We start from the raw sequence: 144,179 nt of genomic DNA, 5'->3' as shown, positions 1-144,179 counted from the left end.
GGCGTGAAGGGGGTGTGTTGGAAGTCCCACATCGACTAGAGATAAGGCCAAATGATAATATATAAATGAGGTGCAAACCTCACCTTACAAGCCGGTTTTGTGGGGATGAGTTAGGCATAAACTCACTTTCTAATATGGTATCAGAGCCATGGTTAGAGTCTATCCTAGCGAGTTCTAAGTGGGCATTCTATTCTTCTCTTCCACCCGCAATCGGGCCGCTATCGGACCACCCAATTTCTACTATCACGCACGAGATGTCTATACCTCGGCGTGAAGGGGGTGTGTTGGAAGTCCCACATCGACTAGAGATAAGGCCAAATGATAATATATAAGTGAGGTGCAAACCTCACCCTACAAGCCGGTTTTGTGGGGATGAGTTAGGCATAAACTCACTTTCTAATATGGTATCAGAGCCATGATTAGAGCCTATCCTAGCGAGTTCTAAGTGGGCATTCTATTCTTCTATTCCACCCGCTATCGGGCCGCTATCGGACCACCCAATTTCTACTATCACGCACGAGATGTCTATACCTCGGCGTGAAGGGGGTGTGTTGGAAGTCCCACATCGACTAGAGATAAGGCCAAATGATAATATATAAATGAGGTGCAAACCTCACCTTACAAGCCGGTTTTGTGGGGATGAGTTAGGCATAAACTCACTTTCTAATAATTTTGACGCTTTAAATCGTTGCTTGAAAGGAAGCGAGATGTGTCACCACGTACAACGAAAAAATGGAGCAGATCAACAACTTTAAAAGGCGCTGAAAGCGCATAGGAACTCCGATGAAAACATCATTGATGACACGATGGTCGCTTAGCCAGGCGATCAAAACTATGTGATCATCGATCGAAACTGAAACTCCAGGAATGACGGCGATAGACGATGATGTCACTAATAGTGGTAGATGATGTCATCATCGGCGGATGTAGTGATAGTGACAATAAGTTTTTTTTCAAAAGAAATAAACTCTAGATACCATGTTAAATACAATAAAAAAAATATGTATAAGATTAATTCCCTTACATTGAATATACAAATAATGTCTTTTATTTGTAATAAAACAAAAATGAATTAAGCTTAAAATATAATTTAAATAAAAAATAATAATAAATTAATTAGATAAGATAAATATAATATATTTAAGATAAATGGGTTGAATTGCATGGAGTTAGATACATGCAAGTATTAAAGAGAGACAAAAAGGAATTTTAACTATTTGTAAAGTGTTTGTAATCTCTTGCCACATAAATTATATCTTTTTTGTCTAAGTTACTAAATGGAGGGGTTACAAGTTGTGTTCTTAGTTTTGAAATAGAAGAAAGAAGCTATACAAGGATGAAGAAGCTAAATAGTTGGAAAAGTTGAAAGGATTTTCAAGTGGTTTAAGAACTAAGTGAGATTATAAGGTAAAGTAATATTATAAGATAGTAAAAGAAAACGAAAGATTATATATACGGAAGTGAGGGATAAAAGGGTAAAAAATGTACTTTTTATTTAAAGTTTTTTCTATTTTAAGTAATTCAATTATTTTTATAAAACTTTGTAACTTTTTACAATTATTTATTCAAATAACATTTTCTTTTCATAAAGTAGTTGACATATCTAAAATGAATTGAATTCTTAAAATATTTTATGCTAAGACTTTATTAAAATTTTCAATTAAGAATTAAGGTATGTTTAAGTTTAAAACGTAAAATTGTTATTAATAAATAAAATTCACAATTTTGATTTGAAGTCTCACAAACATAAAGGCTTTGTTCTTTTGGGTAGATGATTTGAATAGATTTGAGTGGATTTGAGGGTAATTTTTTAGTTATTTTTTTGAGTGGATTTGTGGATAATTGAGAGTTGATTTTGAAGTAAAGTTTCTGAGAATTAGTGTAGGATTTGATTGATGTGATAGATTTTAAAAATTAGTTTAATTGGTAGAAATTAAAGATTACCAAAATGTCCCTAGTTATAAAAGTAATATAAAATGTTATTTATAAATGTTATATTTTATTGTAAAAATGTTTATAAAGAAAAAAAATTATTAATAATTTATAAAATTAATTTTTAAAAATTATAAAAATTAAATAATCAACTTAGTTTTAATAAATTAGAAAATATAATATACCTAATTTTATTAAGATGTAGATCTTTTTAAATTATAATATTAAAATAATTATACAAAAAACTGAAAAATATATAGCCTTGTAACCGGTTACGCGTTTGCGTAACTGGTTACGCGTGTGCCAGCGAAAACTTCACTCTGTTGTAACCGGTTACACTCTGCTGTAACCGGTTACGCCACCCTCTTTCGTTGCTTAAATTGGAGGGCACATATGACTTTTCCGCGACAATCCACTCAAATCTCATCACAACCGATGACTAAACAGTGCAACCATCCCACATTTCACCGCAAATCTGTCTGCGCATTTCACTTCAACCGAACGCATAACGAGCTTAATTCATCGCTCGCAAAACTGTGTGAACAGTAATCGCTTCAAACGAACACAGCGAAAATATATTCGTCTAAGTAATTATTTTATTGGTCAATATATTTCTTACTAAAAAAATCATCAAGAGATTTCAATTGTCGTATTAAATTTAGACGTTTAACAGTTACAAATTAATAGTTGAAAAAAACGGTTACATGTTAATACAAATACATTAAAAATACTATTTAGTATGATTTAATAAATTTTCAACGCCAAACACTAAAAGTCAAATAAGTGATTGTATTATTTTAATTTTGAATTTAGTTGGTTTTGAATTTATAAGAATTAAATAGAAGAATTTAGGAAAATAAATTGGGTAAAATTGATTATTTGAAATAGTTTAAGTGTATTGGTTATAAGTGATAGTAAACGGTGATGGTGATGAAGAGAAGGAAATGATTAGTTGTAACGTCATAAATTAAACTGAATGTATGAAAATAATTTCTATTTTGATAGGGTATTGGGATATCCGACCGAGAAAGTTAGATGGCAAATTTATCAACGGCGAAATTAATGTGAGAGCATTTATGAGTCGTCACATGTGCCATTAAGTTTTCTTCCCACCCCCAAACATCATTTATGGCCTTTCACCCCAAATTCTTCACCACCCCCTAATCTCATTACCTATTCATATTCTCCACTTTTAAATCAATTTTATATATTTCTTACCACATATTAAACAATTAAAATACCAAATATTTATTCATAACAACTTCAACATGTAGTTTCTTACTAATCATATATAATAAAAGCACTGAGAAATCTTTTCAAAACTCTGTCCTTCTGTGGATAGTGCGAGAAGCGAGGGAGAAAGAGATGAGGGCGTTGAATCAATTAGGGGCAGTTGAGACCATCTACGAGGAAGAATGCGAGTTTTCTTCAACCTCTTCTCGTTCCCTTTCGCCATCATTTTCTTCTTCTCCTGCATCTCTTCACTCCAGAGTAAAGGCCTGGTACCAAATCCTTCACTCCATTATTCATCTCTTTCGCTGTCATATCACTCCACTATGGTCTCCGATTATCTTTACTTTCTCATTTTAATTTTAAAAAATCATCCAGGTCCCAGGAAATCGGCCGTGAAACAGATGTATTGATTCGTGTTCAAGGAACGTGTTTTCGTCTGCACAAGGTTGGTTGATTTACTAGTAGTTTTCTGCTTCATTTTATGCTCTTCAACTAATATTACTGCCTTAGTTCAACCCTGTTTTTCTCTATGGCTTGCGTGTGGTTACAGTGATGGTTTTTTAGGAAAACAATTTCTTTACCAACTTCATTCTTTAGTAATACACAGTCATACCCGCATCCAATTACTCTCATAATAAGAAATTAACATTAACCTTATCTAGCAAAATGTTTGGCTCAATTTGTAGTTTTCATACTTGCGATTACTAGAGTTAAAGAAAAGTTAAAACGCAAACCTGGTTATTGGTAGTGGCAATAGAACAAATTAGGATGAATGATAACAATGTTGGATGGTCATCGGAATAGGATAATAACCTATGAACAGGGTATATGAATCTACTTCCAGCTAGGATAGACCGTTAAGAACTACTTTATTTTTTTCAGCATTTTCAGGTCAAAATGTTGTTTACACGCCTACATCAATTGTCAATTCTACACATGGACATCAGCCCCTTAGACTTGAAAAATTCTTATTTTTATTAAATATAATTATAATGTTTAACCACCTATTTTATATAAAAGTACTTCACCATCTTATTGTAGAAATATAAATATGTGAGTGACTAGAATAATTTGTCAATATTATTATTATTATAAGAAGATTGTAAATGAACTATATATACACATATATAAATAAAAAAGATTTCAAAAACACCAGTTTCCTATTAAAACACAGCATTAAGTTATTTTCCTATACCTAAAACCTAGAGGAGCCTAGCAAGTTATTTTCCTAAAAATCCCACTCAATTGAGGTTACAGGAACAGCTAGAGTTAGCAGCATATTTACATAATTCTCAACCAAGCCTATTGACGATGCTGTCAATTGCTGTCAAGTCTCAACCCCATGAACATTTTAAAAGTCAAAAGTGAATCATACTATGTGTAGTATTCCATCTATTATAAATTTATTTTTGTGATTAAGCAATGTTGTGATCATTAGTTGAGTGGAAAGTAATAACATAAGAATCCATTTCATGTATGCTGTGGGAAGCTTCAGTGACGCCCTGTTTTGTCTTGACATGACCCTTTTAGATCAGTGATTGCTTTGCTTTTCATGGCGCGGCTTTTAAATCCTAACAAGTAGGGACATTCCTTTAATTTAATTATTGCCAATTACATAGAAACAAGCGCTGTACTTTTTTGCGCTGATAATGAAACGATGGACACTCATGATGTTCTCCGTTTTTACTTTTTCCCCAGGACCGTCTGGTTTCGCAAAGTTCATACCTAAAACGCCATTTAACGGAAACTTCGGACCTCACTATCTCTCCCCCGTTAAACATAACGGCCGAGACCTTCGCCGCTGTAGCCGAATTCTGTTACAGCGTCACAGTTCAGATGACGCCGGCCAACGTGGCCGTCGTCAGAACGGCGTCGGAGATACTGGGAATGACGGCAGCAGACGGCCTGAGCCACATTGCCGATACGTGCTTCTGCGAAGTCGTTTGCACCAACCCAGACCAGGCATTAACGGTTCTCCGTTCGTGCATACCGTTACTTCCCGAGGCTGAAACGACGGCGACTCTCGTTAGCAGATGCATTGAAGCGCTTGTTTCAGTTCACGGCATCACTCGTTTAAATGAGGTGAACGAAATTCAGCCGCGAGATTTCCAAATTGTGGCTGAATCATTCGGTAGAAGGTTCGAGAACCACGACGTCCTCTATAAGATGGTTGATTGGTATCTTCAGGTACGACACGTGTCTCGTTTTATTGGATCAAAGTTTTTTTTTATCAGCAAGAAAAAAGTTATAAAGTTATATATATTCTGATCTTAAAGGCATATATGGTATTTGTGAAGGAAAACAAGTTTGCGAAAGTAACGGAGGATGAGAGAAATGGAATATGCAGTTGCATAGATTGCACGAAGCTCTCGAGTGTTGCCCTGGTAGAGTGTGTTCAAAACCCTAGAATGCCGTTGAGATTGGTGATGCGAGCGGTGCTGGTAGAACATCTCAACACTCGCCACTCCATCGCCATAGCAAGCTCTCAAGTTCAACGTCATCAGCTCCGGTTCGAGAGTAATGAGGGACGACAACGACGACGTTCCATGACGCTGGGGGACTTCCTACGTCGCGACGCGGCGCTGCGACAAACGGAACGACTGAAGACGGTGATGGATTCCACGAATGCGCGCATAGGAAGTCTGGAAGAAGAGGTGAGGTGCATGAACAGAGTGTTGAGAGAATGTGACGGAAAGGTAGGGGAAGAAGGGAGAGGTGTGTTGGGGTCAGAGCGTTCGGCGAGTTTCCATTTTGTGCCAACTGAGAATGGTAGAGTGAAGAAGGGAGAACGATGGTCGAGATCGTCTTCGAGGATTGAGTTTGACGGGAGAATGGAGGAACGTCAGGGGAAGAGGTCTTCTTTCTCTGTTGATGTTGGGAGCGTGACTCCGAAGATGAACGGGACTTTCCGGCAGAGGTTGATGATTGGACTCAGGAATGCGTTTCGGGTGCAAAACTCAGCGTCAACTTGACTCGAGAAACAAGCCACGCTCCTTATTACGTAAACACAAGTTTGTTTTGGAATTGAAGATCGTTGTGGTTGTGGTACATAGTTGACAATTGTAACCTAACATCTCGACTATGGTGGAAGAGAGCATCAACGTTGCACCTTGTTTTGCTTATTTTTTATTTTTCGCTTCTAAAATAAACATAAATTTGAAAAATTTATATAAAATTCATTCCAACCTTAAATTTGTTAATATAATGTTTCATCTCGTTCATGTTAAATTTTGTGATTGCAAAATGATTTTTCTATAATATCATGTATACCAAAAAAGGAGTAATTCACTTAAGCAATGTTTTGATGAGGTATATGTTTTAATGAAAAAATATTGATACTATAGTCCAAAACATTATATTCCGTACGGATCGGGTATTAAAAGAAGAATAAAATATGACGTTAAAGGAAGAGGGAAACTCAAGAAATCACAAGCAATGAAGATAAAGGGAGCTTTGAAACAGATAACATGTTTGAATGTTCTAACAGCTGGAATTTTAACATTTAGTCCAGAACAATACCTAATTTTATCTATCTTTAAGCAATTCAAGCATATATTTATATGGGTGTGGTATTATTTTGACATCATCAAATAAAATACAATTACTTAACAACTTAATATATTACTATTTTAATCATATTTGTTTTATTTTTTAATCTAAAATTCTTACACATTATTGTAAAGTGAAAGTAATATATATATATGGGTAACGCGCATATGTCTGTTTTTCAGGTGGTACATTTTAGCAATGTGTACCAAGTTTTAGTAGACAAAAATACCCTTATATATTATAGATTCTAAGTTTTAAGATTAAGGGTATTTTAATAATTTTTATTCTCAAAAAAAAAAAACTTTTAAACCCTTACTCACCTCTCTCATTCCTCTCAACCCTTTCTCTTTCATCTCTCAGTCCAACATTTTCTCTGTCATCCCTATTCTAGCCCTAATTGAAAAAATCAGAAACACTTGCCGTTAAACAATCTTAAAAAATTGATTTTATTATAATTTTTGTCTTATGTAATTTTATCCAAAAGGAATTGGTAATTGACCTGGAAAATATCAGAAATACTCGCGGTTAAACAATTTCTTACAAAAAAAAATGATTTTATAATGAGTTTTCATTTTATAATTTTTGTCTTATCTAATTTTATCTAATTTTCACAAGCATAAAGACATCAAAGGAATTGGTAATTGGCCTCGAAAAAATCAGAAACACTCGTTGTTAAACAATTTCTTACAAAAAATGATTTTATAATGAGTTTTCATTTTATAATTTTTGTCGTATATAATTTTATCTAATTTTCACAAGCATAATAACATCCGAAGGAATTGATAATTGGCCTTGAGGGTTTTTTTAGAGATGATGATTCAACATATGCAGATGATGAAATTAGAGAGGTTAGTGAAGATGGTGAAATTGAAGAGACCTTGAATGAACCTTTGCCTGAAGGTGAATATGTCAATGACTCAACTCTTTACAAAGACAAATTGTTTAACGGCAAGTGTTTCTGATTTTTTTCAATTGGGGCTATAGGGATGACAAAGAAAAGGTTGGAGTGAGAGATGAAAGAGAAAGGGTTGAAAGGAATGAGAGAGGTGAGTAAGAGTTTGGGGTTTTTTTTTTTTGTTTTGAGAATGAAAATTATTAAAATACCCTTAACCTTAAAACTTAGAATCCATGATATATAAGGGTATTTTTGTCTATTAAAACCCGGTACACATTGCTAAAATGTACCAACTGAAAAACAGGCGTACGCGCGTTAGCATATATATATATATATATATATATATATATATATATATATATATATATATATATATATATATATATATATTAATACCCTTATATATACAGGCTAACGCACGTAGGCCTATTTTTCAGCGGGTACATTTTACTAATGTGTACCGGGTTTTAGTAGACAAAAATACCCTTATATATCATGGATTCTAAGTTGTAAGGGTATTTTAATAATTTTAATTTTGAGAGAGAGAGAGAGAGAGAGAGAGAGAGAGAGAGAATTTTCATTCTCAAAACTAAAAAAAAAAAAAAAACCCCCGAACCCTTACTCACCTCTCTCATTCCTCACAACCCTTTCTCTTTCATCTCTCTCATTCCAACCTTTTCTCTGTCATCCCTACCGTGACTTAATTTAAAAATATATAACACAATCTTCCAATTAAAAATCAACATCAACATCATCAATTATTTTGTTATTAGAGTTGAAAATAAATGACCGAATAGAGCAAGAACAACAAATTACGATTTCGCGGGTTGTTGTGTGTGGGTGAGGGAGAGTATGGAAATGAGAGAAACAAATTGGATAAGTGAAAAAGGTGGATTAGGGTTAGTCAAGTATTTCTGATTTTTTCAACTAGGACTACAGTAGGGATGATAGAGAAAAGGTTGGAGTGAGAGAGATGAAAGAGAAATGGTTGAGAGAAATGAGAGAGGTGAGTAAGTATTTGAGTTTTTTTTTTGTTTTGATAATGAAAATTATTAAAATACCCTTAACATTAAAACTTAGAATTCATAATATATAAAAGTATTTTTGTCTACTAAAACCCGGTACGCAATTGCTAAAATAATAGGTCACATTAACAAACTTATATATATATATATATATATATATATTCTTCACGTTTCTTATTCATTTAATTTTATTTTATATATATTTTCTTATATTTTTGTAAATTAAATATATTTTTAGTTTTTACTTTAATTTAAAATTAAAATAGTAATATATTTTTATCTCAAACTTTAAAAATGAATAAATGAATGTATTATAGTTCTTTTAATTTAATTATGCTAATATTTTTTAATGTTCAATTTGTTTCATATTATCATTTAAGTGATTTATATCATTATATATTTTTACTTCAATATCAATTAGAAAACACGTTTAATATATAAAAAGAAACAATTGAATTAAAAAACTATATCATTATTTTTAAAATTTAAAAAACAAAAATATATTAAAGTTTTGGGAAAAATCTTCGTTTATTTTTATAGAAAACATTACTTTAGAAAACATAAATTTAAAAAGATAACAGCTGAACTTAACACATCATAATTAATAATAATACTTATTCTAGAAAATAAAATATAATTAAAAAAAGAAAAAATAATATGCTGACAAAACTTAAAAAAAAACATTCAGACGGCTTAAAAAAAAACCACTAGGTCCAATATGCACAATTTTAATCTGATGGGTGTTTTCTCTTACACCTCCACGTATCGGCTCCGTCAAAAAATTACATTTTTAACATTTTAACATTTAATCTTCTACCTCCAACTTTTCTAAAAATTTTATTTTTAACTTTAATAAATATTTTTTTATTTTCTTCTATTTCTTATTAAAAACATTCTACACTATCTTAATAATAATCTAATTTGATATAAAATTTAAATATTATTTAATATAATTTTATATCTTAATAATTATTAAAATATGATTTATATTATAATAATAGTTATATTAAAAAAATAAAAATAAAATAATTAAAACAAAATAATAATAATAATAATAAAATAATTAATAATATAAAATTTGATTTAATATATTCAAATACATTAAATTATATTAAAATATTAAAATAAATTAAATAATTAAATAAAAACAAAAAATTTTAAAAACTTGTTTCTCGGATATCCATAAAATATGTTAACAGTTTTGTTTTTATTTCAAATTTAATAAATATTTAATTTAATTGAAAATTATAATATTATCTATTGTATTTTTATAATTTAATATAATTTATATTTTTGTAATAGTTTTATTAAAAAATAAAAATAATAATATCTAAAATAAAAGTGATAATAGTAGAAATAAAAATAATATGTGAAATCACATTTAAAAAAATTAAATATATTATATTATATTAAAATATTAAATTAAATTAAATAATTATTAAAATTTAGAAAAAACAAAATTTTAGAAACTTTTTTTAATCGGATATACAAATCCGATAATTTATAATACGGATATGATTAACGAATATTTGTAAATTTATTTTTTATTTAAATTTTAATAATTATTTAATTTAATTTAATATTTTAATATAATGTAATATATTTAAATATATTAAATGTGATTTTAAATGTTACTTTTATTTTCATTATTATTACTTTTATTTTTGTTATTATTATTATTATTTTTTATAAAACTATTATCAAAATACAAATCGTATTTTAATAATTATTAAAATATAAAAAATAATATTATAATTTTCAATTAAATTAAATATTCATTAAATTTTAAATAAAAAACAAATCTGTTTAGTATATTTTTATGGATTTTGATATCCTGTTGACAAGCTTTTTAAAAAATTTGTTTTTATTCAAAATTTAATAATTGTTTAATTTATTTTAAAATTTTTGAATATATTAAATTAAATTTTATATTATTATTATTATTTTTATTTTTTTAATATAACTATTATTATAATATAAATCATATTTTAATATTTATTAAAATATTAAATTATATTAAATAACATTTAAATTTAAACTAAATTAAATTATTATTAAGATGATGTAGAGTGTCTTCAATAAAGAAAGAAAAAAATGTAAAAATATTTATTAAAGTGTCTTTAACAAGAAAGAGAAGAAAATAGAAAGATATTTTATTAAAGTTAAAAATGAAATTTTTGAAAAAATTAAACGTGTAAGATTAGATGTTAAAATGTTAAAAATATAATTTTTGGAGGTGTAAGAGGGGATGTAAGATGAAACACCCTGATCCGATTAGATTTTTAGCATAAAAATTTCAGCTAAACCCGAATTTCAACAAGTGAAATTAATTGTGGATGTTATTAGAAGTAAATATTAGCCTTTATTATTAGTACTCGTTTGGGTGTGAAAACTTAGTTTCGTTTTTAGAAAATAATAAATAAAATATGAATTATAATATATAATAATATAATAAGTTAAATTTTTTTTTATTTTAAAAATATCAATATCAATAATAAAAATATCAATATCAATATAAATAATAAATTTAATTTTAATTTTAAAAATCCAATATTAATTTATTTAAAAAATATTAAAATTAAATTGAATTAAAAATATATATAAAAAAGTAAATTAAAATTAAGATAATAATATTTGATATTGATATATGTCAGTATCTACCATGTAATACTAACATTATTATGTATCACATTAAAAACATGATAAACAATAATAATAATTTTTATATAAAGAAAATTAATTCTTTTAAAAGTATTAAAATATTAATGGTTAAATATGTTTTTAGTCCTTTAACTATCAAGCGATTTTATTTTTCGTCTCTCTTTCAAATTTTAGTACACTTTGATCTTTCTCCTTAAGACAATTATACTTTTTCGTCCTCTAAAATAAATGGCGTTAAAATTTAGTTGAGGTGGCTAATGGTGGTATGTCTGGTCATTTTTTTCTCTGACACAGGGTCAATCTTTTATGGCTTTTCTCCCTCTCTCTCCCTCCATCTCCTTCCTTGCATCTTCACGCCTAACTTCTATTCATCCATCTTCCACTCTTCTTCCTTTTTAGAAATGGTATGCGAGAGAAAGAAGCAGACCTGAGCCATGGGAGAGCGAGAGCAGATGAAGAGCAAAGGAAAAACGGGTAAGAGAGAAACTCAAACTTTTATTTTTGTAGAAGTATTTCTTCTTCTTCTATTCTGTAACATATATTGAAAGCAAGAAAAGTGGAACCCTAAGTATAGGGTTTAAGGCAAAGAGGGGGAAAACAAAAAAACCTAAAACCTAACTAACATCATTAATTGATTACTGCATTTTAGGCAGTAGTCTAACAAATTTTAACAACCCAAAAGCCTCCCCTCAAGTTGGATGATGTATACTTACTAATCCAAGCTTGGGTATGATGGATCGAAACCTAACACGATGGGGGAATTTAGCGAATATGCCAGCTAACTGTTCATCCGAGCGAATGGGAAGGAGATGTAAGAGATTGACCTGAATTTTTTCACGAACCACATGGCAATCTAGTTCTTTGTGCTTCGTTCTTTCGTGGAAGCTCTAGTTATGAGCTATATGCCTTGCGGATTTGTTGTCACAGTAGAGAGCAGGAGTGTTAGTAGTCTGAACATGAAGGTCTTGGAGAAGATAAAGTATCCACTGTATCTCACACACAGTAGCAGCTAAGGCACGATACTCTGCTTCGATGGAAGACCTGGAAACAGTGTTCTGATTTTTGGACTTCCACGAGATGAGGGATAAGCCAAGGAAAATGCAGAAACCTATAGTAGATCTCCTGGTATTAGGGCAGGTTGCCCAATCTGAGTCGCTGAAGGCTTTTATCTGCACCTGTGACTCAGTTGGGAAGAAGAGTCCCTTCGAAGGATTGGACTTGATGTACCTAAGAATGTGTTGCACAACCCGATAATGGTAGTCAGTGGGTGATTGCATAAACTGGCTTAACAAATTAACTGAAAAACACAAATCAGGTCTAGTATTAGTGAGATAAATCAACTTCCCTTTTAGTCTTCGATATGAGTTAAGATTGTCCAAGTAGCTTTCAGCTTTATATAAAGAACTAGTATCACTTAAGAAAGGTGTGGAACAAGGTTTGCATCCCAACATTCCAGTTTCTTCAAGGATGTCAAGAGTGTATTTCCTTTGACATAAATGAATACCTTTCTTAGATCTAGCCACTTCAAAACCCAGGAAGTAATTAAGTTCTCCCAGATTTTTTATCTGAAATTTGTCGTGTAAGAGAACTTTTATGTGGTTAATCTCTATCATAGAATTCCCTGCCAATATGATGTCATCCACATAGACAAGTAAGGCTGTAAAATCTGTAGGAGTCTTTTTGATAAACAGTGAGTGGTCAGATTAAGATTGGACATAATTGACAGAAATAAGGAAAAAAGATAATTTTTCAAACCATTGCCTACTAGCTTGTTTCAATCCATACAAAGACTTAGTAAGCTTGCAAACCTGTCCCTTTTTGCTGACATTTAGGCCAGGCGGTGGCTCCATGTAAACTTCTTCATTTAGGTCCCCATGTAGAAAAGCATTGTCCACATCAAGTTGGTGTAAAATCCAGTTATTTGAAGCTGCAAGAGAAATCAATAACCTAACAATAGTGAGCTTGGCTACGGGGGAGAAGGTGTCCAAATAGTCTATTCCTTCTTGTTGGGTATATCCTTTAGCTACTAGGCGAGCCTTATATCTTTCTATGGTGCCATCCGCTTTGTATTTAGTTTTGTACACCCATCTACAACCAATGGGGGTTTTTCTTAGAGGTAACTGTGTTAGATACCAAATATTATTATCCTGAAGGGCTTTAATCTCTTTCTGCATAGCTTCAGCCCATTCATGTGTGTTTTTGGCTTCATCATAGGAATGTCGTTCATTATTGGCAGTGATGACCAGAGTATATTTTAAGTGTTTCTCTGACAAAGAGTTATAAGATAGCATGTCAGAAATGGGATAAGGAGTTTTAAAATGATTTTTCATAGATAAGGATTGATTAACCTGATGCACATAGTCATTTAGATACCCAGGAGGCCTTCTAACTCTAGTAGATCTCTTGTGACTGTGATTTTCCTCACTTTTAGCAGAGTTTTCATTGTTATCACTATCAGTATCAGCCTGTTCTGTTTGTCTCTGGTCATTGGTGTCTGTTTCAGCAGGTCTTCCAACATCAATAGAGTTGTGACTGCATAGAAGATCATTAAGAAAAGTAGTTTTGTTTGCCTCTGTATCATTGGCTTCCTTGTTAGTTTGCTGGTCCTTACGGGGAAATATATTTTCGTAGAAGATAACATTTCTATTTATGAAAATTTCCCTAGTGTTGATGTTAAGAATAACATAGCCCTTGACACCATTTTTATAACCAAGGAAGATTCCCTTCCTAGCTATTGGATCAAGTTTACTCCTATTATTTTCAAGAGTGGAGGCAAAGCAAAGACACCAAAAAAATTTTAGATTCAAATAAGTGGGAGGAGCATCATACATTAGGTCATAGGGAGTTTTGTCATTAAGAACAGAAGAAGGAAGTCTATTTATTAGATAAATAGCATGACTGACAGCATATGACCAATAAGCATTAGGTAAATTTGATTGAAAAAGAAGGCTACGAGTTATATTAAGTATGAGTTGATGTTTACGCTCCATTATAGAATTCTGTTGAGGAGTTTCAACACAACTCCTTTGATGATTGATGCCATGGAAATCATACAAACTAACACAATTAAATTCTGGGCCATTGTCAGATCTAATAGTTTTAACAGTTTTATTAAATTGATTCTTAATTTTGACAATAAAAGTTTGCAACAAGTCCCTGGTTTGACCTTTATTCTGCATTAGAAAAGCCCAGGTATGTCTGCTATAGTCATCAACAATACTAAGGAAATATCTATGGCCATGAATAGATGAAGTGGAAATAGGGCCCCATATATCACAGTGAATCAATTCAAAACATTCATTGGACAGAGAAGTACTTCTTGGAAAAGGAAATTTATGTTGTTTAGCATAGTGGCAAGTATCACAAACAATATCATAGGTCATTTGTACATAAGGAAAATTTTTACAAATTTGTTCCATAGTTTTGTGTCCAGTATGACCTAACCTATGATGCCACAAATTCATATCAGCACGTTCATAGGAGAAAACAGTCTTGCAAAGAAAATCTTGGTTAGGGATGGGTAAAGTCTGTAAGTAATAGAGACCCTTGGAAACACTAGCACAACCAATCATTTTCAATGTAGAGTTCTCCCTTATCTGACACATCTCAGAAGAAAAAATTAGACTGCAGTTTATGTCTTTGGTAAGACTTTGGACAGATATGAGATTAAAAAAAAATTCAGGAATATACAAGACATTGAAAATAATGAAATCTTTAGAAAATTGAACAGTTCCTGCATATTCAGCAGTAACAGTAGAGTTATTTGGAAGTTTGACAAATATAAGTTTGATTTTGTAAAAAGTAACAAAGTGTCTTTTTTCATGGGTCACATGATCAGTGGCCCCAGTATCTGTAATCCAAGAAAGAGTACCTTGTTTGTCTCCTGTGGTATTTCTTTGCACTTGATTGACTTTATGTGAAGAGTCATCAACTTTTCTATCATTTTGAGCAGTTTCTGCATCTGCTTTGGGGTAAAAGAGTTAAAAGCAACACTAGTGCTGACCTGCTGAGTAGGTTGCACATCCTCTGGAACAGAATCACTCTGGCATATGTTGGTAGACCTCCAATCACCTTGTCCCCTTTTGTCTTGGTTGTTGTCACTTCTTTTGTACCATGGTGGGTAACCATGCTTAGAATAACATTCATCAACAATGTGATTCATTTTGTGGCAGTATGAGCATTATTTTCCATGATTGGGATTTCTCCCCCTTCCTCTTCCTTGTCCTCTATACTCAGTACCACGTCCCTGGCTCCTCCAAGTCTAGTCTGGTTTCTAGCTGTTGTTTTTATCAGCAGTGTTGGCCAGGACTTTAGTTTCTGCAGTTTGATTGATGATTCCAGTGCCCTATCTTTCTTGTTGCATGATAAGAGAAAAAACACGATTGATGTTGGGAAGGGGGTTCATTAAAAGGATTTGAGTCCTCACAGTATTATAGGTATTATTCAACCCCTTTAGAAAACATATAACATGCTCTATTTCTTTGTACTTGAGAGAAATTCTTGACAAACCACAATTACAAGGAATATCACAAGTGCAACATGGTATGGGTCTAAGGGATTCTAACTCTTCCCAAAGAATCTTTAAATCTGTAAAAAAATAGGCTTACATTTCTTTCTCCCTGTTTGATTGAATGAATGTCTTAGAGCAAATCAGAAATTTTGAAATAGTCACCCTTTGAAAATCTCTCCTTCAATTCGTCCCACAACTCCTTAGCATCTTCAACATATATAACACTTTCTGCAATCTGTGTAGAAAGTGTTTTTATGATCCAAGAAAGAACCATCATATTGCATCTTTCCCAAGTATCAAAAAGAGCATCATTTCTTTGAGGTTTCTTTATTGATCCATCAATAAACTTGATCTTATTCTTGGAAAGGAGAGCCCTTCTCATGCTCCTGCTCCAAGAAGAGTAATTGGTTTCGTTTAACACTTGAGAGATGAGGGTGAGACCTGGATTCTCTCCAGGATGCAGATGGAAAGGGCTGGCAGGATTAGTGGACTGATCTATGTGGTCCATCACAACAAGAAGGAGTCAAGAATGAAGCAAGAAGGATGTTTGCAGAAAATCTGGTACAGCAGAAGCAGAGCAGACATTAAACCTGCTCTGATACCATTTTAGAAATGGTATGCGAGAGAAAGAAAGCCCCCGACATTTCCTCTACTGCGGAAGAAGCAGACATGAGCCATGGGAGAGCGAGAGCAGATGAAGAGCAAAGGAAAAACGGGTAAGAGAGAAACTCAAACTTTTATTTTTGTAGAAGTATTTCTTCTTCTTCTATTCTGTAACATATATTGAAAGCAAGAAAAGTGGAACCCTAAATATAGGGTTCAAGGCAAAGAGGGGGAAAACAGGAAAACCTAAAACCTAACTAACATCATTAATTGATTACTGCATTTTAGGCAGTAGTCTAAAAAATTCTAACAACCCAAAATTCCTCATCAAACCCCCTGTCGACGTTGCACCCACAAAAGCCTCTCGAACGAAGTTATCCCAACCTCGGGGAAAATTGTCTTCAACGCGTACTGGGTCAGAATCATTCCCACAAACTTATTGTTCTCCAACGACAGAGACAAAATTCTCGACATCAACGCCAGGAACAACGGTAGAAACTCCCCAAGCTCGTTGTTGCTCAGATCGACCGCTATAAATCCGCTTTGCATTTCAAAAGCGTAAGGCGCTTCCAGGTGCGAGAACTTGTTGAAAGAGAGCGCCACCTGCTGCAACGAGGGAAGCTCGAACAACACAAACGAAACGACACCGCTTAACCTATTAGCAGTCAAATCCACTACTTCCAAGTAGTTCAATTTCCAAACTAATCCGCTTAATAATTACAAATTTTCAACTATCAAACGACTAATAACTATGATTATGCAACTTCCAAAATTTGCTGCTATACATCCCAAAGAAAAATGCATCTGTTTAGAAATGTGCGCAATTAAAATATTGTTTCTATGAAATCAAAGAGTCGAATGGGTAATCACTGGAGTTATAAACCAAACTGATAGGGAAACTCAATTGTAGGAGAAAAAACTATACTATCTTTTGAAAATATTAAACTTTGAATTACAGTATTAATTGAATTTTTAAAATCTAAATTATTTATGAAGTACCGAAATTATTTATGAGTTACATCCACTTTCGCCTTCTTATCAGGGACCGTCGGAACTGGGCTATCAGTGCTTTAATTATAAGACATTTTGCTCTTCTTTGGGTAAAGTAAGAAGTTAGTAAAGATGGTTTGATGTGTGGCTGCGACGTTGATAAGGTTTTGATGAGCAAGAAGAGTAGAAGATGGAGGGAGAGAATCTAGGCGTGAAGATGTAAGGAATGAGACGGAGCGAGAGAAAGGAAGAAAAAAGTTGGAAAAAATTGACTGAGTGTAGAAAAAAAAAATGATCTGGCACACACTGTTAGTTACCTCAGTTGATTTTTAACGCCGTTAGTTTTAGAAGACGAAAAATAAAATTGTTCGATAGTTGAGGGACTAAAATCATATTTAACCCAAATATTAAAAATAGTAATTATTAATACATGGCATGTATTAACATCGTTAACAATTTAAAAAATAATAATTAAAACACTTCTTCAAAAATTAGAAAGCAATTAGAAAATTTTAATATAGACTACTTTACCACACATGCCGCATATGCTGTCCCGAAGACTCAACAAAATAAATTTCAGTTATAGGCATCATTTATGCACTTTTATCAAATCATCATAATTTGTTCTGAACCTTGGTTTTTCCATGAACCATCTTTTTCAACCACCACATATCTACTAAAAGTACATCTTTCAAAGAAAAAAACATGAGAAACAGGTTTAATGTAATATCTCATTTTCTTTTTTACAATATTACTTAACTTTGTTTCTTTTTTCTTTATCATCTATATTAATAATTTTTCTTTTTATGTATATATTTTATTTTTAATTTTACTTTTTAAGTAATGATCTTTTTAAATTAAAATAATATCATTTTACTAATTTTATTTTGTAAGCATTTTTTTAATTGTTTTTTATTTGTCTATTTTTATTTTTTTAAAACTAAAATAATTATTTATAATAAAAAATCATTTACAACATACATAAAAATCATCTAAAATAAATTTTAAAAAAATATTTATAATACCTTATTTTAATAGAATAATACTATTAAAATAAAACATAAATTATTTAATACGCTTAATTAGTCAAATGATCTCCACTTTAGTTAAAATCTCTCAAGTTGATCCTGTTTCTAAAAATAATTTTAATTGTGTTTTTAAAGAAATATTTCAATTAAATCATTTTTTAAGGCATGTCACATGCTTTTATAATTTTTATTTTTTTTATAAAATTTTTGTTATTTGTCAAATCCCCTACTATCTGTATCTTGATTTTAGTTTAGTTCCAAAATTAAATTATATATATATATTAAATTAAATTAAAACCAATATAATAACATTTCACACTATACTAATAGAAAATGGATTTCATTTTTTTCATTAAATTTCGAAATCGTTAATTTCTTTTTGCTAATCAGATTTCAATTAATAGAATCCTTAATCAAATTACAAAATAAAAAAAAAGTCTTTAAAGAAATTTCAAAATCTAGAAAATATTTTACCAAATTTCGAAATTAGGAGAAATCCTTAATCGGATTTTAAATTCAATGCTAAATTTATTTTCCTTCAACTTTCAAAATCCGATCAATACTTTTGCTAACCGAATTTAAAAATCCATATATATTAAATATATTAAAAGTAAATATAAATTGTTAGAGTTGATTGTGAAAATGACTTTGAAATACATTATCAGTAAATATAATTGATGCTTATCTAATTAATTTAATATTATATATATTTAGTAGAGACATATGTGACATCACAAAAGTTTGGAGGTGCAGGAAGTAAAACGTTGGATGCATGAAGAAAGAAAGCCCCGACTCTTTTTCTTATACATAGTTTTGTTTTTTCATTTTTCATCCATCTATTACTTCTTTTTTTCTTCTTTCCTCGAGTGTAAAAAAATAGTGAGAGTACAATGGTTGATTAGAAGGTTAGCAATCTTTTATACAAAATCAGTGTTTTCCTCAGCTGAGATCTCATGCAAGATATACAAGTGAGAGAATGACTCTCATTTAATAATCCATTCTGCATGGTGAAAGAAAAAGCATTACAAATAAAATAAACCCTTATAGTAGTTTTAAATGCATTATGATGATTCATCTTGGGCACTTTACAACTCTTGTAGAAAATAAATCTATGCCAATCCGCCTTCACTTTAACATAGAAATCAACACTCATATTATAGAGACTAAAAAGTTTTATTTTTAATTTATACCCTTCAACACACTATCTCAGTAATGCACAATTAATAATCCTGATCCTCCTAGATTATCAAGATGTATCACACAAACATGTAAAGTAAAAAGAAAATTCTGTGTGCTAGGCTTTTTGAATGGATAAATTGGTCTAAAATACATTATTTTAAAGATAAGCAGCGTTTTGTCTTCTTTTAGGTATTTAGATAAAAAGAAAACTAGTTGAGTACACGAGTCCCATTAAAGTTACATCCAATCATTTTATATGATTTGGCGATCAACAAATAGACAACACACAAAATAATTGGTGTGCACTGCTCAGAATGAATGGCGCGATTTGAACATAAGAGAAAACGTGATCCACGCCACACGATCACTGCCACCCTCATTGCTTTGGTGAGGCACACGACATTACCTCCTCAAAAGAATCTTTACCAACAATATTTGTTTTCAAAAGTTTTCCAAAAAAAGTTGCTTTAACTTTCACTATAATGTTTTCTGGGTTAAATATATGATACTTTCCGAGCTTTGTTTTTTTTATGCACGGTGGTTTATTGAACTTAATATTTTTTAAATATTATAAATATTTAAGTTTTTATTCATTTAAAAAGGAAAATAAACAATGAAATATAGTTTAACCGACAACTGTTTATGCAAGCTTTATTATTTTATACCTGCTCCCTGTATTAGGTATCTTACAATAATTATAAACTTTTATCAATTTTCTAATTTAAGGAAAAGAAATTAGTATATAATTTAATTAATGAAACATTATCACATCACTGCTTAGGGTATTGTATAATTGTTTGGTTAGCTACCGACCAGATGATTAACTGTTAGAAAGACGTTTGAATTGATTACCACTAAAATCAGATGGTCACATATCCTTCATTTAATTATAATGTTGAACAATTCAAGATAAAGTATAATTATCACTAATTAAACTGTTATTAATCAAGAATCTATTTTAAAATCTATAAATATAAATTTAAAATAAAATAAATAAGTAATTTATTAATATTTGAACTCTCAACCATGAAACAGATGTCAAAATATCTTTTGAAAGTATCATTTGAGAAGTGAAAATAGTTTTTGAACCTCTTAAACTATTTTCTAAAATTAGACATTGACATCCACCCTACAAACTAAAAGATTATTATAGAAGTACCTCCAATCTCAATTATAAACCGCAAGGAAATTGATGTACTCAAATAAAGAAATGTTTTTACCACTTTCGCATTATCTAATTATATAATTAAAAAATCCTTTAATTAAATGAAATATTAATTTTAATGAATGTTTGAGGTTCTTGATACGAAATTTCAACAAATAGCAGGTTACAATTCTTTTCTAAAAGTAGGGCGCTGGATATAAAAAAAAAAAAAACCTTGTATAATACGCTTCACTACCATTTCTGCATGTGTTTTTATACTACTTTCGATAATTTTTTTCTTATTTCTTAACAAGTGACCTCGTAATAAAACTAAATATGTTTATTAATGTAACCACTACTTGATTATATTTTTTTGTATTTGATTTTTCTTGTTTTCTTTTTGATATTTAATTTGTTAAATAAGTAAAGGTTATAAAATCAGAGTGAATTCATTTAATTGGAAGTGGGATATAGACATTATATGATTATGTTTGGGAATATTTGTCATTTGTCCGCCACTGCTTTCATTTTGCTATCACTACAGTTAAATGCCAAATCAAATCTTCACTGAGCTTCGTATGTAAATTACAAACATTAGCCATAACGGAAAACGGTTACGGAGAATCAGTTTTATTATTTTCGCCGCCTCATTCTTCTCTCTCCGCCGCAGATGATCACCGCGAAAGCACCGCCACCGCCGTGTACCTCCGGCTTCTTCCGAAAAATCGAAAGCGGGCAGTCGCCGGCGGTGGAGACGCTAGGGTTGGCCAAGCTCCGAGGAATCAATGTCGGCGGATTGTACGGAAGTCGCAGAAGCTTCGTCGCCCACGCGAGATCGAAGCCGATTAAGGCGAAGGAGAACACAGGTGCTTCTTTGATCGATGACTGGTTCAAGCCAATTCAGGCAAAGGAGGATTCGGACACGGAGGAACGTGCTACTGCATTTCCTGGTACTGCGATTTTCGTTTTCTGTTCACTATCAAGATCTGGTATCAGGAATTAATGTCTTTTTCTGAAATGCAAACTATAAGAGTCTTTTTGTGGATAAATTTCAACGAGGTTCTTTATACCGTGCGGAGAGGAATTTAGACAAATTCGGAATCTTAATTTTTTTTTAATTTTAAAAGTTATAAATAAAAATGCGTCTGTTTCAATTGGTCACGCGCATTCAAATTCAACCAAATACTTATTAGAAAAGACGGCGAGGTAAGAAATTCGTGTTGAACCATTTAAAAATTGTACAGCTCAGCTACGTGGGTCATAATCATAATTCAGTGGCGTGTAGCAGAGCAAGCAACTTTTTTCATCTATACTATGCCGAACATTCAATATAAATTGATGCGTTTGTTTCTCCCGGAAATAAAACGGACAGATTCTTGTTGAGTGGCTCTTGAAAGCTGAAAAAGCCTACTAGGCTACTTTTCTGGTAAGCATCTTCGTCGTGCTCATAAATAATAGAAAAAAAGAAGGTAATTTTTACTTTTTTTGCTTTTATTCGTGTTCATCTTTTGAGGCTTGAACTGTTCTTTCTAAGCCTTCTAGAGGTTAAGAGAAACAGACGATTTCTTTGTTGAATTTTGGTTGAGTGGAACTGGAAGTCTCGTTGACTTTGTTGAATTATTGTGAGGATTGAATATTGATGCATACACATGGGTAGTTGACTTTCCCCCATTCATTTATTGTCTCCCTTTGAAGCGAATGAATATGTGATTCTTCAGGGAATTAGGGCTCAAATTGTTTCAGAGTTAACCAGTCTATTATCTAACTAGGTAAAAATCTCCCCCAGATGTCAAATGTTGGTAACTCAACAAACATTTTGTGGCATGACTGTCCAATTCAGAAACAAGATAGACAGCAGCTACTTCAGCAAAAAGGCTGCGTTATATGGCTAACGGGCCTCAGTGGATCAGGTTTGTGGCATTTTAGATAGTTCTTGTATCTGAAAGTCTGATTAGTTAATTTAATCTGGTAAAGAACATGGTTTGTGCACTGAGCAAGAATACAGTACACACTTCTTTTCCACCTATTTTAAATGCCTCTTGGATTCCAATTCTGTTGGTGATTTGGTTTGTAGCTCTGGGTGTGCTTCATGTGATTTTGATATATGTTGTCTAATGTCATACATTCAATGATTGTAGAAACAGTGAGCATTCGTGTTGGTATGTGCTCCGTTTTTTGTTACTGTTAATGTTGTTATATACGTGACCCTTCAAATGTTGCAGTGTCATCTTTCTCGGACTCATTTATTTAATCTATTTGTAACTACTATTGATGATTTTTTACATGACTCTTGAAATCACAGATGTCAAGAAAAGAACATATTAATTACTCTTCAAATTTTCTAGAATATAATAATTTAGGATTGTAAACACAGTGCTCAACTGATCTTGGCATGGGCTAATATACACCCATAATAGACGCTTACAATCACCCAACACGTAGTTCTACTATTTTGGCATTGAAAATTGCCATGGCAAGTTACGGTGTTGAAATCTCCACAGTGCAAATTACTGATTTTTAGTTGCCAATCTTACAACCAAGGTCTACCAATTTTGTCTTCAATGAATCCCAGCTTTAGTTCAACACTTGTTCATGTGAAATAAAAGTTGAACTTGTTCTAGCCGTAGATCGGCTACTCAGTCAGTGAGTGTTTGCCCATCTGTGCAGCAAATAATTTAAGTATAATGTAATACATGATTATGCTTACTGTGATTCTCCTCGATTTGTTAAACATAATGTATAGTGTATGAGTATTTTGGTTTTATTTTTTAATTTATTCTCTTGGTGATCTTATATATATATATATATATATATATATATATATATATATATATATATATATATATATAATTCATGCAAGTTAAACAAATCTTGAAAATGTGTAACATGTAGCATGGCGTTGGCTGAAATACTTCATGTCTGTTTTCATTTAATTCTGCAGATGAATGAGATGAAAGCTCATGTACTGATTTTCTACATATATTAGGATATACCATTATTTTCATTGTCCTAGAATGTAGATTCGTTTTCTCGCTCGCATTCTGTTCCAGTCTTCCAGACTTGTTAATCATTATTAATTGCAGGAAAAAGCACTATTGCATGTGCTCTGAGCAGAAGCTTGCACTCCAGAGGGAAACTGTCATACATCCTTGATGGTGACAATATTCGGCATGGTCTAAACCATGATCTTAGTTTTAGAGCAGAAGATCGGTCAGAAAACATTCGAAGGATTGGTGAGTTTTTCTAGATTCCTCTATATCTTCCAGTAAGATTGTCTATTTCTATTAATAATCAGACATAATTTTTCAGGTGAGGTGGCAAAACTCTTTGCAGATGCTGGTGTTATTTGCATCACTAGTTTAATATCACCGTACCAAAAGGATAGAGATGCATGTAGAGCACTACTTCCGAAAGGAGATTTTATTGAGGTAATATTAATATTCTTATTAGTCGTCCAAATAATAGACGTAGCTTGGCCTATGCTAATAGTATTTTGTACAATTATAGAACAAGAAATGTTCTTCTTAAATCATCGCTAAGGCAAAGCTTACACGTTGCAGGTTTTCATAGACGTTCCACTACAGGTATGTGAAGCTAGGGATCCAAAGGGGCTCTACAAGCTTGCTCGAGCTGGAAAGATCAAAGGTTATCTTGACATAAATTTTCACTGTAATGTTGGATCCGTTATCCAACTACATTAACATCATCAGTTCTGTTACATATAGCATGTTTATTTTTATTTTTTCTAATCAGTATTGTGGGGTATCTCTTCTCGTGACGGGACTGAATTTTTTATTTGGTACGATGCAGGTTTCACTGGTATAGATGATCCTTATGAACCACCGTGTAGTTGTGAGGTGTGTACTTGTCGCTACTTTTGCGTTGGCATTTTTTAACGTGTTTTTTGAACAACAATATCTGTTACTGATCACTCAGTAAAATCAATGATTGAGTTACCATCGGCATCAACCGTACATTTTGTTAACGAATAACAGAGTCGCAATTAACTAGTAAAAACAGTGTAAAAACTTTTAAATTTCAATTAACTACTAAATAGCAAATACTATCCCTATTATAATTGAAAATTTTAGTTCTCTTTGTTGGGGATCCAACTTGGAAGGGAAAAACTGTTGTCTTCTGAACAGGGATGTCTAATCTTTTTTCATTTTTGTAATATCTTTTTATTTGCTTTCTCTGAACATAGATTGGATAGGTAGATCATAAGTTTACTAATTTACTCTATAAGCCAGATTTAGCCTCACGCTTTTCCTTTTGAAACTTTTCTCCTGAACTTTAATTTCTGGGATTCTCAATATTTGTTTTTCATTTATTAGTTCCGGTTTTCATATTCATTTCAAAAGACCGGGGCCTTCATCTTGCAGATAGTACTACAACAGAAAGGAAGTGGCTGTAAGTCTCCCAGTGATATGGCTGAAATTGTGATATCCTACTTGGAGGAGAATGGATACCTGCGGGCATGACTTCATTTTAAAGGTTTTCTTTGTTGATTGCTTTAAAGGGGCCTTTCTTGTAACCTATAGTTATATTGTGTGTAATATAATTTTTGGCGCATAAAAACTTGTTCCTTCCTTGGTCCTAGCCAATCTCTACATGACAGTTTTAAATTAAAATGATGTCATGTGGAAATTGGTTGGGACAATGGTGTTCCCAATAAGTTCTCCTTTCCAGCAGTAAGGAAATCATCGTTTCCTGCAAATCTGCTTCAGGACAAAATAAGAAAAGGTAGAGAACCATGGGGAAGGACGAAGGAGTTACCGCCGCCGATTGGTATATCACCTAGGAACAAAGCATTTATTGTATTTGTTTTGCATCTTTCGCCCAATAATTGGTTGTCGTGGAATGTATAGAGAGCGTGAAAATCTGTCATCCCAAGAATTGCGCAAGAGTAACTGGTAACACTGGGAGTGCTCGTTGCCGACATTTCTGTATCAGGCACAGCTAGGGATATACATTTTTAGATACCGTGAAGTGACCCGTTAAAAATAATTCTTCAATTTCAATGAACGTTAGCAGATTTTAGCAATTTACGAATTGTCAGTTTAGAAAGACGTGTGTTTCAATTTACAAGTAAAGGGTTATACCTGGGAAAGTTTAAAACTATCAATTCAAGGTTTACGTAGTGTAGGGGAAGCTCACTTTTAAGAAACGTAAATTCTTAAGAATACCAGGTTTAGGGTACTTATGAATTGGTGAAGAGGGGTACTAATGGTTCGGTGAACCTTGTTGCTTTTCGGTAATGAAGTTTGAACAAGCAGGAAGTAACCTTTGGCCAGAAAATGCAAAATCAGCGTTCGGAGGGAAAATAGGCTTGGAAAAAAATAAAGGAGTGGATCAGGGTTTATGGGTAATGGATGTTTGGCCGAGAGCAAGCTGTTGAACGATCTGAACAGGAGAAATCCACATTATATTATATTACAAACAATCTGAGCTTTGGTGAAGATTAGAATCGCAATTAGCCAAACTAATAGTGATGGGTATCCGGGGCAGCTAATGTAGGAGTATTCAGAATTTGACAAAAAATGTGAATGAATAAAAAGAGAAAAATACATTTATTGGATAGATGAGAATGGATACATCAGAAAGAGGCAAATGCAAATACCATGTCACTTCGTCTATGCCTATGACTAGTGCGGATAGACAAGATGCAGAAGACCAATGTCATGGTTACGGACACCGCAGCAGAGGCCACAGCGTCAAAAATGTAGGACCATCGGCGTTCTTGCAGTTCCCACAGCGTTTTGACGAAGTCTCCAACACGGCCTACCAGCATTGCCAGCAAATGTGGCATCTTTGAAGAACGATATTGCGATGGTGAGGAGAGTTGGGTTTGGTTAGGGAACTTGGTAGCAGCAGATAAAGAGACGACGGTTGCTTCCGCGATGTTTCCTATGTTTTATCTTATTCAAAGAATTTTTCTATTTGGAAAGCAGTGACAGGACAAAGTGGGACAGCACTCGTGCAGTTACCCCCATCGCGTAAGTGAAACATGCAAACTGGAATTAACAAGCAAAGCAAAGCAGAAGACTAAAGTTTAATCCTTGTGTCTGCTTCACTCTCTTCATATTCTTCTAACTCTCATTTAATCATTAATAATTCATTTTTTAATGTAGTCATGTTAAAAATCAAGTTAGTTAACATGTAATAATACCTTTGACTCATAAATGTTTTGTACTTTTTTCTCGCTCTCTCTCCATAAGAGATCAAATAAATAATTAATGAAATATAGAAAACTACAGCCACAATGTAATAATTAACTCAGTTTAGACTTAAATAATATAGCAATAGAGAAATTGAAACTCGTAATTATTATACTATTGGTTCTAAAACATCTTGTTGAAGATAACACTAGCAGTAATTTTTAAAATTCTTCCTTTTTGCCGCGTTTAAACCTATTTCTTAGTAACATTTATTCTAATTTACATGACAGAAAAATAAGCGTATTTATATTTATTAATGATCCGTGATGTATGATTCATTTACTTTTAATTTTACTTTCTCCCTCCATATCTTTATTTGAGGAGATTTTTATTAACCGTTTTCTTGATAATCATTTAAATTTATTGTTGCAATAATAAAAATATTTATTGTTTACTTAAATAAGGCATGACAACTTACTACTTACACGCAATATTTCATGGCTTCAATCCATATTCTTGGCTAGAACAAATATATTATTAATAGAGACTATTGAAAAAATTACATTTATTATATTTGTCTTTGCAAATTAACAAATTAGATCTAAGAATTGTAAATATTTATGTCTATGTATGACGATGTGGATTATTCTTCCCGCATTTGGCCAATAAAATATTGGTTGGAGTGAATCAATCTAGACAAAAATTGGAACTAGTTTTATCGTTTAGCTGCATGGTTTGCAGATCTGCACGTGCAAAATGCATAAAGAAACAAAAAAAAAAACATAAAAATTTATCATCTAAATTACTAAGAATTAATTAGCCATCTTATCTTGACTTCAAAGCATCATTATTGTTTTTCTATTTCAATAACCTTGTAAGTCACTTTTTCATAATTATAATATTTTTTATTATCATCTGCATACATTTCAACAATGACCATTAATGAATTTAAAATAAAAATAGGCCTTGTTAAAAGGATTTTACTACTCTCAAATAACATAGGCTTCTAAGTAGAAATACAAATAATTCTTTACAAATTTCCTGGCAAGAAATGAAATACTTGTTAAGAGTTGAAAACCAATACTAAATGCAAGCAAAAGAGTTGGGCTTACGAGTTCAAGCATAAAATAAAAGAATTATGAAATAGAAGAAAATAACATATGATTAACTAGTTTATGAATTAAAATGTAATGAAAATTTTTGTTGTGCGTTATGCTGGCTTGTCTATCTTATCTCATCATTTATCTGCATAGATTACAAGTTATGTGAAGCAAGCCTATTAAATAAGTTAATTAAAATACTCAATTCATGTTGTACTTTTTTTCATCCAACACACATAGTCCAACCCCACATTGTCATCCATATGTATCCATTTATACTAGTGTTATGATTAAATCATCTTCTCACATATGTATTATAAGAAGTGATCAAATGTTTTTCTAAATAATTGCTATCTTTGTTTAAAGTGTCAAGTAATTTTTAACCTAAAGCTATCAATCCTTTTATTATAAATGGTTTAAGAAAACCTTTTGTATATCTCGTTCATTTGAACTAAATATATATGAAGTGTATAATCCATAAAAATATTTTGATGATAATAAAGAAAATTGAAATTTAGGAAAACCTAATTAATTCTATTTGAGCAAATCTTTATTGTTTTGGATCTTTAAGTTTCTTTTGATGCTTAATGTGATCTTAAAAAAAAGACTCTACTACACAATCATAAGAATAAGTTTTTATTTTGTGTATCGTTTGTTGAATAATGTACAACATAAAAGCAAAGTTATTTTGTGTATCGTTCATTGAAATGCTTATACACTTAAAATGAATTCTTTAAGGATTACTTTTTATCATATAGGTTAACATCAAATAAATACATAAATATAGGTATCACTAGATAGTTTTTCTTGTTGTAGTTATAACCGTTACACTTTAGTTTTGTTTCAGTTTTTTCAGTTACACATAATTTTATATAAACTCTGTTCTGTGTACGTTTTCTTTACTTCAATACAATTAGATTTTTTACACAATCTGAAAATTAAGATGAATTACATTAGAAATGTATATATAGGAAAGTCGTTGTACACAGTTCTGTCTGAGATCTATAATAATATCGAAATTACATTAAAGATGTAATTGCACCCATACGAAAGTGAGAGACGTTTTATTAAAAATTATTAGGAATTTACCTTTAAAAACCCACCACTTCGCATCTCTTACACTCTACAAAATTTGTTTAAGAATTTTCCACAACTTTGTTACAATTATGTAGCTTCACTGGGAGAGTATCAAAGAAAGATTTTGAAAAATAAGACAAAAATCACAAGATAAATCTTAATGGAGGAAACAAGAAACATAGAACATGAAATAGAAGCAAGCATGTAATAAACTAAAAGTGAAAATAAAAGTGAGAACATTAGATACCTAAAAATGAGTTACAGACCATTTTAATTTTGTCCAACACTTTCTTTTTTATATATTTATTGAATTTGTTCAACAATAAAAAAAACACGAATAAAAGTAAAAGGATAAATATATTATAACCACACACATGTGTGTGTGTATATATATATATATATATATATATATATATATATATATATATATATATATATATATATATATATATATATATATATATATATATATATATATATATATATATATATATATATATATACATTGTTGTAAGTCTCACATCGACTAAAGATAAGGTCAAGTGGGTGCAAATCTCATTTTACAAACCAATTTTGTGGGATTGAATTAGGCTTAAATTTCATTTCTTAACCTGATATCAGAGTTATGGTTAGAATTTATCCTAGCGATATTTGTTGTTTGTTGAGCATGTTATTCCATCCACTATTGGACCGTTATCAGTCCATCCATTAATGTTTAGTCTCACGCTCGAGATGATGTCTATAACTCGGCGTGAAGGGATGTGTTGGAAGTCTCATATCGACTATAGATAAGATAAGACCAATTTATAATATATAAGTGAGTACAAACCTCACATTATAAACCGATTTTGTGAGGTTGAGTTAAACTTAAAGTTCACTTCTTAAATGATATCAAAGCCCTAGTTAGAGCCTATCACACACATTATACCAAGTATATATATTTTTCTCACAAAGTCTTATAATCTTTGTAAACAACACATTTGTTTAACATTTGAATCGGCCCAGCTTGTTAAAAATTTCCACTCAGCTCAATAGACTGGGACGCACAACGTGTGTGACAATCTAATTATAAGAATTGTTGTTTAGTGTTAAAGACATTGAACATAAGTTTTACTACAAATTAAAGCATTATAAAACCCTGGTGTGCTTTTCTTTTCTCTTTCTTTACCTTTCACGTGTGTATGATCTCTCTTCAAAATGTTTATAGAAATGTTATATCTATTTGTAAAATGCTTATTTTACAATTCTCTGCATATAACTTTCGTTTACAGTGTTCTTCTTTATGGCTTCTAAAGTTATTTCTTGGTCATTTTATAAACATATCTTCTGAAGATGATTCAGGCCAGAGTTATAAACATTTAGAGGACTGCTACAGACAACCTATGATTCTGTTTTAGTTATTCTCATCAATGCCAATCTTTTACTTTATAAAACAGCTCTCCCTGTCAAAAACTAATATTATCATTAACAAGTGTCGATAACATACAAATGTTATGATCTTTTTATCAATATTGCTGTTATTAAAGTTGGCATTGCAAAAACCAATTACCGGTTGTTTGGCATACCATCTAGTCGCCATTTTCATATGAAAATGGTATCATATAGAAATATACATATTTAGTCACCTATGATCGGTTTCAGGTTCACATAATTATGGATTTTGAAGCAAATACTACTGATGTTAAATTTAGAACTTGTTAACTTGTTAATTAATGCTGATCTGAAACTGAACTAGTAAGTATGAATAAATACACAAAATATCAAAATAATGTAAAGTGTGATATCCACCAAGTACCCTTTTTTTTCGTGGTGAACACATCCAACAAATGTTTTTTTGTGGCCAAAACATCCAACAAGTATAAGTACTCTCATTCGACTTTCGAAATTCTAATCAAAGGACCCAAAAACACTCCCAAGCCCAACAATGGGTGTCCCCACGGAGTGCTGAACAAATCCGCGAGTCAATCACTCACTCTAAAAGAAGAAATAAATATTTTATGTGGCTTGATCTTATCCAAGAAAAGGTGCCTTGGTCCTCATACCCAGCAACTGTTTTACATTTTTGGAAATTTGAATGTGGATTTGTGAATGGAGTTGCAACAGTATAGTGCAAAAGAAGAAAGAAAAACGTTTTAAGCCTAAATTATAATTCATTAGTATACAACAAGCTAAACTAACAAATAAACAAAGGTTTATACAAAAAATTGCATCAAAGTTAAGAGCATGGAAAGAAAAAAAGTCAGCGTTGAGTTTTAACCTGCATCTCCTTGGCCATAGAAGGTAGCCACCTCTCTCCCCTAATCTTTTTCAAATTTTCAACTCTTTCCTCTTCTCTCTTTGCTTTAGCTTTTGCTGCTGCATCTTTAGCTTCTAGTCTAGCTAATGACTTCTTGCATGAATCGTTTGCTGCAGCTAATATATCTATCCCATTCACAGCGACAGATCTAATCCGTTTCCTAAACTGCTAAGATAGCAGATAGCCGTTAAGAAAATACCAAATACACACACAAAAAGGAAACAATATATACAAGGATATTTTGGGATTAATTAACTATTAGACCTTCTTTGATTTTTCATCAATATCCTCTCCGGGAAGTATTCTAGGCCGTTTCCTTAGTGGTTGGGGTTCATCTGCAGCAATATAATGTAAAAGCCTAAGCCACACATACAAATGCAATTTGGTAATATTTCAAGATTAATCACTAAGCTAACAATTTTGTAACCCTTTTGTGCAATATTTTTACCAATAGTATACTATTTTGAATTTCAATCACTAAACTCATTGAATGGATGTGAGTGTCAAATAAAAATCAGTCTTGCAAGCCACCTCATAGCAAGACGTGACATTGAATTCGACTTTTCAAGGTTTGTGTTTAGTTACTCAAACCAGTTGTTCACTACTTTACTCAACTTCAATGGTTTTCTATAAACATGTGCTAGTATGACTCTGAATTTCTTCATACTTCATAATTACATGGTCCATGTAATAAGCTGGACCAGTAATTCTGGTTCAGTTGGCCAACTGAGCAAGACCAATGTTCCATAAGTCATAGCAAAGGCCCCAAGCATGCTGCTCTATGGCTAGTGACTAGCGCACAATGACTGACAATTTCTCAGTGGTTAACGACCTAACAAATGGATTATTGCAATGCAGCATCACACAGCATTATATCACAAAGCAGTGCTAAAAATAACTCTAATCTTCTGCATTCTCTGATGTCAACAAAACATTGCAGAGTGGAAAAAAAGATGCATGGCATGCTGATCTGGGCTCCACTTTCTTAACGACTGACGCTGGGTGCGTGTGCACTATTCTGAAAAAGTAGTACTTTTTGTTAACAGCAAGCTACCAGCACCAGCACCAGAAGCTGCTTTTATCTAATGCAGCTTTTTTCATGTTTCAGAGAAGTTCTCAATTTTTCATATGCAAGTCAAGAACAATGGTGACTAGTGACCTACTGCCACCAACACTACCTCATAAAGCCAACCTACCACAGCATAGTAAAAGCCAACAAAACTACCCAAAATCTAAAATCAACCCTTTATAGGCATAACAATCAATTGCAACAGATATCTTAACTTAAGCCAAGGTGGTACCACATACTCGCTTACCTAAGTGATCAAACACTATTCCTGGCTTAGCATATTTAAACAATCGAATGCCACATTCATTGATTTTGGGATCATCATCCTCGACAGGGACAGGTTTTCTCACTATCTCTATTGTATTTTCCAATATATCATTCAGAAGCTTTTGCGCCTGTCAAGAACATCCACAGTATATATATCCACATATCATCAAAACGAAACACCAGAAAAGAAAGGGGACAATGGTACACTATGTAATCAGAGTTAGATAGCAAAAGTCCAAGAAAGAGTTGTAAAGTTATAATGAAATGATGAACAATAATTTGGCCGAGCTTTTTTTTTTTTTTAAAAAAAAAGGTCCTGCAACTGCAACTATGCAGTCCACATGTTCAGAAATTGAAACACCCATGAAACTATTTGTAACCCCATCTAAAAAAAGATGTCAACTTAGTAAACAATTCCACACTTTCTGTTATGGTCATGTGTTCATCAGAGTAAAGGGAAAATTCCATTTTTTTATTAATTTTTAAAAACATTAACTGGCAACTTCAATATATTCATACCCAACTAACCTATTAACAGAAAATTGAGAAATTGAAAGGGAAACCTTCAGTTGATAGTGCTTAAGCTGCTGTGTTTTGGGTTTGCTGTAATCGTCGTCGTCGTCATTTGGGGGACCATGTTTGGTGGTGGAAGAGACGTAAGTGGTGGTTTGGGCAATGGAATGGATAGCTGCTCTCCAAGCGGCGTCACCATCTTCTTCGCCACTGCTGCTGCAGTAACCGTTGGTGGGTTCTCCTTCTGCCATGGTTCGCTTTCAGGTTTCGACGTTTCGTTCAACACAGGCCAGGGCAGAACAACAGAACGCCATCATCGCTTCAGTAAGCATGGTCTACGCAAAATAATTGGGCTTTCACGTGGCTATGGATTGTTAGGCCCAGTTTGGAATAAAAAACTTAGATTTTCTTTCAAGAAATTACCTTTTGAAAACTACTTTTCTGACTCAAGAACTAAAATTAAATTTCGGTAAAAAAAATTAAAAAAAAAAAAAATACTCCCAATTTGCCTGGCTCGTGCCATTGAATCAAACTACACCTTTTGAATTAATTTCAGGTTAAATTATCAAATTTATCTTTATCTCTTAAATCGAATTCAGTTTGATCCTTCTAAGAAGTTCAATTTAGCTTTTTTATATTTTTCAAAATATTAAAATAATTCTTCTGTCGGCTTAAAATCAATTCGAATACTAATTTAAAATATTAACGGTTAAAAGGCACTGCAAAATAATTTTTTTATTTGAATATTTTATTATATATAATGATAAATTTTAATTACCACTCTAATTAAAACATAAAAAGGTTAAAATATATTTTCCTCTTCTGCCATGTGACGTGGCTTATTGACCATGGTGGAAGATAAAAGGTGGATATAATTAACATCTCTAATGATTGAATTGCAAAACTTCTTGAACCAGTGGAAACGCGAAGAAAATGCAACCATTGTCTCCAAAGCAATAGTTTATTAATTTTAACTATTACAATTAATAGTTATACAATCTTGTCAGAAGAAAATAAGTTAGGGAAGAATGTATGAATTTTAAGGAACATAAGAGATTAAAAAAAAGTTATATTAAGAAAAGAGAAAATAAATATAAAAGACATTTATTTTGATAGAACTAAATGTTTGGATTTGGATTAAATATAAAATTGATAATGTTAATTTTTTTTATTCAAACCATATCTTTTATCTAATTCAATGCATTTATTCAGTCACTTATAAAAGATAACTAAAACTATAGGTAAAAAACTAAGTAGTAACTAAAAATTGCTATTAGTAAGCACAAAATACAAGTCTGAAATTATGTTTTGTCCCTTTTCCAATATAACCTTAGTTTGAAGTCTGTTTTGTTTATGCAAGAAATCATGGATAATATTTTATCCCATATAACTCTTAACATGTTTAGAGGCAATCTAGATGAATCAACAAGATTACATACAAAACAAAGGCGTAGCAGCAAATTATGTGAGGGACCCAACATCAAATTGAGGATATGCTATAGTAACTAATAACAATTCCCAACTTTTTGTCTTAAATCTAGAAAGATTGATTACACATTGAATTTTATAGTGGAACGAAGTAAATTTTGAAATGTTTTTTTCTATGATGAGCTCATATTGGCAAAAAGTCTCTATTATAATTACTAAATGGAGAGATGCAACATTTTGTTATGGTTGGATGAATGGTGTTTGCAATAAAAATAATGTTTTCATAAACACGAGTATATCATGTCTTTGTAATAAGAAAGTAAATAAATTCACTAATAATTACAAAAATTACTTTCAAACAAACTAAACTTTCAAAGAATATGAATACATACACATTACGTTATAGTGCCCACATTTCCTTCATGATCACATACAAGTCACTAAATTACAAGATTTAATATTTACAATCGATTAACACCTGATAAATAATTATAATAAACCTAGTTGCTCAATCAAAAACTTATTTAAAAACGAATCAAGTTTCACATTCACTATATACAGAATTAAGTTGAGTTGCATTTAAATTCAAATTTAATTAATAAAAAATATATTAAAACTATTATTATTTGTACGTGTTGAATGTGAAAAAGATATATTAAAAAACGTTAAAAAAAATGAAAAAAATATCTAAGATTGATTTACATTTATGAAAAAATTTCAAGACTTATTATTTTCAAGGGAAAAAATGTCCGTAAAGAATTGTGGTCATAATGTCGCTTCCTATTTAAAACAACTAAAGAAACAAACTACTTCTAAGCGGTATAAAATGTACGGTAGAAGAATTCTTATAAGACTAATTAAACAAATTTTCATTCCGATAATACAAGGTCATTGTTCTGAGTCAAAATATATTGTGAGAAGGTGTTACTTTCAACTTCAATGTGTATTACTAAAAATGCCAAGTATCATATATTGAAAAAAAAAAAACACACCAATGTGAAAAAAACTCCTTTGTATAATTTTTTTTATAGAAATGAAAATATTTAAAATTTGAGAACCAACCTGACAATGGATTCAAACCAAATTAAATTAAAAAAAATACAAATTTTGACATGGGTTAAAAATAAATGCAGTCCACTAAATATTTGACTCATTCACTGTGGTGAGTTGAGTTGACTTATCAACCTATCCATAAATTTTAAATATTAAATTATATTAAAAAAATAAAAATTCTAAATATTTTTCTATCTTTAAATGTATTTGAATTATATTGTATTTTTTGTGATTTTGAATTGTATTTTGATAACTCTATTTACTTTGTGTTACTCGAATGTATATTTTTAATTTTAATAAATTAAATTCAGACATTAAGTATTCGTTCACACAAGTCACAAAAACTGTGTATTTTACCAACTTTGAATTGGCTGAAAGGTTGTGTTCTATGTTATTTATTTTTTCAACTTAAAACATCCTAAAAAAGATTCCAAAGAACCTATATTGGCAAGTATATATATTTTCTGTGGTTGCAGTTCGAAAAGCAGGCTATTTAATAAAAGAAATCATTTTGAACTAAATGGAAATTATAAGGTTTATGTTCTTAATCTTCCTGTTTAAAATGGGTCACACTGACTTGAGGTGTGTTGATCTACTTAATAAAACTCTTTTCAGACTTGTTTTCTGTATGCAAAAACTTGGGTTATATTTAAAAGAAAAAAAAATACGATTTTGAATAAGTCTTTACAGATTTATTTTTTACAAAATTTCTCACCAATTAAATTATTTAAATTTTATATGTATATATATTCATCTTCATTTCCTGTTTTATCCGATCAACTACATGTTTTAATGGATTACGCACTATGTTGTTCTGTAACACTAAATCGGTAGGCTATGATAATCTGATTCTTCAGCGACACTATTTGCATATAACTTACGCTGATAAAGATACCGAATTCAAATGATTAGGGCAAAGCACCTCGTCCACTTCAACTAGCCATAGGAAAGGCTGCAGTTGTATCATCTCTCTGTCTTTTGGACAGTATAACTAATATATATTCTGAATTCTTTAAGCTGAGATTATTTTAAACCTTTTTCTACTCAAAACTCACCCATCAAAAAATAATTTTTTTTTTTTATGGTGAAACCCTAATTTCACATTACTCCATATAATTTGTGGATTAACAAATATTTAAATTGTTTAACTTATCATGTATCGTGTGTGTGTGTGTATATATATATATATATATATATATATATATATATATATATATATATATATATATATATATATATATATATATATATATATATATATATATATATATATATATATATATATATATATATATATATATATATGGGTTTGCTAACGCGCGTACGCCTGTTTTTCAGTTGGTACGTTTTAGCAATGTGTACCGGGTTTTAGTAGACAAAAATATCCTTATATATCATGGATTCTAAGGGTATTTTAATAATTTTCATTCTCAAAACTAAAAAAAAAAAAAAAGAAACCCCCAAACCCTTACTCATCCCTACTGTAGCCCCAATTGAAAAAATCAAAAATTTCTCTCAACCTTTTCTCTTTCATCTTTTTCACTCCAACCTTTTCTCTTTCATCTTTTTCACTCCAACCTTTTCTCTGTTATCGCTACTGTAGTTCCAATTGAAAAAATAAAAAACATTTGCCTTTAAACAATTTGCCTTTGTAAAGAGTTGAGTCATTGACATATTCACCTTCATGCAAAGGTTCATTCAAGATCTCTTCAATTTCACCATCTTCACTAACCTCTCTAATTTCATCATCTCTAAAAAACTCCTTCAAGGCCAATTACCAATTCTTTTGGATGTCATTATGCTTCTGAAAATTAGATAAAATTATATACGACAAAAATTATAAAATGAAAACTCATTATAAAGTCATTTTTTGTAAGAAATTGTTTAACAATGAGTGTTTCTGATTTTTTTCAAGGCCAATTACCAATTCCTTTGATGTCATTATGCTTGTGAAAATTAGATAAAATTAGATAAGACAAAAATCATAAAATAAAAACTCATTATAAAATCATTTTTTGTAAGAAATTGTTTAACAACGAGTATTTCTGATTTTTTCCAGGTCAATTTTCAATTCTTTTATGCTTGTGAAAATTGGATAAAATTAGATAAGACAAAAATTATAAGATGAAAACTCATTATAAAATAATTTTTTTGTAAGATGGTTTAACGGCAAGTGATTTTGATTTTTGATTTTTTCAATTGGGGCTACAGTAGGGATGACAGAGAAAAGATTGGAGTGAGAAAGATGAAAGAGAAAAGGTTGAGAGAAATTTTTGATTTTTTCAAATGGGGCTACAGTAGGGATGACAGAGAAAAGATTGGAGTGAAAAAGATGAAAAAGAAAGGGTTGAGAGGAATGAGAGAGGTGAGTAAGAGTTTGGAGGTTTCTTTTTTTTTTTTTTTAGTTTTGAGAATGAAAATTATTAAAATACCCTTAACCTTAAAACTTAGAATCCATGATATATAAGGATATTTTTGTCCACTAAAACCCGGTACACATTGCTAAAACGTACCAACTGAAAAACAGGCGTACGCGCGTTAGCAAACCCCATATATATATATATATATATATATATATATATATATATATATATATATATATATATATATATATATATATATATATATATATATATAATTATGATATATACGAGGAGATAAAAGTGCATGCAGAGTTAACGCATACAAAAACAAAAAACATAAAAAAGGTTTAAATAAATTTATCACAAATTCGTTGACATAATTAGGGTTATATTATTTAAAAAATTATATTTCGTAAAATGAATTTTCTATAAAAATTCGTAAACATTGGATTTCTTACAAATTCTCTTGTCTTTGAAAAGTTCTACAAAAAAAACTAGGATCAAGTGGTTAGAGGGTTGTTATTTTTCAAGCTTTAAATATTGTAATGTTTTTCATTAATAGATAGACTATATTTTTGTTTCAATAATGTTATAACTATCTTTTTTTCGTCTATAAATAACAAGCATTAAAAATAATTTAATAATCTTATTTTTTAATTTATTAAAACTTTTTTTATTTATCATATCATCCATTTCCTCAAACTTTATTTTTAAATTCATTTTATCGTGATTTTTAAATTTCTTAACAAAATAAAATTCATGTTTAAATCCATCCAAATCCATCTTATCCATTTTCCTCAAATTCTTCTTTCTAAAAGAGCACAACCTTAAAGTCCTATCAAATTCCTTTAAGAAATCCTCTTAATTAATTCAGAAAAAAAAATGTTATTTTCATCATACTTTACTAGTGTTGCTTTTCAGTTTTCACTTAATGCTTGTTATTAAAACTTGAATTTGAATGAGTGTTGCACTAAACACGTGGACATGGTGAAGTGAACTCTCATCCGCAGTGTGATGCAGGGACATGTCAAAGGATAGAACTTTATCACATTAATTGGGTGACAGAATAATGGAGTTTCTTTCTGTGGAACAACATACTATGATGGGAACCTTGGCTACATCTACAGGTGTGGATCATAATCTTGCTGATTCTTCCTAGAACGCATTTCTAGATATCTGATCATCAATTTTATGCAGCAACTTTATAATACAAGGTGCTGATCCTGTTAGTACAACTAAAGGAAGTGATCAAAATGACCAAAGCCTTTTCAACACCAACTTTAGATTAATTCACTCTGCAATGCTGTTGCTAGCAAGGGGCCACTCATTAATGATTTCCAATTTTTCACTTTATTCAAGTCTGCAGGTCATGTAAACTTCAAAGAAACATGATGAAGTTATTCACCACTTCAAACTGCAATGGATATTCATTACCAGAAGATTACTGATTAATTAATGAAAACTGAATTGTGCAGTTATCGACAATCTTATAATATATTATACCCTAACATTTAAAATATTAACAGGTACTATGTTAAGAACGTAGACCTCAAACACTAATGTTTGCAATAATTAATATTTGGTTTAAACCTTCTCATATTTGTTGGTCAATGTCAAATAAGTCATCATTTTTTTTTCAGTCTCAATTGGGTTCATAAATTTGTAAAATTGAGTCAATTAAGTCATGTCTGTTAAGTTTTTATTGACGCCGGTTACAATTGCTGACATGGTGTCTGCCCACTTAATATGTTGATGTGTATTGTTTGATTACGTAGAGTTTTTATTTAAATTAAAAGATTATGAAATGACAAAATTTAATTGGTTTATGTTAAAATTATAGGGTTTTCCCTTTGTGATTAGGGTTTCGAATATGTGTGCAGGTTTCGAATGGAGGTGCAAGCTGCCAAGGTTGCGTGAGAATGATGATGGAGGTCGCAATTGAGAAGATGTTCGCGGTTTGGTTCTCTCTACAGATGCGTGTTGATGGTGATGTGCGAAGATGGTGTTCAGGCATGGTGGAGATCGCGAGTTGGGTGGTCTCTACAACGACAACTTCTACTCCAATTGGGTTTCTAGATCTCTGTATTTCTCTTGCAGGTTGAAGGCTTGTGTGCGGAGGAAAGATAATTGTTGGTTTCAGTGGATTCTTTACCAATATCTGGGAGGACTTCCCCAAACTCTGAGGAAGAAAATTCTAACATTCACTCTTCAGATACACCACCTTGAATGACTCTCTCAAATTTCATGGGTTGGACTTCAATCAAGGAGGAGTTGGACGTAAAGAACAGTGACCTCACTGGAGATTTAGAGGATTTCGTGGATGAAAATGATGTAAATAGTGCAACTAAATCTCCTGATTGTGCTCAGAAATCTTCTTATTTAGACAACCTTGAGTATTTCAATAACATTTAAAGCTCTCATAACTCAACATTAATATCAATAATTCAACATTAATGTTGTATCCATGGTCACATTGTTATGTTTGTTAAACGTAGTAACACTGGTTCGCTTCAAATTCTTATCACAATAATGCCAAGAAATCGTGCACCAGATTTGCAAGAAAGAGGACATTAACGCAAAGGAGATAGAATAACTAATAAAATCAAATATGACAAACACGGGCGGGAGTGCAATAAACTGTGAATTGCTTTTCTGACTAAAAAGACCACAAATCCCTTTTTTTTTCTTTTGTGTTTGGCATCAGGTTCTAATAAGGAAGACCTACTTAAGCCATTGTTCCCAAAAAGAGAAGAACAAAGTGAAAGGCCTAAGTAGAAGTCTCTCTACACCACTCGCAGGGTCGAAGGACCATCAAGCAAACAACCTCAATTGATACAAATTGATTTTTCTTACAGTAAAAATCCAATTAAACTTGCTCCCTGCGAAAGATGACGAAGGGGTCGGAGGCTTTGATTTAGACGCCGGAGACAGTGAGGGAGGTGAGGTTCTGGAGGACAAATTCCTTGGTTCAATTAGGAATAAATTTTGCCACGTCAAAAACTCTTAATTTTAAAAAAAAAATCCACATAATAAAATATTTTTACATCAGCGTGCACCATGTCAGCAATCGTAAACGGCGTCGGTGAAAACTTAACGAACATGGCTTAATTGGCTCAACTTTACAAGTTTATGGACCCAATTGAGACCGAAAAAAAAAACGATGACTCATTTGAGATTGACCAACAAATATGAGAACCAAATGAGAGTTTAAACCTTCATATTTTGTTACACAAAGGTTATAATTTTTTATCATATAAGAATTTAACACGTGGCGAATGTTTATTTACACACTATTTTACAGTACTCTTGACAAGAAAAGTATAAAATTTTGATCTAGCTTATCGTTATGGATTAGTTATATAACATGTTAGTTAGTTGTATGAAGTAGAGAAAAAAATTATCTATACTCGTTATTGAAGTGTCTAATATATAGGTTGGTCAAGCGATATAAAAATGGTATGTAAGAATTTAAAAATCAAAGTATTAAAGTAGATAGATATTTTAAAATGATAAAATCGAGTATTTTATTTTAAAATAAATTAATAATATAAATAAAAAATTTTAAACACGTCTTATTATTAAAACAAATCATTCCTCAAAAACTCTTCATCTTACTTCTTTCTCACTTTTCTTTCTTACTTTTCTCTAAGATATCTGATTCATCGATCATTTATTTGACAAGTATAAAGTTTTTAGAAATTCACAGTTGAGTAATCTTCATTCTCTACCGATCAATTCTTGGTTTAGAGCAATTAAGTTTCTATTGTTTTTTCCTTTAATTATCAGTTTATGATCATGCTTAGGAAACCTCTTTCACATGTATCATTTGTGTTTCTTTCTTGATTCTTTGTCAATATGGGGTCACAATTTGGTGATTCGTAGTGTTTTTAGAGTTTCTTGTGCGAGAAGCAAATGAAGAACGTTCTTAGAGCCTTGTATCTTTGGTGTAAGGTAAGGGAGACTAGATATCTAACTTTAAAGCATGTTTGTGGTGTAAGTTTGGTGCTTGTATGTAGGTTAAACTGATTTAGTTATAATTTTAATAATTATGATAATGTTAATTCATTTAAATGTGTGTAGTTGATTAATTGATGATTTAATTTGGTTGTGATGTAATTTGGATTATATTGTTGTGATGAATTATATGTTATAATTTTGCTTTGATGTTTGAAATTGGTAGCAAGGTTTAAGGAATGTTGAGTTGTTAAAGACATAGATTTTGGGGTTAAAAATGAGGTTTTGATAGGTAAGTTTGTGAGATAGGGTTTGGATTGAGAAATTCGATGTCGCAGATCTGGTTATATTTTATTTGATACTTGTTAGCACTTTGAGTTGATAAAAATCTATAAAGAAATAGATATTAGTAAATGTGGTGGTTTTATAAGGCTTTAAGTTCAAATTATGGGTTTTGACATGTCAAAATTGAAAGTAGAGAGTCTATGAGGAAACTAAAGTCTTTGAGTGTGTTTTTTGGTCTATTATGACTTGTTCATGCTATTATTTTACAACATTTGGTGTTAGAAGGTGTAGGTTTGAGATTGGATAACTTAGAGTAGTTGAATTGGTTTAGAGTGGTCAATTTGAGTTAGAAATGTATTTTTCAATGTTTCTCAGGGTCTAGGAGGTCCTAGGAATAAGTTAAACACATGTGAAGAGTACCCCTGGAGCACCTTTTTTGTGCAAGCTTTGGCGCTAAGTGCTCTGAGCATCCTTCTTTCCCAAGCTTTGGCGGTAAGCGCCCTTGAATGCCTCCTAGGCACCTTTTTCCAGTGAGTTTTGCGCTTGGGCGCCCCATTCCAAGCGCTGGACGCCCTTTTTCAGGTTCTTGGTTTTCAGGTTTTAGGTTGTTTTGTGAATTGTGAATACATTGTTTTGGATCCTTTGATAAATGTATAATGGTTTCATGTAAGTTTTGTTGTGTTACATGAAGTTGTGTGTGTGTATATATATATATGAATGGAAAGTATAAAAAAGAATTTCAAAGAGGAATTTCTTATTGGTGGTTTCAAAGTGTTAGTATGAATGCAGGGAACTCAGTCATGTGGGTTATCCTAACACTCTAATGATAATTCATTCTCAAGTAGAGAGGATTGATACATGTGGTGAGAGTAGCAGGAGGTCTTAGCCTAGGTGCTTTCAGTATGGCCTAAGACGTGACACAAACTAACCTTATAAGTATGGTAGGGTGAAACCAATTGACAATAACTTCACAAAGCAGTAGAGACCACCACAAGTGCACAACACGTCATAGTTCGACATTCATACAAAATCTAGATAGTCCAGTTTAGGTCTTGGAATGTTTAAGATGTTTTTGATTGTGGTATGTGAATTATGTTGTTGGAAGTCCCACATCGACTAGAGATAAGGTCAATTCTTAGTTTATAAGGGGGTGCAAACCTCACCCTACAAGCCGGTTTTGTGGGGTTGAGTTAGGCTTAAAACCCACTTCTAAGATATGTTTCGTGCTTGTGATGTTATGGTATTATATGGATAATTTTGTATCAATAGCTTACCCTTTTTGTTTGTACATTGTTTGTATGTTCTTATGCTTCTTATTCTGTTATGATCATCCGATGAGTGTGAGCGGAGGGTGATGAGGTGACTGTAGAACAGACTTTAGACGGAAGGACGACAAATACCTAGTTTTCCATAGACTAGTATAAAGTTATATTTTGTAGTTATATTTTGTATAACTATGAAGAAATTTTTACTTCTTATTATATTAATTAATTGTTCTATTTTATTAATTATGTAACAGCTCATTTATAATTTAATATTATATAATTAGGATGTTACATGGTCCACTTAGATAATTTGTATATTAATATCAAAAAAGAAATCAATGAAACTCAGAAAGAATTGCAAAAGTCAAAAACAAATATTTAGTATTTATTTTTACATGAAGGAATGTATGAGAGTAAAAAGAAGATGCAGCAGAAGTGGATTGATTGGATTGATTCATTGTATTGAGACTGAAATATGATCAAATTTAATAGACGAAAAAACATTTGACACTGATTGGTTTTGGGGACACCTAAAAACTGGAAGAGCTGAAACATAGCTTTCAAACTAAGATCCAAATTAGTGAATGTTGTTAAAGGCTGTGACGATGCTAGGTGCAAAAAGATTGTTTTCAAAAAGTAACTAACGGACAAGAAATAATCCTCTCCACTGAAAATTTTATATCAAATATCTCATGTCTTTTTTTTTTTATATTTTTTTTGACAGAAGTTATCTCCGTATTTAATATTTTTACACTAACAACTGTGACAAATTTCAATATTTATTGAATATTTTAATATAAGTTCACAAAAATTAAAATTCGTGATAGAATACACCATGTTAGATTAATGAGAAAAGAGAAGGAAAAAATATATCTTTTTTAAGTAAATAACCATATTGAAATAAATAAGGAAAAAAATAAATAAATTAATAGATATAATCAATAGTTTTTATTCAAAATATTTTACGTTGAGAAGGAAAATTTAAAATAATTAATGACGTTCAATAATAGTTTTTATTCAAAATATAATAGTTTTTCTTTATTTAATTACTTATTAATACAGATTATTAAATTTTTAAAATTAATTTTATCTTCTAAAATTAATATTATTATTATTATAAACGTTTAATATTTTGATATTTATACAAGGTGTTTACATGTATACATACTTGAATCGTCGTTTCATTAATGTTTATGATTGGGTGAATCTCATTCAAATATGTGAAATATTAATTATTTTTAGGTTGGTATAATCATTGTTCCATATGGTTGAACACTGAATCGTGTCATGCTAAAATTAAAAATTACATTGTGTATTGTTTGATATAGTTCAAATCATTACTAACCTATTACTCTAAGTTCTTGATTATATTACTTGAGGTTGGGGAACTTTTACTATCGAATGTATTTCCGATCAATAGTGACTTACTAGTTCAATTTCTTTGTTATTGCTTGAGGTTCAGGGAGGGTGGCTATATATTGTTTTATGTACTTCAAATTGCTACAAGCTACTACTTCAGACTTTTCATTGCTTGAGTATTGTTCGACAATGTGGTGCAAACCTATATAGTGTTTAGGCATTATAATCTCTCATAATTGACATATTTACTTAATAGTTTGTGTCAAATTGTGTGTTACTTTGTTATTTGTTTAAGGTAGTAGAAATCACACAGCTAAAAGTAATTTCTCAATATTAAGTTTTAATTTATGTGGTTCTTGAAAAATAAAGTATAATTGTTATAACAAAAAGAAGTAAAAAAAGGTAACACTAACATATCTAAATGAGACCTTCGATCACAATAAAATTTGAGTCTATAAATGAAAAAGGAAAAATAAGTTAATTAATATTCATGTTATATCTGGGTAACGTATGATTTAATATTTTATAATACAAGTTATTGCTCTATCACAACTTAAATAAGTGATAGTTAATTATAATAATATTTATATTACAAATGGATATTCTCTTATTAAGAATTTAAATCTAGATTGTAATGTGTAACTAGAATTTAATTCTTTGACTAATATGTTTTTTTAGGATGTTATTCTTATTATGAATAGTTTCCAGGATTTACAATAATTAGATTCAATTTATAGTAATTTGACGATGATTCTTAATTTTTTGATATCTAAGGAAACTCAGTTTTGTATAGAAATTTAAAATAATTTCTAAATAAATTAATATGTTTGATGAGAATGAATATTTCAATCCTAAAGAAGATTATATATGAGCTAATTCAATAGGATAGGAAAAAAAAGGTTAATACTAAGAATTTTGGTTGGAATGAGAGAAGACGAAGTAATGATAATTTTTTTAATATGACGAGGAACTTATCTTTTTTTTTTTCGTATATGAAGTTCGTGTGGAATGATTTTTGTAAACAAATGATGAATTTTTTTCGTAATAGGTGTAATATAATTTTATCATGAATTTGGTCTAGTCTTTAATATTTTTTTCCTTTTATAATAAAATATTCATGTAATACTAACTATATATCTGACATGAGCTTTTTTAAATTCATTTGAAATAATTTAACTAAAACAAATAATATTTAAAATAGGTAATGTAATATTAAAAGAATTCAAGTAAAATTTATTAGGAATTTTTAATATATATATATATATATATATATTAAAGCTTTTATTTTATTTTTCTGAAATCAATGTTCACAAAATTTTTAATTTTAAAAAATATTTCTTAAGATATTTAAATGTAAATAGGACTATTTTTTAATTTACAATTTTAAGGATTTCTTTTCGTAAAAATACTCTAAGAAGGAAGTTAACAATATTGCATAGTTTGAAAAATAAATTAAATTTGTACTTAAAAAAATTACTTTAATTTCTAATATTTAAAATTAAATTTAAGGTTTAATTAATAATTTGTTCCTATATTTTGGTCTATGATTTATTTTGTTCTTTATATTGGTTTCTAGCTCAATTGAGTTCATGTTATGATGTCACTTTATCTTAACTCTGTCTGAAAATGCTAAGGGTCAAAATCTAGACCATTTTTTAAAAAAATTTGTCTGGTTTTGACATATAATACCTTTTAAGTAGAAAATAACTCAAATTTTAAATCGAAATTTTAATACATGACATACCTAAATTTTAACACGGGATGGATCTAGATTTTGATACAAGACACTTCCAAATCACGATAATACTAATTTAACAGAAAATGTCATTTTAAATATTTTTCTTAAAAACATAAACTCAATTGAGAATATTTTAAAAATAAAACCAATTGAGTAAAAAACAATATATAAACGAACTTGAATTAAAAAATCTAAATCTTCCGAACTAAATTATTAATTAAACATAAACTAATGATGAATACTTATTCTTTTTAACTATGCACATTGCTATTTTTTTAATTAGCAGAGAAGTTTATTTTTCTTCAGTATTTAGTATTTATAACATAAAATAAATTCATCCCAACTTAATAAACCATGATGCTAGCTCGCTGGAACACCTAATGGCTATCGATGGTGTCATGCTCACACTTCGTGTTCTCTACATAGCATTCTGTCTAGCAGGAGCAGATAGATATGTAACTTTATCATCTTCTCGGCTTAAATTTCGCCAAATATACAGGAAAAGAAAACGAGGAAGAAGCGAAGAACAACGCAAAGTACACATATTTCTGGTTTCTTTTATAATAAGGTTGTTTTATTAATGGTTTAACATTGAGGACAGGGTTGGCTTAACGGTATTTTAATACTGGTGTTGGAACGTCTGAATCTGCGTGCATGGGGGTGATGGTGTGGTAGCAAGTACTTCAAAACTAGGAATGCTCAAAGCGGAATATGCTTATGTTGACTCTAGTACACTGCTGGTAGGGATCAAATTAAAAGGGAGAATCATCAATTCAAATATTATTTTCAATGGTAGGAACCCAATATACTGTACCATTTGTAGAGAAAAGGGTTCTAGAGATTTCTTTTAACATTATATGTTTCCATTTGAATATATATATATATATATATATATATATATATATATATATATATATATATATATAAAAGTATTTTAAAGTTTAATATAGATGTATTATTAGAAAAAAAAAGGGTTTTAAATGATTAGACATAGTAAGGCAGAATGTATGAGTATATATGTTAAAATAAAAGAAATAAGAAATAAAGGAGAATGTAATGGTTATACGTGAATCATTTTGTCCAAAGAGTGTTCTCCATCCCTCTGACCCTTCGCAGGTTGCAATCATGTTGTGTTTCTGGCTTGTCAGAATTTCATAATTTGGTTCTGAATATAATTGATGAATGGCTTCGCAAATAGTATTGGAAAACTTTCAACTTTATTGTTTGAATAGCAGAGATTAAAGTTTACCAGTATGCAAATCTTTTAACCGCAGACGTCTGCTCCTCGCTTTCTGGGGCGTTACCAATCCAATCGATTTATGCCTTCAGGGAATTTTTCCCATCCATTCCTGCGACCTTGTCTGGCGTGAATACTAGATTCCGGCAACCTTGTCTTCATTTCAGCTACCCTAGTTACCTTTTCTTTACTGTTACACTTACAACCCCATTACATTTATATTTTATACTTTTCTACGTTAACTCACTTATCATGCTCATATTTCCCATTGTTTTAATTTCAGTTATTCAACTTCTACTGGGAAACAAAACAAACCATAATAAGATTAGGTTCCTTGTTATTGTCATGTGAGGATTTTTTAAGACGGCACATCATCATCGCATACATGGGTTTCCTTCCTAGTGAGATAAACGTGTTCGTATATATTCAGCTCCTTACGCTCCCTATGAAAGTACCAAATACTACTCTTACAAGGATGTGAGGCATTGACACTTCAACTGTTACCCTTTCTTCTATAATAAGATAGGATGAGGCTCACGGCTCACCTCAACAAAGAAAAGGAAAAGTAAAGTCACCAAAGGTGTGAACGTCAATGTCTCATTTTTTTTTTGTTTTAATTTATTAATTTAAACGAGAGTAGAAAAAGTGCTATGAAACATTAAAGTAATTAATATTTTTATATTTTAATGTAATAACAACTTATATTTTCAGTAAATTTTTAAACTGTGACCCTACATATGCATATTAAACTGTGAAGCATGGTACAAGTAGTTTTAAAATGATGTTGGGGTGATGGGAGCTAGTTGGGGAAGCCTTTATTCAGTTGAAAGATGGAAGCAGAGTATGGATCCCTTTCGGTCTCATCCACCATCCCCACAAAACAGGGGAAGAGAAAAGAGAGGAAGGAAAAAGCAGAACAGGAAAAGCAAGATGAAAGAAAGGCCATGAGTTTCAGTATGGCCGTAATAACCTGTCTCGTCCTGTCTGGGATCAATGTGACTTAGCTGCAAATTAAAAATATGGATTCAACTCCTAGGCCCACTTCAAGACATGGGGACAAAGAGTTCAAACATGGATTTCGCCCAATCATTGATGATGCCAAACAAACAACTCCTTAACATTTCAAACCAACGTCTCCTAACCTCAATAATCAAATCGTCTCACTTAAATGCGTCATTAACAAAATATAATTAAACTCCGATCGAATTTGTAGATGAGAGGGGATTGGATATATATAGTCTACGCAAGGTGGGGCTGGGGGGTTTACTTACTTTTAGGGGATGTTCAATAAAGCATAATTCTTGGTAGAAGTTGTATGCGATAATGATAAATGAGTTTTAGATAAAAGTAAAACAGCTGGAATGAAGTGGGATACAAACATTTCGAGATTATGGAAGCAACGGTTGGGTTGCTTTGGTATCAAAAATTCAAAGAAATCGTAGAGTTTTGGTGTAGGCCGAGGATTGAGGAGGTAAACAGTGAATACTTGTAAAACCATCCACACCAAATAGGTATGGAGAAGACAAAGCAAGGCATGCCACCCTAGAATTTGGAGAAGTGGAACATTTGCATTGGTATAATACAACATCATCATTATCTAAAGGTTTGTTTGTTAACACGACATTATGATATAACGCAGTTATCTCTATAAAACCTTTAATAAATGAAACAGAAATATTAAATATGTAGTACTTTTTATGTTCATAGTGTAATCCTTTGATAGTAACATTTTTTTGAAGGGTTAATTTTGATAGAGGAGGAGGAGTTGGGTGTGTTGTGTTAGTAATAAAATAGGAAAATTGTTAAAAAAACATTTTCCATAAAATAGAAAGAGAAAAGTGGATTGGAAAATTGGCAGAGTTTGGAGAGTGATTAGGAGGCAGGGAACGTGAGTGGGTTGTGTTACTGCTACGGGGAAGATAGTGGGTTTGATGATGATGACTCACGCCGGCAGCTTTTACTACTCTCTCAAACCCCAATTGGCAGTTGGGCACGCCTGCTCCCACTCATCCAATACTCCTAAATTCTCTCTCTTTCTCTATTTTCTTGTGCTTAATTAATTAATTAATTAATTCTTTATTTATTTGTTTATTTATTTATCTCTCTCTAAAGAAAGAAAAGCTAGCCCACTATCTCTTCCTTCGTTGCTTTTTCTCACACTTTCATATTTTTTCCATCTTTTGTCAGAGAGAATTCTATTCTAAGCATCACCTAGCTAGCTCACGACCCTACTAGATTTTTCAAGCTACTCACCAACAAAACTCATCTCAGTCAATCTCCCGTCCCCTCCCTCCCCACCCATTTTTCAATAACATCCAATTAACCTTCCACACTCCATTACATTAAGCTAAACCCCAACCAATTCAAACTATATATCCTTCATTTCTAACCATCCCATCAAATATATATTAAAAATCTTTTCCGCAATTAAATATTTTAATTTATTAACTTATCTTATAAATAACTTCCTTTAATATAATTTCGTTTCTATATATGTTAGATTGGGTGACAACTAAACCCCTTGAGCTCCACTATGTATTTTTTTTTTATATATATATTTAGAAAAATTAACCTAGTTTGTAAGGTAAGTAGAATCTATCGAAATTTGACCAAGTTCTTCCCCCAATCATTCCCCAACAGTGCCCCAATTCCCACTGTTAAAAACACGTTTGGTCTGGTGGTGCTGAGAAGCAGCTAAGCTGAGCTACCTAAGAGAGTCACATTGTTTATTGATGTGGGTTAAATGGATACCTTGTTTAGGCTAGTAAGTTTTCAACAGCAACAACACCATCATCAACCACAACCCGATCCATCCCTCAACTCCACCACCAGCAGAACTTCTAGCAGTTCCAGATCCTCCAGACAAAACTACTACCATTACTCCCACCAAGAAGACGAAGAATGCTTCAACTTTTACATGGATGAAGAAGACTTGTCCTCGTCTTCTTCCAGACACTACTACCCTTACCACAACGTATCCACCACCACCACCACCACCACCACAGCCAACACCTTCAGCACCACCGCCAACACCGATTACTCCTACTCCTTCTCTCCCACCCCTCCCCTCCCCGACTTCAACTTCCAATTCTCCCCCAACTGGTCCCACAACCTCCTCCTCGAAACCGCACGCGCCTTCGCCGACAACAATAGCACTCGCCTCCACCAGCTCCTCTGGATGCTCAACGAACTCAGCTCCCCATACGGCGACACCGATCAAAAACTCGCGGCGTATTTCCTCCAAGCCCTGTTCAGCCGCGTCACCGACGCGGGAGACCGAACCTACCGAACCTTGGCCTCCGCATCGGATAAAACATGCTCCTTTGAGTCAACGAGGAAGACGGTGTTGAAATTCCAAGAAGTCAGCCCCTGGACAACTTTCGGACACGTGGCGTCCAACGGCGCCATCTTAGAAGCCTTAGAAGGAAACCCCAAATTGCACATACTTGACATCAGCAACACCTATTGCACTCAATGGCCAACCCTTCTGGAGGCATTGGCAACTCGAACCGACGAAACTCCGCACCTCAGGTTAACCACAGTCGTCACCGGGAGAACCGGTAACTCCGTGCAGCGCGTCATGAAGGAAATCGGAACAAGAATGGAGAAGTTCGCGCGACTCATGGGCGTTCCGTTCAAGTTCAACGTCGTTCATCACGCCGGCGATCTCTCCGACCTCAATTTCTCTCAACTCAACCTCAAAGACGACGAGGCCCTGGCTATCAACTGCGTGAACGCGCTGCATTCGGTTTCCCCGGCGGGGAACGGCCGCGACGCGTTTATATCGTCGCTGCAAGGGTTGCAGCCGAGGATCGTGACGGTGGTGGAGGAGGAGGCGGATTTGGACGTGGGAATCGAGGGCTACGAGTTCGTGAGAGGTTTCGAGGAGTGTTTAAGGTGGTTTAGGGTTTACTTCGAGGCGCTGGACGAGAGTTTCGCCAAGACGTGCAACGAGAGGCTTATGCTGGAGCGCGCGGCAGGGAGGGCTGTGGTGGACCTGGTGGCGTGTTCGCCAGCGGATTCGCTGGAGCGTCGGGAGACGGCGGCGCGGTGGGGGACGCGGCTGCATGGGGGAGGGCTAAGCGCGGTGCCGTTCAGCGAAGAGGTTTGCGACGACGTTAGGGCGCTGTTGAGGAGGTACAAGGAGGGTTGGTCGATGGTACCGTGCTCCGACACCGGAATATTCCTTTCGTGGAAGGAAACTCCGGTGGTGTGGGCCAGTGCATGGAGGCCTTAACGTAAACTCACGCTTGATGATGATCGTGTCGCAATCGTATCATGTGGCTGGCTTTGACATGGATGAATGCCTCGCACGTGTGCTTGGTTTTTTTGGCACGTGCGCAAGGATGATGGAGTTTTCTTTCAGTGTTAATTATTGGGCTTTATTTATTTACTTCCTCTTTTGTTTTTTTGGTTAAATATATAAGTTTGGTAAGACACCGGGATTCATGGGCGTTTGCTTGCGTTAAAAAGGAACTAAGTAAATTATTTTTTTGTTAACATTTTATGATTGATTTTTTGTTTACCAAACAATATATAGCTTGTGGCTTTCCATCCATCCATATTTGTATGAACTATATATATATATATATATATATATATATATATATATATATAATATAAAGTAATTGATTGACATGGTTTTCGTCTCATATATGGATCATCCATAACTCGTAAAAATAATTTCTTTCCTTTTTCAGCCTTAAAAGAGGAGACACAAAAGTCGTAAATTTCAGAAAATTATCAGTGGGCTTCCCTTATGAACCATATAAAATGTTCGTATTTCACATTCGTCCATATATAGTTTCGTCCCAAGTTTTATCACTTTCGTGGTTTACTCGGATGGTGGTTTTAAGACATCAGTAAGTTTGAAGAATAAAAAATATTTACTATTAAATCACAAATATCCTATAATGAGCGTGAGAATCTTGAATCTTATTGACTTAGTTGAGGAAGAGGTTTCTTTACAGGTGGTTCTGGTCCCAATTTGAGCAGAGATAAGGTCCATAAATGTTTGTGTTCACAGCTAGCTCACTGCAAAAACTGAAGCTCGGGAATACTCTTACTTACTACAAATAGAATATATTGTGTTTTATACAACATTGAATATATGATATTAAAGTGGTTTAACCCAGCATAATGATGATAAAATTTGTCTATAAGATAAAAGTGATGTGGAAATAAGGAAGCAAGCATGCATGATATGTGTATAATCTTTAGGAGTTTAAAAGTAATAATGAAGGTTTGAGATTTTGGGGGCCACACCGAATCTTAGGAGTTAGCATGGTACCTTGAGTTAGGTTATAGTTTGTGGAATCCATTGAAAGGCGTACAGTAATAGTGGCTTTAAGGGTTTTGCACTAGTGGCCTGCACGTTATGTCTAAGATGCATACTCTTCTTTTTCTTTCTTTTTTTCCCATTCTATCAATCTTAGACTCTAAAGCGTATTATCATTTTTACATTTCACAAACATTTCAGCTTTTAGTCTCTTATGCCCCCACATAAGCTTCAACTTTTTCACGAAGGGACGGGTTAAGGGTTGATATATAGGAGTGTCTTTTGCCCATGAAACCACATATCTATACATTGTAAGTATAATATTGGGTTCATCTTTTTAGGTTTGTGTATCTTAAACTTCTATTGATGGTACTTGCCCCCTCCAAGTTGTAACATACCACAAGCATCCTCCTTTTGCACCTTTTTCCCGGTTGAGTTATAAAAAAATGTGGATCTGCTTTTGTTCAGTGTTTATTTAAAGAGTGTTTGATGCTGGCCCATACCTTCTACATGTTTAAGCTTTACTCTCCTTTTTCTATATAATTGACAACGACCACTTTACGCCTTTTATGTTTTAATGGGACCATCTTCAAGTGGAAAGAAACCCAACTTAAGCTCAATTTTCCAATGCACACTACTTCAGGATTTTGTCCCTCTGTCTGTGTTTTCCATTTTCAAACAAAAACCCTACCTCTTCTTTCCGACAATAATACAATACTTTATGTTGCTAATTTTCAGTAACACAAGATAATGAATACCAAAGAAAATTGGGATTGATGTGACATATCCTACTTGTTTTTGGATCATATTTTGTTATGGCTTTATGCAGAGGAAGAGTCCACAGCAGATCTAGGGCCGGTCACTCTGAAACACCTTATAGGTTTCCGCATAACTAGGCCCACTATCAGGTCTGTCTAAAATCATCTCAACATAACGTATCCTTGTTTCGTAAAATTTGGCCCAAATTCTTTTGTCAAAGGGAAACCAATCAATAATGTTTGTAGAACTTATCACCAATGACGGAGCATATTTGGCACCAAAATAAAAACACAAAAAATGTATTTAAACCCTTAATATATTAATTTCTTTTTGGTAGAAAAATTTTAAGCTGATCCATCTGGATAAAAATCGTTAAACAACAAATAAAAGCTTGAGCCGATTTCCAACTTCTTTATGGGAAATTCTTACTTCATAATCCTCCCATTTATGGAGGGAGTCAATAAAAAAATTAAAAATAATTTCATAGTAAAAATAGTTAAACTTCTAAGCAACACATAAATATTAAAAATGGAGAAAAATACTCATAAAAAAATTATGACTAAGAATGTTTATATGAGCTTACAAATAATTTAAAATTTTTCACATATCTAATATCTAATATATATTTAAGTGTAACACTTAAAGTAATAATTAATGAAACTTTTCTTACATAGTTAGATATATTATATAAAGACTTTAACAAGTACTCGAAACACTTCAAGTTTCCAACTTCAGGAGTATTCATCCTCTTTTAGTCGAGTAAGGATTATGATTGCAGAAGACATTTTGACACTCAAGCTAGCAAAATATATTAACAAACAATAAATGTTATTACTAATGGACATAACTAGTTACTTCTTAAATTGTGTTATTTATATTATTTATGGGTTTCTTACCTTAATCACATTGAGTGGTCTGACTCATGTGTCTAATCACATTGAATAGTCTTTAGTTAATCAAACTGATTAGTTAAATAATCATACCTAATCGCAAGCTTAAGTCAACTTAGTTAACATTTTACACATGTTGGTTCCGGTTGTCTGTTACTTATTCAACCAAGTTATCTAAATGTTGGGTTATACTATAAGGACTGAATATATCTAGTTATGAAAAGTCATGAAAGAAATATTTTTTTTTTTACTGTAACTGACCAAATTTTCTTGTGATTATAAGGATTCAGTATACTAAATGTACTTGGACACATATAATATACAAATAAATTATGACAATGAAAAAATTATCTCATTTTTTTTTAAAATAACAAGTCTATTATCTAAACTCTATTTAAAATTCAAAATTCATAAAATACCATAATTTTAAAAATTCTCCTTCAAGATGTCAAGAAAATTCTGAGCTTTAACTTCAAACTGTTTTCATCATAATCATTTAATTTAACTTCTCCTTTCTTGTACAAATAACATTGATTGTTTGACAAATGAGAAAAAAAAAACAAGAACTTTCAACTTTTCCTTGGTAGTGAAAGACTCTGGAAAATGGAAAACATCATTATGTTTTTTGCTCAAAAAGGAAAATACCTCTCATTGTTTCACTACTTCTCATTAAAATCTTGTACATGAAACTTGTCATTGCCTATGCAAAAGTGAGACTTTATATATGACTATACTCTGTAGCTTAAAAAAGATAAACAATTGAGTGCTTGCTATTGATTGGTTTTGTTTTTTAAGCATTATTGTGCAAAAGTGTCTTGCAACAATTCTATACTCATCATTCCAATGTTATGGTGAAAATATGGTATTTAAATTGAAAAATATAGTTTATTTGTATTTGTACCAATTTGTACCAAAAATATAGTATTTATACTAAACTTACTGATACAGAAATTGAAAAGACATGTGGTGATAATGATTCATGTGGACATTGAAAGTTGGTGAAGACTGGAGTAATTAGAATAACCAAATGACTAGTTATATTAAAAAACATGCAAGCTTTTAAATAAACATATATCATCAAATGTGTTAAAAATCAACTTACATTATCGTCCAATGTAAGATGTTGATTGTGGAATCGATATATGCGAAAATTTACATTGATTTAGTTTTTGAAGAGTTATTATACAAAAATGTCTTCCAATAATTTTGTACTTATCATTCCAATAGTTAATGGTGAAAGCTAAGATATTTAAATTGACCCGATGAAGTTTATTTTAAAATCTCAGTTTATAAAATGTTGTGGAAATTTGTAGAAATTCTAAGCCATAAAACTATGACAATAAGCTTTAATATAAGCAATAGTAAACTGTCCTCTTAATATATAAATGTAAATTAGAGTAAGAGATGTTACATAAACCTTAATATATTAAACCTAAGTTTTTCTGTATTATTCATAAAGCATTACAACAATTAACAAAAAATATTTTGTAAAATAAAAATATAGAAACTGTGACATCCGGGCACTGACGAGGGCGGGGAGTGACGCCGGTGCAAGAGGCATGGTGCAGGGGGCACAGACAAGGAGCGGCTCCTAGCAGTTTCGGGTGGAAGGGGTACATGGACGAATCGAACATACACCGGAATGAGAGGGATCTGGAGACTGTATAGGTATGAGACTATACGGTTGAAGGATAGCTTAAAGAGATTGATTTGGCTACTCATATCACCAAATGCATTTGCTTTTCGGTAGCCTAACTCATAAGAACTCCATAGTTAAGCGTGCTTAGCTTGGAGTAATTCTGGGATGAGTGACCTTCTGGGAAGTTTTCCCGGAAAGTGTGCGAGTGAGGACAAAGCACACTGGAAAGCCTGGTGGTGATCTGTGGAGACAGTCGATGGTCTCTATGAGTTGTCGGGGCGTTACAGATACAAGAGAAATCACGGAGAAAATAGATATATGAAAAGTAAAGAAAGATAGCAGCAACACTTTATAAGCGAGCATGTAAGAGTAAGTTCACAGCTAAACTAAAATTTCTAAAATTCCTAACCTATTGTTAAATTACTTAAAATTTAAAGTAACCAACCAAAACAAGTCAAAATATATAAAAATGTCATCAATAACAAAATCATTAGAGGTATTTCAGAAAAAGGTCATGAGGTAGCTGATCAACCATGCTTGATTATTACACTTACAACCTTTTTAGGCAAAATTCGTATGTCAGTCTAAGTTTCTTTCATGTTCTCTTGAGACTGAAATTTCTGTCAAAGTTCTCAAAAGAGTTAGTGAATTTTCTATCAAGCATGGAACTAGGTAAGATATACAGTGAGTCTTCATTTATGAAAAGCTAAAAGTTTACATATGATATTATGGAACATAGATACAATGCCAAGATAACAAGTGACAAATTAATCCATATTGTATACCCAGTGGAAAACTATCATTTATCTAATATAGGATTTTGATTGAATGATATTTTCAGTCTTTAAAAACGTACATTTTTTTAAGTTAGTCCTTGAAGGTTAAATAAAAAATAAATAAAAAGTTTAAAGAGTAACTTTCATTTTTCATCTTCAACCAATTATCTTCTTCTCTCACCTTCTTTTCACCTTACATTTATGGACTACATTATACTTAAATAATATCATACATGGATTAAATTTCATTTTAATGATAACATATAGGCATCTACACGAAATTAAAAGTGAATGTGAGAAATGAAAATTACTTTCATGAACTTTAATCTCATTTATTTAAATTCTAGGAAAAAAATGAAAATAATTCACACTTTCAAGGACTAAGTTGATCACTCTACCTGTTATTTTCATATTAACTTGTTTGAACATTAAACAATGAATAAAAGATGAATATAAAGTATAACCTAAGGTATACGAAATATGTTTAATAGAAATGGTAATAAGAGACTCTTTAACACTCGTTCTGACAGACCTGTTATTATTTCTTAACATTTATCGAAAACTATAAAATCACAAGTAAGATTCATTAAACAGGTGAGACGCACAATTTTTGGTGAGCTCTAGCAAATTTATTCTATACAGCAAAGAATGTGTACTAAAAAAAAGTATGTTGGAGAGTGAGTTACTATATTTCTGGTATCTGTAAAGTCTGAAGAATCAGTACTTGTTTGATGATCACAAATGTACAACAATGTCTATGAAGAAAAGAAAAGAAATGTTCAACAAAAAAAAAACCAAATTACTTAAATGTGCTCCAGCCCTGAGGCAGCCTCCATTTTCTGTGCCAATAGATAGAAACTCTTGACCATAGTGGTAATCTAGAAATGTACTCTGAGGAATGATGAGTAGGTCCTTCCACTATCAAAGGCAACCAAACATATCTTGAGTCCCTTAAGTCCGATGGATTCCATCTATCAGCCATGAAAATAAATGAACCTGAGAAGCCAGGTAGGGGAAGCACAAAAGTGCTTTGAGCAAGAAAGGTAGCAATTCGAAACATTTTGTTCCCTCCAACACATGGATTTCCCAATGTTTCCCAAGGCCCCAGGATTGACTCAGCTGCATGAGCCAGAGCTTCATTTGGGGCCCATCCCGTGCATCCTGATGTGATCATGTAATATGTACCCTGGTGTTTGAACACAGCTGGTGCTTCTCTGCGCTGTCCCACAAAAACTCTTCTCATGACAGGCATCAAGTTCAGATAATCCTCAGTCATGGGTCCAATGTGTAGTACGTTGTTTTCTTCAGAGGAGTAGATAAGGTATGCCACACCATCCTCATCCTTGAAAACTGTCATATCCCTGCTTTCATATCCGTGGGGTCTTTGGCTACCAAGATATTCAAATGGACCATCAGGTGTATCACTAATTGCTATGCCAACAGCAGCTTTTGTATAATTGGCATCGTCAATGTGCATCCACATGACATACTTTCTGGTTTTGTCGTTGAAAATTACTTTTGGCCTCTCAAGCACATTAGACTTGTACAGGTCGTGGGTTCCATTCATTTCCTCAGCAGCCAATACAATACCTTCATTTTTCCATGTCCACAAGTCCTTAGAAGAATAGCAACCAACTCCTATAATGTCCACCTGATGCAGAGAAAGAGAGATAAAGGCTACATTTTTGTCCCCAGGGTATGCAGCTGAGTATCACATACATGTTTGGTTGGGGAAAATAGACACCCTTGAGTAGGCTCATATCATAGTAATAACATCATTATTCTCCCAAAACTGACTTGGAAACAGTTATCTATAAATCTTTCAGCAATCAAGAATATGTTAATTTTTTTTATCAGCATCAAGAATATCTTAATGTTGAAGAAACAAGGTTACTTCATGTTCATAAAGTATAGGATAGAAGGCAAAATCTGTAAGTATAATTGGCAGTGGACTTGGGACCGAAACACCCTGCAACAAACTCACCAGTGCTACCGTTTAGAATAATAAAAAAAAATTCTTAAGTCATTTGATGCCGAAACAAAAGTTTACATTGGGCATTCCATATATTAAAATTCTATTGACATGTGGAAGGTCCAAAGAGCCAACATGTTTTCGTTTTTTTCTTTTTTCAATGCAATGCCATGTAAAATCATCTTACAGCTGTATAAGAACTCAAAGGGATTGGAGAATTTAGGAGAAACAAGTTTTTGTTGATCATCAGAATTTGAGAAAACTTGCATGTCTTGACAGTAAAAACACATTGTTGAGAAAAATAACCTATATTCAGTGGATTTCTCAGCCTTGATGGGACATATAAGCTATGATATAATGAAAGGAATTGGAAGCCCAAGATGGGTAAAGATAAGCTATGGAAATTTCAGTCAAGGCAGAAGGTCTCATCTTGGGAATGTACTAATTATTTTCAGTCACACAAGACTTGACAGAGATTTATTTTCTCTTTTAGTGTAGTGACTAATTAGTTAACTAACATCCTCCAAGGACAGCCAGTTGAGACGTTGTGCACACTTTGAAATCCAAATGGGGCTACCAGGCAAGGCGCATTTGATGGTGATTGTGTTCACTGCGAGGTGGACAAATTGTCTAACACAATTTGGGCTGGTTCATTGCCTCGAAAGTGTAAGAAACAAACAGTGGTGCATTCCGGTATGGTATTTCTATGCCCACCTCTGTCATCTGAGTTTGTTTTAAGGATATTAAGGCCTAAATCTTAGTATGTTTCATGTTTTTGGTAAAAGCTATCAGCATATTATTATGTTAGTATTTTCATTTGATTCAAGCTTAAAAGATTACAAGAATATGGAAATACTATTCCAACGTTGACATCTAAAGAAGTAAATTGGCATATGAAACACAGAATTTCCCTGCTAAAAGGCCTCAATAATGATGATATTAAGAATGTTAGAAGTAAAGTTGTAAATAAAAGGCCCCTTCTTAAACAAAAACAATAACCACAACAAACTATTAAATACATGTCTAAACAGGTTGCTAGGGGCAAAGAAGGATCAATGCATATGCCGAACTCAAATGTGTATCTTTAATTTGTCACCAACATAACAGAAGCTAGCCGTTAACAACCATTAAATTTATTTCATGAAATGACAAACACTAAATAAACCCCCATAAGCATCAGTTTGATTATGGGCTAATGGTTAAAACAATAACATTTTTCAATTAAAATAACTTACCCGGGCAGCTCCTCTCTTGTGAGCACGGTATGTGAGCCCATCTTTATATTCACCATACCAATAGTATGTGTTTGATCTTTCATCATATAGAATGCCCCCTCCATGAGCTTGAATAGGATTTCTATCGGTATCCAACCAAATTCTCCCAGGGTAATAGTAATAGCTATCGTTCCCGGTGACCTTTACTGGATCAATAGCACTATTGTTACCAGGAAAGAAAACATGTCTCAGTCGTGAATCTTCATCCAAGAATTCATCAACCAGTGGAGTTACCCGCTTATGCCTGCGTTTTGCAGCCCGAGGGGACCTCTTCCCCTTTTGTGGAGGAAGTTGGATGATTTCCTCTTCCACTTGTTGGAGTTCACGAAATTGAGGATGATTAGTCACACGCAGTTGCACCTCTCTACCTTCCCCATGTTTGTGGTGAATATTGGAATACAGATGAAACAAAAGTAGGCATCCTAACAAGCTCCATATCACAGCTGATGCAGAATAGCATCTGCTCCCTGCATTGCAACGTAAAGTAGTTGGTTTCCTGTATAGGTTCCTCATCCTCATTTTCTCTTCCTTTTTAGTATCTTCAAAATCATGCTGGAAATTGCAATTAACAAAATGCAACCTATTAACAAGTCACAAAAATCTGCTTTACATGCAATGAGTAATGAGAACATATGAAAATCGTAAAATAAAACACTTTATAATTGGGTTTCTGCCCTTGCTGTGTACTTAACACATTAAAATAAATGTCTCGTGTGTGATAAATATATATAGTAGTTTGATAACAGAATATAAGGACATGCTGGACAATGTTTGAATGGAGAGAGACAGGACTAGGCAAAAGTTTGGTGAAAGGAGGTATTGTTTGATGAAGAAATAAGCTACTTGATGAAAACATTATACATGTGTGTGAAAGGAAATTGAAGCAAACTCTATCTCTGCCTATGAATGTATATAAAGAGAGGCATAAGAAAGAAAGAAAGGAAAGAGACACGTAAAAGTTTCAGTTCTTCATAGCAAGTTCTTCTAGATTTTAGGCATTAATTTTAATCTCGGACAAAAGGTTAAAACTTGGATTCATTATATTTGTAAACCTTCGAATTCTCAATATCCCTATTTGATGGTTCCGATACGAAAAGTTTGGAACCGAATCCTCTGCAGTCGAAAAGTTAGTGAGAATAGCATGTATGTTCATCGCAATAAGAGATTGCCAGTAGCGCTAAAAGCTGATTTTACAGAAGCCACCTTACTTGTTTCTCTGTTTTGCTACTGAATCAAATTATTTCAAAATTCTGACCTTAATCACATTAAATTCATCATTTTAACCTTTACAAGGTGAAAAGGGTTTCATCAAAAGATCGTACGAGGATAATGCAGGGTAGAATGCGAGATTCCGATAAGAATAAGAGTTCAACACTGTTCTCCACAGACTCAATTTAAAAAACAAAACAAGAAATTGAAACTAGAAAACAAAGCTAAATGTGGTTGAAGTAGAACACTCACTCACCTGGAACAAGCCGAACTATGGAAGTAGCAAAATGGCCCGACATGAGGTTCTCTTGTTTTTTACAGACACATTGAGTAATAATAGATAGGGTGAATCCAGTACTTTGCGGTCCAAAAAGAAGGAAATTAAGAAGACGAAGTCGTCGTTGCGAAGTTAACTTGGGGCGCTATTTGGATCTGAGTTTACGACGTTGACTTTACAACCACCGAAACCAAAGATACCCTTGTGTTGCTGTGCCTTTTGTCCTTTAGTTATAACAGCTATCTATGAATCTAGCTTACTGTTCTTCCACTTCTTCCCATGTTTAATCAACCACAGTACTATCATCACACACACAACACGGTTTGCCACATATCAGCATTTAATTTAGATTCAGTACCATCTATACTTTACTTTGACATGCACCACCCTGTACTTTCACCATATTTTTAATCAAGTCTTTATAATTTCAAAACTTATACTAAGGTTGTCATTGTTTTAAAACATTTTTAATTAAAACAGTTCAATTTCTCGACATAATGTTTGTCGCATACAATTTTACATTGTAATTTTTTTTATCAGTTTCCTTACTTTTATTTCTCTTTACAAAAATTTCTTCTTCGAAAATAGTTATTTCCAATCTTTTAAAACCCCTAAATCACAATACATCTATAAATAATATAAATGAAGGAGCACAAAAAGCAAGTTTTTGACAAAAATTGAAAACAAAAAGAAACTAAAACTTAGCTCAAAGAGGGAAAATAAAATGCATTTGTGGCTTCTACAAATACAAATGTGTGGCACTTCCTATATCCGTGACGCGTGAGACTTCCTATTATAAACCATATACACTTAATCTTTCTGTGTAGCAACCACCCACACCTTTCTTTTTCTGTTTCTTTCTCAATCTTTCATTCCTACACCAAATTTCTTAATATCTTTGGCGATTAAAACAGAAGAAAACCAATGTTGTCCAATCCATTGCCGAAAGTGTGGTCTAAGTGTGATATAGTCTTAGCTTTAATTTGTTTCCATCACCTTTTGTGTCCAGTACATTATTATTCCTTTATGTTTTCTTTATTTGTTTGTTTGTAATTTTGCCTTTATATGGACATTATTATTGCTTATCCAGGACATCACCGTGTATATATTTTTGCTCACATTGGGACAATGATAATAACACAACTTTGCCTTATGCTTGTCTTATTTTCTCCTTTTATGGTATGAGAGCATGCACCTTGAGTTCTGCTGATATCCATTTCCTGCTACCATGGCAACAATTTTACGTTATTCGTTCTCAAATTTTGCTCATTGATCTTTACCCTCTGTTAACAAGGTTTTCGTCTATGGTTATTCAGAATGAGCGACAACATGCCGCTGCGATCTCACCTCTTGATGCACCAAATGAATTTGTCAATAATTTTTCCAACATGCCTTCTTCAAGTAACGCCATTGACACACTTTTTTTATTGGGAAAACTCGCAATGGCGCCCAAGTTCAACAACCTGAATCTTTAAAAGTGTGTGTATTGTAAGAGAACAGGACACACGGTTGACGATTGCTATAACAAACATGGTTATCCCTTGGAAATCCACGATACCCAGGCCGCCCATGCTTTCACAACTCCAACAGAGGTACCTCCTCTATCAACCATAATTTCACCACTGATGTTCAACCCTCTCTACCACAATCCTTTATGGAGAGCTAACATGATCAACTTGTTGACCTGGAGAGCTAACATGAGTAGAAAAATATTATTGATAATGCTCCAAATATGGTTAAATTATTTTTTTGTGATGTTTAAATGTTTTTGTTTTTGATGAAATTAACCAATGGATAAACCTGTAAAAATGCATATACGGTAGAACTTAGATTCTTAAACGATTGTAATGTTAAGAAAGGTTAACTCTATGTGTATTTCTTTATATAAATAAGTCTGATATTTTTTCCATGTTAGAGTATTCATTTGTTGATAATCAACCAAGAAGGTCAAAGACGACTATATATTGATGATAAAAGAAGAAGATAAACATCTTAAAGAGTTTTAATGATGACTCATGCAAAAATGGTGAAGACTTAAAAAATGTTTAGATTCAAGAGATACATTGAAGATTGAAGAATTTAGTTGTTGAAGTCTTATAATCTGCGTATTTTATTTAAATTAAATGGTCAAGAGTTAAAAGACATAACTTAAACAACAAAACATTTAGGAAAAATTTTATTTTTCATAAAATACTCAATGATAATTGATTATTACTATTGATAATCGATTATCCAAATTAAATTCAACTTTTCACAAAATACTATTTGATAATCGATTATCACCTTCTGGTAATCGATTATTACATCGAGAAAAAAGTTTTTTGAAAAGTTTTTGTGATAATCAATTATCATTTGATATAATTGATTATCAACAACAACTGCAACCTAACTCTTCGATTTTTTTTACCTAATTTTCAAAAGTAAAAGTCTATATGTTTTGGCTTAACCTAGTTTCTAAAAAAACATTTTTCAGTAAGAGGTTTAAAGTTGTGACTACTACAGAAATCCTCTATGTTTGTGAAAAGAGACTTTGAAAAACCTAGTGTGGATAAAACAATAACTTTCACCAAGTGGGTTCTTGTGTGATTGAGTGTTGTCGTTGTTGCTGAGAGAAGTTGTTCATCCTTTTTATGATTTAAAGGAGGTGTTCATTTTTTATGGATTCAAGGAATGTATTTTTTCATCTCTTGAATAATTCAAGATATGTGTCTTCATCATTTGTAGGACTCAAATAAGATGTTCATTCCATGTGAATTTCAAGGAAAGTGTCTTTTATCTCTTGTGGCTACAAGAGATACATTTTCTTAACATAAATTATCTTATCTATGATTGTAAATTCTGGTTTATTTTAGTGATTGGTCAATCCCTCTCTAGAGAGATTAACATAAGATCTTTTTATCTAAACCAATATAAAATTACTTGTGCAGATCTCTCTTTTCCTATACTTATTATTTTTCTTTTTATTATTTGAAATGAATTAATTTTAATTGTAAAAACAGTTTATAAAAATTAATAGATTATTAACAACATTTGCAACTTAACTTTTCATATTCTTAACCTAATTTTGAAAATAAACTCTATAAATAAAGTGGTAGACTTTCGTTTGAATAAACATGGGTTCGCTTATAACTCTATGTGGAAAAACTTTAAAAATCTAGTGTAGGTAGAATGATAACTTTCATCAAGTGTGATATTGAGTGATTCAGTGTTATTGTTGTTGTTACATGAAGTTGTTTATCCTTTGTGTAACTCAAAGGGGTGTTTATTCATTGATTTCAAGGTCTTTTATCTCTTGTGTGACTCAAGAGAAGTGTTTCTCCCTTTGTGGGATTCAAATGAGGTGTTTCATTTCTTGTGGAATTCAAATGAGGTGTTTCCTTCCTTGTGGTTGAAGTACCGTGTTCTTAATCTCTCGTGATTCTTCAATAGAAGTGTGTTCTTTCATAAAGTGTTCATTTCATTAGTATTTATAATTTCATTTGTCTTTAGTTAACTCTCATTTAAGAATAATTAACCATTGAATGTAATTGAACGTAAGATTTTTTAATATAAATAACTTGCACAATTATTATTATTTCTTTATTTAACTGTTGTTATTATAAAAGAAATGATTTTATTGGAATTCTGATTTAAAAAAAATTAAATATAAATTTTTATTATGAGCTAATTAATTCTCTTTCTTTATTTTTCTCCATTATTATTTTCACAAAAAAATAATATTTATACAAATATGATTTTTTTAGGACAAGTTTAAAAGGGGACCTATGTCACCTACACATCAAGAAAATTTAAAATTGTGAATTAAAGCGAAATTTTAATGAAAATTTCAAAATTTAGATTCCAACACATTTTAACACTTAAAATCACGTCTTACAAATATAACTTGTCAATTTCTTTATTTTGTTTTAATCTTCTTATTTTTCTAAATTTTTTAAAACCATATCCTTGACTCAAGTCTTACGTCATCAATTTTTGACAGTTGTGAGCACCTGCTTGGCCACAGGATGGCGTGAGCCAGAGATGTTAAGCACTATTCAACATATATGTGGCATATTTCCATTTGTTGACGTTTAAATATAATCATGATATCATAGCTGTTTACCCTATTCCCACACGCGAGTGTCAACAGGCAACTTCCTAGTAGAATCTCAGTGTTAAAACTTTCTAGTGGCTTGTATGTCACGCGCTTCACAATGAGGATGGGTTAAGTAATGTCACGACAGGTTCAGATTGTGTAAATAAACTTTAATCGCGAGATATGATCCCCTGCATCGCCACAATATTGATCGAGAAGCGCTTCATTTGTCTCTTCTGTGTGGGACCCGCGCGATTCAAAACCCCAAAGCAATAAGCTCTGTTTAGAAAAATAAAAAGCAATTTCCATTATGCGAATGCGATAAACAGTGTTGAAGGATCTGTGTGGGGGTTCGAGTTGGAACAACGGAATCGAGATCCGTGTGTTTGTTTGTGTAGCTTTCTTTACCAGTGAAGAGAAGCGATGGGGTTGTGGGAATCTTTTCTCAATTGGCTTCGCAGGTTAGTTAGCTTTTTCTACTCCAACAAATTATCACAATGCAGTTGTTCTTTATTTATTTATATATCGGTTTAAACTCAGAATTAATTGATTGTTGTGATAAATGATTGTGAATTCGTTTCATGTTTTAGTGTAATCATGTATAGGACTTTCTAAGATGTTCACTGCCCGCAAAATATTTTCTCTGTATTATTGGTGATAATTATAGTCATGCGATTTTTGTGTAATTAGATATGTATGAGCAAATCCAATTTTGCTCTTTCTTTTCTTTCTTGGTGGTGTTTCAAGATTTTTTAAAAGGAAGCATAAATGGAATCTTGTATATAACTTGATTTGGATTATATCAGTTTAAGAACTCAATTCGTTTAAAAAAATGTTGTCTAACGATTGGAAAATCATTTCAATCTAAATGAATTCTAGTGAATTGCGAAGTTAAAGTGTTCCCAAACGACAGTAGCTGCTGCTCGGCTTAGGTAATCTGTAAACTTTTGAACAAGTGTTTGCTGAAATTTAGGAACAGCTATTGTTTGTACTAAATCTAATTCTATTTTTGTGACACAATTTTTATGGAGTGTTAGGTTGCACCTAAGTTGAATTTCGGTATGTACTTTTTATACGGATGCTTGGTCTGGGCTTAGTGGATTACTTTATTCAAAGTAGCTTAACGCATTGTAAATTTGGTTGCAGCCTCTTTTTCAAGCAGGAAATGGAATTATCTTTGATTGGACTTCAGAATGCTGGGAAGACTTCACTTGTAAATGTTATTGCTGTAAGTATGATAATTTTTTTGGATTTATCTTAGTAATTTGTCATTATTTGAACTGATTCACTGAAAGATATTTTTTTTATCTTCTTCCTAGACGGGTGGGTATAGCGAGGACATGATTCCTACTGTAAGTGTTATTTACCAAATGCTTTCGGTTATAGCTTTCTCCTTGAGTTACTATATGAAGATTTCTGCTTATCAAGCAACATGATATTCAGATCAGTCTATTTTGTCATCGGATTCCAGGTGGGATTCAATATGAGGAAAGTAACAAAAGGCAATGTTACAATAAAGTTATGGGATCTTGGAGGGCAACCTAGGTTCCGCAGCATGTGGGAACGCTACTGTCGTGCAGTTTCTGCTATTGTGTATGGAGCAAACTTCTCATTTCCTTTTGATTAAAAAATTCTCTCTCTATCTCCCTCTTAGCACGGGTACATTCAGTGAGACAGACATCATTGATAATCTTCTAGCGTACATTTGTACTTTTGCATTGGTAATCTGTCAATATATGCATGGTAATTCCATAATAGAGTTGTTCATCAACTTACACAATTGTTTGTTTTTGTTTTCCTAGCTGTTTCATTATGGTAAATTTTATCCTTTTTAGGACTGAAGATCAAGTTATCATTTTACCTCCATGAGCTCAAACTCATTTTTAATTAGTGAACTTGATGCAAACTCACTTATCAGTTAGATGCCCATGTCAACAGCTCTTGCCTTGGTTTAATATTATATTTTATCTGTACTGTACCCGAAAAAAAAAACGAAGAAGTGCAGAGGGATCTGTTTGTCTGTATTAATTGATTTTACCAATGACTCTTTAAGTCGTGTCACGATAAAGATTATTTACTAGTTAATATCGCTTATCACGGTTAGTGCAGTTTGTAAGGCGAGGAAGTGAGCATAGCTCTTTGAAACTTTATCCTGTATGACCGGATTGTTCTTCAGTGAATGAGTTATATGATTTCACTAGTTAAATCTTTCACCTTCTGTGTTTTATTGCTTCCAGTTCTAAAAGACCTGGTTTCCTAGTTATTCCGAAGTTATGATGCTGCTGAATAATGTCCCTCTTCGATCTTCCATAGATGTGTGATTGGATCATGCTGTTGTTGCCAATCTTTCTCTAAGTTGATGCATTTTCCTCTCCTGCATTAACATTAGTGTAGGAGTCCAATGTTATCTTGATCTATTAATTAACGGATTTTGGTTATAGTTCCCCTAATATGATGTTTCCTGCAGTTATGTTGTTGATGCTGCAGATCAAGATAACCTTAGCATATCAAAGAGTGAACTACATGATTTATTGAGTAAGCCATCATTGAATGGTATTCCTTTGTTGGTATTGGGGAACAAGATCGACAAGCCAGGGGCTCTGTCTAAAGAAGCTTTGACTGACCAAATGTAAGTTGTCACTTTTATTCTAATTTGTAGCAATAACGAAAGTAAACTAGTACTAGAAGTTACTTTACTGAATTGATTTGAGTTATTACGTGTTTTCCTGTTTCTTTTTTTTTCTTCTTACTTTTATATTGCTTGGGTGCTAAAAGAGCTATCTGGTATACAGGGATCTGAAGTCAATTACTGATAGAGAAGTTTGCTGCTTCATGATCTCGTGCAAAAACTCGACTAACATTGACTCTGTTATCGATTGGCTTGTAAAGCACTCCAAATCAAAGAGCTAAGAGGTTTGTTAATGTTTTGTACTCTACTGTAATTTCAATGAAATATATCTGTAAGTTGCTGAAGGCGTCTGCATGCCTAACTTTGTTGCAGATATTTTATTCCTGCCCTCTTCTCATTTGCTTCTTAATGTAATATCAAGTCCAATGGGGTATCAAACCACAAGATGAAATGTCAAGGTTTGTTTTATGAGTGAATCATATTGTCATTGTCAGCTTAGTTGCATTTTTATAATACTTTTCAGAACTGCAGTTGTGAGAGGAATTGGTTGTCTATCTCTGTAAATTAGATTAGATTTTTCTAATGGTCAGCATTGTGTGGGTCTTGTTATTTCCTGGGGTGTGTCAAATACAAATAAATTTGAGTGGATTCTTTTTGTCATTTTATCGTGTTTGAAGTTTTTTATTCTTGCTTTCTACAACAATTCCAGCAAAACCGAAAAAGATAGCTCTATAATTTTTATACAAAATAATAATTTTATATTCAGAGTTTATCGGTCGAGACAAATTACAACAAGCACAACTCCTCTCCAGTATTGAACAACTCCAAAGAGATATGGGTCCTACACTCCGTTTTCTTTCTCTTGAGCCGGTGAGGATCCAACGCCAACATGTATTCTAACTGAAGTATTATTATCATTATTTCTTTAGTCATGACTATGTGTATGTTAGAATTTTGAATACCTTGTGATGAAGTTCGTGTTTCTCGGAATTTCATTGTTGAAGATCCACGCTTTAGGGGTGGGAGAGCAATACATGGCTCCCACCGTGAAAATCCTCTTGAGGAACCATTAGATCATTTTATTTTTAAGTTGATGGTTCATATTTTCTATTTTTCTTTTCACTTTTATTTGTCTTTTTTACTCACTTTTCCAATTTTATTCACCATCTTCACCAACACACTTTTCCAATAACTTTTCTTTCTAAAAATAACTGTTACATAATTTTTTTAATATTATTATTGTTAAGAAATTATGTATTTTTTAAATTGTAACTTTTATTACATTAAAAATATATACGTTATTGTTTTTTATGAATAACTAATTAAAAAAATAATACAATATATATATAATTATATATATAATTTTGTAAAATCAATATTAAAAATTTATATAGCTGTTATTTAGAAAAAAAGGTTATTTAGTTATTTAAAAATAAAAATAAAATAAATTTCTTTTATTAAATATATATATATATATATATATATATATATATATAATAATTATTTATTTTATTAGATAAATGAATAATATTTTTTTCTTTATTGAAAGATAACATTATTTAAATTAAAAGATAATATTAAATGAAGTTATCAAATAAAAAATATTTTATATACAATAATATATTTTTTTTACGTTTTTAATTAATTGCTTCTAAAAGTAATATAAATATTAATGTGATATTATCTTAATATAATAAAATGTAAATACATATGCGTAGATGTACTTTTCTTTTAGGTTATAATTAAAATCAAATTTGTATTAGGGTTAGTTTATTCTGTAAAATAATTTTGTGATAATTTTTTAGAATATAATTAAAATAATCTTTTTATTTGGGCAATTTTATTGTGTAAATGATTTTGAGATATTAATTTTGTTAGAATAGCTTTTATACGAGAAAAAGAAGTGTATAAACTGAAAGCAATGGTTAGAAAACAATAACTACAGATTTTCAGATTTTAGAAAACAACTTACTCTTTGTTTTTTTCAAATTCAAACCATTAGCCCAAAAAAATTATTTATTTATTTTCAAACGGCTTGTTTTCTTTAAAAACAACTGAAAAATTCAAGGTTTTATCCATGTCATAGTCTACTTATTATGAAATGAATAAATACAAGATTTAAATTAAAGAACTAATATTTTGTAATCTCTTACCACTACTTAATACAACAACTATCCAATTTATGAGTGTCATTGTTTGTGTCTTTTTTCTTTTTGTTATATTTATCAGAAACATAAATACTAAAAACGAAGAACAAAGTAACTATATAGTCATCATCAGGAGAGGAACAAGAATACAACTGTAATGAATTACACTTTTTTCTAAAGTACATTTTACTAATTAACTAAAATTGGTTAAAAATAAAAAAACATTTGTACGCTAAAAAGAGTAATATCCTCTAAAATATAAACTTTTTAATAATTATTTTATCGAGTAAGGAAATATCTGACGCTTCCCGCTAGTATTATCTTGTCACAGTGAGCAACTGAAGCCTCCACACTGAACTCCCAATCCCATGGAGCCTCTGAACCTCCATCTCCAGGGGCGCCCCGTCGCCCAATTCCGCCCAGACACCGACAAAATCCGACGCAAGCTCATTGAAAAGGGCGTCGATCCAACTCCCAAGATCGTCCACATACTCCGTAAGAGGGAAATCCAAAAGCACAACCGAAAACTGAAGTCCCAGCCCCCTCCTCCACTCACTCCCGCGGAGGCCCAAGCCTTGGAGGAAGACCAACACTTCCACGCCATCAAACGCGAATTCAGAAAAGTAATGGAAGCCACCTCTCTCAAAGAGACGCGCGTCGTGGCGGGGAAGCCCTGGGAGGAGCTTCAAACGGTCGAGTTTCTGGAGAAGGCGAGGGCGATCAAGGAGTACAGAGGAGGAAAGCTTAGAAGAGAGAGCTTAACGGAGCTCAAGGAAATGTTCGAGGAGCGGAAGATGGATGAACTCAAGTGGGTTTTCGACGCCGACCTCGAAATCGATGAGGATTGGTTCAACGAAGGGCATGGGACGAGGGGCGACACTCGGAAACGTAGCGAGGGTGCGGTTATCAAGTTTCTCGTTGATAGGTTCGTTTCTTGTTCAATGTCATTAATTAATTTGGTTTTCATGTGGATGGTGTCAGCTTAATAAATATATTTGATGGCCAACGGGAATTGGGTGTAGCTGAATGTTCTATTGTTCCTCGATGTTATAATTGAATCACCACCGAAAAAGGTGTCCTTATTTAGTGTCGGAATGTATGACACATGTGAGAAACCCAAAAGGAATGTATCTACTATTTTTCTTTTTACGATGTAGGCTGAGTGATAGGGAGATTACTATGAGGGATTGGAAGTTTTCGAGGATGATGAAGTTGTCGGGATTGCCATTTACCGAAGATCAGTTGTTGAAGATTGTCGAGCTGCTTGGTTTTAAACATTGTTGGAAGCAAGCGCTTTCTGTAGTACAGTGGGTGTACAGATATAAAGATCACAGGAAGTTCCAAAGCAGGTGGGTTTAGATATTTGTCTTGGCTTTCTGGCATTGTTTTTGAAGGGTCCTTAAGAAATCTGTGTTGTGTGTGGTTTTATAATTTTGGAGGAAAAAACTAATCAAACAAATGGATTGACAGCATTGGTTGGCCTTTGCTAATGTATTGTGTTAACAAATGGAATGGGAAACAAATAATAAGAATGGGACGGGACAGCTTAAAAGCAATAAGCTGGTGCAACATTCTTGTGCTGTGTTGTTTCAACCTAAATTTGATATGGTACTTGAGAAGATGAATGTTTCTTTATCAGTAATTGTGCAAACAACGTGAATAGTAGGATACTGGTTGAGGATGTCTTGAACCTGGCGCATCATGTTTTAAAATTTTATGCGTGATTAATTCTAACGAGTCTATATTTTGGTTGTTTTATTTATATGTTTGCTTTCTCTGTCCTCTCTCATGAAGAAGTTAATAATGAATTTGTAGGTTTGTGTATACAAAACTTCTTGCAGTTCTTGGGAAGGCGGGAAGGCCAAAGGAGGCCCTTCAAATTTTCAAATTGATGCGTGTAAGAACCAATTGTTTACTTTATTTTCCAACTCAAGGCTTGTCTTTAATTGTTTGTGGGATGTTTTTTAATTGATTTGCTTTCAACTTATTCAGGAAAACATCCATATATATCCTGATATTGCTGCATATCACAGCATTGCTGTTACGCTTGGTCAAGCTGGTCTTTTGAAAGAGTTGCTGAATATTGTGGAATGCATGAGGCAGAAACCCAAAGCATTTATGCATCGCAAGAACTGGGATCCAATTCTTGAACCTGATCTGGTTATATACAATGCTGTAAGAGAACAACTACATATTTAAAATTTATCATATAGCTTTCTAATGAATGCTATTTTGCAGACTGATTGAATTGTCAGATTTCTTCAATTGCTGTTAGGTGCTTAATGCTTGTGTTCCATCAAAGCAGTGGAAAGGTGTGTCATGGGTTTTTAAGGAAATTAGAAAAAGTGGTCTAAAACCTAATGGAGCAACGTATGGACTTGCAATGGAGGTAATTATAGGATGAAAGCATCTGACACCAAGTAATATATCAAGTGTGTATACTGCAATATTGAAACAGGGGGATACAATTAACTCAACAGTTTTTACTTTTCTTTAAGATCTGAATCTATTTGAGAATTGCTTTTCTGAATCTGTACTTGTGCAATCATCTTTCAGCCTGTTTTGTCATTTGCAAGTAACAACTTGGCTCAGTACAGTTAAGTCTGTTTCAAGTTATTTGAAATAAAAAGATCAGCTGTTATTGGGAAAAGTGAAGTCACTAGATCCATTTATCTTATTTATTAAGTTAACTATTTTGTTATATAGTGATTATTGCTATCTTCCCTGTATAGAAGCATTATATATCCCTGTATGATGGTTGAGATTTCCATTTTATTAACAAGTTACTTTAAGTTATATTTTACTTCGGTCTTTATGGCTGAATGGGAAATTTATTTGATTAGGAAAATGTTACCTTCGGATGTTATTACCCTCAAAGCATGTTTGTATTCAAGTCTTACAGGTGGTGCTTGTTACAAGGTAATGCTGGAGTCAGGGAATTATGACCTTGTCCATGAGTTTTTTGGAAAGATGAAGAGAAGTGGGGAAGTTCCAAAAGCCCTTACTTATAAAGGTATCTCTTTACTTTCGTATTATTTGCTATTGATATTTGGTAACTGATAGCCTCATATATATTTTATCTCACTTCTTTAGTGTTGGTGAGAACCTTCTGGAAGGAAGGTAAAGTTGAAGAAGCTGTGAAAGCCATCAGGGATATGGAAAGAAAAGGGGTAATTGGAACAGCTGGTGTATATTACGAGCTTGCTTGTTGCCTTTGCAACTGTGGGAGGTGGCGAGATGCTATTCTAGAGGTACTGTTTTCAATTTCTTTCAGTAAACTCAAATCTGAGCTTGAGAAATTTGGTGGTGGACATATTAGGTCCTGAGAACTTAAAATCCAACCTGTGGTCCCTCAACAATCCATGAATGTTGACTACATTAGCCCTAGATTCTGGACTCATCCTTAGAACTATCTAATATGGCCAACGTCTGTTTTTCCTTGAGCCATGTTGGGGATGAGATCTTTGGATAGTGAGGGAGGGAACGAAAGGTTTATGGTTAGTTTTTCCATTGCTTGTGAGTCTTATACTGAGATGGAATTGGAATGAGGATTTACAATAAAATTTCCAAACATCCTCCTTTTGAGTTCTCCAAAGTGGGGGCAGGGGTTTAGGTAAAAAGTATATTGTTTAATCATGTTAGTTATTAAAAACAAACGGGTGAAACTGTGAATTTATTATCTTATTAATTGTTTTATTTACTAATCCTTCTTCATTTGCTTCTCGTGGAAAATTAGTAACAGCCAAACAAGAGACAATTTACCCTTCCTTTCTTTTCCCTTTGATCCCATCCCCTTGCCTTCTGACTGGTGTGCACACTGTTAGGGACTCTGGGTGGGGTTTTAGGTTATGAATTTGTTTATTTATTCATGCTTTTCTTTTCACATATATGTGGTTAGATGAACATCTAACTACTTATAAATCCTTATTAAGATGCATTGACCTTGACACGTGGCTACAGGTTGACAATATTAGAAGTCTTCCTCGTGCCAAGCCTTTGGAGATTACTTTCACTGGCATGATTAAGTCTTCCATGGATGGTGGGCATATTGATGATTCCATACAGATATTTGAATACATGAAAGACCACTGTGTTCCTAACATAGGAACCATAAATACAATGCTGAAAATATTTGGCCAAAATGATATGTTTTCTAAAGCCAAAGTTTTGTTTGAGGAAGTTAAAGCAGCCAAATCAGAATCTTATGCCACTTCAGGGGGTGGTAATAGCTCTGTTGTTCCAGATGCATACACATATAACTCAATGTTGGAAGCCTCAGCTAGTGCACAGCAATGGGAATACTTTGAGCATGTGTACAGAGAGATGATGGTTTCTGGCTATCAATTGGATCAAAATAAACACTTGTTATTACTTGTTAAAGCTTCAAGAGCTGGCAAGGTAGAAAATGTACTTATTTATATTCAGTCTATTCTTATTTTATATGTCTGCTCATGGTGTCATATCCTATAAATTTGTGTTTCAAACTATGCTTGCACCCAAGAGTGCCTCTGTTTCATCCATCAATTTACTATAAAGGTGAAAAAAGAGTACTATTTTTGTCAGTGTCAACACATTTTATAAACTATTTTGTACTGTGCACAAGCATGTGTAAAAAGCTTGAAATTTTAGTTCAGCTCAAAAACGTAATATATTTAGGCTTGTGGCCTTGATCTCCATAGAAGACGTTTGCAATAGATCAATCTTTAATCCTTTATAATTAGACTAACATTTGTTGGATGATTTCCACATTCAATTGCTTTTCTTACCTATTACTGGTTGCCAGTCAGCTGACGGAACGACAAAAAATACATCTTAGTGGTTTATTAATTTTTATGTGTCTAGCTAAACGTTGAATTTGATGGCATATTTTGGTTTCCATGCAGTTGCATTTACTGGAGCATGCATTTGAAATGATTCTGGAAGCTGGAGAAATTCCTCACCATCTTTTCTTTTTTGAATTGGTGATTCAAGCTATAGTTCAACATAATTATGAGCGAGCTGTTATCTTAATAAACACCTTGGCTCATGCACCATTCCGAGTGAGTGAAAAGCAGTGGACGAACTTGTTCAAGGAAAGTGAAGACAGAATTAGTCATGAAAATCTAGAGCGATTGTTGGATGCTCTTGGTAGTTGCGACGTTTTTTCAGAATCAACAGTCTCTAATTTAACAAGATCGTTACATGTTCTTTGTGGATTAGGTACACCTAGAAACTTCTCTAGTATAATCCCTTTTGGAAGTAAAGATTCTGTTAATGGCTCAGGTCTGAATGAAAAAATTGATGATGATGGAAATGCTCCAAAATTTCCCACAAGAATGATGATTGAAGGTGCTGAATATGAGAATGACATTTTTGTTGGTAGTTATGATTCAGCGACGTCTGCCTGTACTCATGATCGAGTCAATGAAGGAGATAATGATGATGTCATGGTTTTCAGGCCTCAAAACTCTGATGTTGAAGATGGAATGAGTTCACAAGCTGATAGGTTGGAATGCACTGATAATCTGGCACTTGACAAGTCTTCTGATGCATTGGACAAGAAGCTCTGGGATGATAGAAGCTCTGAAGATGATGAAAGCTATGAAGATGATAATGGTGAGGGAGTAACTAAGAAGAAGCCCACAGCATATGAAATATTAGAATTATGGAAAGAATTGAGAGAGGAGGATGGGAGAATGTTACAATCTGAACTTGGTCATGGCTAGTGATTGCAAATTGTTCAAGTGCTTACAAGTTACATATACTATCTAGATAGGGACAGTAAATGAAACAATTTTCATTTAGATTAGCCTGTTCCGATCAATCTTGGTGATACCTGGTACAATGTTATAATCAGAACAAGGGAACCCAATTAAAACTTTGTAAAATTAAAATGTTGGCAACCTTTCCCTTGTCATAATATTTTTTGCATGAGATTGTACTTAATATTTCAAGGATTTAACTATTTTTAGTTTCTAGAATAAATATAATAAATTTAAGAGCTAGTTCTTGCCTCTCTTTTTCTTAGCTTTTGGTTGCTCTCGTTATATTAAAATTGATCAGATTCAGTTCCTATCGTTAAATGGTTGGTAATAAGTGGCGTGATTAACTGAGGCCTTGTAGACCATAAATTGCTGATTTGTTAAAAATATTTCACAAAATTACTAAATCATTTTTACTGATATTTCAATTTGAGTACCTATCAGTGTCGGATACTTTATAGATACTTATCAACTTTTGATACCTATCAACGAAAGTATTTTTTATCTATAAAACAATAATATTTTTATAATAACAATAATTTATAACTTTTTATTTTGACAATGTTTAATATATAATTTTAATTTAGATTTAGACAATAATAATCATACATTTATTATAATTTTAAGAATTTTTGTATGTTTTTTAATATAAATATATTACTTATTGTATCTTATTATTTTTAAAATGAATATATATATCCGACCTTTAATCAAGGCATGAAAAAGCCAATATACCTCGTCAAAATCTCCCTTCGTGGTCTCAATTATTCTCCTCTTTTGATGGGAATCCGGTCCCCAACTATAATTCATTCTGTCTATGTATAACTGCTGGGGCTGAAGTCCAACCTTTTTTTTTCCTTAGTTGCTTTGTGCAATCGAATTTCTTCATTTGGAAGTACCATGATTTTGACCGAGTGTCATTTTATCCTAAGCATTGGAAATTGGGTTGTAACTGCATGAATATTGGATCAATGAATTATTGGACAGCTATTGGCTGATGGGAATATTAGATTATTGATGAGGAGAAAATGCCTTACACTATACTTCATTTGGTTTAGTTATCTTGGATTAACGGGTGAATGTATATTCTACAATAATCCTTGATGTACTTTAGCTGGACTTATTATAGTCTTGTAATTAACGTAGTTCAATACTTTCATTGAATTATATCTTTTGGTTGACTAAAAATACGTTTTGAACTAGTTTTAGAATGTTACCAGTTGTAATTATTTAAGCATACTGATTGCTCGTAAAAGATCATTTACTAGCCTTTTCAAACAAGCACAACAACTAGCACGCATGACCGAGAACCTACATTTATATAGAAGTATTGAACTACGTTTTCTCTATTGTCAGTATTGTGCAGATGCACAATTGATAATAATTTATACTATTCGCTCCCAGGTTTTCAAAGAACTGACCATTTTCTCAATTTGGAACAAATACCTCTATACCCTATACACAATACATCGTCGTACTGTCCTCAGCATTGGCTAAAATTCCAAAGACTTTAGAACAAGGAAGGCAATATATTACGTAGCAAGAGTAACATAGCAATGTCTTAAAACAAGCATCCTTGAACTGAATATATGATCTGCCTATAAATGACAATCCATATTGCTTTTGAAACACTTTCTTCATTTACTCTACGTGGATGTCAATCATTCTACTACAGAAAAACATGGTCATTTCCACTCTTCCGTTGCTGCTTTGTCTTCCTTTAAAAATAAGAAAAAGGAAAGGAAAAAAAGGCTATTATTGACTCCTGACAATGTTTCGTGAATCATCCTGCACTATTCCAGATTTACAAGCCGAAAAGTATGTACAGTTACGGAAAACAGGGAGGAAGGGCAGCAGAAAAACAATAATCTTAAGTCAACTCTGCTAATAATTGATCACGTGTCCAAACCATCTGCAAAGAAGTTACAAACTATTAAACAGGGTTAACTAAACGAACTAACATAAGTTTCAATGTCGCATTAGAATAAAGCAGCACTGATTAATGCTTAGAAAGAACTAAGACTAAATGAAATTACTTCTGTACAGGTAATCAGAATAATGAGGTGATGACAATAGGTTTAAACGAACAAAACCTAGACCTAAAAGAAACTACTTTACAGACATCAGAATAATGCCCAGCACTAATTAAAGCTTAGGAAAACCACTTAACCCACAGTAACTAACAGAGTTAGGGTCCTTTTAGAAGAGATAGAATCTTGGTAGGAAGAAAACGTGATGGAGGAAGTTACTCCTCATTCCTGGGGTGTTTTGGTGATTCTTACGTTACTTTCAATTCCTGGTCCATTTACAGTTTCAAACTCCTTCCAAGGTTAAATCCTTTTAGTCACTTTATGTTGAAATTCAAAATCAATTTCTCGAGTCAATTTCATCTTGAGAAGGGACAATGAAACAGAATAATTTCCTACGAATTTTTGTCATCTTCAGGGTTTCTACAACAATCAACACTCCTTAACATTCTACAAATTCAGGATAGAAATATCTTTCAACATGTTAAGATAGATTTTTCACTTTTTTTCCATCTTAAACTTAATAGGTTTAGCCTATTCACAGTTTCCGTCCATCTTTCCCTCAATATGAATTAGGGCCTTATAGAATCAACATCAAATAGTTTTCCACTTTTCCTCCTCTCCACTGACACCACCTAGGTCAGAAACTAGGAGCCTTGTCTTCAAATAGCCCATTCTTCTATCACATCATCACTGATGAGGACCCCTTTCAGGCACAATGGTCAATATTCTCCAACCTTGTCCCGCTTAGGGCCTATGTAAAATCTATAATTATTCCTCTTAGAAGAGTTGCCCTTGCCATGGACGAAGATACACGTTCTTCCTTCCAGTCCTTGGGTCCCAACAATATCCTAAACTTGCTAGGTTTATATCCTCAGGTGTTCTTATAGATTCTATGGCCAAGCCTTCTACCACCTATTCTTGACCATGACGGGTAAGAGTTCTTTCAATGTCTCTTGTATTGTTTCTCAAGATTTTTGGATCAATGACTCTAAGCCAACGGATCATATGTGACACCTTCGGCCTCATACTTCTCATCTTACTCCACATTGTCTAGAAACAAGCACATTACTACTGCAAATGGAACTCCTGCCACTACTGTCGGATTAGGTACATTCAACTTTGACCATCCCTGTTCTTAAAAGATGACAGTTATTATGAAGTTGAAATTTTGATCAACTACAAGACTTTCTGATCTCTTTCACTAAATATATAGATAGACAATGTCCTTCATGTTCCAAACTGGCTAATAACATTTGCACAGGACTAGAAATACACGGTAACACTCCCATTCTGTTTGTCATTGCCAAGTACAGTACTGTATGCTTACAACATATGGATACCAAAGGTGGTACCAGCAGCAAAGTGTTACCCAGGTTTGGCATCAACATATGCATCTCTGACATCCGACTTTTAGTGTTTGTAAGCTTTTGTTTCCTCCTCACTTAATTACAAAAGATTCAATGGAGTTCTTTTTCGTTGCAATATTTGTCAACTTGCAAAACACCATAGTGGAACATTTTTTCCGAGTACTTATGTGTCTAGAACCTTTTTTACCGTGTTCATTCTAATGCGTGGGGACCAATTTGTATATCTACAATATTTGGGGTAAAGTTGTTTATGCCGTTTACTGATTGTACTTAAGTCACATAGATACTTCTCATGAAAAATGATATTTTACAGGTGTCCTTAATTTTTTTTTCCATCTTAGATTAGAAAATCTATCAAAAGATTGCAGTCTAATAATGGCAACATGTATGTGAATTCAAATTTCTCAAATGCAGTTGTAGAAGGAAAAAAAGCCGTCATCTTGAAGCAGTTAGAGCTCCACTTTCCTTGATGTTTGTTCCCAAATTTATTGGGGAGATGCCATCTTGACTGCTATGTTTATCATAAACAATTTACCTTCTAAGGTCCTAACTAATATGGGCCCAGTACAACACGTATTATCATTCTTCCCTTCCTCTCCTATTATACCCTAGTCTCTCAACTCATGTCTTTGAATGTCTTGTCTTAGTTCACTCTCAATAACACTGTTAAAAAGTTAGACTCACAGACGAACAAATGTATTTTCATTGGTGTGGTGAGTGCTGTTGCTCTCAAAGTCATCATGTCTGTCTCACATGTCACCTTTCATAAAATCGATCTTTTCATACCAGTCCTCAATTTCATGCGTATAATAAGGCCAAGTTTTGCATGTAACATGGAAATAATTTCAAGTGTATAGAGAAATAAGTTGGAGGTGTTTGGTTCAATAGATTATAACAGAATTAATTTTGAAATGGTAGGATTTGTTGTACAATTTCTCACCCACTTTGGCTCATCTCTTATATTTCTTTTCAACAGTGTTAATTTCTACTTTATTACTGTCCTTTTTGCACTCATTATTTTTATTTTCATCCACTCTATTTGTCTTCTCTCAACCAAATAGGATATAAAAGTAGAATTTGTTGTTGAGTCATAACCAATGTTTTATATCCCACATAACAAAACACAGCGCCTGGCCCAAAAAAATGCCATAGCTAGCTACTGTTGCGAAATTTTCTATGTAATGTATAAATTCTCAAAAATGATAAAAAGATACATAACATTTATAGTTAACAATAAAAAGTCAAAGGTATCTTGCGCAAAACATACAAGTAAATACCAATAAAAGTCAAAAATAAGTATTTAACTTTTATTGGTATTTAGAAGATCAGGTATTTGACTTTTAATGATTTCTAAATCTAAGTCTTTATAATTTTCACTACAATTACAGTTGTACATTTTATTTTTTGAAATTGAAACCCCACTGTAGACATTGTCAGAAATTTAAGATAGGTAGAAAAAGTTGGCTATAAGATGTTTTGAGCAAATTACCCACTGAAGAAAGTCTGACCACATACAGATCAGCCTCTAATTAAGTAACCTAGAACAAATGGAAACAAAATAAGGATGTGAAGATTGTTAAGAAATGACAAACTGAAGGTGCAGAGAACAAGCATAATATTTGAATAACTATGATGTGATATGCATTATAAACAGGAACATAAAATTTAAATGAAGCTATCATGACCATCTCATCTACAGGAATCAATATAGATTTCTTGGAGAGGAAGCTACCAAATATGAAGCATTTTGCATTTTAGCGCCTTCATTGCTGCTTTTGCAAACACTTGGGCAGCCTCAGCTTCAGCTTCTGCAGCCTCTGCCTCCCTAGCTGCTGCCTCAGCCTGTGCAATTGCAGCCTCTGCCTCTGCCACGGCTTTTGCAGCTGCAGCAGCTGCCTCTTGAGCTGTCAAGCCCTTCACTTTTGATATCTCTTCATCAATTTGGGATTTTGAAAGGATGTTGACATCAACATTCTTATTTGCTTCTGAAGGATCTTTGGACCTTCCTTCCAATGACGTGGACCTTCTTTTCTCAGAGACAACTGAACTTGATGCTATCCTGTATTTATGCTTCTCCTGTCAACAGATATGTCATACACATGATCAACTCATCATATATTGAATTTTGATGCCAAACGAACCTGTCAAAGGAATATCTGTTTATTGTATGGGGCAATTTATCAACTCAAATAGAACTCTCCTCCCTAAGATAGTGCCCATCTATGCACATTGCAATTGCTAGGCCCATTTCACAATTAAATAGGAGAAAAAGAAAGGAGAGTGTGATATGGCCCCAAAGGCAGTATGGAACTGATTAAGGCAGCTATGATGGAATTTTGAAGAGGGAAAGAGAGGGAAGTAACAAAATGGACAAAATGGCAATTAAGTAGGTGGCAGGGGGGAAGGAAATAACAGGAGGTTATTAAAAAGCTCAATTGAGTGGTTGATGCAAGGCTGAGCTGAGGGGTATCTCTCAGTCTCAAGGTTTTCCTTTATTTCTGTTTTGACGATTGTAAGGTGCTTGGAACCATTTGAACACTGTTCAGATTTCAATCTTCTATTATATTGTCAGTTCTAAGAAAATCTAACACCATTTGGTTTCCTATTCCAATTGCTCAGTCTTAACATGATATAACCAATTAACTTCATTGCCAATCATTTTCTTTTAATGACTTTCAGCAACATCAAATATTTATTGCTTTCATACATGAAAAACTTCAATACGGCCTTCAAACCAGATTGATTGTGTCTATTATGCAGGTTTCCAGGCAGAGCTTCTCACAGTAAAACTACCTTGATTATTTTGCCACTTGCTACCATATGCTTCAGTTTGGTTGACAGTAATTTACTGATATTTGGTGGACACCGATACTTTTCCTAAACACATGAAAAAATTCCAAAATTACTTTTGAATTTTGATGCACATATGTAGACATGTAAACAGTCATTATATTGCTTAGCTGTATTGACTATTCACCAATATTCTAAAGGTAAATTACAGATCATTTCCAAAGACAATATATGCAACATATAGCATAGTATGATGGGTTGGATTATGCTATTTTTTAACCATTGAAGACAGAAAACAACTAACAGTTGTCACTTGCCAGTTTAATGCAGACAAAATGAGATCACATAGTGTATGCAACTAAAACAGACATATATTAAAGCACATATTCATGATCACTAACAAAAATAATAACTCTAGAAACATGAGACGCGGAGCTAGTCCTGTCAAAAGTTGTGATAATAGAATAATATGAAACTTTATAATAAATATTCTGCTGTTAAATTTATTATATATTAATTAAATTTTGTATTTGAAAAACTATAACAGTTTTTATTATGTTTTACGCAAAAAGATTTTCTGACAAAAAGATATTAAACAACAATTGACATGACAATAATCATCATATCAATAAATATTTTTTATTTGATGTTAGACATCAGTCAATACTTAAATAACATGGCAAAAAAAGAAACTATTGGTTACTTTAGGGGATGATAACATTCATTGATGTTTAGATTTTACAATCATTTGAAAAGTCAAGTAGAAATACCTCCATGTAAGAAATAATGGCACCTTTGTCAGAACCCTTTTGCTCCTTCATGTTGACAATGGCCTCCAATATATGATTATCCACCAACCTGACACCATCATTGCTTTCATAAGTCAAAAGTATATATTGCTGCATAATTTCAACATTCAGAACAAGATGAAATGTTATTAGAAGTAACATCAAACAGGAAAAAAGTTTACAAATATTTACAGTTGCAACTTATAATTAGAACCTATGTATACAGCCATGAAATTTTAATCTAGAATTAATGCACATTGGAACGTGAGAGCATTAAGATAAATATACATAGGCATGAATTCCTTTAGAAAAGGAGTCCAAGTACAAATCATTGCTAATTATTTATAGTATTTTCCTACAGGAAGCATAAAAAGTTATCCCCTTTGATTTTGAGGTGTATCTTTTAGATGCATGCATAGAAAATAAAAAAGACAAAAAGGTAAGAGATAGAAATATTTGTACATGGTGACATATATGATTTGAATTTTCTGATATTCAAATAATAGTTTAAAAGAATTGCAAGTAAGCAAATAATTATCTAACATAGGATATGATTTTTCCCCTCAAAAATGCAAAAGTAGCGACCCATTAGATAGCTAACATGATCCATGATCTTTTTATTCCTCTTTTCTTTCGTTATTCCTCTTTTCTTTCGTTATTCCAGATAGGTAACAAAACCATCTTTTTCATATGTCATCGCCATGCTTAAAACAGAAAGACACATTGGAAATAACAACACATGAATGTAGAAAAGTCCGGTAATGTATTCATTTGCAAAAGTTGGGAAACAGCACACAGCTTCTCTTAAAACAAATAACTTGTAAGGGATGTAACGTCTACAAGTGTAAAATCTCCAGACACAATTCACCAACAAAATTAAACAATTCCAGGACCACAGTCACAGATAATTTATTTTATCTAGATGATAAATGGCAGATATATTAACTGAATATTCTGTAACCTTGATATTTGTTCTTTAAAACTAGGAGATTGCAATGGTCCACCAGAAACTGCTAAAGGCTTAGTATCAAGAACTTCATCATGATGAACGACAGTACTTAAAGCCATATGGTTATTGTCAATTTTGGGGGCAGGTAGGCTCCTCTTAAGAGCAAGTTTTGCCTTCTGCCGGGATCCCCATATTGCTGTGACATTTATATTCCTCCATTTATCCTGTTCACAGTTCAAAAGCATATAAACAAGTACAGCAAAACTTTGGAAATTATATTGTAGCAAAGGGAAGTAACATTAAATACTGATTTTATGGTGCCATGTACATATAATCATTTGGCTAGCGTAATTATAAGCTTCCCAACCAGATAAAAAAAGATAGAAGAATAAAACTTCCTTCATGCAACACTTCCCACAAGCTGCTGGGCTATGGCAAAGACATACCTTAAGATCTACGTTTGAACGCATGCGCAAAATAGCACTAAATTCAGGATCTGTAAGTATGGTGCGCCATTTTCCTGCCCCATGTTTGACTACTCCAGCTTTCAAAGCAGCTTCTTCTTCTGCAGTCCATTTCTGCTTAGGAGCACCCATTGAAGGAAAGGTTGCCGCTTTTATGACAGACTACTCTTTGCTTCAACTTTAGAGGAAAAGGGAATGCGGTACTTCCCTCTTCTACTAGTGCATCTTTGAAAAAGAAAAAAAATTGACTACTGTTGCCCACCAAACAACCCCAACAAGAAAATAAATATTTTCACTTGTCAACATGTTATTTTCAAGGTTCATAAATAAAACAAGAAATCAATCAAATAAATAAACTCCTCCGATAAATCTTAAATATTCACTTCAATGTCATCCCTAATACCCCGATGTTCTAATATATAACTGGTAAAGTGAATTGTAACATTGTAAGAACCATGCAGAAACAATTTTGCAATGTACTCTTGAAATGCCTGTGCTATTAAGCCTCCTGAAAGCAAGGTGTGGCTTGGGAAAAACCTAAAATGATCTAGAATTATGTATTATGCAAAATGTAAAATCTGAGGATTTAAATGTCTCAGCTTCAAATTTCATTGAATCCATCGAATTAAATTCACGTTGAACTGAATGAGAACGAAAAGGAACAGCCTTTCAACTCGGACGGACAAAGTACCAACATTTAAGTTAAAAAATCACAACTGCATAACTAGAAAGACATGCATTCAACTGGGAAGAGAAATGCCACACTATACTTCTGATGAATGCCAAAATTACAGCTTTCTTTGGGGGGAAACTAAAAACCAAAGGGTGAAAAATAATTGAAAGAATCGCTGGAGAGAGATGTACCGAATAACCGGACGACGGTGAGAATTGGAAAAGTTGAAGTATTTACACACAGAAAATGAATAATCCCAAACGATTTTGCCTAAAACCAGAGAAGAATGAGACACATGATATGAGTTTTATTCAATCGAGGTGAAATATAAAATAAATAAATAAAAAGTGTCTCTATTTATGTCTCTTGAGTAAACCTTGACAAAACAATGTTTCTGATTAAACCGGGGATTTAGTCGTCAAAATATTCTACACTTTCTAAGTTGTTCTCTCAATAAACGGAAAGGTAATGTAATAAAAAACTATTTTGGAAAAATATACAAATCTAACATGCACTAAATAAAAAATAGTTGATAAAAATTAACTTAAGAATTAAATATTGTTTTTAAATTCAAAATTAAAATTAGTACATAATATTTAATAACTGATTACATATTTCAAAAAAATTTAAAATAATAATCCCCAGATTAAATCATTTTAGTTTTAATAAGGTATTTATATCAATTTAAAATGTTTCCTTTTAAAGTTTATTTTATAGTTAGATAAATATTGAGTCAGCCCTTCTATTTTTTTAAAAAAAGTTAAATTTTTTAAATCAAATTATTAAATTGAAAAGGACTATTAAGTGAATTAACTTCTTAAAAATTAATTGATTTAGTATAAAATCGTGTTTTAAATTCATCATACAAAATTAAAGTATAAGTAATTGCATATTTAAGAAGAGTAACTTGGTGGTAGAAAAAGGTATTTTTTTAAAAGTAAAATTTTATTTTTATTATATTTCTTATTTAAAATAGTTATTTTCAGAATAAATACATTAGTAAAAAAATAAGATGTAAAATAGTTTTTTCTAAAAAATTGCTATCAAAGTAACTATGTTTTTTTAGCGTGATTTAATCGTTAAGGTTTGGTGATCCATTTAAATGATATGGACTGTATTTATTTAATATGTTTCACTTCTTGTTATAACTCTTTTGTTTTGGCTTGAATTTAAATTTTGACAACATAAATGGTGATTCATAGTACTATGGATTTTTTTTTTCTTTTGTTTTTACTTACTACAATAAATGCAAAAAAAAAAAGTAAAATTGTTTTTCATTACAAGCGTTGATTTAAAGAGACATACATTTCTCTCAAATTAAAAAATACTAAAGTTTTGATAGATAATTGTTGAAAGAAAAATAATTTTTAAATTACACAATTTAAAAATATTTTTAATTTTCTGAAATGACTTTTAGATAATAGAAAGAAAGAAAACAGAATTTTTTTTAAGTGGGATGCAAGGAAAAATTTATGGAGGTGCAAGAAGAAACTCTGTGAACATTGTCCAGCCCAGATTCCCACCAGTAATAAAATATAAAAGGGTGGAACTAATAAATTCCTAACAGTAAATGAAATAGGCGAGATTTTGCTTCCAATCTCACTTGGCCCTGTTTAGTGCGCAGAATCAAATTTCTCCTTGACGATGGCGAATACTCTACAACGTGCCCTACGCGCCACTATGGTCCGTCGGTTCTCCACCCAGGCACTGGTCGAAACCAAACCAGGCGAGATCGGAATGGTTTCTGGAATTCCTCAAGAACACCTTCGTAGGAGGGTATTCTACCCTTTTTATTCTCCTTTTATATATATATTTTAAATTCGTTGATTCGCTCAATTTCTCAGGCTCTCAATCACCTTCTTCAAAACCTTACCATTAGTTCACCAAATTTATTACCATAACTTAATCATGCGTAGAAATGCATATCAGGCATCTATGTTTATGGTTATTATACAACTTATTAAGCGATAAATCTTAGCATAGACATTTTGGTTATGGTAGATTCAACTGCAGCCATATTCACCATTTTAGAGGATATCAATGTTCAATTGGGCGTGTTAGCTGAGAGTGAGAGGTTAAGGACCAATGCTCAATTGGGCGTATTAACTGAGAGTGTGAGAGATTAAGGACGACAATCTTGATCATTCGATCATCTAGGGATTCAGTGTTCGTGATTGACTTATTTCGCCCTTTTCACTATCACCTAGTAGGCTCTTCCATGTTCTATACACAGACTTTACAGTTTAGAAATAATTTATGCATCTCTAGATCCCCTACTTTCACTTGCTAATCATTGTGACACTGTTGGCCTTTCTGTCTTGTACTTACACCGCAATGCAGGTTGTAATTTATTCTCCCGCTAGAACTGCATCTCAGCAAGGATCTGGGAAGGTTGGAAGATGGAAGATCAACTTCTTATCAACCCAAAAGTATATTCTTTCGCTTTATCACAATTCTTTCACTGCTTTTGTAAACATCAATGTCTGAGTTGTACAATTTGAATATTTTTCCCCCTTCAATATCGAGTTTGATAATTGGGTAGGTGGGATGCTTGGGATTTTTGTATGCAAATTAACGATATAAACTTATTCATAAGAGGGGAGCTTGTGATATCATGACATCTCATGTACTATGGCAATTTTTATAGGTTTTAGTTTTAAACTTATATTATAGCACATGTGATTCTGGAAATCCTTGAATAGTTTAAGGAGTCACTACTAGCAATTTCAGTAGAATATCCTAAATTGGATTAATTGTTGTGTAATCATTAATAATGGCTCAACAAATAGTAATTTTCTACTAATTGTAGGTGGGAAAATCCACTGATGGGCTGGACATCCACTGGGGATCCCTATGCTCATGTTGGTGATTCTGCCTTGACTTTTGATAGTGCAGAAGCGGCAAAAGCATTTGCAGAGAAACATGGTTGGGAATATTCGGTATGTCTTACTATTCAAATATTGGAACACAGATAATATCTCATATATTTTGAATGTTCAAGGTTTCTTTTGATACAGATATGTTCTTATTGAAACAAATAATTAATAATGGAGATGGATAGGAGAGTAGAAAGTAAATGGAATGTTCATCGACAGAGACTTCCATATCTGCCTGTGGGTTGTGTCACTGGAATACTAGAGACAAGGAAACGAAGATAAAAGCTATTGCAGAATAGAGGTCCCTAACCCTCCTTTTTGAGAACCTTTTACTCTCCCCTAACTTCCTCAATCAATCAATAACTCAGTTAACTCCAGATCTCCCCATTTTATTTCTGATTATCCATGCGACTCTTAACTGTCTGCTAAACATACATATGAGTGTGACTGTGGCCCATGTTCTAGCCCCATGCTTATGTGATCATGTCGCATGGTCTTGACTATACTCCCATGCCCTAGCCTCCCCTCCAAAAATTAATTTGTTTCAATTCCTAAAACAATGAACTCAAGGTGAAATTTAGCAGCCTATCCTCCAGAGGACATTCCATCTCCCTCCCATTCTATCTCTTCCTCTAGTACTGCAAATTTCTTATTTGGCACATATGATCCAGGATATATTTCTTGTAATTTTTAAAACATATCCCTTCTTGATATCCCATCTGTTAAATGTTCAGTTCTTCTCAGTGATTTGCATAGCATAATCCATCATCTCTGGTGAAAGTTCTAAGATTGCCACTTCATTCCTTCCTTGACTTCTTCCCCTAATCTGTTCATGCAAAGAATATATAAAATTCAAATTGTTAAAGAAAATCCAAAACGATACAAATATAATAGGCGTTACAGTATATGCATGGAAAATCAGAGAAAATATCACATGAAACCGTTGTAGGTATTGCAGAATCAATACGTGAAATTTTAATGAATTTGAAAGAAAATGTATTGACAAGTAATCTGTATAGAGCTCAGAACACAGCTATTTGTTTCAAAGGTCCTGCATATGTAATTGCTGAAGACTACATTTTACCACCAACTGAAGAAATTGTTGATAATACACAACGTATAGCCAATGTAACAAAACCTGTTAATTTGTGTAATTAAAAAATGAGAAGCATCGTACTAAAACACTAGAAAACTTTCTAAACCGTAGGTATCATTAGATGCTATATTCATGGCCGTATGAGATGTAAACTATAGCATTCACTCTTCAAGTGAATGGGAATAAAAAACAAGACATACTCTTTCTTGAATATGGACAAATGGAGGTTTAACTCTAAAGAAGGAAGCACTTCCTTCCCAACCTCTTGCTAATTACGTGATCTCTAATATATTTGGTGAATATATTTCTATTTTCTTACCCGTGATTCAATCATGATACTAAGGTTGTATAAGGTCATCTTCATTGTAAGAATCATAGCATGAGGTCATAATTTACTTTTTGTGGATCCTACTGTTTGCAACATCACTTTTAAGTCCTCTTCATCACTTTTACTCTAATGGAGGGGTCTTACAAGACCCATACTAATGTTTTATTTGGATATGGACGTTTTCAAGACAAAAAATATTGTTTTTTCTTTTGACCAAGGTCTTATTCTCAAGTTCTTAAAATTTTGCCAGGTCAGCATATTCAAATAGAGAGGTCTTATAAAATCCAGGATCTTTAAATTTATGACCCTGGATGACTTTTACAATGGAGATGCCTATAGTTTTAATATGGTAATGGAGAATTCCCATGTCTTGTTTTTCAAATGATTGTGAAATGTGTATCATTAGAGTACGTTTGTTAGTCATTAATTCTGCTTCAAGAATCAGGCCCCTAAATTGAAAAAACTCGACTGCGCATTGCTGTTCGTCATGTTTTTTTCCGTTAGGGTTTTATTTTATTATGAGTAACAAAAGCTCTGAACTTGTTGCAGGTCAAGAAGCGCCAAACACCATTGCTGAAGGTTAACATCTTTCACTATTTTTTTTCTTTAACTGGGTGCATTTTCAACGACATAAGTGTTAGTTTGAACGACGGTGGAGTTCGTTTCTTTCACAACCTTGTTCGTGTGGCAGTATGGTGCGATCAATAGTAATATAACTCTGTTAATGCATACTACTTGTGGTTGCAGGTTAAATCATATGCGGACAACTTTAAATGGAAGGGCCCACCCAAACCTGCTGAAGAGTGATTGCTTGGTTTGTATTCATGTTAATGTATTCCGGCTTCAGGAGTTTCAACATGCAGCAGTTTCCTCTGCATATTTTCTTGGAAAAAGAAAGTTTTAATGTGAATTACTTGTTGAAAATAAAATGGGACTGATCTAATATGATTGATTCGACCTAACATCTTACCTGGATTCTTTAATGAACAAATGTCTGCAAGAAAAAACTGATCCAACAGCTGACTTTGGACAATAGTATATTCTTGAAAATACTAAACAATATGGCCGGAGTTTTTTTTTTTTTAAATTTTGTAAGAAATTATTTAACTGCTTATGAAAAAGTATTATCTAACTGATCTAATTGTGGGTATTTAATTTCTAAGCTACTACGTTTTTATTGAATGGGCTTGCTTGCTACTTTAAATTTGCGTAAGATTTATCCTGAGATACAAGCCTGCCCTAAAGATAAGACTCTGTCCCAAGCTATAGGTGTCATGTTCTCTAGTAATTTTGCGCGGAGGGTTTGGAGAAAGGGAAAATCAGGTTAAAATTTTTATCTTAGGAGAACATTTTCTAATTTTGAAAGAGAAATTGTGTTTTTTTTTAGGTTCTGTAAAATTGATTTTAAACGTTGGAGTGTGTAACATCCCAAAAATATAGCAATAAACTATATCATAGAATAATTACATTAAATAAAATATCGGTTCAGTCTTACACTAAAGAAAATGTGCAGTTCTGGCCGAACGGCATAAACAGTAAGAGTTCAAAATTTAACTATACAACAATACAAAATTGACCGAACGGTTTACAAAAGAGGTTACCGAACGGTCATTACTAAGCAAAAAGGAAGGTGATCGAACGACCACCTTACACTAATTAAACTATACTACTAACCGAACGTACTACGGTTCGGCCTTGACTTCAACATCGACGAGATTTGCATCCTCCAAATTTTCTTCTTCCAGTGCATCTTCCAACCGCGCGTCCGATTCTGCTCACATCCACACGGATGATCATTGCAACGACAAGACGAACGTACAAAGACGAGACAACACAATAAAACACAGGGTAAGCTTATGTAATTTAACTTCATACATCAACATACATTTCAAACAATCCAACAAAACAAGGTATATTTCATCAAACATATCATTCAAAGCCTATTACTAGACTGACTGTCCGGACGGTATGAAATCTGTATAGCTACAGGCGTTCGTGCACCCGGGTGATGTAGTAACTGGAATACTCTCATCAGCTGCCACCCGAGGTTAGTCCTATTCATCCAAAGTACCCCTAAGGACGGAACCTCCTGTCGTTCCCACATATGACCTATCCTCCTCTACGTGAAGATGAGTACTCACGGAACATCAAGATGAACAGCCAGCTTAGCATGCTCACAGTCATACTTTACCAATTCAAATAACCATACATGAGTCGTTCCTCCCCGGAACGCTCGTCCATAAACCACAACCTTTCCATATCACAATTTCTTCATCTTTCACTAATACATATCTCATTTAATCACCTCGTACAAAGATTCATGAGGATTTCAAATAACGAACGTTCAACCGAACTTAAAACCGGGCCGAACACATGGAGTGAGACCGAGAGACCTTCAACTTTGAGAATGGATTTAGACCAAGGGTTGACATCGGATTTTAAGAAAGATAGCGAGCGCAATAATATATTCCAAGAAACGAATGGAACGAACGTCGATTTCAACGTTGAGCCAGTTAGAGGAACCGACTCTTGAGAACTCTATCGGAACATCAAAAGACCAGACCAAGAACGAGTACTCCAGAGTGAAACCAATGAATAATAATATTTCAAGGCACGAAGAATAATACTTAGAATTATCTCATCGGAAGAAACCGAACGCTTGTGAATACTCAGTTTAGTTGAGTTTAGTATCAAGAATCCAAGTTACAGTCAAAGACTAGATACTATAGTGAGCGAACCCTAGAGGGCTTAAACGAACGCTCATATAAAGAATTTATCTTAAGGAGATAGAATGAGTGTCAGGTGTGAGACCAAACACTTGCTTAGGACGAACACTTGGTATAAGACCAGGTGCTACTAACGGATATAAAAGAAGATGGATAATTATGCCAAGACACTATTGAAGTATTATTTAAGAATACTAAAATATTTCATAGCAGGATATAAAGACTGAACTGTGCTTGGCCGAACGCTCAAACACCGAAGTTCGAAGTGTAGGCGCTCGTCCTCCACTAGGATTCTTCCCAAATGAAAGAATCCACTACTAACCAAATTTACTATGAAACCGAACGGTTAAGGACCGTTCAATAACGAACGTTACTTTCTTAGGGGAAAATTTCTTATCAGAATTAATACTATTCAAATTCAATTCTTAACATACAGTTTCACACCTTTATACTTTCATACCATAATCAATGTTTCATATCTCATGCCACCAAATCATAGAATTTTCATACATTTCATGCATCATAACATAGCACAATGATTTTTCATATCAAATCAAGTCAATGAATGTTCATGCAATACATAGTCATATGAATTTAATTAATAAGCTTCCCTTACCTCTAACGTGAACGAGCGTACTAAATATAGGATGCGGTTTGTCTGACTATAATTCCTTCTACCCTCAACGCTTAATCAACTCTTCAAACTAAAATAAATAACAGACAAACCAGAATTTGCTCAAGCAAGAAGACATCATGCAGCCAAAACTTGAGTGGCATGTATCAGAGAACGAACGGCTAGAATACGAGTGAACTTACTAGTTTAGAACTTGAAATGGTTCGGTTTAAAATGAAGCTCAGGACGCCGGTGATGCTTTTACGGTGCCTGAATGATGATCGGAGGAGTAAAAAGGTGAGTTTTGGTAGAGAGAAGTTAGAGTTTCTATTGAGAAGGAGGAGAAAATGAAAAGTTTCAGAGTTTGGGAAGGAGGGTGCATGCAGAGGAGAGTGGGACGAAAGTTTTAGAAACAATCATTTTCTTCCCACGTCCAAGCGAGCGTCCGCTCTACTGCCGACACCTGCCTTCCACTATCTGATTTCAGAATCCTAGTTACTTGACACCTGGCGTCCGCGCAGAGGGTTTTGGGTGCGTTTTAAATGACTCTGATAGGGGTTTTGGGTGCGTTTTAATGAGGCCTGACAGAGTGATTAAGATGTGTATTGGTTCAATTACACATTTATAAGGTTATTAACGAGATATTATCGTGAAATTTTAATCAGTCCCATTTCCACGATACTGCATAATTTAGAAAATGAAAAATTAATTTCCTTCTATGACCTCTCAAGAGCCCTGTTTAAACATAGTGAAACGCTGGCGAAGGTTGTATCTTTTAGGAGTTCGGCAATTTACATGGCGATTGTTTTTCTATTGAGATGATAATGTGAGAGAAGATTGACGTAATTAAAAACTACGTGCAGGAGAAAGATCTCTGTTTGATGTTATATAAAAAAGCCCACAAATACCATGAACTGTGGCTTTGAAATGTCATCAACTCAAACTTGAGAAAAGCTTTGTTGGAGTGATTATTTTCACGAACATTTGATGTTGAATTTGAAGTAGAAAGATACGAGCATACTGACTTTTCTTTTACATTAATTTTGATTTTTAAAATATTTTTTAGTATATCAAAATTGCAGTAAAAAGTCTGGACTTTTGTGTTCTGCATCCTTAGTCACTAACTGCATCTCCATAATCTGTAAAATAACCATTTTACCCTTCACGTTATACTTTTTATGGTGACTTCTGAATTTTTTTAGAACATTTTATTTAGAAAGATTTGATAACAAGATGTTAGAATAAGGTTTTCCGAAGAAGGTTTCCAAAACATATAAGATGTTTTTCCGAACAAGTTTTCCAAAATATGTTTTCTTGAAATAAGTTTTCAATAACAAACTTTTCAGAGCAAGGTTTCAACCCTGCATAAATGTCCATCTTTCCTTTTCAGATTGAACCATTCCGAAACATTACGAATTGAACAATCTGAATGGAGAGAAAACTATGTTTCCTAAGTGGCACTCCCGCTGATATCGTTTTCCGTGAGTGCAGCGGAGATGCAGTGCAGAAGACATAATGACAACAATGACTCTTGCAGTGGTATAGAGTGAGGAAAGCTATTTTAGTCTTTTTATTGTTAGCATGAAGATGCACATAGTCATCATCGTGGAAGTGTCTGAACTCGTTTTTTAGTTGTATATCTTTTTTATGCTGGCCTAATAATTCCTGAAAAATTGTCGAATAAAACTCTTTTACAAAAAAAGAAAAAAGTAGCCAAAGCCAAAAAAACAACATTTATTATGAAAAAACATGTAAAGAGCTCTGTGTTGACAAATATTTAAAACAAAAATAGTCAAAGCCAGAAAATATTCAATTTTCTGGTCTCCTTGATGCGTCCTGCCAATGGATAACACGGAAAATAGTCAGAGCCAGAAAAAAAGTTCGAAGCAAAGCTATTCAATTTTGCTTTACCAAAAGTACAACAAATGTGAAACTATTTCCAGGATAGAATACAAAGCCTACAAACTAAATGGTTTCATGTCTTCATGATGTGTGCTGTAATCTTGGGAAAATGGGATCAATAAAACCATTGTACATAGAGTCCTCCTTCCAGAGACTAGCAATACGAAAATGCGATGAGGTTTGTCGGTGGATTTCTTCGATGAGCCAGATGGTGGCCTCGGCTTTGTGTGGGTGAATAATGATGTCCAAGGGCTTGTATTCGTCTTCACTGCCAATTCTCAACTGATCCCATTGTTTAAGCAGAATATTTGTGAGGTAGTGAAGGGGCTGTCCATATAACTGCTTCATGGATCTTCCCAATCCCATCCACGAGGTAAATGGTATCACAGAACCTCGATGATTTGGGATTGGGATCTGCTTCATGTAATCCTGATACATTTCTGCCCGTCTGATGAGTACATCTGCTTACAAGATCCGCCGCTAATGTAAGTGTCAGAATTGCAAGCAACATAAGACTAAAATAGTAGCATATACAGGCTAACTCGAAACCAAAGCACAATTTATCTGCAGTGAGTTACAAGCTAAGCCTCGGGAAAGAGAATGTGACAAAGGTCTCCCTATTTCCACGGGCTAGAAATGAACATTTTTCAATGTGTGTTCTCTTAGCTATGTTTTGAACAACACAAGGTTACAAAATACAAAAAGAAAAAAAAGATCTCATTGAAGGTTAAAAATCCATGTTATTGAAATTATAAAGAAAAATTGACCCCTCACTAACAATTAACATCGAATAAAAAAGAAATGATGTCTTAAAACATATCCATAAACCTCATATACAGTTCAACATTCTAGCCACTTACCCCTTAAACATCACGACTACACTGATTTTCCACCATTCACACACATACATTTTAATTCTTCACTTGAAAAGTGATTTTGATTTGATTACTCAAACAAACAGGTAAAATTTTAAGATTTCCTACAACCCTAACCTCTTTCTTACTCCACTGTAACACAATACCCTTTTCCCTAACTCTAACTTCTTTTCACTCTCGCAAAACCACCCCTAAGGAACAAATCCTTCAGCGCGACGGACGCACACTCACGGGACTCAGATACACGCTTCCTATCTCAAACTACACGTGACACACAAGGTAAAGTGAATATAGATTTTCTGATATCCAAAAGAGAAACCGAACAACTGATTCTGTTTTAAGAACAAAAGAAAAAGAAGAACCCTAACTCTAAAAAAGAGTTTCAACATGATAGGAATACCTGTGGAGTTTAGTGAAGAAGAAGACAAATCAATTTGATTATCCCATGGAAATGACCTCTTCATCGCGAGCGAACCAGGCCAGTGGTAGGAAGTACCAGAATTGAATGAGTGGAATGGTGTTAAGGGGGTAATTGATTGAAAGAGAGAGTGAAATGAGTTTTTCACCCAACTGCACTCTTGTACTTTTGAACTGGACCAAGCCCTATACTCTTCAATCTCACATTGGAATCATTTTTTGCGTTCTTTTTTGTATATTTATTCGACTTTATCTTCAATACCTCTTAAATTAATATTTATTATGACCGAAAGAAATTAAAATCATGTTTAGAGACTAAAATAAATAAATAAATATAAACAAAATTGAAAGGTAATATTTCTTGCAACTCACCATAGCTACTTTAGTCTCTAATAAAAATATGGTTTAATTCGTATTTTGGTCCCTCTTTTCGTAGGGTCTGTTCAAATTGTTCCTACGTTTTTTCAAAAGTTCACTAAGATCCCACTTTTCGCAAAAACGATGCAAGTTAGTCCTTTTTGGTTACGGCGTTAAAAAGACTAACGGCACAGCTGCCCAGCTGGCAGAAAACTGATGAGCTGTACATTTTTTGTTGACGTGGCACTGTGATATGGTTTAAATTAATTAATTTAAATTAATTTAAAAGATAGGGTTAAAAAAATTTGACAATTACATTTGGGGTAAAATCTGCATGCGATTTAGGGTTCAACAATCTCCTTTCCAAGAGTGCAGATTCTGATTTTTGGTGAAATCAACTTCGAGGTTAGTGATCGCATTACTGTTCTTATGTTGTTGTTATAGTAATTGATGGCATTACTGTTGTTACTATGTTGTTGTCTTGAATGGGTGGATTCTGTTTTTGGTTTTTCTTTAATGGGTGGATTCTGTTTTTGCTTTTTGTTTAATGGGTGGATTCTATATTTGTTGTGTTTAAAATATGGTTATATTTGTGGCATGGTGGGGGGTTAATGGAAAAAGTACTGTCGTTGGGTGTTGGAATTGGTCCCATGGTCTGTTAAATTAAGTTAATGAGTGGTCCCCCTTTTCCATTTGCAGTGTAGGGATGTCTAACGATAATTTTGAGGTAGTGGTCCACCACGGTGGGACCTTGATACAGGAAGTGCCCTTTAAATATATAGGTGGGGAAAGATGTTATTGGGACATTGACCCCGATACATGGAGCTATTTTGGAGTAGTGGGTTCACTTAAGGATTTAAGGTATATTGAAGTACATGAGTTATATTACGATATTGACCATTTTTATATAAGCTATATGACGATAAAGGTGCTTTGAACATGATGAATGTGGGAAAATTATTGGGGAAAGTCAACTTGTATGTTGTACATAAAGTGAGCGAAGCTGTGGTTGTAGAAAATGAGGATGAAATTCTTTACCTTTGCCAAGGACCTGCAGACAGTGGTCAGGGTAGTGGTGTTGAGGTTGGTGTACAAGGTGTTGTTGAAGTGCAACAGGAGGTTGAGGAAGGTCCTGTTAACTGTGGTGGTGACTTGGAGAGAGATGATGGAGTGCAGGTTGACATAGAGGAAGTAGATAGAGTAGAGGAAGAAGTAGAAATGCAGAGTGAGGAAGAAGTGGAAGTGCAGAGTGAGGAAGAAGTGGAAGTGCACAGGGAGGAGGAAGTGGAAATGCACAGTGAGGAAGAACTGGAAGTGGACAGTGAGGAAGAAGTGGAAGTGGATACTGAGAAGGATGAAGCACATGTTTCTGTTGAAGAGAACTTGGAGGAGGTAGGGAATTTGGATAATAGTGATTCAGAATACAGGATGGAATACAGTGATAATGAAGCAAAAGGACATGGTAGGGGGTTGTCAGATGATGAATGGGAGTCAGATGTGCTGTTAACTCCAGATAATAGTGCAAGTGAGGAGGATGAAATTGAGGACAGACCAAGTAGAGGTCCCTTTCCTACATTTGGTAAAAAGAAGTCAATGTCAGATTATAAATGGGAACTTGGTACTATCTTTACGGATAAGGATGAGTTTAAGGAAGCCATTAGAAGTTATGCTATTCATGCTGGGAGGGCTCTTAAGTTTGTAAAAAATGATAACCGTAGGGTAAGGGTGAGATGCATGGGTGGGCAAAAAAAGTGTCCATGGGTAGCTTACTGTGGGTATTTGACATCACGCAAGATTTGGCAGTTAAGGAAGATTGTGGATGTTCATTCTTGCAGCAGGCAACTGAACATAAAATTGATGAATAGTAAGTGGTTGAGTCATGAAGTAGATAAGTCTATGCATGACAATCCTAGTATAAAGGTCCAAGACATACGTACCAAAGCATTAAGGAAATGGAACACCAATGTATCAATTTCTAAAGCAAGAAGGGCGAAGTTAATGGCATTATGTTGTGATATTTGGAAGTAGTGATATTATGTAATTATATATATATATATGTTTTTTGCCAGGTATCCTTAATATGTATTATAGTAATATAGTAAGGGACCACTTTGAACAATTTTTAAAGGAAAAAGGGACCATCGTGAACAAATTTAAAAGCAAAGGGGGACCACAATTAACATTTTTAAATCAAAGGGGGACCACAATTAACATTTTTAAATCAAAGGGGGGACTAAAACGAACTTCATTAAACGAACTCAGATTGTTCACTCATATTACAAGAACTGATATTCCATGATGCTAAACAGCTGAGCCATTACATGAAGAAAACATAAATTGCACATTGCACACCTAAGATCAAGCTAAACACAACCACAATGTCATAATGTTCAACACAATAACAGCAAACACAACTCCAAGTAAGAACTTTATCCTTCTTTGCAACTCTTTGACATTATTTTCCAGATCAAATATCCTGTTGCTTTGTCTCACAATTGTACCATCTCTATCATCAGCATTGTCCTCAGAACACCACTTGAAAAAATTACATGACATCCCACTTGAAATTCCACCCTATTATTGACCAAGAACACAAAAATGTTAAAATAAATAAAATCCAAAACACATGGAAGTGGACAGTACGGTATTCAAAACACCTTGTAATGGCGACATCCCCAAAATTTCCTCCCAGCATTCCTTGAAGTTCTAGCAACTTTCATTACAGCAATATCACCACAGTGGCAAATAGGGGTTATCCCAACTCCCCTGGAAACAACACCGTGTGAGGATTGCGAAAATCCTTTGGATGTTGCCTTCGAACAGGAAGAACAACTCTGTGATGAAGTCATCCCTAACCCTAAACCTCTGCTTTTAAATTTCACAACAACAGTACCACGAATGTCCAATAATCCTAACCTTTGCTTTTAGATTTCAGAACAAATGTACCACGAATCACCAACAACCCTAACTTTGCTTTTTAATTTGGGAAAAACAACCATGAATCCTCTGCTCTCAGGATGAATCACCATATCACAATGCCACGTCAACAAAAAATGTACAGCTCATCAGTTTTCTGCCAGCTGGGCAGCTGTGCCGTTAGTCTTTTTAACGCCGTAACAAAAAAGGACTAACTTGCATCGTTTTTGCGAAAAGTGGGATCTTAGTGAACTTTTGAAAAAACGTAGGACCAATTTGAACAGACCCTACGAAAAGAGGGACCAAAATACGAATTAAACCTAAAAACATATATTTAGTAATTTTCAAATAAATCAAATGTCTAAAAAGGAGTTTCAGATAACTCGCTATTAATATTTTATTATTAATTATTATTTAGCCCATTTACATTAAATAATTTTTTTAATAAATATATTATAAAATTAAGAGAGAAATTAAAATATTTCATTACTAGAAACCTTTTAAAGCTTCTAAAATTTATAAAAGTCCTACTTTTTTTCTATCCTCAAATTCCCTATATCACTAATCATTCGTATTACTTATGCTTCATAAAAATAAAAATGTAACTGAAAATGAGTATAGCAAATTTATTCTAAATTTTTGGAAGTCTTCATAGATTGAAAATATTAAAAATAAAATAAATAAATAAATAAATAAATAAAATATATATATATATATATATATAATATTTTTAATTGTTATTTTTCATTTTTTTTTATTTTTAATTCTTATTTATTTGTTTAATTTTATTGATTTTTTGTATTCTTAGATAAAGTTTATGGTTTAAGGTTTATAATTTATTTTATGTGTTATTCTCTTTAAATTTAATTATTTTTTATGTGTATTTGTTTTAATCTTTGGTTGAATTTGTTTGTTCTAGAAATGATAAGAACATGAGATGTCTCTATAAATCGGAATGAGAGTTTTGCACAATGTGAAACTAGAATGAGACCTACAACATCTGCTTGTAGAATGTGTCCTGATAGTGAATTTGGAGAAGTTGCAACATTTATTGGTGCTGATATTTAGAAAGATGTTATTGAAAATCACGAAGAGGTTATTGAGCAATATGACGATGTTGCTCACGAAGAAGATGAAGTAGTTAGATATCTTGAAGGTTTACACGACACGTTTTTGTTAACAAGCTATGTTGATCACATTGCATATGCATTATGGAAAAACTGTATTAGTAATTTTTTTTTATGGTTGATGACTTGTTTAAATTTTATATGCAATTATTATGTGTGGGATTGAGAAAAGATAGAGTTGGTCTCCCATGAAAAAAAAAATTTAATAAATTTAGAGCATGTCAATTCATTATCCAAAATTATATGCTGAATTTTGGTTTAATGTCTCTTTGTGATATTTCGTATGATTACGCCGATAAGGAATTGATATTGGCGTTTGTTAAGGGATGACATAGAGAGACAAATATTTTTCATGTCCTTATTGGTGAGATGATTGTCACACTAGATGACGTGTTTACCATGCTACATTTGTCTATAATGGGACAGTTATGTCTAAATGAACCTCTATACTTTGAAGCAGCTTCGGAAACTCTAATGTATTCGGGTAGACTGCACAAGGGCTACATATGAGCTCAAGCAAAGTTGTGGTTCTCATGTAAGATTGAGCTGATTAAGAGACCTATATAACAATTATTGTGAGAACCAGTATTGTATATTTTTAGATGTACAATTTTTACGAATAAAAGTGTCACGTATATCCGTGTATCTTATTTGATGCTCTTCAAAGACCTCTAGCCATATGGTAGATATGCTTGAGAAAAATATGATCAATTGTAAAGTTATTTTTGTAATCTCCCTCGCATATTTTATTTATAAAAGAAGATAATCTTGGCTGAAACTAAAATTTACTTGTGGGATATAAAACTTAAAGGATAACATTTCATCTTAAGTTGTAATCACCTATAATTATAGTCATCATAGAATACCTCATTTGTTCAGTAATAGTAATAACTGGAGATTAAGAAATTCACAAAACAAAACATGCAAAACAAATTTTAAAAATAACAATTTTTTTTTTAAAAAAAGTATTAAAAGAAGTATCAGATTTCGAAATTTGAAAGAAAGTTTAACCAGATTAGAAAATATGGGAGAAAGCTTAACCGAATTTGGAAATCTGATGAGTTTTCTTAATATAATTTCAAAATTTAGTGAGCTACCTAAATTGGTTTTCGAAATTCAATAACTTTTTAAATCAAATTTTGAAATTCGTTGACTTTCTAAATCCGTTGAGTTTATTAAAAGAATTTTGAAATACAGTGTCCTCTAAATCAGATTTCGAAATATGGTATTCTCTAAACCAGATTTTAACATTCAGTTAGAGTGATGCTTCCTCCACCACCCCATCTTCTCCTACACCTCCCCAATTTTTTTTAAATTCTAAATTTACCCTTTTTACTTTTTACTTTTACCAATTTTACTTTGTATTTTTTAAAACCCTAATCACAATGGCCTCTCACTTTCACTTTTCCTTTCACTCTCAACAGCAAGTCACCCTCCCCCGCCCAACATTTATAACTTTTGATTAGTTTTGAAGTATCATGATTCCATAATATAATCTGCTAAAAATTTCTTCCTCACTACCTTGTCTTTAAATAATCAAACTTGAAAATCTATGCTTAAACTTGAAACTTTGAACCACCATGACATAACCCTTGTCGTTGTAAACCAAACCGTTTAGGTCGCAGGAACTGAACTTCTCTTCAATAATCACTGGATGTTCAGTGAATCTCGCAAAATTTGAAAGAAAATGAAAAATGTTGTGTTATCGGAAGTGAAAATTAAGAGAAAGTGACAGTGAAGAAGGGGGGAGGGGGGACTTGCTGAGAGTGTAAGGGAAAGTGAAAGTGAGAGGGGATTGAGATTAAATTTTAAAAAATAAAAAATAAAAATAGTAAAAGTAAAAAGAGTAAATTTGAAATTTAAAAAAAATTAAGGAGATTTAAGAGAAGATGGGGTGGTGGAGCATCACTCATTCGTTTATTACTTAAACTATTCACCTTACAACTTTTAAACTTCGGTAAATAATTTTATAAATCAAATTTCAAAATTTGATATATGCAAAATATAATAAAAATAAATATTAAATTTCAAATGGAGATAATATAACTAATAAAAACCAAATAAAATACATGTACCTGAACAAAAATGAATGAAATTTCAAACGAGATGAAGAAAAATAAAGAAAGCCGAAAAAGTAGAAATTAAATCAAGAAGAAAAAAAAGCTGAATAAGAGAGAAAATGTGGTTGTCTCGAAATTGACTTGAAATGCAAATCTTAATAGATATTTCACTCTGTATATTAAATACGTATAGTAAGTAATAATTACGGCTTATCTAATTTATATATATATATATATATATATATATATATATAAATAAATAAAAAGGATATTGTAAAATTTGGAGATGAAAAAGAAAATTCTTGTTAAATGGGCTTGTTAGTATTGTTTTTTTTATGAGTCCCAATTGTTAAATGGGCCTGCTAGTGTGTTTTACACCAAATCATTTTTGTTTTGTAAATTTAAGAATGATGATTTTTTCCAGCTTGGTTTATAGCTTATGCCATAACATTCTTAGATAAATAGAAAAGTAATGCATGTATGCAGTGGCACTGGATATTAGAAATAACATTCTCTGATGGTTGTAAAGTAGCAAGTAGTGGTGGACAAGATAAAAAATAAAAATCATATTTTAAAAATTAAAAAGTAAGTAATGCAGTATACAGTCTACTGAAACACAATTCATATTTTACCATTAAATTAAAAATAAATTTTTAAAGGAAGTTGATAAGATAAATTTTACGTGGAATGGTTTATACAAAAAGTAATGGTGTTTCATTTTTCTCATTTTTTCTTTTTGAAGTTAGTTTATGTAATGTTTTGTGCAAATAGTTCATTTAACTAGTGTCATATATGTATAGCATATCACCTAAACGTATCTTTATTCAACCAAAAGATGTGAGAAGTTGATAATCACAAGGCCTTAAGCTCATTAAGGATTACTGATAAGTTCTGCAGATTTCTAAATGGGAGGTGATTGGAACCATTTGAGCACTACCCCTGTGATTAACTCTCCGTTACATAATGAAAGGGTTCACAATGTATGTTTAATTGGATAACAACAATCCAACACAAATTAATCACTGATAGATAAAACGGGTTGCGGATTGTTTATGTATTAATCAATGTTGTGGTTTGAGGGACTGACGGACTGGATAAATTGTGTGCTTGCCTTCGGTTGATACCCCAGACTGCTATAATACTAATACAACAAACATGCACACTAAAACCTTTTCACTTTCAACAATGGATATTGCAGACCGAAAGCTGAGTCACAGACTTCCCATTTAGGTCAAGTCTCTAGTTTATAAACCTCCAAGAGTCCTTTGTTAGTAAAGTATTTGTTTAAATATTGAACTTTGTAAATCCTGCTTTATTTAATTACCTCTCTTCATTATTTCACCTGTGTTAATTTCCTTATCACAAGAAAAATCAGTTCATATATATGTAACATATAGCAAATCAATATTATTCAATACCTGATTTGCGAGAGAAAAAACTCTTAATTTGGAAATTAAATAACTATAAATAACACAAAACTGGGAGGTAGAAAACTTGTAATAGCTATTGATTTTCCAGAAAACATATAATTATGAGATTATTACCTACACTCTAAGAAAATGCCAAACGCTTTATCTAACTAACCTTTCCCCAGTGAACAAAAAGATATGCTAATGGGAAGAAAAATTGCTACCAAAAGTAATTCCACTCTTATTAGGTAGAAGCTTCTTCCTGTAATACTTGGACTTGCGGGATAGATTAATCTTTTTCCTTTTCTTCTCAGGAATAAAATCAATTGAACATTCTGAAAATCCACGTCTCACAAACCTGTTAACACATTATGAATCCATTGACTTTAGAAAAGCATTTATGGAGTTAACAAACCATATGCAGCATCCAAGAAAAGATAGAGCATGCAGTAAGTAACAATACACTGAAAGAAGAAAATGACGTGATTCTAGATAAATATATTGACATATGTTTGATGTCCAAGGTACGTACCAATCTGCTGTACGAGTTGTAAGCAAGAAAAGCATTTCAAATCCAAGATATGATGCCTTCTTCTCTATATAATCTGTTACATTTGATCATAACATTAAACAATACAGGCAAAACATGAGATAAATACTATTATGAACGAAAGCACCCAAAGATTATAATTAAACGGCAGCTCAAAAATATGGTTTACCATGCACTGCATAGACTTCACACTACACCCTAAAAGTAGTTTCTGAATGCAATCGGAAACAATTTTCCCCTTGAAATTATACGTTATGGTCTGATATTTGCAAACAATTTCTGATCCATGGAGAATTGCATAAGGAACTAGTCAGCCACTAAACATATACAAGAACCTACAAGCCTAGTAGGATTCACTACTTTTCAAAGACAAAATAGGAAAAGAATAACAAAAAAAGGAAGAGGAGTGTGGTTTTATGCTTTTAGATCGAATACCCGTAGTAAGGAATATCAAGATGAATGAGTTGACGTTTGCTATTATAACAAATGAACTTCCCAAAACTTAATGCTTTCAAAATTAAATTAGCGATTGAAATGGCAAAGTGAGAAATTTAAGGTTAAACCATGGTTTAATATGTGTACGCTTATAAACGTATGTAAGTAGCAACATGTTAGATAAATATAATGCACATCAGTGCATAAATATATAAAAAAAGTGAGTTATGTTACTTAAATTAACCATGAACTATATGAAAGTATTAACAACTTCATCTAAATTTATAACACTTTAAATTGATTAATTGATTGATTCAACGGAAAGTATAACTCCATGTCCAATTTGTTTTAACAGTTTAACTTAGAAAACAACATAAAATATTACATGTGCATCAAAAATAAAAGCCAAACTTGGCATAGTAGTTAGAGAGGTACTTAAAGAGTGTTGGTTTGAAGTAATCCTATGTCCTCTCTAAAAGTTTCAGGCTATCATCACATAATATATAATATAGACTTGGACAGGTTGAACCTGTTCAAGATTAACCATGAACAGTATGGACAGTTCGGTACCAATTCACGTGACAGTAGCTTGGTATCAGAAAGACAGTTTCAGGTACCGTAACCAACCACAGGTCGAAGTATGAATCTTCATTTCCTGTCTTTTGGTTTCATCACAATAATATTAACCTAGGACTGATTGAACCTGTTAAACCATGTTGCATGGTCTTGACAGTTCAGTATTGGCCCATTGACATTTTTAGAATGTCAGTTTAAAAGGTTTAATCAGACCAGTTTACATTTAACTTGGTCGAGTGGTCAGGCTGGGACTCTGGGTTTAAAACTGCGGTGCTGAAATATGAGAGCAAAAGTAGTGTACACTAGAAGTACAAAATCAGTCCTCCTAGTGTAGTGAAACAACAGGATCCTTTCTATGTATCAGAAAATAAAAGGCATTGAAAACTTTGAAAGAGTCCTTAAATCATTAATAATTTATACTATGTTGGGAACTTCTGTAGAACCACAGTAAATGAATGGAAGATTGAAATGAAAGGTAAAAACTTGACGACCCTAAAGGAACGAATTCATAAGAGGAGAAAAAGGGAACAGTAGTCATAATTCAAAGTTCCAAACCTTTTTTATTAATGCCAATCCATGAAAAAAAACCAGATACAAGCCAGAATAAACAATAATAAATCGCCATGGAATTTCAAGATATTAAAAAAATAGTGAATCACTTGACCGGTTCTCTATCAATTAAGAACAAGAATGTCAATCCACAGAGGCAATAGCATATCATACCGAGTAATTTGTCTCCCTGTCCTTGGCCTCTACAATCAGGGGATACTGCAATTGCAGCAACCTCTCCACACTTCTCTTCAAAGAAAGGAAAAAGTGCAGCGCAAGCAATTATTTGACCTTCTCTTTCCACAACAATGAAGGACCCTAACGATTGAAGCAGCTATAAACAGACAATGGTCAAAATGTAGGGGACTACTTAAGGAAAGCCCCATTGACGATTATAATGTGGCCTCTACAATAGCTATGAAGAAGATATCAAGCAAAGTGAGCAAACCTCTTCATCAGTCCGCATAACTAATATGCCAGACTCCTGTAAAGGCTGGATAAGTTGTTTAATTCCAGAAATATCTGTTCCTTGAGCCATCCGGGTGCCTTCATAAAGGTCACTGCAAAATTAATTGAAGGCAAGCAAATGAAGATTAAAAAGCTTTAAGAAAAGATAACTAGATAAAGGTCACTGCAAAAATTAATTGAAGGCAAGCAAATGAAGATTAAAAAGCTTTAAGAAAACATAACTAGATAAAAGAAGAAAAAAGACCTCAATCATCTATAACACCTTCGGCAATCTGCCACATAGTTTATGCTAGTAGGCAATAGCAAAAATGGTTATCCCATGAACATCATTTTGGCATTAATTAATTTTTGGGGTTTGAAAATAAAGGCAGGCAAAAATTTCTTTCAAGGCTGCAGTATATGGGCATGGAATGGTTGAATTTAACCAGTTTACTCTCTTTATAACTAATATATTTCGACTAATTCATCTATCCTTAAAATGTAAAGCAGGAGAATGATCATAGACAACTACAAAAAAGTTTGCTTCTCACTGGTATAACCAATGCGATGTGGTGACTCTAGCAGAAAATCCACAGGAATGCAAACTAAAATTATGATTTATTAACATCAATAACTGAAAATAATCAAGAAACGTAACAGTTTAGTTCATCGAATGAAGGATACAACCTACCATAGTACTGTAACTATCACCAATTAGTTACCAAGTAATAGAGAAAATATCATAACAATAAGAAGAAAATAATCCAGAGATAAACAAAAATTTGCCTACCTAGCCACCATTGTCCCCATCCCATCTCTCTTGAACAATTCCAACAATAGAACTCCACTAATAGTGCCATCCAACAAATGAACTCTTTGAACACCGCCCTGACAGACAGAAGTTATATTTAGCAACATATTAACTGGGATTTCAAGCACCGCCATCTTATTTGAAAAAAACAGCTTCTCAAGGAATTTCAGTATGATAATGAAGTGATAGGAAAAATAACTGGAAAAAACAGGTAGTTTCTAAAAAAAAAAAATAGTTACATTGAGGTGTCCATATTTATAAAAATCAGTCACTTGACAAGTTTTTAAAAACTATTTGGTTTGCAAAAAATAATGAAACAAACCTGTCTGCCATAATTGAACAGAACAAGATGCAATGAAAATAAAAACTTTAGACTTTCAGTGACTGAAGATACTAAAGCACAATGTAGACCTAAATAACCAATGGCATGAAGGAAAAGTTGAATCATCAACTTACTCTGCAAACGAAAGCTGCTGCAGCTAGCTCTGACAGGTAACCACTCGTCCGACTTAGGGACTCCTGACCTCCTATAGCAAAACCCTGCTCCCCAGACCAAAGGCCATTCCCACTGTCAAAACCAACACCATTATGGAAGGTTGCAATATGAAGTCCTGAAAACGGATTTCCATTCCGCGGATCCCCATTAAATTTATTAAGTGTGTTGAAACTTTCTTCCGCAACAGCTTTGACATAGTTAGCAGCTGTTTCACTTTGTTCAACCCGTTTACGGATTAGCATGTCTGCCTCTTGAAGAGTCAAGAAGCGAATGAGGTGTCCACTTTCATCCAGGATCGGACCATCCATAATGCATATAAGCTTGTCTGCTCCTATTGCCAACGCACAAGCTGTTGCAACTTCATAGGTACTGTGGAAAACAAATCATCAGTGTCCAGTATTCAAGCATTTCCTTTTATCTGCTGGATCACACGTCCAAGTACTATATAGCAACATTCAAAAGAAAAATAAATCGAACACATTGATACAAGAGTAAATCTGATTCACAAACAAAATAGTTAGCAAAAACCTGAATTATTTCCTCAGTATTTTGTTTTCACATTCCACAAGGTGTGAAGTTCTATAATAAACTATTTTGCGTACTGAATAACTGAAACTTTGTAAATGTATTTTTGATTGTTTTTTCAAAAAACTAACTTTCTATGATTTTATTTTAACACATTCTCCATGAAGCTGTTTCTTCCCATCTATGTCTAACTCCAACCTTTAAAAGCTAGCCTTGAAAAAAAAAATATCAATATTCTCCAAGGTATTGATATAAGAAACATAACTGATGATAGACAGTAAGCTTCTTCAATGATGATTTTTTGGGGATGGTAAAATCTAGAAAGCCGTACTCACTTGAGAGCAGAGGCTGAACAACAACTAGAACCTTTGACCTAGCCACGAGGCAACAGCCTCCCGGTTGGTCCATGGCTAACCTCCCAATTGAAAATATGAACAACATAAAATATTGAGGCTTTCTACAACAGTCAAATAATAATAGAGCATGAGGGAAAAATATAGCAGATTAAAAATACAAAATTACAAACATTGTATAACAGAATATACATGTCACGAAGCAATCAAGAATGACCAGGTTGTAAAAAGGAATTATCAGAGGTTCTAAAGCATACTTGCAATCTAATACTTCTCCAGAGCTGGAGTAACCCAAGTTGCTTAAAATAACAATGCAGTTGCCATCAAGCCTCTCACGCATGCGAGAAACGTCTACTTTTTTAACCTCCCCAGTTGACCCAAAATCAACTCCTTTGACAACCCCTCTTCTCTGCCAAACAAAATGTTTAAAAGGACTTGCTCTAAAACAGTGACAGAAGCAGAAAACAGAAAAGCAAAGGCCTAATTCCTAATTTGGTCCTATAATTTCATTCGAATTTTCAAAAAGACCCCTAGTTGTTGGTTTTTCTAATTTAGTAATTTATTTTTTTAAAAACATCAAATTTAGTCCTTAAGTTTTTTAAAAAGATCAAATTTATTCCTTTAGTATTTTAAACATTTGGTCATTTTGGTTGCTCGCTGGTCCTTTAATTTTCAACCAGCTAATTTTCTTCTCAATCCACCAAGATCTTAGGTTTATTTTTTTTAAACCACCATTCATGGTCAAGCAGGAAACTAACAAGCTGCCAAATTGGAAAAATGACCAAATTTGATGTTTTTAAAAAGCTAAAGGACTAAATTGGAAAAACTAATAACTAAGGGTCTTTTTTAAAATTCGAATGAAATTAGAAGATTAGGAATTGAGACAAAAAAAGGGGGGATAACATTGGGATCTCATTGATACCGCAACAACAGAACAAAGGAATTAAAAGAAACCATGTTCTCCAAATAATATGAAGAAAATTGAATCACAGAATTCAAACCTTGGCTGCAAGAAAGTTTCCACTTGCAACACTGACACCAACTTCATGCAAACGGCTATTGTCACCATGTCGACGAATATTGCAAATGGAGGGTCCAGGAGAAAGCTTCGCTTCAATCATCAATCTTATTCTCCCAGCTGCTTCCATTGCAGCTGCTAGAGACTCATCATCAGTTACCCTATATGGACCAACATACTTAGGTTCTCTCCCTACAAAATAGCAACATCACTAATCAATGCTCATTCACACCAGCTGAAATTTCATTTCTCTCTTGTGGGGTTGCCATGTATCAATCAACATAAGATCATAAAAATAGTCACTTTCACTACATTAAGAAAACTAGCCACCAGTACCCATTCATATTCATATCATGGCTTCATTTCCCTGTGACGCAAGTATGACTCACCTCTCTCACGCAAAAGATTGTCAATTTGCATATGGGTCCCCGGAACAAGAACAAACCGGATTCCCAGGTGATGAAGAAAGGCTATATCCTGCACGCACATTACGGAGCTAAGTATGAGATTAATCTAGAAAATATTTCCTTCTTAAGAAAATTAATTAATTCAACAATTTTATATATAATTAAGTTCTTGAAAGGAAATTTGCATCATCCTACCCAGGATTATTTGCCTAAGAGAAATTATCACACGATCCAGGACCATCATAGTCTCAACTAATCTCTCCATCACACCACCCTTTATTAATTCTTTTTCATACATAGAAACATTGAAGTATGAGTCACACAAACTGATTAAGATCATAAACACATTTTGATCCCAGACTATGCAATATTTCTCTCTCATATAATACCTGCGAGGATACATTCCAAAAAACAATTTGATACATTTATCTGTGTCTGAATGAACCAGTAAAATAAAAAGAAATGAAATATTTGGAGGTGCCTTGAGAATGGGATCCAAGTAACGACTAGCAACAATTTCACCGGAAACGATGACAACGAAGGTCGCACCACGGTGGACCCTCAAGTACGGCCACGTCTCACGGAACCAACGCACAAATTGCCTATCGTCCATGGAGCTGCTGTAACCCTCCTCCTCCGCCACGCTTCCGATCAGTTCCTCGCTGAACACGTTGCAGCGCTCGCATGTAGAGGTTGGGACTCTGGTAAAAAATAAGGGGTTGTTTGGCTTCGATTTTGGGGAGCGAGGGCGTAAATTGAGTAGCTGTTGTGGGTGGAAATTGAATTTGTGGGATGAAAATTTGGGAAGGTTTGGAAGGGATGTGGAAGACAAAGCCGCCATGGGACTCTTGAATTGCGACACAACTGAAGAGAAATCCGAAGGCTCTGTCTCATCAGCTACTAACTGTGTTGGATGGATACTCAACACAGATTTGTAGCATCATCATAGTGACGCCTCTTTATTTTATTGGATCGACAATTTTCATACAACTATTAATGCGGCAGGTTGAAAAAAATATTTAGTTGTCTCATTATAACTAAAATCTACTTTCAAATAAAGGTAACTAGAAGCCTATTAATTATTTACCAATCACATCAAAATTTAAAATAAAAGAATAAAAATTTATATAAAATTTATGATAAAATTTAGACTTGAATATTCTTTGCTCTTTATTTTAATGAAGGATTTTATTTTTTTCGAATGTTTAATTATTCATGTGAGATTTATTTTTTTCTAATGTTTAATTAACTTTTAATTTTTGTAATTTATATTCATTTTAATCCTTTTTCATAACTTTATCTAAGTAGTTAATGAAAAACTGTATACTTGAACACTTGAACACTGAATGAAAAAGTGTCATTTTTGTCGTGTATAACCATGGAATTTTAATGACGTGTCATTTTTGTCATGTATAACCATGGAATTAATTTGATTATTTAGATTTAAAAAAAAAAAAACTTGTGTGTGAGATTTAGAAGGTTCATGGAAATTGCATGCAAGATTATCATGGTATGTTACATTTGGTTCATTTTTCCATTGAAATTCGAAGGATTCATCATCGCCTAGGTTAGGTTTGTGTTTTTAATCAATGGTTGGTTTTTTGTTGTAGGGTTTAAGATTTTTGTTGTTGGTTTTTGTTGGTTTTTCATTTTGGTTCAGTGATGTTTTGAACAATCCGGTAAAATGTTGTTTTTTTGTGTCAGTGGGTAATGTTTTGTTGTGTAAGATTTTATAATTGCTTGTGAGTGGGTGGTTGTCGGTTCTTGGTTTAAGGATTCCTCTTTAATTTAAGCTTTTGAGTGGTCCCATGCAATTAAAGTATGGTTTTGATTTACATTGGGATGTGTGACAAATTTGGAGATGTAATCCACCACGGTGGGACCTTGGCAAAGGATGTATCTTTTAAATATTTCATACAAAAATATATTTCAATAATTTAATATTTTTAGGATAAAATTTTAGTTAGATGCAAAAGAAAAATTTATATTTTCTTTCTTATATTTCATTAACAGACTTAATATTTTATTTTTGCTTGTAAGTATTTGGGTACAGTCGTTTGTTTATTTTTATTGATTTTATTTGTGACACGTTTCTTTTGAGAATCAAATTAAGTTATTAGGATGAATTTGATTGGTACGTATGATTTATTAAAATTGAATGATTGATTCATGCTCGAGAAATTTTTGTTGGTTTGTGATTGATTGAGGAAAGTTAGAATCTAAGGAATTTAGCAAATTGGTACGAGTTCAAATGTTTTAAAATTGTTTTGAACCAATGCATTAAGAGAGAACTACCAATTTGAGTAATGGAACATGTCTAAGTTCCCTCAGAATCACAAAAATGTCTTTGTTGTCATATGATACAATGTTGAGCGATATCAAATTTTGCATTGAGCGCCAGGTTACACTGTAAGTTTGAGAGCATTTTTGCTTCAAAGTGTTAAGCCTCAGGCCGTGCCGATAAACACCAGTTTTACAAATGGTTTAGTTCGTAATGGTGACAAGGTACCATTAAATGCCACTTTTTGCAAGAAGCATGACGTTGAGCGCCAATTTGTATGTTAATCTTATTTTTCTTCTTTGATTATTTGAGATAGATCTATGATGAAACCAATGTATATTTATGATGTTGATTATTATTAATTAAGGTGACAATATGGGTGTGTACATGTATGATGATGATGTTGAAGAAATTTCAAGGAGAAATTTCTTTCTTAACCTTAGTGTATGCATTGATATATAGATTCAATAAAGAGGTATTCTGAACTGTAATAACTATTTACACTCAAATAGAGTAGAATGAGTTATGTCGTGAGAGTAGTAAGATGTCGTAGTCATTGTGCTTGTTTAGTCCTAGGCATGAATAAGATTAACCTTGTGCGTAATCTCTTGAGATTATGACTCTATAAAATTTAGAAACCACTATAAATACACACCTCAATGTGTTTCAATGACAAATGCATGTATATGAATAATTGAGTTTAGTATCAACTCCTCGATATATATATATATATATATATATATATATATATATATATATATATATATATATATATATATATATATATATATATATACTATCATGCTTTTAGTTGTGTATAATAATAGTTTTGTGCAATAAGATAAGTTATTATATGTTACATATAAAGAGGTTTCACACAGAAATAGACTTTTGTATAGAATAACTACAAGAAGCCTAAAGAACTACTTGTTATCATTATCTAACTCCTCATTTGCTCAGTAAAGTAATAATTATAAATATGGTTAAATATGTTTTTCGTCCCTTAAGTATCACAGATTTTTGGTTTTAGTCCCTACTCAAAACATTGATGACATTTAGTCCTCGTAGTATTAAAACATGTAAAAATAGTCCTTAAAATGGACGGCGTCAACTTTTAGTTGATCTGGCAAACGACAATGCTACGTCTTCTGTCAGCTTCACTGTTCTCTATCTGCCACGTTGCTTATATCGTGAAAACCCCTATGGCCATCTTCCTACGAGAGAAATGCCTAACCCAATCTTTGCCTCTGTTCACCTCAAGCCACCAACAAAGGGGTTAACCCTCTAAGCAATAGATATAGAACGAAAACCATAAACACACTCCAACGTTTCCAATCCTAGTGAACAATGAGATAGAAGAATTAACCAATAAAGGGCATGATAAAAAAAAACAAAGAATGCGCTTTCGTCTTCAACACTAGCAGTGAGTGTTGCTGGGGACGTTTGGCGTTTGAGAAAAAAACCCTCGCATTGAGAGGGAGGAGAGCAATGCTCATGGTGCCGGTGAGGGAGCGATTCCGGCGAGAACAGCGGCAGCCAGCTTTGTCGACGGTGGCTGGTTTCATTCGTGGTGGTGGAGACTCGTCACAGAGAAGCAACAGTTCTCCTCTCTCAGGTGCAGACGGGTCCTGTTGATGATGGGTTTCGCCGGCGACGCCTTGGATCGGGTGGCGACGGCTACGGCAGCAAGTTGCATCACTGGTGCGACCTTGACTCATGGTCCGAGAGGCGGCGACTGGGTGCGGCGTGAATGGCTTGGATGCGCTGCAGAGGGTGAATGTGTCTTCCTCTCGTGCGAAGGAGAAGGGGCAAAGTGGCGGTCGTCCGCCATGAAGGGCGGTGGCTTTTTCGGCGCAAGTACCGGCAACACCGTGGACAGCAGCGTGGTGGCTGAGGCGGCAACGTCCATGCGATGACGACCCGTATCTCCGGCAGCACCTCTAATCGGGTTCGAACAACGTCATGTGTTGGTGACTTGATCTGGCAGATAGAGAACAATAAAGCTGGCAGAGGACGTGACATTCCCGTTTGCCAGATCAACCAAAAGTTGAAGCCTTCTATTTTTTAGGACTATTTTTACATGTTTTAATATTACGATGACTAAATGCCATTAATGTTTTGAGTAGGGACTAAAACCCAAAAATCAGTGATACTTAAGAGACCAAAAACATATTTAAACCTTATAAATAACCAAACAAAACATAAAACATTCAATAGAATAAACTAGTATACAAAAAGTTATTATACATGGATTATATATATATATATATATATATATATATATATATATATATTATTTAGACAATTGTATTAATAATATGTTTATACTGTTTTGCTTTATTAATTTTATAATATTTTATTTAATAATTTTATATTAATATTTTATACATAATACGTGTTTATGGATAAATTATTTATACGTCTTTATGGATAAATTATTTATACATTTTTATAGATAAATTATTTATATATTGATATTGTACAATATATAGAATAATTATAATTGCAACCTTTGTTATTAATTAACAATTGTATATATTATTGTTATTTTCACAGTTTTGTATCAGTGTATAACGAGTCTAGGTTTTAGGACAAATATATTAAATCTAATATGTTGGTCTTCGATATTGGATTTGAGACTTATTTAGCTAAAGAAATCCTATTTTTGTTTCCTACCATAATTTTATTTCATCCCTTAAATCTTATTAAGTAATACGATCAATATTAATTTGTTTCTAAACTTATAAATATAGCTTAATATAGCTATAAGCTTTAACACAATGGATGCGTGTAAGATGCGGTGTCAAATAGCTTTCTGTTAATCAAACACAATCCTATTTATAAGGGAAGACATGATCCTATTCTGAGATGACACGGAACATACGAACATCACATGAATTTATTTTAATAAAAAAATATAACACGAATCAAAACTTACTTAAAATAATCTTTTTATACTTCTACGTGAATCTCGCTTTCGATAACAGAAAATGTAAATATTTTTTATAAAATTATCAAGAATAACATGAGTTAGAAGTAAGGAAGAATAATGTTGATTGGAGTTATAATAATCACGTTCTAATAAAAAATACAACATAAAATAAATAACTATAACAGTATTTACATTAATTTTTCTAAATTTTTTTTATAAGTCATTAGTATTCTATATTTTCTTTTTCAATTTCCTCATATCTGCATGTCCTCTTAACTTCATAGCCTTTACATATCATATATTGAATATTTCTTAACTTCAACATATATTGAGTTTTTGTATTTTGTTGAAACATTTGAACGACAGTCTTTTATTTCTTTTGTAAATTTCCTTTTACCAAGGCTAAGTTACAGTGGAACTAGCACGCAACTTAAAGTGTTTGAGGTCCTGTTGTCCGCTGTCCCAACTTTAATGTTTGTACATGTTTCAAAAGATTTAAAAATAAAATTTAAATAATTTAATAAATATATAGATAAAAAATATTTTAATGCATAAAATTATTAGTTATAATTTTATTTTATAATTTAAATTAATATAAATAAAATATAATTAATTATTATTATAATTAGAATTATTATTATACTTATAATAATAATTATTATTAACTCTCTTTTTAATATTTTTATTTTACAATTGATAATATTATTATTAATTTATGGAGAATTTTAAATAAAAGTAAAAGATATTCACATTTCTCCATGAATCAAGCTTGAGGATGGTGACATTGTAAATATTGAGGTCTCTGTGTACTATAAAGGTGTTCATGGGAAGTTGATTAGCTTATATATGTTTCACAGTTTCCTTTTTAAAGTTCATAAATCAATAACTGGTTAATTTTGTGGGTTATTGTGCAGTTGATATCAATACTTTGATATATTAGAGAGATTTTTTAAGTTTTTTAATAGAACTAAAACGATAGATGAAATTGAAATATATTACTTTTTAATGTTGTTAATGAGATTTGGTGAAAAAGTAAAAACAAATCTTATCTTAACAATTTTATTTTTTCTAAAATATTTATATTAAATCTCAAAAATTCATAAAAAATATTTTTTAACAATTAAATATTGTCTAATTAAATTATAAATTCATAAAATCAATACATAAACTTAAATATAACTTATTTAAATTAATAAAATAATTATATAAGTAATATAATAAATTCTTTATGTAAAATATTAAACATAAATTGAATATCAGGCAAAATCAAAACATCAAATATCCACATTCTATATATAGGTATATTTAGGTATAATGAAAACATTCAATATATTGAATTCTCATATTCGATATATAAGTTGTTTTTTATTCTAAAATAGTTTTATTAATTTTAATAAATTTATATAATTAAATTTATATTAACTAAAAATTATATAATTACATTATAAACTCATGCATAAATTTAAAAATAATTATAAATTAATATAACAATAATTAAATAAATAAGAAATATAATTTAAATATAGATAAAACATTAATCGGATGTGAAAATCTGAAAAAATTTACATTGGATGTACACATCTGATTTATTGGATCTCAATAACCGATGTTCTCATTTTTGGATCCACAGTTTCTCTTTTAAAGTTGAAAAAGAAAAACTTCAATCAAAATAAATCAAATGGAATGGAGAGAAAAAAATATTAAGAAGGAGAAAAGATTATGAGAGGTGCAATTCAAATGGAGTACTGAAGTGTATGATTTCTTAACACAAATTAAAGAGGATACATAGGTGCATATTTGGTGATAGGAGAAAATGAAAAAATAATTAATAAACATGAAATTAATAAATAATTACCTAATTAATTAAGAGTATTTTAAAAAATTAAAAGATAACCATTGATATAAGCTGAAAAAGGAAAAGTTCAACCAAAATAAATCAAATAGAATGGAGAGAAAAAAATATTAAGAAGGAGAAGAGATTATGAGAAAAGATTATGAGAGTACAATTGAAATGGGATACTGAAGAGTATGATTTCTTAATACAAATGAAAGAGGATACAAATGTGCATGTTTCGTGATAGGAGAAAATGAAAAATAATTAATAAATAATTACCTAATTAGTTAAGAGTATTATAAAAAATTAGAAGTACAATATGAAAAGCTTAGAAGTGCATAATGAAACATCCTTAATGCTTGCACATGTTTGTTTGGATTCAGAAACAAAAAGGATGAATAAATAAATTGGAGAAGATGATGAGAGAAAAGTAAAGTTATTATTGGAAGGGTTAGAAACATGAAATTGAAAAGATTTAAAGATTTTTTTTAATAATTTAATAAATATATAGATAATATTTTAATGCATAAAATTTTTAGATTATAATTTTATTTTATAATTTAAATTAATAGAACTAAAATATAATTAATTATTATTATAATTATTATTATTATTAACTTTTTTTAATATTTTTTATTTTAAAATTAATATTATTATTAATAATTTATGGAAAATTTTAAATAAAAGTAAAAGGTATTCACATTTCCTTTTAAAGTTCATAAATCAATTGAGATGTTGACATTGTAAATATTGATGTCTCTGTGTACTATAAAGGTGTTCATGGTAAGTTGATTAGCTTACACAGGCTTCACAGTTTCTCTTTTAAAGTTCATAAATCAATAACTGGTTAATTTTGTGGGTAATTGTGCAGTTGATATCAATGAAACATACTTTCATCTATTAGAGAGATTTGTTAAGTTTTTTAATAGAACTAAAACGATAAATGAAATTGAAATATATTACTTTTTTATGCTGTTCATGAGATTTGGTGAAAAAGTAAAACAAATCTTATCTGTTATAAGATACAAAGTTGTTTAATTCATACCAGTAGATAAGAAAAATGCATATAATGATGAAAGATAATGATAACTATGCTAAGAATGAATCCGTTAATTAACACGTGTAAATACAGTAATCATTAATACAGTAATCATCGACACCAATCTAATATTAAATTAACAGAACATATATAAACCAGAACTCAGAATACGCCTCCCACAATGACACCTCATCAGCAACCAATCATGTCTTCAGGACCTAAAAGCAAGCATCAAGTAAACAGCAACAGCAGAGTGCGGCCAAACTGCAACAGAAGACAATGTCAGCTTGTGTCAATTTTTACTAGATAGAACAAAGGTTAACAAAAAAAATTCGAAACAAACAAAAGAATCACGATTTATTAGAACCTTTGACTCCTATCTCCAGATTCATCAAACAAATACAAACCCATCACACAAGTTTAAATTAATTTCAGTCCAACCTATAGGCTAAAAATCTAAAAACCTAATTCAATTCCTAGATGATCTCCGGCCCACTGTGAAATTTGTGTTTTTCTCAACAAGGATCTTGATAAAGCAAAAGAGAAAAGAAACAGCAGCGCCAACACATAATAACTGGAAAGAGAAAGAGATGCATACCATCCTTCAAGAAAACCGGTTTCTTGCCTAGGAGGAGGTTGTTGGAACTGAGGAGCATAGCCTTGTGGAGGGTAGCCTGGTGGAGGGTAGCCTGCAGGAGGGTAACCTTGAGCTGGGTAGCCTGGTGGGGGATAAGGATCCTTTCCTGGATACCCTGTTGAGTTAAAAAGTATTGACAAATCACAACATAAAAGCAATTGAATAATTGAAGAATACCCAGTGGGTTTGAAGAGAAAGAAGAAAATATGGTTTAAGTAAGAAGCATTGAAATAGATAGATGAATACCTTGTGGGGGAGGAACCCCAACTGGAGGCTGTTGCTGGTGATCGTAGTAGCTCATGTTGATGAGTGTTTTTGAAGATGAGACTTGATGGAAACGAACCAAGGAGAGTGAATAGTTTGCGATGCGGGGAAGAGAAAAAGCTTATTGTGTTGTATATATAAAGAGAATTCAACGGCGGTGAGAGGAAGAGGAAGTTTCTTGTTTCTTTCGCTGAACTGAACCGACTAAGGAAACAAAAACCATAAATATTTGAAACAAATCTTTTCTATCAAGACAACGTACATAATATTCCCGTTTGAGTGACGCTGTTTTTCCACTATGCCCTGCCTCCTTTTTTAAAGTACCTTTCAAATTTTTCCGTTAACTTTTTGACCCTTTCCTTCTCTGTCTCTTCTCATCCCCCAACACTCAGTTATTATTTAACATAAAGATTCGAATCAACCCACCACAACACTGTTATTTTTAATTTCTTATAAAATAGGCTCTTTATTTTGAAAAGTGTACAAGTATTTATTTAATGAGAAATCATATATAATCATTGAAAAAGTGAATAAGAAAGAATTTATGTTTCATTTTATTTTATTATAATAATGAGAAACTTGCAGAATATATATTTTATGACACATGGCTAACTTCATTTAATAATTAAACTATGTGGTTGGAAGCGTATTATATGAATTATATATGACAGAAGAATATATGTGATTTTATGTATCTATTATTATGATTAATTGTTTAATGAGTAAAGTCAGTTGTTAAAACGACTAATAGAGTTGTAATAAGAATGTTTTTCCTGTTGTAAGCGGAACTTACTAGAGGTTTGTTTGTGAAAGACTCTATGGGATAAAGTTTGGTAAAACTGTAAGAAATTATACTATTTTTAAGCGTAGTCTTAGATTAGTCTTAAATTCGTTATTTTAAAATAAGAAATAAAGGTAGGGAAAATAAAATAAAACTGGAAAAAGTTACAAAAATCAATGTAAATAGTACTCAATAAGTATTGACAGAGCCAACTGAAAAACAATTAATATTAACAGAGCCACATGAAAAAATAAAATAATAAAATACAAGGACAGAAGAAATAAGGCATTATATTTCTGTAGGGAGTGTTAAACCAATCATAATTTGTTACAGAAAAGTTTTAAATTTATCTGAACAAGTTTTCTATCAACATTTTTTAGTAAAAAAATAAACTCAAGAAACTTTTCTATAAATTAAAATTTCACTTACACGTAAATTAGAAATATTTTTTTTAAAAAAAAACTATGAAAGAAGTTCTACGAAATATTTTATAAATAAATTAATTTCAACTTGTCAAACATTTTTACGTTAGAAAAAGTTAAAGTCAACCTCTACCCACACAATATGAGAAAATTTAATTACCATCATTTTATTTGTAAAACATCAGAGATTAAATGTTTATTTAAAAAAAGTTTTTAATTTTTATTTCTTAACTTCAAAGAGACTATAACAAAGTTAAATTCATTTTAAAAATATAAGATAAAGAACAAAATCATTTAAATTTATAAAAATATGATAAAATATTACATATGTCAATATGACTCTAACATCATCTAAAAATAAAAAAGTTGAACCAAATATAAAAATGAGACTCATTATTTTAAGATTTAGGATAGAGATGTTATTGTAACTTCTTAAATGAGTTGACTCATGATTTATCAGTATCATAATTTTTTAAAGTATCTAATAATCAACCAACACAAACGAGTACATTGAGTGAGTGAAAAATTTAAATTTGTCTAAATTGTGTCTTACTCATTCCTATATTAAATCTTCTCAATCTATCTCATAAAATGATTCAATCATAACATTATTACAATTTAAATTGAGAAATTGGAGTTAGATTAAGAGTAATTGTAAAAATATTAATATTTTTTCTTACCTCTCTTTAAGTTGATATTAGTAAATATTAGATAATTTTCTTTAAAATGTAAAAAAAAAAAAAACTTTGAAACTAGTATTTCAGTATATAAGACAATGTACATTGATTTCATAATCTCATATTTTAGAATTTGTTCAAAAAAGTAATTCTTAACAAATAAAACTAATTGATTGAAAGGAAAAAACAATATATTAAGAAAGAAAAAAATTGAGTAACTTGTAATGATTTAAATAAATATAATAAAATTAAATTCATAGATGTTAATGGATCAATATATACATCAGAACAAATTCATTAAGAAGATATAACGTTGAGATATAAATCCAACTTATATAAAAAAAATACATTACTTCCAACTAAAAAAAAAAGTAAAACAATGGATTTATAAATATTTTACTTTATAAAATGTTTAACTTTCTCATTTATAATTAATGTGAAATATAAACTCATACAACATATAATTAATCCATAAATTAAACATTTTACCCACATAAATTATATCTATCATAAGAATTTACTATTCTTGAGGAAACATAAATTACAATAACAGTCTAAACATTTGTTAACATTTCTAGTATTGACTTGATGACATCGATGTTAATGAGTCAACCAAATAGTTTTTGTTGGATCACTATACATACCTCTTTGGAACTTAAAAGAATGAGTCGCACTTGCAACAACAACAAAGTTCAATTATACTGCAAAATAAAACAATATCAACTTGTATTTTCCTTACCAACTAATATCACAATTAAACAAATTTTGAAATAACAATAACAATATATCAAAGCTACTTATAAAGTTACAAGAAAAAAAATTCATAAAAAAATTATAATTAAAAAATGAAATATTTTTTATTCTCTTTATTTGATGTTTTTTAAATTATTTTTATTTACATGCACGAAATAAAACAAATATGTCAATTAAAAAATCCTTTACCTGTTTTAATGCATTGGGTTGATAAAAACTAGTAAAAAAATATTCCACACAGTAGTGTGTGTATATATATATATATATGAAAAGATAAGGAAGAGGAAAAGGAAGAAGAGAAGTCAAAACATGAGTTGAGGCGACAAATGCGGTGGTGACAACGACGACAATAAGAAAAAAGGCTGGGAAAGGAGGAGGAGGAGGAGAAGATGAAAAAAAAAGAAGAAAGAAAATAAAAAAGAGTATTTGTGACACTTATTGATATATTTTAGTGACGACCATAATTCATCAGTAATGATTATCTAGAGTCAGAATCCGAGAATAGATATTTATCTATGGATTTGTGGTAGTATGTAATTACCAATGTGTTTTGCATCCGTCAATAATATTTATTAAAAAACATTTTATCAACAATTTTTTTTCATGTTGATAAACTTAAATTACCAACATATTTTTAATGTTATTGAGAGATTGTGTTTGTCAGTAATTAACAATTATCTTGTATGAGAAAATAAAATAAACTCTACTTGCTAAATATGGTTATTGTTATATTACTTATAGATAATTAATATTTAAGGTGTTGTTATATTTCTTACAAATACAATGTTTAACTTTAATTTGTGTTTAATTAGATTTAATCAATGTTTGAGTTTGTGGGGTCGAAGTTAATTATCTTTCAAGTTCCATTCTCTAACTCATTACAATGGTCACCGTTCGTTCTTCACTCCATTAAATCGCATTGGGACGTTATCTGCAGAAGATAATTTATGCCAAAGTCAGTAAATATTTGACAGTCTTAGCAATAAATGCATATTAAATGTCACACTACCTCAAACTTGTATTTATAAATTTCGCAATGAACTTTGGATTGGCCTAATTATAGCCCAATTGATAATGATTTTGTTTTGGCTTAAGTTAATCATTGTCGATCCTAATTGTTCCTTAGGGCTGACCACTTTGTTCATGTTATCCGATCGACCGGTCTACCAAATATTCCTGACTAGTGTAACCAGACAGTCATACAATACACAGACTTCCCAAGCTCGAGCATATCTTGATGTGCGAAGGGGTTTGTAGCTAAAAAGGATTTTCTCATTTTGGAGAAGGTGGACTCATTTCATAACCGATCAATTTGTAGTGAGTAACCACATTAAATATTATCCTAGGGATGTGTCGGTTGGGAGAAGTTACAACTTATGGAAGTGTGATACGTGACACATTATGATTCGTGCATCTCTTGAAATGAAAGATCGTGAGGTACGAATCGTCAGATCTTCCTTCATTTAATGGTCAGGATCGGTTCGTTGGAGTGCCCATTTCATCTATAAATGAAGGGGCGCTCAACGTCCTTTTCACCATTTCTCTCCAATTTCTTTGTAAGAACCGAGTGTTGCTCACTTCTTCTTTTAAAGATAATAATGTTGACCGTTTTGCTATCTCCTCTGAGGAGTTTGAAGGAAGGGGAGGTTGGGGTTATGCCAATAGCACTTTGGCTTCATCGGCGTCATTAGCGTCATCGGTATCATCGGTCGGGTCTTCCATCTTTGGATCAACCGAGCAGGAGGTGGATTCGAGTGACGCGACGGTGGGTGTAGATATCAATAATGCCACTACCCGAGCCAACGTGGGTTAGGTTGCTACGATTGAAGTAGACACAACCAAGGAGTGGACTGAATCTTGCACGTTGGTCCCGCCCGTTCTAGGGTACGGTTGAGCTCCTTATGAGGTTGAAAAGTATGTGTCTCACTTCATCATGGGACAATCCTTGGAGGAATTCGCTGGTAAAGTGGACCTAGTTAAGGCAACAACAGACCCCAAACATTTCAAGCTTGCCGTGTGCAAGAAAAATGAGCGAGTCTTCCATGGCAAAAAGGGTGTCACGCTGAATTTCTTCTATTCATATTCCACCTTGGTTAAGGTTATGATCGTCTGATTTCCCTTCACCGAATTCCAGATGAATGTTTTGATTTGTGGGTCGAGGTTAACAATCTTCTAAGTTTTGTTCATCCAACTCCTTACATTGTTCATTGTTCGTCCTTCACTCCGTTCGGTTGTACTAGGAGGTTACCTGTAATACTCTGATGTCAAAGTCAACAAAGATTCAATCGTATGTAACTAACCTAGCATACTACCTCAAACTTGAATTTATAGATTTTAGAATGAGTTTTAGATTAGCGTCAACCTAATTACGATCCAACTTGTAATGGTCGTGCTTTGACTTAAGTTAATCATCCTCGATCTTAATTGTTGCTTAGGGGTGACCGCTTGGTTTATGTTTCCCGCCATCTACCAAATATTTATGATTAGTGTGACTCATTGATTTTAAACTGACCGGACGGTCATATAGTACAATCAATTTAACAAATATTTTTCTTGTTAAAACTTTTATATTTCAATATTTCTTTTTGCTAATTCCATTTAACTTGATTTTAGTTTATCTACTTTTAAACTCATGAATTTAGTTTGTGTAAATTTTAAAAATACGTTAATTTAGTTTTGTTGATGTTTAAACTAATTGGAGTGGCACAGGAGTTGATATTAAAATGTTAGATGTCAAACTTTTAATTTGAACGATCTCATTGAATGCCTCTATTTTAAAATAGAGAAACTAAATTTGATTTACAGAGAATTATGTATCATGAAAACAAAATATAAAAGAAATTATACGTTACAAATGTTACGTTATATATAAAAGAAATTATACGTTACAAAATTTAAGTATTCGAAATATATTTATTTATCATGGACATTGTACAAACTAATATACTAGTAAATATAGTATTATGAAATTTTAAATTAATATTAATTTTTTTCTATAATCATATATTAAATAATTAATTCTCAATTATCGTAATCTAAGTCCTTAAAAACATAGAATAATTTTGAGAATCATTGGGTAAGAAACAAAAATAAAATAAAATGAGACATACCATTTTTCAAAACAACCCATTTCTTGGTTGGGTGGAAGAGGTTGTTGAACGTACTGTGGAGCACCGTCTAGCGGCGGGTAAACCGGTGGAGTGTGAGGGTCCTTTGCTGCTGTTGAGTCACATATAGTGTTCACAACATAACGACCGTTTAATCAGATTTTATTACCCAAAGCTATTAACCCAGAAAATAAGTAACTTAAATTAAAATAGATAGATAGATACCCTGTGGGGGAGGAGCACCTACTGGGGAGTGTTTCTCATCATCGTCGTGGCTCATGTTATTGGTGTTTTGATAGCAACCGTTGATTCAATTGCTTGTATAGACTGAATGGTTTGCGATGCATTGAGGAATAGGGTTTTTGTATATAAAGATGATTGAGTGGCAGTGAGAGTTTGAGAGAAAGACGAAGAATCTATGTTTCCTTCCATTATAGCATTATATACACGTTAAAAATGATGCTTTGCTTTCAAAATCAGCAATTATACTTTCAAGATGCTTTGCTTTAAGATAATAACAGGGTTAAATACCTAAAAGTCGAATTTAAGGAAATTTTAAAGTGAAAAGTAAATAAAACAGTAATTTTATTTTTTAAATGTATATTTTTCTGTCACTCCTTAATATATATATATATATATATATATATATATATATATATATATTAAGATTTAAAATAAAAAAGTTTTCTGAAAGTATAATTTCTCTGTTACCTTAATCTCCTTCTCAAAAGACCTTTAGGTAACATATTAGTGGTTGAATTTATCATTGTTTATATTGTTATTTTGGTATGTAAATATTTAATATCATTTTTTATTATTGAAATTTAAGTACTAACTATGGTTTTACTGAGCAGTCCGATAGTATGGTAGCTCGCAGTTTGCCCGTCTAGCACTCCAGATTGGTCTGAAGTTCCCACCTGCAGTAAGAAAATTGAAAAAAAGATTGAAAAATCATATGTACGTTATCATCCATAAAAATCATTTCTAGATCTTTATTTCTATCTTTATTCTTAACATACCACAAGTTATTGATTTTAATCCTAAGTTTAAGTGTCTCTTTTCTACCGTCAATCTTTTATGCATTGTCGAACTTCTTATTCATTGAAAACAATTGTATATGATATATACAACAAAAGTAAATGAATGCAAAGTAAAGTAGCTGAAACAAAATTAAGCCAGTAAAAAAGAGAAGGAAATGGAAGAGAAAAACACCATTAACAGCTAAACAATGCTTGATGAAAGATAAAGAAAAAAGAAAAAGGAGAACAAATACGAAAAACAACAATACGATGAAAGAAAGAAGCAAGAAAACCTAAAAATTATAAGAAGTTGTACATGGCGAATAAAAAAGATATCTAATCATTGTCTCTTCAGCATTTCCACCTTCATACAAAGTACTCGCACCAAATTAATGTATCTTTATGTTAAAAAAAAAAACATGTCAGTACCAAGTAAATGACAACACAAAACCTAATAAATATACGACTACCAAATTTTCAAAGGAGACATTTTCGCAATTTCTCTAGAGTTTTGTTTTCTCAAATATATAAATTGATAATTTAATTTATATTTTAATTAAATAATATAATTTAATATAATATTATTATTTAGTATGTAGAAGGAATACATTCTCGAAAACATTTTTTTCATGCAAACATTATCCTGTAAGAAATATATTTTTTTAATACTTCATCTTAACAACTCACTTTTAAAAATAATATAATTATTAAAAAAGATAAACTTTTGTAAGAGAAGAAAAACATGAAAAATAAAATAGTAGAGTTAAAATAAATATAAAAATGTATTTAATATTAAAATATCATGATCCTTAAATAGTTTAGTAAGTTTTATTTTTCTTAAAAAATGGTTTAATGTGTTAGATTTTAATATTTTATGAAAAATAATCTCCTGCGAAAAGAAATTTTAAAAAGATATAGTTATATAAAAAAAAAAAGTTGAATTACCATTAGACAATTTTAAGGGATACAACCAAGTGGGGTTCTAATTCCTCCGCCTCATTATTTTTCTTCCTGCAACCCCCTAATTTTTTAAATGTTAATTCTACCCTCTTGAGTTAATAATATAAGTTGACTTTATTTGGTTGTCCTTCTTTCATAATTTGAAATCCCTATTTTCGCTGCATATCCCTCATCCTATCATACGCTTTTTCATTGTTTTCCTACACATAATGTCCTCCTCAACATCATGCGTCACCTTGCACCATGTCTCCCTATGTACTGTTCGTTGAGGTAAGAATCCAACACCATGATTCTAATCAAAGAAAAAAACATTGAAAGTGAGTGCATGCATTCTGCATTCACTATTTTATAAAATAATTTTTATCCATTGCCAAATTTTATCCGGTGTCCATCCCAAATTGGTCAAAAAGAAGAGTAGGACTCTTGTGTTGCGCATGGAAGAAACATAAAATACACCCTTTCTTAATTTAAATATTTGAAATACCAACAAAGTTTTCTGAAACAGGTGTTTCAGAAGTCATTTATAAATTCAGAAATATATTCTGAACATCTATTCTGATTTTTTTTTTTGTATTTCATAATGATAGTTGCTGAAAATATTTTTGGATTCGAAAATATCTTTCAGAACAGTCATTCTGGAACAGGTATTTCCGAATATATTTTCATATACAAAAATATATTTTGAATTTTTTTTATTCCAGATTGAGTGCTTTGGAATATAAGTTTTTTTTTGGAATAAACACTTCAGAAAGTATTCTCAGATTCAAAAATTCCTACACTCATTTCCAAAAAAAAAATTATATTCTAGATTAAATTTTTTGCAAGTCATTTTACTAATTTGAAAATATCTTCCAAAAAATTCATTCCAGAAAATGTTTAAATTAAGAAGGTATAGGGATTCTTATTATATTTTTAACGAGGAATAATTTGGGAAGTTAAACTTTTATGGATGTTCAGGAAGAAAAGCAGGGGGAGGTGCAGGAAGAGGCAGTTCTAATTGATTACTTTCTTGGATAATAAGTGTACGGCTCAAGTTGTTACATGCCATAAAATTTGGAAGAAGTGCAGGTCCACACACGAAAATATGGAATTGGAATAGAAATGCTGGATAAAATAATAGTATATATGCTTATAATATAAATAGTTTTTTAAATTATTATCTAATAATAAATTTTATAAATAGTGATATCTTTAATTTTTATATAAACAGTTATTATGTTTAATAATTATTTATTTTAACAATCATTCCAGCCATATTTTTTAATTGTGTAACAAATAGTGAAAAAAAAAGTACCGTTGATATAAAAAAGTTGACAAAGTAAAAATCATCTGACCAACAATCAAATTGAAAACAACAAAGAGAAAATAATATGTAGTTAGAATTTAATCTTTTCATCTAAAATTTTTCACAAGGATACTTTTTTTATTTATTACAAAAATTGGATATGAACACATGAATTTGAATGAAACCGTGAATACATTATTAAATACTAGAAAATCTTTTAATTGAACACAATGATTCATCTTTATGTTCTTTGGTAGAGTTTATTTATCCCGATTTCTTGTGTAACATGATGAATCTTGTTTTTTTTCTAATGATGAAACATACACTCTATAAAACAAGTGAATGTTATTTCTGCGGCAATAATTACAAGTGAGAACATCATTGATAAAATATTTATACCAATTTCTCTTTTGATTCTAGATTGTCTTTCAAGTTTCAAAGGATACAATTTGTTATATGTTTATGTTTTATAATAATAATAAGCATGAGATAAGACAATCTCTCTCTAAAGTTGGATTTTATCTTTCGTGTTTAGTATTCACATATGGTCAATTATATATAGTGGTTTTTAGAGTTGAAACAAAGAAAGTATTGAAGATACTCATTCTAGATCAAGATGAAAATGTAATCACTACCGCTACAAATGTAGTTTATAAAAATGTATTTGAAAATCTTTAAAATATAGTTTATCTTACCTTGGTCATGAATGAGGTATACAAATTACTCTAATGCTAATTCAATTCTTGTTTATGTATTTATTGTATATCGATTTTGAAATTATAAAATTCAAATGCATATAGCTCATTAATTTGTTTTGGTTAAGATGATCATATAGTAAGTTCATCATATTTATCATCTATATTTAAAGTACAATATTTATTTTAGACTCGTTTAATTACTTATAATTATAATACAAAAATATTTAATATATTTGAAAATATTTTTTGTGTATTGCACGTGTCAAAATACTAATTTTTTTTATCATTTTTCAACCCATAAACCAACAACCAACTTTTTTCAATTTCAAAAAGAAAACCTTGAGTTCCTCACCAAAAATTACCAAAGTTTTCGACTTGATTTCTTTCAACTCCTCCACCTAAAACATTTCCTTTGATATACCATAAAAGCCATTTTTAACTTATGTTCATGCTTGGTTCCGATCAAATTTTCTATTGATGAAATGTTTACTTTTATATTTCTTCTATAACAATGATGGATTGTTCATCTTCTTTATCGGCATACCTTATTATTTGTTGTGTTTGAGATTATTCTTATTCTTTTTTTTCCTCCCTCTTCACTGAAACATGATTTTGACGTGTCACATACTTTTTTTCACTACATTTTTCATCATAATGCCTACTTAAGATCCTTGATCAATGATAGGATTGTAACTTATATGAAAAACGAGAGTATACAAAATTAGATATATTTGGATTAGTGAGTAAATGGTAATCAAGCATGAAATAAAAACGGGAATTCACGATGAGTTCATTTTGTTTTGGTTTTGAATGAGAATAATTGAGAGGTTGGTGTAGAATGAAAGAATTTTATTGGAATAAAAAGGATAGAAATATGGTAAAGGATTTAATTGAAGTAAGAATGAGAGGAAATTGTGTAAAATAAAATAAGCCACCTCTTATTCATAGTTGACCTTACTTTTCAAATAAAAGATTCAACCCTTGCCAACATTCATCTAGTTAGAAAGCGTGGAGGGTTTTAAGCTTGAAAATGATTAATTTTTCTAAACATATTTTTAATTATAAGAATCAATGCTTAAAGAAGCAATTTATACTTAATATCCTATCTTAATATAACATTCAAGAAGTCTATGTCCTTCCCTTACCGCTGGAGGTCATACCTCCCCAACTAGCTAGCAACAACTTGAAGTGGACAAACATGTTGATGAAAACACAAACAAACAATATTTAGAACAAGTACCCTGTCTTTTAAATTAAAGTCAGAATTGAATGAAAAACAAGGGATAAAGTGATTGCACCATTGACCCGTGGTTCCATCCAAACAAAACAACCAACCAACCTTCAAACATTAATATGCAAATGGAGCATAGTGGAACTAGCACTAGCAAGGGTATGTCGGATTTTTAACATTTAAGATCACGATTAGATACGGATCTTGAAAATCTGTAAAATGGATTACAGAATAAAAGAACAATTATCAAAAATGGATATAAGTGAGACGAACTCATAAACTAATGAGCACAACTGTTTTTTGAAGTCATAAATTATGTTTTATAAGAATAACACTTTTAATTAAAATATATAATAGCCATTATATATAAGGCGAAAATTAGTTTTATATGTATGAATTAAATTTTAAAATGATCATTAGTATGATGCAGGAGCAAAATATTGTATCTATTTAGGACATAGATAAGTCTCTGTTTAAGACTTTCGTCTTTTAATCTTGCAACTTATATATTATGTGATCGCTGTGGAGTCTACAGTTTGCGGGGTAGCATTATTTTCGTCTGTAGTTTAAAATTGATCGCATATGCTGCTGGTTATTAACATATTGTTGTAAAAAAGTTGTTAAAAAAAATTGTTAAAAATACATTTTCCATAATATTAAGAATATACACGAAAAAGAACCACTTTGGCAAAAAGGATAAGTCTGAAAAGCATTCAATTAACGAAATCCTTAGTGGTCCGCTACTAAAATTTCAAGGCAAACAAAAGGTACATTGTTCTACGACCATAGTACCATAATGATATAGGCGACTTGGAACACAGCTATATATGTTTAAGAAATAAAACAAAAGAGCATATGCTATATTCTATAAGAACTTGGCTAATGTCTAATTGTAGGGTTAACATGTATACATGTCCTTTCGAAAGAGAGACAAGCTTAACAAACACAAACCCTACGTGTAGTAGACTACTAATGAAGGAGGAGGGTCATGTGAATGCAGCGGAAAGCGTGAAATGAAAGGAAGGGTTGTTGATGCTGTTGCTCTGCATGATTTATTCATGGGAGTGGGGGCTAACGGTGCGTTTTAAGTTCCAATTTCTGCAATGCTCTGTAAGGCTGGCTTCCATTGCCCACCAGAACCAACGAAATGTCTTCCAACACCTTTGTTATTGCTGCTGCTGCTGCCATTGCTCTCCATTCGTTGAATCTCTTGTTCCACCTGACAATGAATAGAAAAAAGAGATAACTTTGGCATTGCGTTGGATAGGTTCACACGCCAAGAGATAAGAGCAAAATGACAAATCGTATTCATTCATCTAGTACAACAGATCACACAAGTCACAGATGGTAGGCTTCAACAGACATTCAATCCATGTCTCTGAAGCATTAATACTTTTATTCTTTTGTAATTGGCATGTGGATTGCATATTTTTCTGTCATAGAAAATAATTGTTCAAGCTAATGGTTTGCTTGTAACACATAGGTTATAAAATTTGGAGTTAGATAAGAAAAAAATACTCAAAAAATGAAATTTTACATCTTTAAAACAAACAATACCAACTTAATAACTCGTCTATAATAGAACAATATATTAATAATTTAAAAAATATAATTAAAATATTAATATATTAAATTAATACATGAGTGTTTTATTGTATGCGTGTAAAAATAACACTATCCATTAATACTATTTGTATGCAGATATAAGGTCCTTCACTCATTCTTTCTTTAACTCTTTTCTTTTTGTTTAAAAAAGTCACTTAAAAGTTGAAAAGATGATATCTTTAACTAAAAGCATCCATGGTATCCTATGATTAGCTCAGAAGTGGTCCTGACACGCCTTTTGTAATTTGGTAGTGCTTTCATGAAGTGGAAACGTGAAGAAACTTAGAAAGAGATAAAAACCAGCCCAACAAAGACATGTATCGTTATTTGGATAGTGGAGCATGCATTGTTTGACGTACTTTCCTAATTTACCACTGCATGCTCGACTAGACATTGTTTTATTTCACACTCAAAATCAATTTCTTTTCTTACACATGTCCTCATTCACCATTTCTTGCTAAAATCAATTGACACACATTTTAATTATGCTCAATGCTTCAAAATCGATTATGCTAAAATTAATTCGGCTTCATTTTAATCCAAACATCTAACCATATAACATATATAATTTTTTATTTTATCAAAATTATTTGTTCCTAGTTTTAAGACAAACGTATGCTGAATTATTATGATCCCTATTAGTGTTGTTCACTTGTACGTTTCAGAAAAAAGTTTTACCATTTTCTGTCACCATATGACATACAAATTAGGTAATAGTAGATTAAAATTAGACATTGCAACAAAAAGGGTTTTAGTAAGACGCAACGACAAATTAGGAATCGAGTTTAATGAGAACAGCCTTAACGCAAGATCTGTAGAAGCCATGGATCGATTGTGGATGACTGTGCCAAATATCGTATAGCACAACAAACTTGCAACTAAAATAAACAATCATTACATGCACTCACCACCAGTGTCTCTGTCCCAACTAAAAGTGAGGAATATTTATAACCAAACTTGTAAAAAAAGAAAATCACCCTCGAGATCCGTACTTAAATAAATAATGATCAAATTCTGCCAATGTACCGAAGATATGGGTTTTTATGAATTTAAAACATGCAAACAGAGCAATGGAAAAAGTATGATAAAGTTCCTTTATTCATGTCTTATTCAGAGAAAAGAAAAACGCCGCACCTAATCGTTCCAATTGGACAATGCCTTAAAGATAAGGAAATGAAAAGGAAAAGGCAATACTATCCTTCCAACATGATATTCATAATCATAATCATAATCATAATCATAATCATACAAGCATGCATACGAGTCTAATATTTTCAAACCAATTTAACTAGTTGCACGAGAGAAACCAAGGGAAAAAATTGAAACATGATTACCTTACTGGAACTGTATTCATTTTTGGAAGTCAGGCTAGGATTTGAAGCTCTGTTATCTCTGTGCTTCATCTGAACGCCATGACCCCCTGTTTCCTTCAGCAATTTCCCGAGTTTGCCACATTTCTTGGAAGCAAACTCCTTCAACACATCTATGGCCCACCAAAACACACACACCCACAATCAGTTTTTAATTTTTTTTGTATAAAGAAACAAAGACAAGCAAGAATACGAGGTAATAATCTATTATACCTTCGAAACTGATCAAGCGATAAACCTGGCCAATATGCAAAGTATCATCGGGTCGGAGAAGCTTAAGTTGTTTCATTGGTGTGCCATTGTCGGACTTAAGCGTAGGTGAGGGCACGACCAGTGCAACATAGTGACCAGGGTTGGAGTCCATAACCTGGTGTGCGCTAAGCGACCAATAAATCCTCTCGACCTTGTTCCCAGGGTGTTGAATCACAACCGTAGCCGCTTCCGCAGCTTGGCAATTCCCCATCGTTATTATTTTCAAACTCACCCTGAACTAGCTTGCAAACAGAACGATTGCTATGGAGGTTGTTGTTGTAGTGGAGAGGTGGGTGGTAGTGTGGTGGGTTTATCAATTTGAGTAGTAGAAATTTGAGAAATGAATATTATAATGAATCTGGTGGATACATGGTTTACGTTTCGAAGTGGGTGACGTTTGAAAGACACGTACAACACGGTAGGTGTCAGGAGAGGGAGGAGTAAGAGAGAGAGAGAGGGTATGTTTCTTTCTTCAGTTGTTTGGGTTTAGATATAAATGAACCTGACGCTCTTCCAGGTTCACTGACGCACGCCAAGAATCAAGGTGTGTTTGATGGATGTGACCGACGCGAACCCGAATCCGAATCCGACAAATGCCCAGAATCTTTCTTTTCTTTGTTTTGTTAAATAAATGGAGAATTGGTAAGTTAGAAATGGTTGTGTGATGGTGGTGACAGCGTGGGTTGAGAGAAGTTTGGGGGATGTGAACAGGGAGAGGCGTGGCTAGAGAATTGAGTTGATGAAAGGTAAAAAAAGGAAGTATATATTATAGCAAAGCAAAGATGAGACAGTGGACATAAATAGAGATTGAGGATTTGAGTTGAGGCGTGTTGGATCTGCAAAACTCACCTGGGAGTCAAATTGAGCGTAACTTTGCTGTGTCTGCACTCTTTTATAATTGGAAAAGTAATTTTGCAAATGGGTTCGGTAGTCATTACTTTCCCTGCTCAGCTTCACTCGTGACCCATCTCTCATTCTGACCCACCACAACTTCAACGCCTTATCTTCAATTTTAAATTCTTAAATTCATCACCAGTTAAATTTCCTTTACCACATATAAGTGATTCTTCGCTTTTATAGTTCCTTGTCACAAATTTTATGTGTGAAAAACGCGCCTATATTTTTCCATTTTATTACGTAGTTTGTTTCAATTGCATTTGTATATTTTAGTATTTAGGATTACTTATCAAAACCTCTCCTAACTAAATCTGCAACTTGGCGGAAGTGTGTGGTGGTGGAATTTTTGTATACGTTAATACTGTTAGTGACGGTCAGTTTTATTAATTTGCATGCATTAATAACTTTAAATGTTTTTTTTCTCTTACGAAGAATGATGGAACTCCTTTAATTTTACGAGCCCAAAGACAAAAGTAATGCCCGTTGTATATTGTGTATAGACTATAGGTGGATTGAGTGTGTTGACTGACACAGTGTGATAGATTGATACGCAATGTAATGCAATGTTCCCTAAACGGGACGGTTCCGGAATTTGGTCATAATCCATGGCCAGCGAGCAGGATGCTCCTTTCTCATGTCTTGTACCTTGTTTTTTTGCTACATTACAAAAAATATATATTAATAATTAGATTAAAGGTAAAACACAAATTATATTTTTTATATCAATAATATATTTTTAGAAATCTGTTGAAATACATAAATTTTATTCTAAAATTTTCATAAGGAATAGATTGTATTAATAAGATTTCGCTTCAAAATAACAAAACGGTATTCTATCCAAGAGAGATATGAAACTAAAACACTCATAATTGTGTTCTACTATTTCGTAAATTTCACAACTCTTCATTACCTCACCTTGTTTGTGATTAATTATAACAAGGGGCGTCATTCGTGATTTTTCTCTACTAATTAAATTATATAGATTCTATTTTTTTTTCTATAGTTATAGCATGAATGGGATCTTATTAATGACTCAGATTCAAATTGATTACTGATAAGCAATTAGTCAAGTGAGATTTTCTTTATCAACAATATTAATTCTTAGTATTTATTAATTAAGAAAATTGAACCCATTATTCCTTCTACCATTTTTTCTAATTTTACTATTAAGCTAACCTTATATCTCCCTGAACAATTACACATGTATATATACAAGACATTAGTTTTCGTTGTACCTTACCAACACTACAGGATATGGGTAAATGATATTCTACAAATTCATCGTCAGTCTGATATATAAATCAAGAGATTGACGATGGGTGAGTAAGGAATCTATCACTATAAATAAAATTTCAAAATATTATTTTTAATTTTTAATTTATATTTAATAAAACTATATTTTGGTTCACTGCTTTATTTTTTAATTACGCATAATTAAGTTAAGTTGTGATTCAAAAGCACGACTTTTAAATAAAATATAGCCGGAAACTTCGTTTGATTTTATTTATTTTTTATTATGACTATAATTAATGTCTCATCTACGTTGTCACCAATGCGACCCTGCGTGTGATTCTTGTAAGCAGTGACAATATCAATGCCAAAGTTTTTAATATAGTAACTCTACAAAAGAAAAATGATATGATAATGTTTATTTATGAAGTCTATTTACAGGCAAAAATATGTAATAATTATATCAGCATATTCAGTCATAGATTCAATTATGTTAGGAGTAGTGAAAATAAACGGGATAACATGAATGGTTGAAAGAAAATAAGAGAATATCGTAAATTCATCAATGACATGTACCTATGCTAGAGTCCTTATTTGGTATAGATTGAATAGGAGGACAAAGAACATAATTGATAGGGTTTAGATTCAATGAAGTAGTTGAGTGCTGTTTAGACATAACATTTATAGAAAAAATCTTAGTAATTAATACTAATTATTTTGGTAAATAAAACATTGATAACTAATGTTAATGACTAATTATAATGTTAATGACTAATTATAGTCTAATTAATTATTAATTATAACAGTATCTATTTAAAAATTAATAATTTTTAGTTTAGAAAATAGTATTTAAATTAATTTGACTAATTATTTTTTATCTCTAAAATAGTTGCTATTTAAAGATATTTTTTGTAGTGATAGATATATTAAAAGTAAATTATATTTTAGATTTAGAATAAAAGAGATAACGTAGAATGTAGAAAGTCAACTATTATAAAGTCAACTTAATAAGATGTACAAATATTTATATATAGTATAAAATGCATAGAATGAAAAAAGAGACTTATAATTTATCGTGAAAGTAAATATATGAAATTAAAAACTATTATATAGGTGTTTGGGAGGTAAAATAATTTCTTAAATCCACATCAATTTATTCCTTAAATCAATAATTTTATAGTTACATGTTATTTGAATTTTAGATTAATGTAATTATCGATCTCCTGTCAATTATATATACTGGTATCGTTATCCCTTAAATAAAAGAATATTTTATTTTATAAATTTAGATTTCCATTACTTTTATAAGTAATCACTAGACTTAAAAAAAATTCTGATAATTCATGCACGAGTATATATATTCTGTACACTTCCCTCGTAAGATTTTGATATTTACTCTTTTTTTATTATTTTTATGTATATTATAGTTTTTTAATATATGAATAATCAGTTTAAATCCTTTTAAAAGAAATAAAAACAGTTTAATTTGTATCGATTCAAGATAGTAAAATTGGATATATTTTGTCTTCACACAGTAACTATAAAGTTTATTTAAAATAACTTATCTCGTTTTATTTCATCTTGCATTATTTTTTATTTTTTCAAATAAAATTATTGATATTAACTGTTTTTATATTATAAATATATTTCTATATTATTAATATAGAAAATATATATTAAATATGTCTTCCATATATTTAGAGAACAATTCCTGTAAGTTAGGTGTAATAGTCTGGACAATGTTACCTATATGAATAATCTTCATCTAAGAAGAGATATCACAATAATTATTTTTAACAATGGGTTTCGATTTCTATAATTGAAATATATTAAAATAATGTAAAAGAGAGGACTTTTGACATCAATTATTAACTGAAACAAAAAAGTTAACATTTTGTTTGGTTAAGAAAACCGAAACAATAAACAAAAAAATGTTTGTTTAGCCTCGATTCTACTCATGATTAATTTCATATATCTTTTATGATTTAAAATAATTATATAATTTTAAAGATATTGGTTTCAAACAAAAGTTTTTATGCCAACATTTCATGTCTTCTAATTTTTTTTCTTCAAGTTGATCTTTTATGGTGGAATTGACAACATGTTCAGTTCGATTTGGAAAGTCTATTAATTTGTTGTGTCATGTCTATGTTGTATAACTTTGAAAAAAATCATAAGAGATAAATTGTTTTCTAATTTTGGTTGTGTTCAACTTTTTCTCATTCAATTCATTGACAAAAATATATATAAACTTCACTTCATTATCACTTCTACCCGCATTACATTGTGCAAATTATATAAGTTCTTATAGTGCTCTCTCATACTCAACACTAATGCGGGATGAGTTAATCCAATGTATATATACTGAAATTGTTCATACAATTTTCATAATCTTTAAATGAATTATCACCTTAATTGCTTTTGTATTCAAGGTTTGACCATATCACATTTAAGAAGATTCACTTATTTAATTTATTGTGCATATCAATTTTAAACAACGTCTCATAAATTTCACGAAATTTTGTTAATATTTTGCATTGGTATTATAGTTAGATGAAATAAAAGTAATTATAATTCATAATCAATTGTTAAGCTGAAGATCAATACAAAATATAGTTAGCAAATATTCATGAATTTAAAAAAAAGAATATATATATATATATATATATATATATATATATATAAGTGATTAATCTTTTTAAACTGTCAAATGGACAATTCAAGATTTAATACTTATATATTATTAGTACTGACTCCTCTTATATTAACTTAAAAAAATGCATTTCTTATAAAAGCTGAGACAATATATAATTTTTTTTATTGAATCTCAAACAGAAAACTAAGACTAATTCAACATAATAAGCATATAATTAATCACATATCCAACATTCAAGAAATAAACAACATACTAAAAAAATAATATGCTCATATAAAAAATAAATTTTCAAGATAATAATAGGAACATGAGAGCATGAAAGACGAACAACAATGGAGAATGATGCATCAATACCTGTGTTTTGGAGAACTGCTGTGACAGGACCTTCAATTAAAATTTATTTAGATGGTCTAGACAAATTCTTTCAACATCAATACAACATTCTAAGTGAGGTAGGTCACCACATATAGTCACTTTTTTATCTTTAAATCTTAACAAAATTATAACAACATATTCATCTGAGGCATCATATTCATATTTGCTCCTAAACATCATACTTATATCAAACATCATATTCATCTTTGCTCCTAAACCATCAATAATGCAAAGCAAAGAACCAATGAACAAAGCAAGACACGAGCAAAATATAAAAACACAACCACAAAAAACACAAAAAAGAAACAACGAGAAACATGCTCACCATGGCAGCGGACACGACGAATGACACAAGCAACACAACAAGGAACGAAAGGTGTGAGGACGTAGTGATGGTGGCATTTAGAGAGGTAGTGAATCTATGTAGTGACGCGGTGTTGATATGAGGAGATGAAAGAAAGAAGAAAACTGCAAAAGTACCTCAGTTTCTTTTAAGAAATATTAACCTTAGAAAGACATATGACTTCAGTTATTCTAATAACCAAAACAATATCTACTCTATGACATTGATTATTCGTAAAACCGAAATCTAAAGGGTAGTATAAATAAAAAATTATAAATTTTAATAGCAATTTTGAAATTTTAACCAACATTTTGGCCTCTGTTGTTCACTAAATCGAAACAAAAAGTACATATGACATCAGTTGTTCAAAAAATTAAGGTCATATCTTATTCAGAAAAATAAAAAGAAATAATAATTTTGAATTTTTAATCTACCTTTTGGTCTCACTTGTTCTAATAAACAATTGAAGCAGAAAATGCATATGAGAATGGTTATTTTAAATAATTGATGTCATATGTCCTGTTAAAAAGTAACAAATAAAAAAATAGTTGTATTCGACCTTAGTGGAGCTGTAATCAACCTTGTTCAAGTTGTATCGACCTTAGTCGAGCTGTACCCGATATTGACTAAGTTGCATCAAACCTTGATCAAACTGCATCAAATTCATCTTTACTTAGATAAATCAGAATGACAATTTTTTATTACCTTTAGACCCCAGTTGTCAATAGAACCGAGGTAAAAAGAACATATGTAACTTAGTTATGTCAAATTTGAGGTCAAATGTCCTCTTAAAAACAATAAAAGAAAAATAAGATTTTAAATAAATTTTAAAAATTATAATACGTCCTTAGATTCTATATTAACTAATATAAAAAAAATATACGATTTAGATTCTCTTACAACCAAACCTATATATTCATAAAATTTTCAAAAATGACATTTTATTATTATATATTTCAGTTTCTTCAAAATCAAAACATATAATGCAATTATTGGCTTAAACATTGAATCATACAAATAAAAAAGAAAGTAGTGTTGGAAGTCCCACATCGACTAAAGATAAAACTAATTCATAGTTTATAAGTGGGTGCAAACCTCACACTATAAAGTAATTTTGCAGGGTTGAGTTAGGCTTAAAGTCTTCTTCTAACAAGTAATGAATTTATCTATGTTTTTTTTTATTGGATTGCATCACAATTAAGTTTAATATACATGTACATACTGATAAGTTCTTGAGCACAACCTCTACATGTCCTTAAAAAGCTCCTGCTAATAATGATTTCGATTTAGTTTTCTACAAGAATAATGATTTTATTTTCATGCAATTATTGAAACTTTTGGCAGTTAGTAATCACAATGTTTTTTGAAGTTTGAGTATACAGGTCCTACTTGAGTTGTGTTTTTTTTCGTGATTATATATAACAATGTGTGGCTGAATCTAAATACACACGTTGAGTGTAATTCTTTCTTAATTAAATCTAGATCTGAAACTTTTGGGTACAGAAATATAAGTCTTAATACAAATGACGCAGAAAATTATCTTTATTGTTAAACTATCGATATAACAAGCTTTAGCCATGAATCTTTGGCGGCAGAAGTATATATCGTAATTGTTTACGTTGGTAATGGAATGCTAACTCCTTGGCCCTGTCAAATTTCGACTCTATGACCCACGAGAAGTCACAATGCAATAGTCAACGGGACAAGGTGGTGGTTTTAAAAGCATTAGGCGAAGGTGATACAATAACAACCTCTGCCGAACAAACTTATAATTTTGATTTTTCCTAATCACATAATTAATTGTTTTAAAGATTGATAATTAACTAAGAACAAACGAGAGGTTGAGTTGATGTTATCGTCTGATAGAGTTTCCAATTTTTTGAAATGCATATCGTTAGAAATTTGGTTATTTTCCGGTGATTGAACGTTAAGTTGTTGACTTTGGGAATGAGGAAGCGACTGAACGTGCGGGAAACGGTGTTATTAATTCAGTTATTTGTTTGTCCTCATCATTGGGTCTGACGTTGGTGATCTATCCACTTTTGTCTTAGTAACTAAGAAAGATGATACAATTGAAGAGGCATAGCCGGCAGGGAAAAACCCATAATAGCATGAAAATAAATTGTTATATACCTTATTTTAAACCCATTGTTAACTAATTCCTTACGTCAAATTACCCATCACTTCAATCTACACCACACTTTATCAAACTTTCCTGTGGTCCTTGCTTAATTATGATCCCTACTTCTCTACCATTTCGTTTCTCATCATTTCCTTTATTTCTCTTTTTTTTTTGCCTGCGTATGCATGAAGATGTTCATGATTAATGACTCGAGATTTATTTCAAATGGGATGTACATGATCTTTTGCTATTTGACAAAACACTTGTCATCATTCCCTTGATTTTTTTCCCAACCTATGCGTCACATGCTCGTGATTTAGTTGAGATCCATATCAATTGAAATGTATACATCCTTTTGGGCTTTGACATTTCTATCTATTAGGCTTGGACTTACCTAAATGGACTGCTATTTACACCCCTATTTGCGTAGTTTTTGTAATATTAACTCATGTAGAAATTGGTCTTCATCAACAAATAAATAAGTTTCCATTATGTAAGTTGAATATTAGTTTTCGCTTTTTATTGTAAGTTGAAGCAAGGAGCGTCCATTTATAATACACAGCTCTTTTTTAACCGAGAGTAATCGGGCATTTTAGTTTTTGGAGTAAACCGAACTACCTACAATTCTTGTTCTAAGGAAAAAAAAGTAATACAACACAAAAACAACATTTCTAAGCTTTGTGGTAAAGGAGAGAAAACGAAAATAGTATAAAATAAGCAAAAAGAAAAAAAGATGTTTAATTAATAATTTGATCTGTATATTTAAATTTAGAACTTTTGCTTTTTACTAAATTAAGTCTTAATATTTGATAAATAGAATCAATTTGGTTTATTTCATACCTTACATCATTTGTAAAGTGTCAAATTTATTTATGCATAGCACTTTTAATCCTCAATGTGGGGCAGTAAAGAGTCAATCAGAGCACATGCAGATGCAATATTGTAGATGAGGTAACATGACAGATGAGTAAACATACTATAACTAACTATTGGATAAAAGATGATATAATATGAGAGTAGAGTTGGGATCTATTGGATAAAAGATGATATAATCTCATATGAGAGGAACAGTCTACATACTATAACTAACTACTATGGCAGTGTAGAAGTCCTTTTGTCCACAGTGAAGCATGTTTCACTTCTTAATTCATCTTTAAGAAAACAGCATAACACAATACCAACGCTAATCAAATACTCACAAGAAAATATCAACTTATCATCACCAATGAAGATTTACTAGACATACAAAACAACCTGTGGGTCAATGTTATGCATTTCCTAAAGCACTCCAAGTTTTAGATGCAAAAGGCTCCTCATAGCTATCAAAAGCCTTTTTAAAGCTACACACATTAAGTACCTTGAATGAGTACAGACTACCTAAAAGCATAGAATTTGCATCCAACAACACAAAATTATTATTCGTAAGTAGTCTATTGTCCTCATTAAAAATGTTCCTATTACTCAAAACCCATGGAAATCATGAGACAAAATCAAACCTATAGGCAAGACCCATATAAGCATCTTGTAGAAGCTAGTACTAGTTTCAACCATTATTAGGCAATAACAGATAATAAATCCATTCATAGAGGGTGACACATAGGCATGATCTATATTCTTTAAACTAATTGATCTAACCATTTAATCAAACTATCTTCTAATTGATCAAATTTTCCCATACTCCATCTATTGTTTCAGGTAACCAAACCATTTTAGGCAAACTTCAATGCACAGTATTTGCAAACATAAGCCATCACTTACCCAAAGTGACAATAAAAAAATGAACAAACAAAAAGGAGTAATTAGCATGCAAATTGTCATATTCTCTTCATAAAATATTCATCATTAGTTTATAGTGATTAGGTAGGTGTTAACAATGAACCTGCTTCATAACAATTAAAAGTAGGAACATGCAAAACTAAAGAATGAGCATAATCATTCTGAAAGAATGATTACAAACTATTGGTTAATAAAAGATGAAATCAGAAAAATTATGGAAGTCTGTTTTTGCAACTACTAATTATTTCTCTTTCAACCAAACTTTATAACATAGAGGTTATGGACAAGTCTGGCCATGTTTTCTTAGCAATAAGAACATAATTGGCCAAAGTAAGATAGAGACCAGAAACATAAGCATGGTTAGGTATATTTAAGTATAAAAAAAGAACAACCTCTACCCTAAGGCCAATAAGCAAATCTGTAAGGAATAATGGGACTGGAATCGGTGTTCGAAAATGAGAATAAGGAAATTGGTTTCTTGGTTTTTAAAGAGTTTGATGTATTGCTTTTAGATAGCTTTGTGAATTTCTAGAGTGGTCCTGGATTTGAGAGATATTCGAACAAACATCAAAATATTTTTTCAATTTTAATTTAACTTTATTCTTTTTAGGTTACTCATCCATCAAATAATGTTATATATCAATTTTTTTTTTCCATGCAGCAATATGCAAGTGTTTCCTTCCATCCATTTCTGTTCTATTATATTAAGCTTAAAAATGTATTATTTAAAATATGGATCATTGAGGAATACTCAATCAGTAATTATTTAATACATAAATATGAGTACACTTTTCTATTGATGATTAATAATGCTAAAAATAAGGAAACTAACTCTAAATTTTAGCTAAATTTAGATGATAAAAAGTTATCTTAAGCAACACAAAAGTTAAGTAAGTCCACTTCCATTGTTAATCTTTTATTCTTACCAAGTAGGAGTATTACTTTTTAGCTATCGACACTACTATAACTAAATTTTGCGACGACTTAATATTTTTGTTAGTTTTCTTTTCCGACAAAAATAAACCGACATATATAATAAGGACCAAGGTTTACCTATTTTTTAATTATAATGTATAATATTTTATTATAAAATTGTTTTTATCGGAATTTAAGTTTTGCTTTTGTC

The 144,179-nt window shown here is 32.1% G+C and overlaps 13 protein-coding genes and 1 long non-coding RNA gene across 35 annotated transcripts; 6 read left to right on the top strand and 8 right to left on the bottom strand.

Annotated features, from left to right (window-relative positions):
• Positions 1-3,239: 3,239 nt before the first annotated feature.
• Positions 3,240-6,382, top strand: LOC108336816 (BTB/POZ domain-containing protein At3g49900). The gene is made up of 4 exons (XM_017573267.2): positions 3,240-3,434; positions 3,541-3,610; positions 4,864-5,352; positions 5,463-6,382. The coding sequence occupies exons 1-4, from the start codon at positions 3,298-3,300 to the stop codon at positions 6,135-6,137; spliced, it is 1,371 nt and encodes a 456-aa protein (XP_017428756.1). The 5' UTR covers positions 3,240-3,297; the 3' UTR covers positions 6,138-6,382.
• A 14,850-nt stretch (positions 6,383-21,232) lies between these two features.
• Positions 21,233-25,770, top strand: LOC108322997 (adenylyl-sulfate kinase 3). Of its 11 annotated transcripts, none has more exons than XM_052871865.1 (8): positions 21,559-21,699; positions 21,994-22,175; positions 22,536-22,659; positions 23,833-23,982; positions 24,059-24,177; positions 24,310-24,394; positions 24,560-24,606; positions 25,084-25,770. In XM_052871865.1, exons 3-8 carry the CDS (start codon positions 22,536-22,538, stop codon positions 25,228-25,230), a joined length of 672 nt encoding a protein of 223 aa, XP_052727825.1. In that variant the 5' UTR covers positions 21,559-21,699; positions 21,994-22,175; the 3' UTR covers positions 25,231-25,770. The 11 variants fall into 11 exon arrangements, with proteins under 11 accessions (XP_017410826.1, XP_017410811.1, XP_017410818.1 ...); XM_052871862.1 differs by having other exon boundaries at positions 22,519-22,659; XM_052871863.1 differs by having other exon boundaries at positions 21,994-22,218; positions 22,519-22,659.
• A 3,396-nt stretch (positions 25,771-29,166) lies between these two features.
• LOC108335544 (uncharacterized) lies at positions 29,167-33,579 on the bottom strand. 2 transcript variants are annotated; one of them, XM_052871859.1, is made up of 5 exons: positions 33,280-33,578; positions 32,697-32,844; positions 31,645-31,715; positions 31,342-31,545; positions 29,167-29,184 (listed from the first exon to the last, which is right to left on the bottom strand). In XM_052871859.1, exons 1-5 carry the CDS (start codon positions 33,478-33,480, stop codon positions 29,182-29,184), a joined length of 627 nt encoding a protein of 208 aa, XP_052727819.1. In that variant the 5' UTR covers positions 33,481-33,578; the 3' UTR covers positions 29,167-29,181. The 2 variants fall into 2 exon arrangements, with proteins under 2 accessions (XP_052727819.1, XP_017427072.2); XM_017571583.2 differs by lacking the exon at positions 29,167-29,184 and adding an exon at positions 30,766-31,133 and having other exon boundaries at positions 33,280-33,579.
• A 16,602-nt stretch (positions 33,580-50,181) lies between these two features.
• Positions 50,182-52,467, top strand: LOC108333889 (protein SHORT-ROOT). The gene has a single exon (XM_017569385.2). The coding sequence runs from the start codon at positions 50,655-50,657 to the stop codon at positions 52,146-52,148; it is 1,494 nt and encodes a 497-aa protein (XP_017424874.1). The 5' UTR covers positions 50,182-50,654; the 3' UTR covers positions 52,149-52,467.
• A 5,454-nt stretch (positions 52,468-57,921) lies between these two features.
• Positions 57,922-62,299, bottom strand: LOC108323261 (uncharacterized). Of its 3 annotated transcripts, none has more exons than XM_017555672.2 (3): positions 61,965-62,299; positions 60,461-61,079; positions 57,922-58,904 (listed from the first exon to the last, which is right to left on the bottom strand). In XM_017555672.2, exons 2-3 carry the CDS (start codon positions 61,016-61,018, stop codon positions 58,053-58,055), a joined length of 1,410 nt encoding a protein of 469 aa, XP_017411161.1. In that variant the 5' UTR covers positions 61,019-61,079; positions 61,965-62,299; the 3' UTR covers positions 57,922-58,052. The 3 variants fall into 3 exon arrangements, with proteins under 3 accessions (XP_017411161.1, XP_017411151.1, XP_017411171.1); XM_017555662.2 differs by having other exon boundaries at positions 60,461-61,051; XM_017555682.2 differs by having other exon boundaries at positions 60,461-60,966.
• A 3,947-nt stretch (positions 62,300-66,246) lies between these two features.
• Positions 66,247-69,349, top strand: LOC108345903 (ADP-ribosylation factor-like protein 8a). The gene is made up of 7 exons (XM_017584753.2): positions 66,247-66,521; positions 67,207-67,288; positions 67,380-67,412; positions 67,532-67,653; positions 68,528-68,689; positions 68,853-68,973; positions 69,062-69,349. Exons 1-6 carry the CDS (start codon positions 66,484-66,486, stop codon positions 68,968-68,970), a joined length of 555 nt encoding a protein of 184 aa, XP_017440242.1. The 5' UTR covers positions 66,247-66,483; the 3' UTR covers positions 68,971-68,973; positions 69,062-69,349.
• A 1,780-nt stretch (positions 69,350-71,129) lies between these two features.
• On the top strand, positions 71,130-76,820 carry LOC108345895 (pentatricopeptide repeat-containing protein At5g67570, chloroplastic). Of its 2 annotated transcripts, XM_017584743.2 has the most exons (9): positions 71,130-71,761; positions 71,994-72,185; positions 72,652-72,733; positions 72,829-73,011; positions 73,112-73,225; positions 73,756-73,849; positions 73,930-74,087; positions 74,797-75,234; positions 75,720-76,820. In XM_017584743.2, the coding sequence occupies exons 1-9, from the start codon at positions 71,205-71,207 to the stop codon at positions 76,539-76,541; spliced, it is 2,640 nt and encodes an 879-aa protein (XP_017440232.1). In that variant the 5' UTR covers positions 71,130-71,204; the 3' UTR covers positions 76,542-76,820. The 2 variants fall into 2 exon arrangements, with proteins under 2 accessions (XP_017440232.1, XP_052727818.1); XM_052871858.1 differs by lacking the exon at positions 71,994-72,185.
• Positions 76,821-78,086: 1,266 nt separating this feature from the next.
• Positions 78,087-85,991, bottom strand: LOC108320611 (telomere repeat-binding factor 2). 5 transcript variants are annotated; one of them, XM_052871855.1, is made up of 8 exons: positions 85,830-85,991; positions 84,948-85,216; positions 84,499-84,725; positions 83,535-83,622; positions 82,768-82,851; positions 81,707-82,050; positions 81,464-81,512; positions 78,087-78,489 (listed from the first exon to the last, which is right to left on the bottom strand). In XM_052871855.1, exons 2-7 carry the CDS (start codon positions 85,095-85,097, stop codon positions 81,500-81,502), a joined length of 906 nt encoding a protein of 301 aa, XP_052727815.1. In that variant the 5' UTR covers positions 85,098-85,216; positions 85,830-85,991; the 3' UTR covers positions 78,087-78,489; positions 81,464-81,499. The 5 variants fall into 5 exon arrangements, with proteins under 5 accessions (XP_052727815.1, XP_052727814.1, XP_052727813.1 ...); XM_052871854.1 differs by having other exon boundaries at positions 84,948-85,190; XM_052871853.1 differs by having other exon boundaries at positions 84,948-85,991.
• Positions 85,992-87,198: 1,207 nt separating this feature from the next.
• Positions 87,199-90,900, top strand: LOC108330849 (NADH dehydrogenase [ubiquinone] iron-sulfur protein 4, mitochondrial). The gene is made up of 5 exons (XM_017565465.2): positions 87,199-87,414; positions 87,979-88,067; positions 88,448-88,577; positions 90,488-90,517; positions 90,686-90,900. The coding sequence occupies exons 1-5, from the start codon at positions 87,283-87,285 to the stop codon at positions 90,743-90,745; spliced, it is 441 nt and encodes a 146-aa protein (XP_017420954.1). The 5' UTR covers positions 87,199-87,282; the 3' UTR covers positions 90,746-90,900.
• Positions 90,901-95,056: 4,156 nt separating this feature from the next.
• Positions 95,057-96,685, bottom strand: LOC108335244 (protein RDM1). The gene is made up of 2 exons (XM_017571224.2): positions 96,455-96,685; positions 95,057-95,640 (listed from the first exon to the last, which is right to left on the bottom strand). Exons 1-2 carry the CDS (start codon positions 96,516-96,518, stop codon positions 95,261-95,263), a joined length of 444 nt encoding a protein of 147 aa, XP_017426713.1. The 5' UTR covers positions 96,519-96,685; the 3' UTR covers positions 95,057-95,260.
• A 7,693-nt stretch (positions 96,686-104,378) lies between these two features.
• Positions 104,379-111,486, bottom strand: LOC108321748 (probable amino-acid acetyltransferase NAGS2, chloroplastic). 4 transcript variants are annotated; one of them, XR_008250635.1, is made up of 11 exons: positions 110,989-111,486; positions 110,490-110,577; positions 110,084-110,292; positions 109,340-109,491; positions 108,165-108,573; positions 107,688-107,785; positions 106,899-107,010; positions 106,625-106,784; positions 105,060-105,169; positions 104,873-104,945; positions 104,623-104,698 (listed from the first exon to the last, which is right to left on the bottom strand). XR_008250635.1 is itself a non-coding variant. In XM_017553603.2 (10 exons), the coding sequence occupies exons 1-10, from the start codon at positions 111,346-111,348 to the stop codon at positions 104,542-104,544; spliced, it is 1,818 nt and encodes a 605-aa protein (XP_017409092.1). In that variant the 5' UTR covers positions 111,349-111,484; the 3' UTR covers positions 104,379-104,541. The 4 variants fall into 4 exon arrangements, 1 of the variants encoding a protein (XP_017409092.1); XM_017553603.2 differs by lacking the exon at positions 105,060-105,169 and having other exon boundaries at positions 104,379-104,698; positions 110,989-111,484; XR_008250636.1 differs by lacking the exons at positions 104,623-104,698; positions 105,060-105,169 and having other exon boundaries at positions 106,625-106,768.
• A 7,158-nt stretch (positions 111,487-118,644) lies between these two features.
• Positions 118,645-119,693, bottom strand: LOC108338418 (protein CYSTEINE-RICH TRANSMEMBRANE MODULE 13). The gene is made up of 3 exons (XM_017575290.2): positions 119,477-119,693; positions 119,192-119,345; positions 118,645-118,857 (listed from the first exon to the last, which is right to left on the bottom strand). Exons 1-3 carry the CDS (start codon positions 119,529-119,531, stop codon positions 118,812-118,814), a joined length of 255 nt encoding a protein of 84 aa, XP_017430779.1. The 5' UTR covers positions 119,532-119,693; the 3' UTR covers positions 118,645-118,811.
• A 2,184-nt stretch (positions 119,694-121,877) lies between these two features.
• Positions 121,878-125,627, bottom strand: LOC128194988 (uncharacterized). The gene is made up of 3 exons (XR_008246494.1): positions 125,460-125,627; positions 125,238-125,346; positions 121,878-122,075 (listed from the first exon to the last, which is right to left on the bottom strand). It is a non-coding gene; the product is annotated as an uncharacterized LOC128194988 (long non-coding RNA).
• Positions 125,628-131,144: 5,517 nt separating this feature from the next.
• On the bottom strand, positions 131,145-134,631 carry LOC108324137 (uncharacterized). The gene is made up of 3 exons (XM_017556983.2): positions 133,616-134,631; positions 133,367-133,515; positions 131,145-131,646 (listed from the first exon to the last, which is right to left on the bottom strand). The coding sequence occupies exons 1-3, from the start codon at positions 133,863-133,865 to the stop codon at positions 131,512-131,514; spliced, it is 534 nt and encodes a 177-aa protein (XP_017412472.1). The 5' UTR covers positions 133,866-134,631; the 3' UTR covers positions 131,145-131,511.
• Positions 134,632-144,179: the final 9,548 nt, after the last annotated feature.

This window comes from Vigna angularis, chromosome 1, assembly GCF_016808095.1.
Source record: "Vigna angularis cultivar LongXiaoDou No.4 chromosome 1, ASM1680809v1, whole genome shotgun sequence".
Classification (NCBI taxonomy): Eukaryota; Viridiplantae; Streptophyta; class Magnoliopsida; order Fabales; family Fabaceae; genus Vigna; species Vigna angularis.
The sequence above is the reverse complement of the archived record's forward strand: the minus strand, read 5'-3'. Positions and strand labels throughout refer to the sequence as shown.

Coding starts and splice junctions, on each gene's coding strand:
- LOC108330849 (XM_017565465.2), top strand. CDS start 87,283: ATGGCGAATACTCTACAACGTGCCCTACGCGCCACTATGGTCCGTCGG. Junction 87,415..87,978: donor AAGAACACCTTCGTAGGAGG/GTATTCTACCCT, acceptor ACCGCAATGCAG/GTTGTAATTTATTCTCCCGC. Junction 90,518..90,685: donor GCCAAACACCATTGCTGAAG/GTTAACATCTTT, acceptor TTGTGGTTGCAG/GTTAAATCATATGCGGACAA.
- LOC108335244 (XM_017571224.2), bottom strand. CDS start 96,518: ATGAAGAGGTCATTTCCATGGGATAATCAAATTGATTTGTCTTCTTCT. Junction 95,641..96,454: donor TTCTTCACTAAACTCCACAG/GTATTCCTATCA, acceptor TCTTGTAAGCAG/ATGTACTCATCAGACGGGCA.
- LOC108320611 (XM_052871853.1), bottom strand. CDS start 85,097: ATGGGTGCTCCTAAGCAGAAATGGACTGCAGAAGAAGAAGCTGCTTTG. Junction 84,726..84,947: donor GTTCAAACGTAGATCTTAAG/GTATGTCTTTGC, acceptor AACTGTGAACAG/GATAAATGGAGGAATATAAA. Junction 82,051..82,767: donor CAAGTGGCAAAATAATCAAG/GTAGTTTTACTG, acceptor ATCTGTTGACAG/GAGAAGCATAAATACAGGAT.
- LOC108335544 (XM_017571583.2), bottom strand. CDS start 33,480: ATGGCAGAAGGAGAACCCACCAACGGTTACTGCAGCAGCAGTGGCGAA. Junction 31,716..32,696: donor AATAGTGTTTGATCACTTAG/GTAAGCGAGTAT, acceptor ATATTGCTGCAG/ATGAACCCCAACCACTAAGG. Junction 31,546..31,644: donor TTGATGAAAAATCAAAGAAG/GTCTAATAGTTA, acceptor CTATCTTAGCAG/TTTAGGAAACGGATTAGATC.
- LOC108345903 (XM_017584753.2), top strand. CDS start 66,484: ATGGGGTTGTGGGAATCTTTTCTCAATTGGCTTCGCAG. Junction 66,522..67,206: donor TTTCTCAATTGGCTTCGCAG/GTTAGTTAGCTT, acceptor ATTTGGTTGCAG/CCTCTTTTTCAAGCAGGAAA. Junction 68,690..68,852: donor GAAGCTTTGACTGACCAAAT/GTAAGTTGTCAC, acceptor TCTGGTATACAG/GGATCTGAAGTCAATTACTG.
- LOC108333889 (XM_017569385.2), top strand. CDS start 50,655: ATGGATACCTTGTTTAGGCTAGTAAGTTTTCAACAGCAACAACACCAT.
- LOC108324137 (XM_017556983.2), bottom strand. CDS start 133,865: ATGGGGAATTGCCAAGCTGCGGAAGCGGCTACGGTTGTGATTCAACAC. Junction 133,516..133,615: donor TCGCTTGATCAGTTTCGAAG/GTATAATAGATT, acceptor GGTGGGCCATAG/ATGTGTTGAAGGAGTTTGCT. Junction 131,647..133,366: donor ATGAATACAGTTCCAGTAAG/GTAATCATGTTT, acceptor ATTCATTGTCAG/GTGGAACAAGAGATTCAACG.
- LOC108323261 (XM_017555672.2), bottom strand. CDS start 61,018: ATGAGGATGAGGAACCTATACAGGAAACCAACTACTTTACGTTGCAAT. Junction 58,905..60,460: donor ACAAGAGAGGAGCTGCCCGG/GTAAGTTATTTT, acceptor TCTCTGCATCAG/GTGGACATTATAGGAGTTGG.
- LOC108345895 (XM_017584743.2), top strand. CDS start 71,205: ATGGAGCCTCTGAACCTCCATCTCCAGGGGCGCCCCGTCGCCCAATTC. Junction 72,186..72,651: donor CACAGGAAGTTCCAAAGCAG/GTGGGTTTAGAT, acceptor ATGAATTTGTAG/GTTTGTGTATACAAAACTTC. Junction 75,235..75,719: donor AAGCTTCAAGAGCTGGCAAG/GTAGAAAATGTA, acceptor GTTTCCATGCAG/TTGCATTTACTGGAGCATGC.
- LOC108322997 (XM_017555322.2), top strand. CDS start 21,420: ATGATCACCGCGAAAGCACCGCCACCGCCGTGTACCTCCGGCTTCTTC. Junction 22,660..23,832: donor AACGGGCCTCAGTGGATCAG/GTTTGTGGCATT, acceptor TATTAATTGCAG/GAAAAAGCACTATTGCATGT. Junction 24,607..25,083: donor AACCACCGTGTAGTTGTGAG/GTGTGTACTTGT, acceptor TTCATTTATTAG/TTCCGGTTTTCATATTCATT.
- LOC108321748 (XM_017553603.2), bottom strand. CDS start 111,348: ATGGCGGCTTTGTCTTCCACATCCCTTCCAAACCTTCCCAAATTTTCA. Junction 110,293..110,489: donor CAATCTTTTGCGTGAGAGAG/GTGAGTCATACT, acceptor GCTATTTTGTAG/GGAGAGAACCTAAGTATGTT. Junction 108,574..109,339: donor GGAGAAGTATTAGATTGCAA/GTATGCTTTAGA, acceptor TGTTTTCCACAG/TACCTATGAAGTTGCAACAG.
- LOC108336816 (XM_017573267.2), top strand. CDS start 3,298: ATGAGGGCGTTGAATCAATTAGGGGCAGTTGAGACCATCTACGAGGAA. Junction 3,611..4,863: donor CGTGTTTTCGTCTGCACAAG/GTTGGTTGATTT, acceptor CTTTTTCCCCAG/GACCGTCTGGTTTCGCAAAG. Junction 5,353..5,462: donor TGGTTGATTGGTATCTTCAG/GTACGACACGTG, acceptor GTATTTGTGAAG/GAAAACAAGTTTGCGAAAGT.
- LOC108338418 (XM_017575290.2), bottom strand. CDS start 119,531: ATGAGCTACTACGATCACCAGCAACAGCCTCCAGTTGGGGTTCCTCCC. Junction 119,346..119,476: donor TGGGGTTCCTCCCCCACAAG/GTATTCATCTAT, acceptor TTAACTCAACAG/GGTATCCAGGAAAGGATCCT. Junction 118,858..119,191: donor ACCGGTTTTCTTGAAGGATG/GTATGCATCTCT, acceptor CTTCTGTTGCAG/TTTGGCCGCACTCTGCTGTT.